Source organism: Malaclemys terrapin, chromosome 6 (assembly GCF_027887155.1).
Source record: "Malaclemys terrapin pileata isolate rMalTer1 chromosome 6, rMalTer1.hap1, whole genome shotgun sequence".
NCBI classification, from domain to species: domain Eukaryota; kingdom Metazoa; phylum Chordata; order Testudines; family Emydidae; genus Malaclemys; species Malaclemys terrapin.
This window is the reverse complement of record NC_071510.1, coordinates 41,436,146-41,557,986: the sequence shown is the minus strand read 5'-3', so window position 1 is coordinate 41,557,986 and position 121,841 is coordinate 41,436,146. Positions and strand designations below refer to the sequence as shown.

At 42.3% G+C, this 121,841-nt stretch overlaps 1 protein-coding gene and 1 long non-coding RNA gene across 4 annotated transcripts; one reads left to right on the top strand and one right to left on the bottom strand.

The window, feature by feature from the left end:
* Positions 1–17,669: 17,669 nt before the first annotated feature.
* Positions 17,670–41,219, bottom strand: VLDLR (very low density lipoprotein receptor). 3 transcript variants are annotated; one of them, XM_054031807.1, is made up of 19 exons: positions 40,989–41,219; positions 34,265–34,384; positions 31,962–32,084; positions 30,823–30,945; positions 29,285–29,656; positions 26,945–27,067; positions 26,719–26,841; positions 26,052–26,171; positions 25,851–25,976; positions 25,046–25,217; positions 24,335–24,559; positions 23,907–24,025; positions 23,105–23,244; positions 22,586–22,727; positions 22,059–22,205; positions 20,441–20,530; positions 19,908–19,985; positions 19,146–19,318; positions 17,670–18,291 (listed from the first exon to the last, which is right to left on the bottom strand). In XM_054031807.1, the coding sequence occupies exons 1-19, from the start codon at positions 41,065–41,067 to the stop codon at positions 18,256–18,258; spliced, it is 2,631 nt and encodes an 876-aa protein (XP_053887782.1). In that variant the 5' UTR covers positions 41,068–41,219; the 3' UTR covers positions 17,670–18,255. The 3 variants fall into 3 exon arrangements, with proteins under 3 accessions (XP_053887782.1, XP_053887783.1, XP_053887784.1); XM_054031808.1 differs by lacking the exon at positions 40,989–41,219 and adding an exon at positions 40,427–40,575; XM_054031809.1 differs by lacking the exon at positions 20,441–20,530.
* A 134-nt stretch (positions 41,220–41,353) lies between these two features.
* LOC128839112 (uncharacterized) lies at positions 41,354–74,471 on the top strand. The gene is made up of 4 exons (XR_008445373.1): positions 41,354–41,521; positions 44,730–45,366; positions 68,161–68,413; positions 69,647–74,471. It is a non-coding gene; the product is annotated as an uncharacterized LOC128839112 (long non-coding RNA).
* The last annotated feature ends 47,370 nt before the right edge of the window (positions 74,472–121,841 follow it).

The following is a 121,841-nucleotide window of genomic DNA, read 5'->3' as shown; positions in this document are numbered from 1 at the left end:
TAAAAGGCAGCAGGTTTAAAACAAACAAAAGGAAGTGCTTCTTCACAGATCTGTCAGTCAACCGGTGGACCTCATTGCCAAGGGATGTTGTGAAGGCCAAAACTACAATGGGGTTCAAAAAATAACGAGATAATTTCATGGAGAATAGATCCATCAATAGCTATTAGCCAAGATGATCAGGTATGTAATCCCATGCTGTAAGTGTACCTAGCTGCTGATTTCTAGAAACTGAGAGTGGACAAGAGGGGATGCCTGTTCTGTTCATTCCCTCTGACACCTGGCACTGGCCATTGTCAGAAGACAGAATTCTGGGCTAGATGGACCACTGGTCTGAACCAGTATGCCGTTCTTATGTTCATATGTCCTGATTTTTTGAGTGCCCAATCCTGCAGTTTTAGCATTGCATTAACATAGTTTTTTGCATTTAATTTTCTAGGCAAAAAGTGGAGGAAAATCAGAAAGGATACAATCATCATGAAAGTAGTTTTTGGACTTTCCTTTTTCTATTTGTCCTCCTTCAATGTTGAATAGCACTGTCTTCTTTTGGATGAAAGCCAAGGGTTGTTTTACTGTGTGTTATTTTGTTCCCCTCTAGTGGCTGAATACAAGGAACAGTATTTTCATCTCCAAAGTGTATGTGCGTCATCATTTCAAACTCTAGTGGCTGCAGCCTGCAGAAGATAAAAGCCTTAATACTACTTTGCAAGTGTGACAGCTTCTAGGTTACTGCTAGTAATTTGTTATTATTTTTCCCCACTAGTTGTTTATAATACCATTTAGGCAGATAAAAAATAAGGTGGGTTTTTTACCATTATGCTTTTTTATTTCACAAAGTGTGTGTGTGTGTGTGTGTGTATATATATATATATATATATTATTTTTTCTATGGAGCTGAAATGAAGATGGCAGGTTTGGTTTGTTTCCTATTTTTGCGAGCCAACATCCTCCAGGTCAGCTATGCCAGAAGGAGCATATGAACACAAAACATTTTTTTAGTGGGATCCGTTTATTTTTTAAAAAATGTGATAAAGGTGGATAATTTTAGTCAAAAACTTTAGTTTAAAAACTTGAAGATATACCCTGTCATACTAATAATTCAAAGTAAGGTTGAATTTTGCAATGGTACCATTTGATTGTTCTGAATCCTTTATAATAGGATTTTATTACCAGAAACTCAAGCATGGGATCCCCTATGCAGCAGAATGTCAGTGAAACACAGTATGCTAACAATAGATTGCTAAACCCATAAAACCAGACTGAACCTTTTTTTCTTAAAGGCAGATGGAAATTTCCCTCCTATCTGAGGCATATTCAATCTCACCAAGCATGACTTTAAAGCTTCAATAGTCTCCTATACTCATTCAATTGTTACAAAACCTATCAAATCAAGCAGATTAAATTGTTACACAGTAAGTACATGCTCCAGACCTTTACAGTATCATATAAAGTTCCCTGTTGTACAAAGTTGTATTATATCCCACACAGAACATTCAACCCAATACCTCATAATTAAACAAAATGGCAAACATTTTCTTGAGAATTTAACTGACACCTTTTAATAATTGTTTGGTGGTGTTGTAGTGGTGTTGGTCCCAAGATGTTTTAGAGAAAAGATGGGTGAGGTAATATCTTTTATTGGACCAACTTCTGTTGGTGCAAGAATCACGCTTTCAAGCTTATACAAAGATATTACCTCACCCACCTTGTCTCACATTTTTAATAATTCACTTAATTAGCAAGGGCACGACTGAGGCAATTGTGTGTGTCCTGGAGATTCAACATACCTAAAATGTGTCCCTTGCACTTAATTTATTATTATACAGTGATTGTTACTGTTGTTGTTAAGCACTTATATTGAGATAGCACCTAGAAGCTTCAACAAAGTTGTGTTCCCATTGTTTCAGGCACTATTCAAACATACAAGAAATGACAGTCCCTGCCTCAAAGAGATATATATGTTTGACTTAGTCTCATATATGTTGTAACAAACACATATGCCCCATTGTGATGGAATGCACCTCTGTATTTACAACCTACACATTATTGTAATAATCTTTCTACAAAATATGCCTTGTAAGGTATCATTTGAAAATTAATAACTCATAGGTCAATAGAATCATGGTGAATTGCATATAATAACATTGTGTGTAAAGTTATGAAATTCCCCCTGTATGATGTTAAAGGCACATGCTCAAACTCACGTAGACCCACTTAGGTAGAACTGGTCTTAAACAAGGGAAAGTGTGTTTACCTCATTGTGCCTATAAATTGTAAAAGAGTCTTCAGAAGTGAGAGGGAGTGAAGAAAGAAGATAATCTGCATTTCAGCAAACTCAGGTGAAAAGCAACAATCTTCTTCCTACCAGACTACATGTCTCCTTGCTCTCGGTTGGAAAGAACTTTATCTAGGGGTCACTCTCAGGAAAATGCATTTCAAAGGGTAACTGAACTATAAAAATGAGGGGCAGAAACACCCCAAGTTATCGCTCCCTGACCATCCCTTTTTTTTCCACCGAAGACAACAAAAGAAACAGCCTATGGACTTTGGGTGCAGATCCTGACCTGAAACTTTGTCAGCAATGATACTGGGAACCTGTGGTAAGAACTTCACTTTAAACTAAGTCTAGTTAGTTACGTTTAGTACTAGGAAGCATTTTACCTTAATTTTGCTTGTAACCATTTCTGATTTTAATACCTTAATACTTGTACTCGCTTAAAATCTCTCTCTTTGTAGTTAAATAAACTTTTGTTGTTCTTCAATCAAAATTAATCCAGTGTTGTGAACTGTGTGGGAACTACATTTAAGGTGGCAAGTTGTTGTAAATTGTTCCTTTACAAGGACCACGGACCTAAAAATATCTGACCTGTCCAGGAAAGGGCTGGACAGTAGAGGACACACATTTTGGTGGGGTGGGGGGTGGTTTCAGGACTGGGCGCGTGTTAGAGTCACCCTGAAAGTAATGATCAAGGCTGGTGGGTGCCAGAATGTAGCTGGTATTTGCTGATGGACTGTTGGCATCAGAGTTGCTGAACCAGAACTGTGGCCATACACAGATACTCAGGTGTGACCTGGATGTGGGAGCTACAACAGCAAAGCACTGTGAGGCATCCAAGGTTGCAAGGCAGGGGTGACACAGCCCCTAACTGGGGATTGCAACTTGGAATGTCATACCCATATGTACAATTTCTTACTATTTTTCTCTCATAATCAAGTCAAGTGTGTGACATTCTACCCACCTATTTGCGCAAGGCAAGTAATTTTTTGAGGATGAGTGAGGGCAGTAGTTTTTTTATTATCTTGGCCATATGTGGTGAATAGGTTTTGTCTCTGGGCTGAGACATTTTCCTAACAATTTTGCAAGGCTTTTGTCAAAATACATCTGTCTATCCATGAATTTTTAAGCTGATTTTTCTCTGCGGTGGTGGCAGGGCTGGAAATATGGATACTGATCTTTAAACATCACAATTAAGTACCTAGCTCAGTCATGAAGCCATGGAAAATGTGAATTTCCCTATATTCCATTACTTTAAAACATTATACCGTGTGGCTAGTTGTTTTGCTTTTTGTCTCTCTCCATTGACTCCAGTAAGGAGTGAGTTCAGGTTAGTTCACTTCTCAAAAGTGGGATGGGAGCTTGAAATGGGGACAGATTAGGTTGCTACTAGGTGTTGGGGGAGATAAGACATGAGACTCCTGCCTTTTTATCATGGCAAATTTGTGCATTTTAGGGTTTCGAATTGGGCCTTACCAAATTCACGGTCCATTTTGGCCAATTTCATGGTCATAGGATTTTAAAAACCATAATTTTCATTATTTCAGCTATTTAAATCTGAAATTTCAGTGTTGTAATTGAAGGGGGCCTGACCCAAAAAGGAGTTGTTGGGGCGGGGAAGGGGTGTCACAAGGTTATTGTAGGAGGGGATGCAGTACTGCTACCCTTACTTCTGTGCTGCTGCTGGCACTGCCTTCAGAGCTGGACAGCTGGAGAGCGGCGGCTGACCGGTAGCCCAGGTCTGAAGACAGAGCCGCCATCAGTAGCAGCGCAGAAGTAAGTATGTATGGTATGGTTTTGCCACCCTTACTTCTGCGCTACTGCTGGTGGGGCACTCCCTTCAAAGCTGGGCGTCCAGCCAACAGTTGCTGCTCTCCGTCTGCCCTGCTCTGATGGCAGAGCAGAAGTGAGGGTGACAGTACCACAACCCCCTAAAATAATCTTGTGACCCCCCCTTCAACTCCCTTTTGGGTCAGGACCCCCCAGTTGGAGAAACACTGGTTTCCCCTGTGAAATCTGTATAGTATAGAGTAAAAGCACACCCAAGACCAGATTTCATGGTCCGTGACACATTTTTCATGGCCGTGAATTTGGTAGTCCTACTTAGGCTACATCAAAATCAGAGCAAAACACACATACATGTGTAGTTTGGTATCTACATTTTAAAATGTGCCTTATAAGATGACTGAAAATTGAATATTTTGAAATTCTTAATTAAATGTTTTTCAGGCAGACCACGTGCTGTAATCTCCCTGCCCACTTTGAGATTTTTCCTAGGTAGGTCTGATAAAAGATGATCCATTGAAACTTTTTTCTACAAAAAAGTCCTTTTTTTAAATATGAAATTTTTCATAGAAAAATTTTGCTTACTTCAAAATTTTCCAGGTTTTCCAAGAAAAACCCCAACCTAACATTTTTCATTTAAAAAACCCTAAAATTTTTCAATGTTTCAAAAACCAAAAATATGTTTTCAGTAATTTTTTTGTTTTTTCAAAACAAAAACACAAAATTTTTACTAAAAACCAAAAAATATTTCAGTTTTTGAACAGCAACAAATATTCAGATTGTTCCTTTTTTAAAAATGAAAAATGCATGTTTTTTCATGAAAATGTGCAGGAAATTTTTGGGTGTTGCTTCTCCCTCCCCTCCCAAATATTCCTTTAAAATACCATTTTCTGACCTCCCCTACAGGAGGTGCTCCCTCACTCTGTTCTGTCTAGGCACAATTCTGCAAAGACTGTATACATGTGAGTAACTAGAAATGTGCCTCTCTTGATGATTGGAGGCTATGCTATGCAGTAATTTTCAATATTAGTTTTTCAAAAAATATTTCCCCTTCAAATAATTATTTACATACTAGAATGGAATATGGATGGCTTTGGAGCAATTGTGACATTGTGTATCAGGTGCACTCAGGCCCTTATACACCATGCTAGGATACACTGCCCCCTTTTTGGACCTGATTCCATCTTGCCCGGTGCACCTTCTATTGTCATTTACTCTTGTACAAAGCAAATGCGAAAGATGAATTCTGTTTGGTAGTGTTTTACCCGCATTTTCCTCTCTCTTTATGAAATGACTGCTCAAAATGCAAAACAGTGAAGAATCAGGCCCCCAAATCTGTATTTTGGCTGCATAAGTGAGTCTCCAAGTTTAAGAACAACCAAATAAAACCCACTGAGTTATCTGGATTTCTGGGGAACAGGAATGCGTAGCCCCAGTACAGAGAGAATGAACACAGTGGCTTTGATCCTTCAGTCTAGCCGCCTGAGCTTGGCATGTGACCCAAGTGTGGGGAAAGGGACAAAGCAAACATGACCTTTGTGCTCCCCTGATTCCTGGGGGCCAGTTAATCCTCCAGTATAAATCAGAGCAGCTCTATTTAAACTGGTGATGCCCCAAAGGGCCTTTATGTTGGCCAGGGATTGCCAAAGTGCAGACATGCTTTGGCCAAATGCTATCCCTAGCCACATAATCCTCTACACATGCCTCCAATTCTGTGGGACTTCTCAGCTGCCCTGTTAGAGCAGGTTTATATCTCTTTTGCACAACTGGAGCAGAGCAAAGGGGACAGATATAAGCCAGGACCTGGCTCATTGTCCGCAAGGGGACAGCTAATTGTAAACCTTTCATTTCCAGAATATGATATAACCAAAAATATTATCAAAACAACTAGAAAGTCCATAGTTGTTTACTAGTTTCAGCAATTTTTGACTATTTTAAGCAATGCATGCTTGGCCTAACCACTGATAGGAGGTTGCCTTCTGTTTCATAAAACATTAATTATCCCAGAATATTCACTCTTGTTAACGATCTAAGAGGACTGTTGAGAGGTGAAGTGGCACTCGGGAAATTAAATATGAAAGAGTCCTGAAGGCAATGCAAACACAAGAGCAAACAAATTTAAAAGGAAACCATTCCATTGTGCTTGTCTTAAAGATTAACAATTAGTGCCCAAATCCTGCTTGACCTTAGTGAGACTCTAATTTTCTGAGTAAGTTAATGCTGGATTTGGCCTGTGACCGGCAAAGTGAAAGTTACAGCCTTCTTGAATCAGGAAGCCAGGCATGTATTCAATAGTGCAGCATTAGCCAGGGTCTAGCAAATTGCTGCTGGTTTTTAAATACTGTACCATCAGACAGTTTTCTGACAGCAGATTTTACTCTACTTGCCACTTTTAATGTAGCAACAGATGGTCAGGTGGGTACAGTTCATCCAGCTTCAGTGCCTATGTCCTTTGTTAATAAGACAAAATGGTTCAGTAATGCAAACCATAATCATTGGATTTCACTAGCTGGTGAATGAGCTGATTAGCCCCTTACCCATTTCCTTTTTCCATCATTCCCTACACTTTTGCAAAGTTCCTTCTCTCTGTTGCCAGACTTGGCCTCTCCCTCTCTATTCCTTAAGGACAAGAGGTTTTTGCAATGTGATCAGAGTCATGACCCCAGGAATACTCTGTGCATCTTTATATTTTGGAAGGATTGTAAATGTTTTCCAAGGGCTGCCTTGCTTTGCTGTTTTAAATTTTCCTCTCTCAGGCCTTGGCTACACTTGGGGATTCACAGCGCTGTGAAGCACAAATGTAGTCATGCCGCCAGCGCTGCGAGAGCTCTCTTGCAGCGCTATATGTACTCCAGCTCTCCGAGGGGAATAGCTTGCAGCGCTGCAGGCGCTGATTATACTGGTGCTTTACAGCGCTGCACTCGCTGCGCTCGGGGGGGGGGGGTGGCGTTTTCACACCCCTGAGCGCAGCAAGTTGCTGCGCTGTACAGCGCCAATGTAGCCAAGGCCTCAGATAGCCCCATAGAATAGAACATGAATACCCAGAGATCAGCAGCTTTACTGTTTTATGCCATTCTTGGCTGGCTGCTTTGGGAACTGCTCTTAAGCTGTAAGAGGTCAATCTATAATAAATCAAGTGGGTATGTATGAGTGACTTTCAGACAACACAAGGAAAGTCTGTATTATTTTTGAGCTTCCTATTTATCCTGAACAAATTTAACAAGTCATTCCTTGGAACTATTGACAATGGCCCTGATTCGGCAAAGCACCCAAGTCAATGTGCTAAAGTAGTTTACTGAATAGCAATGGACTTAAGCACATACTTAAGAACTTTAGTCCTGAAGTTTTATTTACAAGGTTAGAAGCCTAAAGTCAGCAGCCAAAATCAAGAGACTTCCCCATTTTATTTAATGACTGGCCATTCTACACAGGTCCTACACTTTGAAAATGATGATTAAAAACTAATTTAAAAGCACAATCCTATGCTTTTTATGCCACTTTAAATATACAGAGAATACTAATATTCACTCATTGGGAAAAGATTTTCATTTGAGTTTAAAAGTAGAAGGCAGATGAAAAATTATATACTCAAAAATATTTCTTTCAGACCCACACCCAGTAACATATTCCATACAAGAAGATTTTGTTTTTCGGTAATCAAAAGCTTCTCTTAAAAGTAAGCTGCTATAGTAGGAGGTAATAAAGCAGTAGACTGTAGCTATTTGTAAGCTATAAAGTATTGAGGTAGAACCATGGAAGTATAATCATGTTTAAGGAAATATATGCAACTTTTTGTACAGATGTTTTTAGTTTACCAGAGAGCACTGTGCACCAGAAGTCCTCATTCACCAGAATTCTTGTAAATTTCAGTTTTCTCCAGTTTACCTCTTCGTTTGCATCTCAGAATGGTGAAATGCCAATTCTGAGGAGCCAAGAGGCAAAAAAAGTAATTCTAGGAGTTATAATGTAACTACAAAGTACAGAGTTTTGTTTTTTGCCATGCAGCTTTCCAGAAAGCACATACTTTAAACATGTATGATTAATAGAGAAGAAAACGTCCAGATGGTGCATATCAAATACACTACTGCTGGGGAGGAACAGAGCTAAATGCTAAAAGAACTCATTTAACCCTTTTCACTGAGACCATTCAATGGGAGCAACAAGATATTTGTTAATACTATATATATATATATATATATATATACACAGTATTGCACAGTGTGTACACAGGCACATGCATATGCACACACACTATACTATATTATACTGTACTATAGAAGGATAACATATCATGTATCCACTTATATCTATACAGTTATCTATATATCTAAGGATCTTTTTTCCACCTGAAGATCTCAAAGTGCTTTACAAACGCTAATGAATGCTCACAATGCTCAATTTTCTTCAATTTACAGATGTGGAAAATGAGGCACGGCAAAGTTTAGTGATTTGCCTAAGATTACATGGGAATTCTGTGGCAGAATCAGGAGTAGAACAAAAATCACAGGACTCACCCCCCTTGAACCATCAGAGCAATCTATTGCTCCTTCCCATTTTTGAGTCTAGAAACCCAAAATAATCTTAAATGACAGGCTTGAACTGAGAAAATCCAGATTGCCACTCCATCCTTAATATTTCTTTTCTCCAAAAGTATTGCAGCTAATAAAATAACACTCAATACTGAGAGGAATCTCTGTGTTACAATGCAAAAGCTTGGTGAGAGATGAGTTAACACTTCGGTGGCAGCCTCTCCTCAGATTTTAATAGATTTTATGGAAACCAGATTTATTCTGCACAGCCATATGCATTACAAGTTTCACTATTCATATTTTAAAGCTGTAAATTACGTACAGGACCTCCCCCTCCCGTATAGCTCCAGGTCCCCTTGTGTCAACTGAGATGGAAGGATGTGGAACTGCTGACATTGTACTGCACACTCATGAAGAGGGTGGGAGCCCAGGCCTTGTTCTCAAGGGCATGCTTCTCTGGAATTCTCTCTCCCTCAGTACACACCAAAGCACATCACTGGCAGGCAGCATGGAAATCTTCCAGAAGCTGATTTCCTTTTTTTAGTTATCATGTTGTTTGTTGCATAGTTTTGTGTGGCTACTTGGGCAGTTGAATGTCAGGGTTTTCCATGCCTTGCTTGTGCTCTAATTTATCCAGACAATGGCTTTGGGTCACTGCCGATGAAGGCTGAATTTGTATGTGAGATCTATGGTGGACATGAAAAGCATATCTATCTTACTTAAAAGTGTCACAAGTCTAAAGACCCCTGTGGTAGTGAGTCAATTGACTTGGGCTCACACTACAGGCATAAACATAGATAGCAGTGTAGTTGTTCCTGCTCAGGCTGGAGCCCACACTTTGAAACCCGACAAGCAGGGTGGTCCTCAAAGCCCAGGCTCCAACCTGAGCAGGAACGTCTATCCTGATATTTTTAGCCCCATAGCATGAGCCCCATGAGTCCAGGTCTGTGACATAGGCTCTGCGACTCACCACACATTATTTTTGCACTGTGGATGTACCCTCAGAATTCATGGAGGGAATTAGAGGTAAAAAGCAAGTCACTGGGAAGTCCTGGATACTGAGTCCCAGCACTGGGGTATAATAACCTGGCCCTTCTCAACTAGTGAATTTCTCTCCTCTTCCAAAAATAAATAAATAAATAAATAAAATGCATTCAACAGTCTCTATCTACTCCCCTCTTCTGAACCCACATCACCATCTCATCCCAGAAGCAGACAGAACTAGCCCTCTCAAAACTTTGAAACCTGCCTACAACCTGTCCTTTCTCCCCAAGAAGCAAACAGAACTGACCCCCAGCCACCATCTTCTGAATCTGCCAACAACAGAGACAGCCAGGTCCTTCTCTAAATCAAGCTTTGGAATGGCTAAAAAAATCAATGTAAGATCCAATAGCTGCAAAAATGGGAGGGAACGATGGTATCTATGTCTCCCAGAGACAACAACAGAGTAAATTTGTATCCTTATATGATTACCAATCTTTTAAACCATCCAGGTGCCACAAAATACTTTGGGCCTCATTCTCATTTTCATAAAGGCCAGTTTACACCACACTGGCAGTATAAAGGGCCTTACAATGCTGAAGTGGTGTAAAACAGCCTTAGTGTAAATAAGAATTAGGACATCTATTTTTGATTGAATATGACTGATTTGTAAAAAAAGATAAAAAGGAAGAGAAAAAAGATCTATTGCTTTAAGTCTAAGCTGATTTATACAAACTATGATGAATTCAACTCTTTATAGACCAGTTAATGTGATTATAAAATTCTCAATGACCTAGACTGTCTGCCTGACTTCCTTCCATTCTGGAATAATGATTTAAATGCACATTCCTTTTCTAAACTGTCCCTACTGTATTCGCATAATGAAAAATGCAGCATATTTTGCAATAGCAAACAGTAGAAACATTCTTGGTGGAAATCACAAAATGTTAAATGAAAAAAACTATATTAATATAACATCAGTGTTACACAATTGAAACAAAAAGAAAGACTAGATATGCCAGAGCTAAAGGGCTAGAGGCACAAAGAAAAGTAGACGTGGTGAGGCTGAGCATCATTTCACCTACCTTTTAGGTGCCTAGAAAATCATTAAAAAGCAACAGAGGGTCCTGTGGCACCTTTGAGACTAACAGAAGATCTGTTAGTCTCAAAGGTGCCACAGGACCCTCTGTTGCTTTTTACAGATTCAGACTAACACGGCTACCCCTCTGATACTAGAAAATCATTGGGATTCATAAAGCCTGAGTTAGGTGCCAAGGCTCCCTATGCAATGAATGGGGAGAGAGAGGAGCCTTAGAATGGGATTCACAAAAGCTAGTATCAGAGGAGGCGCCTCATCAATGCTGGCCGAGGGGAGGAGCCCAGGCAAGGGATGTGTGCTAAGTTCCGCCCCTCTCTGAGAGAGAAGGACCTAAGTCCGGGTTGCAGGGAGGTGCTTCGCTCCTTTTAGGTTTCTCAATGGCAAACCTTCTCATGGCATTTGGGCACCCACACCGGTTTTTTTTTTTTTTGGTGGAAAAAATCAGAGGATGGGGTACTCAGCTAGGATGTGGGAGACCCCCTGATTTGAGTCCCCCTATGCCAGAGGAGGAGAAGAGATTTGAACAGAGCTCTGCCACCTCTCAGGTGAGTGCCCTAATCACTGGGCTATAGGATAGTCTGATGTGGGGCTCCCTCTGTCTGGCCTGTTCAAGCTGATGCACTGTGGATATATAACCAAAAAATGCACTGGAACAGGGTTCTGGGTCTCCCACCTCCCAGGGGAGTGCTCCAACCATCAGGCTGTAGAGTCATTCTCATGCTTGCTTTCTCTCTCTCTGGCCCAGTGTTGAAGCTGTTCCACTGTGGATAAATAATGAAAGAATCATTGAGCCAGAAAGAGAGCATGATCATGAGAATGACTCTGTTGTCTGGCAGTTAGTGCACTCAGCTGAGGGGTGGCAAATGCCTATTCAAATCCCTTCTCCCCCTCACATAAAAGGGGGATTTGACAGGTGTCTCCCACATCCCAGCTGAGCACCGTAACCACTGGGCTAAAAGTTATGAAAGTCCTCATCCTACTTCTCCCCTCTGACACCCCCTTAGCCATTTTGTGTAAGCTCATTTATAGAGGCTTGATCCAGGAGGCGAGCTCTGAGCACTCTTATCAGATCAGGCCCTGCAGGTGAGCTAGATGGAGGAGTGCCTAACTTCCCCCAGTTTGTGCACTAAGGCATCCAGACACCTACTGTAGGGCTGCAGTGTGCATGCCTACAGGTAGAAACTTAGGAGCCTAAGGAACTTCTACTGCAAAAATGTAGGTGTCAAGTGAGATTAGGAGACAAGATTGAGCAACAGCTGAGTGGGAGCTTTGTGAATTCCACTGGGGCCTGATTTGGGGATTTATAGTGGCAGTGAGGCACCTAAGTCCTTTTGTGAATCTAGCCCAAAGTTGCCTTCGATTGATGTTGCATGTATGGAGTATTTTCCTCTTCTTGTTAAATTTGGAATTTAGTATGCTAATTTCTGGTTTAAAATCTTTACTACAAAGTGCCCAGGATAGGCCCGATATGACCAAGCTAATGATGAGGAGTTAGTAGCCTCAACTTTAAAATGTACTGATCAGTAAAATGAAAATAATTGTGTTATCTTAAAATTTTGTATTAAAGATTTTGCTGCTGCTGCCTGTCTGTAAACAATGTGTGTGGTTTTTTTTTTTTTTTTTTTGGCAAAGCTGTATTGCTTACATTTTGACACTGGAAAAAGATGGAAACTATCCAGTCCAACACCACAAAACAGAGCATTCCCTCAGCTTGGGGGAAACATTAGATTGAGGAGGCGGTGACATTGCACTGTGGCAATCCCTACCTGATGGAAAGACCCTTTGGGGACTACTGCAGCTGGTATAACTTAACTGTAGCCCTGAAACAGCTCCCACAAAGTATCAAGATCTGGGAGCTGGCAAAGTGGGTTTGAGACACCTTGTGTCCCAATCCACTGAGCATTTCCACTGACCCCAGTGTTTTTTTTACACAAAGGCTCAATGTCTGCATAACGTTGAACAGGACAGCAAAAATCACAATAGGACTCTAAAATCCTGGGTCTGCTGTTTCTTTTTCCGGTTGTGTGCAAACACGGTGGGTGGATAAACAAATCTGAGACTTGCAGTGTTTGTTAGGTTAGCTAACTGCAGCTGAAGAGTCAGACAACGAAGAGCAGAATAAATTAAACATTGTTTATGCTCATATTCTAACTACAGTAGCTCCCAGAAGCCCCTATCTGGACTAGGGTCTCTCAGTGCTGGGTGCTATATAAACATACTGGTATAGGTTCTTAAATAAAATAATTTTAAGATAAGCTCCATTTGTATCTAAAGTGCTTAACAATTTCCTTTTAAAGATTTTGGCAAGTCAACAAGAGGCCTCCATTTTGGTATCATACAACTGTACATGCCTATAGCTTGCAGATTAGCCAGTGATGGTCAAAACTGGTACATAAATGCTAGTCTTTGTCAGTAGAGGGGCTATTTTCACTTGGCACCTGAGGCAGTGAGAGCAGTGTATTTTTGGTACTGATCTTTCTCTTTGAAGTGAAAGCAGTATATCAAATATTTTAAAAAGTAGTTCTCATGACATCATTATGGGCTATATGTAAATAAACAACTAAAAAGCTGTTCCTTCTCCATGCTCATTTAACGTAAGTTACACCAGCGCTGGAGGCCGGTGAAAAGAAAAAGGGGTTAGCAATTGTTAACTATTCCCCTATGGTGGATTATTCCATAAATGTCAACTATGCACTTCCTTTGAAACATCCAGTACTAGCCACCATTATCCTATTGTCAGACAAGATATTAGCTATCTTATGTTCATGGTTTTGCCAGTGTCACATGATGACAGGACTGTTGCATTAAGAATGCACCACATCCTATGCCTTGGGGGTCAGTTTGTAAGAACATGTCTTCTTTACTCATTCTGTTCTTTAACATAAGAAGATTGTGGTTTCTTTGACACTTGTTTAATTAAGAATAAACAGACTCTTATGAGAACATTCTGGGAACACCAAGGCGACAAAGGTGCTCCAGTATCACAGTAAATCAGCATAATCTTAATGACTAGACAGAAAGATTAACCAGTCTCAAGTTTTGAGAAAGAGGCCTGGTGAATCTCCATCTCTTTGTTAAAGGAGAAAAGCCAGAAGCCTTTAAAAAAAACAAAAACAAAACAAAAAAACCTTTTCTAGGAATAGGAAGATTCCTAGAGAGAATGTCTGAATCTACAGAGGTCTGAGTTACAGTGAACCTTCTTTAGGTTACAAGCTTCAGTTTAACCTGGAGACAAGAATATACATCTAAAAAGGTTCTAACCCAACCATTTCATCTGAGCTAACAACCAGGAAAAAGATTTATCATCCACTTGACCCCCATATTCCTCTGCAGGGAGTGAGGTCTCCAGTGAATATACTCCTGTCGGTTGTGCATGTGCTGCAAAGGTTTGAACAAGTTACTACCTATGGTGCAACACCAGGCCATGTTATGGAACTGGGTTTATTTCCTTAAGGGCAGCTGACAGTGACTCTGCAAATCACACTGGTGAGCAATTCTCTGAAGTCAATGGGACTATTGTAATTGCTCACCAATGCCAGTAAGGAGGGCAACAGTGGAGATGACACCAGGAGGCAATATTGGAGACTTCTAAAGTGCTGTTGCAAACAGTGCACCTACAGCACCTTTCTAAACAAGGAGCTCTTTACCATCTATGCGATGTGCTTTCTGGATTAATGAAAGAGGCATAACAAACAGGAAAAACAGACTCCCATTGTAGACTAGCACTGCAAGAAATAAGCACAAACACTAATTGTCACTCAAGGGAATGCAAGGGAGGTGCCACAGGCTAAACTGAACCAGTGACCGCCATGAAAACAATTGAGAAGTGGAGAATTAAAGCTCCCAGGAGATTGGACAACATGGAAAGTATGCTTTGGACTTGGCTACCCCATTTGAGTATCAGAATGGGGGCTAAACCAGTCTTGCAAAGTTGCCATGAAAATTTGCCAGTCCAGTAACCAAGTCAGTTCATCCATTCTGATAAAGTAGTTGCTGCATTCAGTTAGAGCAGACTTGCAAAACTGGATCAAACCCTTATGGGCCCAATTTTGAAGCTCAGGTGACTGAATATGACAATCAAATCTCACCTTGAATGCTTAAATCAGTACTTTGGAACTTGTATGGGAAACTTAAGTTGCTAAAGTGCCAGTGGGCATAGATATGGGTCTTCTACTTAGGCTGAGGTTTTCAATCCTGCTGAAGGGATATGGATGAATGACTAATTTTTCAACCTAGTTATTTACTTCCCTGAGTACCTAATTTTCATAGTGACTTTTATCAGTTGTATAGAACTGAGATGTGTCTGTTTTGACTAAGTGGCATGGGATTGCAAGGGCTTTATATGAGCATGTTGTTTCTCATGATGGGCCCAGGCTTCCTGTGAGATTAGGTGAAGTAGGTTTTGGGTCTAAAAACCCCCACACAAAACCAAGTGGATGAGGACCCTTACTCAGTTACAAGTTTTAGGCTTCCTTTGTAACTTCCTCTTTGTGTAGCAGATGACTATTTGGTTGCTATCATCCAGCTAGGTATTCCTACTTTGAGTCTGTAAATGACAAGAGCTGCCTGGTCCCAGCTCTTTCCTGGGGAGGTCTGCATGCTTTAAGCATTTAAACTGAATTAGCAGATATAGTATTCTTATTTGGAATCAAGAGCTAGTGTTGAGTGTCTCAAGATGAAATAGTTGTCTGGAAAGGTTAGATAGGTGGAAAGTAGGCCTTTCACTCAGCATAGTGAGAGTTGAAGCAATGGATCAGTTAGTTGATTTGCAGTAAACTTAAGTGTTTGATAGTAGTGAATTATTTGTGACTAAGGTCAGCTCTACACTAAATAGTTAGGTATCCCTAACTCATGCAGGGGGTGAGGAAATCTACACCCAAGCAACACTCTAGCAACCTTAACTCCTAGACAGCACTAGGTCAGTGGGAGAGCTTCTTCCACTCATAGTTACCCTGAGAAGAGTCATTCACCTTTGTTAACCTAAAGGTAAGCCAGTTTCTGGCATTTCAAAGTGAAGAGAATGCTGTATGGGACTAGTGTTGAGGCGTAATGCTCCCTTTCAGAGCTAATTACAAGCCTTACTTTGAATTTTACTATGAGCATTAAGGGAAGCTAGAATGTTGTAGGCCAAGTAAAAGGTTTTTGCATAAAGACCCTCTGAACAAAGTTGTATGGTCTCATTGGATGGAGCCATTTTAGTTTAAGACTGCTACAGGAAGTCTTTCATTCAACTTGAATGATCTAACTCAGATGTGCAGTAAAACAAGATTTGCACCTTACTGCCATACCAGCTAGAGGCAGCCTCTCTCAGTAATGTGCTCTTCTAGAGATACTTTGCAGTATGGAGCTAGGGCTAGCAACTTTAGTTATACATGCATGCTGGTGCTAGATACCCCTTATGGCAAGGTTTCAAACTTAGCTGTTTAGTGAAGCTTGCATTTCAATGAAGTGGCCTTGCTGAGCTATCTCTGCATGGAAGCCAATTTTAAGGGATGCTATTTAGTGCCTTTTGGTGGTCAGGCTGCTTAGGCAGAATTTCAGGTTCAACAACTTCACATTAGGAATTTGCCTGTATTTCCAGCTGCTCTTATGAGATGATAGATGTGATCAATCTCCTCAGAAAAAAAAAAAAAAAAAAAAAAACTGCCACATATCACTTGAGACTAAACTTGTGCTGCAATTTCTTTTGCTACAGACAAAGTGAAGTTAAATACTGCCATAGGCTACATCATTTGAATGGCTTTGTCCTGAATCAGAAGTGGCAACAGCAAATTACACCAAGTTGATACTTTTTTGTGCACAAAAAAGTGTTCAGCAGTTTGAACTTTTGTATTTATATGTAATTAAGCCTCCATCTAGCCTTACCCAAGCCAAATGAGTTTCTGAAGCAAATGTGACTTGGCACAAGTCCCACAGGCCTTTCGAGTTGTAGAAAAATGATCTACTACAGAGTGCAATATAACCACACTAGCTCAGGGGTGGGCAAAATGTGACCTAACATTTATGTGTTGCCTGCCAGGCTCTTTGGCTGCCCCTTGCAATCCCCAGGATGCTAGAAGTCCTGGGGCACCATGGGGTGCTCAGCCAGGCTGCCTGCCATGGCTCTATGTTGCTCCTGGCATGTTTATGCCCCTTGGGGGAGGGGCAGCAGGTCTTCATGTGCTGCCCCCCAGCACCATCCCTCACAGCTCCCATTGGCTGGAAACTGGCCAATAGGAGCTATAGGGATAGTACTTGCAGACACTGGCAGTGCACAGAGACCTGCTTCCCCTCCCCCCCCCCCACCCAGGGTCATGCAGTGACATCCCAGCAGCTGGATGCTTCTGGGATTGGCATGGGACCATGGCAGGCAGCCTGAGCAGGCCACTGTGCTACTAGCCAGGAGCTGCCTGTGGTAAGCACCTCCTGCCCAGAGCTTATACCTCACACTCGCCCTGCACCAAGTCAGAATCCCCTTTTGAACCCAAACTCCCTCCCAGACCCCAATCCTCTGCCCCAGGCTGGAGCACCCTCCCAGAGGTGCCCCCCCCATTAATATAGTAGAAATGGACAGCCTGGGATGACAAGTTTGTTGATAGCTTATAGCAGCTAGTGGGGGTAGGCAGAGATTGCACCATACCTTATGCTATCAGCAATGAAAGCTGTCAATATGATTTAAGATAACTAGATTTGACTTTTCCAGAAATCTTTTCTACAATTAGCAGCTCCATCCTGAACTGTGCCCTTCTGATCTATTCCTTACCTTGCAGCATTAGTAGAATGCATAAATTGTAGAGATCTGGTAGGTGCCTTAGCTATTTGGGGTACTGCCAGAACAGATAAATTGGGAACGCTAGTCTAAAACTAATTTTCCAGTATGAGTTTTAGAGAAAGAACTAAAAATATTTCTTCTTGCTTTAGGCTCACATGAAAGGGGCCAAGATCTAAGTGACATATCTAGCTGGGACCCCAAAAAACTGCTCCAATTCCATTGTGTATAATAAGATTCACTGAACATGACTAGTCACTTTGACTGTTTTAATTTTAGCATTTAACTTTACAGTGGTTTTGATAGAGAGCATTCATCCTCTGTACACCCCTAAGGTGCCCCAGGCAGGAAAGATTCACAATTCATTCACATACAAAATTACTTGTGTTTACAAATTTTTGGCAATTTATCTGAATAACCCGTTTTCTCCTATTGCCATTGACCCAACCATTGAAAAAGAGTTTACAATAATTTACATTTGAAATATTTCAAAGTGCTTAATAGTGATCAGGAATATTTACAAGTGGCCTATACAAATATGTACAGGTGGTACACTATAGCACAAGTTGTTTCTGGAATATGGCTTTCTATGGAAAGTGCTTTAAATAGTTGGTCAGTGGTAGTACTGACAAATTCAAGGGTTACAGATAAACAGTAACCATCAAAAGCTGAATTGTGGACAGATATTTACAGAGTTCTGGTAACCTGTATAAGATTTACACAGGCTTGCTCCACACATACAGAAGGTTTCTTCATTCTTCCATCTTGGAAGAATCTTCAGCTACTTGCCTGTTACCATCCAAAAGACTGTAGAACACAAGTAGATTGCCAGCTCGAGTATTCAAGCTAGATCATCATCTGTGCTTACAACGGATATCTGTATGGAAGGAGCAAATGTGTATTAAAAGCAAGTCTTGGGTTGCAAGAAAAAAGTCACTGTGCAAGATATGTCTTGTCCAGAGACTTGTACAATTTGTATCTTTGCAAGGTTTTAGGTTTCTTTGGAAAAAGGCAAGCCAGAGCTAGGTTACATTAACATAAAACATTCCTTTTTAAAGTCTGACATCTAAAGCCTATTGCACTTCAGTGTTGTGTGTTTTTGGTAGCTGAAGTGATGAAACCAGGCTTGCTGCTTTGCATGTTACTAGAACCACTAGACATGCTAGAACCACCTGCCCTCCCATACCCCAAAAGTGAGGCCAGTGTCCTACCCATTTCACCTGCCAATTAATACTGATAAAAGGGACATTGTAGAGGGACCCCTGCTTAGAGTAACTAGCTTGTTGGCAAGTCATTCAAGTGTATGCAACAGGGACGTTTGCCAACTTTTGATTAAGGCTCATTTGATAGCAAGCCCAATGCCTTACAGCTCTATGTACTGGGTATCTGCCAGGAATTCTACATGCTGCCTGGCCATGGTGGCAAGCCTGTCTGATGCCTAAAAAGTGGCACATCATAACTGCTGTGGCATTAATTCTTGCCTCGTTCAGCCCAGTGCTTTGGCTATGGGTCTTCCTTTGGTCTCCTACTGAAGTATAGTAAGGAGATGGTCAGGTCTGAAGTGCAGATCATGCCTTCCAATTGTATTATAGGAAGGTTGGCCAAGTTTGTCAGGAGTAACTACTTTAGAAACCAAGACAATATTTGGCCATCTTGAGACTTCAACTACAAAGAGCATGGTCTTCAACTGCCATTTTGGCTCCCACCTAGAACCCAAGTATCTGTACTTACTGCAGGGTAAGTGTGTCCTACTGAACTGCTGTGTCTCCCAATGTCAATAGTGAGATCTTCTTCAGTGGTTTTCAAGTAGACAGGATTGTCAAAATTCATGCTTTTCATATTCTTGTGTTGCCAGTTACGCCACATGAAGTAGCCACCTGCTGCTGCTGCCAGTGCCAGTAATACTGCAATAAAGGAGACAAGTCATGACTTGCTTGACATTCAGCTAGAATGATTTCTAGGGCGGCTTAGCTCATAGTCCTGTGGTAGTCCAGTTTTAATTCTTCCTATGGGTGCAAGCCATTGATAGCCAGAAGCTTTGTTTTCCCTCAACTGAATTTTTAGGACAGGCTTGTGCTACTATATTTGTTCTAGTTGCATCCCCACCCTACAATAAGACAAGTTACCATGCAATGGACTGTTGGTTTTAGGGCTGGTGGAATATGATAGCAGATTAAGTAGGTAGAGAACAAGTGATGTAAAGATCTAGTCCTTCAAGTCTTGAGCACTAGATCTTTACAAGTGCATGGCTCCCTTTTGTATGGGATGTCAGGAACAGGGAGTAGTTTTAAATGGGCTTAGTTTCAACACTAGTTGATTTAGTGCCTCTGAAAACCGAGCGCCCCTAGCATTGACATCAGAAGGTTCTGCTTTTGGAACCATCTCTATTTTGAGAGACTTATTTTCAGACTTGTCAATCCCTTGGAATGATGTTGAGTTGTACCCAGCCACTCAAAGGTAGGGCCTCACTTATCTGCACCCAAGTACACTTACCCAGAGGAAGAATAGCCCAGGCAGCTGAAGTTCCTTTGGCAGAACTGACTTCTGACACAGCACTGCTGAAATTGTGTCCTAGAAGAGGAATAAATACAATCTCATGTATTCTTTACTGATAAGTTGGTAGAATTTAGTCCAAGGCTAGCAGCTTCCTCAGACTGTAGTGAAGAATCACCTTGTCTCTATGCATTAAGCTAGTGAGAAGTAAAGAATGCATTCTAGAGCATGTAGCCCACTAAGTACTCTTGCAAATTCATGCAACTGCAGAAAGTTGATTTCCTAGGAAGAGAGTCTCACTGGTAATTTTCATGGCCAACATGAGATGCTAGGCTATCACAGGAGGACACATGCTAGAACTAGTCTTAACACACCACACTACTCACTTGCCATTTGAGATATGTGAATGCTGAACATGTTCCCTGTTTGCATGCACAGGTTTAGCATGTTTGTGCTAGTTGTCTGAGGCCAGTTTGTATACCCTGATCAGTCATTGTAATGCATGATTGAAAGCGAGTTATTGGGACCAATACCTCCAGGAACTGGTCCAACAGTTGGTGGTTTTTCTGTTGTGCTGGTATCTTTTGTCTCAATGTAAGCCACAGTAGTTCCAGTACCTGAAACTGGTTATAAATCAAGAACCCAGTTAATCCTGAAGTTCTGAAATTGCTTGCTATTAAGCTGTGGTTGTGAGGGTTTAACAGATGGTAAATGGTCATGCAGCTTTTAGATTTTATTGGACCAAAGTTCTTGACTGAGGATGTGACAGGTTTACTCTGCTAGGAAGTTGCAATCTCAGCTGCTGGTTATTTTACCCCCCTCCTCCCCCGAAGTCTGATGCTTTGGGAAGTATGGTTGGACAGTTAAATATGCCTTTTACATAGAAGCCAATAGCTTGCACCACAAGTTGGATACTCCTAGATATTTTTAGAATCCATCAGTTTTCACTGAAAAGAAAGCTTGGATACAAGTGAACCAGATTTCTGGTGTTTCACTAAGTGATGCAACAAAGTTCAAGTTTTGCTGGGGCCTGCTAGTAGCTATCCAAAGCTGTAAGATGCAAGCTAGGTAGGCACTGTATTTGATAGGACATTTAGAGGTTTTGCTCACTCCACAGTAATGACTGTGGAAACAGTCATACAGGGATGAGTTTTTGGAGTGCTGATCATGAACTCCAGCAGAATGTAACATCAACTAGTTCAAGAGCACACTGTACAATGTGTGCATGGCTACTTAAAGTTCCTCTGGTTATTTAAGGAGCTCCTACAGGAATTTTGTTACTGTACAGAGCTTTGCCTGCCATGGAACTGCAGTCTAAGGACCACTCAATGAGTTAAACTAACTGGGCAAGAGATTGTTAACTCCCAACAGAGCACGAGCCTATTCAACTTTAGCACTTACGTGCTGTTCTCTGAAGCATAACTGAATCCTCCAGTTAAGAATGCTAGACCCCCACCCAAGTCTGTATCCATTAACATTTGATTAGTTAGAGAAGTTACAAGTTAGGCCAGTGGTTCTCAACCAGAACTACATGTACTCCCTGAAAGACCTTTGCATACCCCCAGAGTATATCAACTCATCTAGATAGTTGCTTAGTTTTGCAGGCTTCATAAAAGCACTAGCAAAGTCAATACAAACTAAAATTTTACAGACAAAAGTGAGAAAAGCAAGGTTTTAGTAATAGAGTGCAGTGACCCTTGTCTTTAGGTCTGATTTTGTAGGCAAGTAGTTTAAGTAAGGTGAAACATGCAGTATGCAAGGAGATGACTCTTGAAGGGGTATAGTAGACTGGAAAAGGCTGAGAACCACTGAGTTAGGCAAGCTGTGTGGATGGCTCTGAAAGTCCCAGCTATCTAGTAGCTCAGGTCACTGCCACACCCTCATTCTGATGGAATGCACAAGGTCTGATCACAGTATATGGTGATGAATATGCAGAAGCCAGGCACAGACTTGCAGGTAATGCAACAATCATCGCAAGAGTTTGTATTTCAGTTAGACCACCACAGTTTAAGTCCCAACATAAATGTGAATCATGTAGCAACAGTGGAGCCTTAAGTCTGTCAGATTAGAACATTACTGTAGAAGTCTTGATTGCACAAGAGTCCCTCATTAGGTCCCCTCTACAGTAACTTTTCAATTGTGTCACTGTACCTTTACATCTTAGGCCATCATCTTGTAGGTTGTATCCAGTAGGACATATGCAGGCATACTTTGGAGAGTGTTCATTTATCTGGGGAGCAGGCAGGCACAGATACTCACAGCCACCATTCTTCATGGTCTCATCACACCAGTTTGTGCCTGTTGGCACAAGTCAGTTTTAAAAATCAGACCAGTGCTTTAGTCTTGCAGACAATTGTTTAGCATTGGTACATGGCAGAGGATATACTGACTGTCCATACATGACTGGACAGTTTATAGGCCATGGAAATCAAGCCATGCAGCAGCACAGTATACAGCTTTACTCTTCAGGGGACCTCTGAACAGCCCCACTCTACCACCACCTCTACTGCAGTGATAGTTCTGCTTAGTGTGCTTTTTGGTCAGTCAGATTTGAGCTGTCTCCCACGTCACTCCCCTACAGAAGGATTTTCTAGGCTTCTTTAATACCTACTTGATTTAATAGTAACAAGGCAGACATTTACAATGAAAGTAACATTGCCACAGTTTACATCTGGTACCTGACGGTTGAACAAGCTCGTGATACACAATGATATCCTGAGCATCGTTGAGGTTGTTCACTAGTGTAGCCAATTCAGATCCTGTAAATTTATTGGCACCATAGACTGCTTCATTCTCTCCATCAATCCAGTAGACACGGTCCTAGAAGGCAAAGTTATTGCAGCCTATTATGGTTGGGACCAGTTTGGTTTGTCCATCACCAGGGATGGTTAAGTTGTCCCCTGTGCATGGTAAATCTGATTTAGTGATCACAAGGACTCTGAAGTATCAATGCAGTTCAACTAGATTAGGATCACTCACATTATGGTTGAGGCAATGTGAGGTGTTAAGTTTGCTAACTAGCCTTAGTGTGGAATATATTCACTTTTGTATTTGTTACTCTGCTTCTATATAGAGGCTACAGTAATCCCATTGCAGCAGCTTTTCTGCAGTCTTCCATTTATTTGTCTCTTGCTGTACACTGCCCCTCCAAAGGGAGCCTACAGTCACAATTCCCTACTGGATGCTTGGAGACTTACCTCAAATATTGTTAGAGCAAGAGGATGAGCAAGAAACTCATGCGATTTTAACACAATCCTACGATCCTGGCCATTCAGATCCACACTGGACAGCATATGTAGCTTTGAATCAAGCCAGTAGAGGCGGCTTTTTACAAGATCTAGGAAGAGAAGTTGCATTTTAGTACATTGAATCTGATCACAAGCACTTGTTTTACCTGGAAAACCTCACTATTCATATTGCCTTTGGGAGTACTTAACTTTGGGTTCGTTAGAGCTGACAAATGCCATCTACAGTGCATATGCATTTGACTTCCACTGGTAGGGAAGTGGAAGTTTTGACTTCCCCATGACGGGAAAAAATGCACTAATTCACATAGGGCAGTGGTATTACCACAGTAGGACCTGGATTGTGGTTCTGAGTGGAGATTGTAGCCCTATAATTAGGACAAAATGTTGGTCAGTGGTACCCTATGTTGGTGCTACCTCATGAATGAGGTGCCATTTTATCTGCCAGCATCTGCTATGGGTCACGCTACAAGCAAGCTGTCAATGGGGAGGACACTTCAAAAGACTGCCAATGCTTTGACCAAAGCTGCTAATTTTAGAATTGAAAGAAGCTTGACTGCATAGTGCCTAGAGGCCATGGCTGTCCCTAGTGTTCAATGCCTTCTCATGGTTACCATGCTATTGTAAACTTCTACAAGTTTTCCAGGGAATCTTGACTTGCAAACTGGGATTTCTTAAAGATCTAGTGATGTCAGTATTTCTGAAAGGCATTTTGGGCTCTCAGGGAAGTTAATTTTGCAAGAACATGAAATACCTAGTGCAATTCCATTAGGCCACTGGATGTCTGTTGTCACCAGTTGCTGTCTACCAAGTCCATTCATTCCTGCCTTTTCTATTTTGGCTGGTTCACCCCAGTCAGACCAGTACATAAAGCTGTAAAGAGTCAAGTCATTAGGCATCCTGCAGCTTAGCTATATTGTAGTTTAAATTATACTTTAACACACAAGCAGCAATATTAGCTTGTATGTGTTGTAGTTACAGGAAGGTCTAGAATTAATCTATACATTATGGCTGAGCCAAGCCTATTCTAGTGTGCTCAACTTGTCACCTTCAAATGGGTATGTTCTGCAAGCTTGTTGCTAACCAGGTTTCATCTTATTGCTTTGTAGTTTGCTTACCAATCTAGGTCAGTATAGTACCGAGATGACTTGGCATTAGTCTGTTGTACAGTGTAATGCTCACCCAGAGAGAGGATCCACAGCTATGGAGGCTGGCTCTCTTAGGCCTGTATTAAACAGGATCTTCCTTTTAGCACCATCAAGACTAGCCACTGAGATACTCTTCAAAGCTGAATCAGTCCAGTAGATGTTCTTGTAGACCCAGTCAACAGCAATTGCTGCAGGACTGTGTACATTGCTTATGATTTTTAAGTGTTTGCCCACCTTATCACGACTATCAAGTGAGGCACTGGAAGAGAAAAAAGGGTAAGATTTAATCACTGTACACTAGTGGAGATGCTCCAGTTGAGCTGGTAGCAGTCTGAGGCATATGTACAAATCTTGAACACAATAATTCTGAAGCAGCTAGCCTCAAAATTGAAAGATTTGTTTAATCTAGACTTAAGATGTTTGCTGCCCTTTGTTAACCTTTAGTTGAACTAAACTTTTAAAGTCAGAACAGTTGGCCTCAAGTTGTGCTCATACTTTGGCTGCAACTCCAATGTCCGTAGGGGTACATGCACAGCTTTGAGTAGGATACTCCTACTCAATAGGAGTCTTTGACTTCAAGGCTATGGTTACTGAAATTAGAAATTCTTAGATTCAAGCTGTACACAAGAGAATGCTTGTCTGACTTAAGTCAGAGTTTTTAGAAGTCTTTAGCCAGTCACTTTAAGAGCTACAACTTCATGAGAACAAACACACACTGAGGAAAGTTTGAAGCAGGCAGGTTTACCTGAAAATTGCTTTTTGGCTAAAGTCAGCCCAAAAGAGTTTATGCTCAGCAATGTCAGCATCTAGAGCTATGGTGTTTCTTAGCTGCTCTACGAGCTGGAGGTATTCTTTCCTTTCCAGACCAATCTTCCTGATGTCCCGACGATTAGTGAAAATCAGACATGGTTCTTTTCCTAAGGAGGATTTAGAAGTTACTTGCTGTTTTAGTTGACACAAGTCATTCTTACTACATTAGTGTCATCCCAGATGTTTACATGTTTTGAGTACAGTGCTGATAGAACAGGAGTCTAGCAGCCACCATGTGCAGAGAAAGCATCAGCCTCCTTTGGCTCCCCTATGCTTTCACACCATCAGCACTAAGTGCTTTGAGGGACAGGTCTCTCCTGCAGTTTATAGCTCAACCTGAAAGGCTGCCAATGGTGTTTTTCCTTCACCCCCAGACAGTGTCCTCAATATTTGAGCTTACTGAAGGATTAAAAGAGTAGAGTACTGTGCTTAATTAAATGCCTCTGGAGGATTTCCTGTACCATACAGAGAATGATGGTACAAGTGACTTGTTGCAGTGAGGTCTTCAGCCTCTGTGCTGTTGAGAGCAGAGGCTGATTTAGCAAATCTTTGAACCCAATTTGTTGGGCAGAGTTTAATCAGTCCTCTGGTGTATTTGCTATGGGGAGCTGTGTACTGTAGACCAGCCAGGTGCAGTAATTCTGGTGTACCTTTGTCATAGCCTCTGAAGAGGCTACCTTTGCTTATATTTCTAATGCCTTTGGGCTCCTGATAAAGTGAGTATTGCTAGTAGTGCTTACCTACTGCCTTGCACACTCCAGTAGCTAGATCCATTTGATAGCCATGGCTACATTCACATTTGTAGCCTCCTTTTAAGTTAATACAGATTTGACTGCAGATCCCAGGATTCCTGCATTCATCAATATCTAAGAAAGACTGTAAAGTTAGTATTGAAACAAGATTAACTCATTTAGGGGGTCAAGATGGTAGTAGATACTTGCCTCCACATGTCTTCCTGTTTATCAGTTCAAACCCAGCTGGACAGTCACATTCATACCCAATAACTAGGTCTCTGCAGATATGAGAGCATCCACCATTGTTCACCAGGCATTCATTCAAGTCTGGAGTAGAATTAGAAGAGACCCAAAAATAGTTGTGGCAACTTAACTGAAATCTCAGGCCATCCATGCCTGTCTAAACTAAAAAGGCTACTAGTTCTAGAATAGTAGAGAAATTAGAGTACTGGCCAAGATTCCCTTTGCAACAGACGCTTGTTAAGAGTCCTGTGGGACATGTTGGTGCTCATGTTATTGACATGTAGATAGTTCTGCAAGTACATCAAGTGAGCCAACTGCAGACTTCAGCTAAGAGAAGCTCAGTGCTATTTGGAGCTAGGGTTTCTGTACCAGGTTTTACAGTTATCTGCAGCCTGGTTCATGACTAAGCATAAAGCAGCACATTAGTCATTTCAGTTATGTGCAAGCTTACGTTAGAGGATGCAGGCAAGCCACTGTTCAGTTCTAACTAGAAGCAAGATCCTTTAGTCTTTAAAGAGAGTCTCCCAACCATAGAAAGTTAGACTACAGGCACCTGCACTGGTTCTTGCAGGCAAGAATCAGACTAATCTCAAGCCTATTGAGTGACATTCCAAGTAGGTGGCTCACTTACTGCATTCCTTGAGGGGTTCGTCACTCCAGTCCCGGCAGTCCTGCTGCTGATTACACACTTTGCTGATGTCTATGCATTCCCCACTTCTGCACTTGAATTTGCCAGATCCAGAGCACTGATTGACTGTTGAGGTAATGGGAGGGAAAGGGCCATTAGATTAGATTTTTTTTTTAATCTAGAAAGCCTGTTAAACAAGAAGAGTTTCACCACTTAGTATTGTTCTTACCATTTTTACAGTTGACTTCATCAGTTCCATCTAGACAGTCTCTTACACCATTACATTGCCTGCTACCATGGATACAATTCCCATCTTCACATTTGAACTGGTCTGGTCTACAAGTCCGGGAAGCTGGAGAGAGAAGTGCTGCAGAGTTAGAATCCTGAAGGTCTTGGTGACTCAGTTACAGAACTAATTGAAGCCTTAAGATGTTTTGGGAGAGCCAGTGATTGAACTAGGGAAGAGGTAATGAGTTGGAATTTCTCCTCTTTAATAGAAAGAAGTGGGACTGCTAAACATGGAGGATGGAGTGAAGGTTAAGGATAATCTAGGCATGGCCCAATATCTAAACAAATACTTTGCCTCAGTCTTTAACGAGGAGACTAGGGATAATGGTAGGATGACAAATGGGAATGAGGATATGGAGGTAGATATTACCACATCTGAGGTAGAAGCCAAACTTGAACAGCTTAATGGGACTAAATTGGGGGCCCAGATAATCATTCAAGAATATTAAAGGAACTGGCACATGAAATTGCAAGCCCATTAGCAAGAATTTAGTGAATCTGCAAATTCAGGGGTTGTACCATGTGACTGGAGAATTGCTAACAGTTCCTATTTTTAAGGAAGGAAAAAAGTTACCTGGGTAACTACAGGCCTGTTAGACATCTGTAGTATGCAAGGTCTTGGAAAAAAGTCTTGGAGAAAGTTAAGGACATTGATCTCAATGGTAATTGGGACAAAATACAACATGGTTTTACAAAAGGTAGATTGTGCCAAACCAACCTGATCCCCTTTGAGAAGGACAGTTTTTAGATACAGGAAATCCAGTGGATCTAATTTACTTGATTTCAGTAAGGCATTTGATATGGTTCCACATGGGGAATTAGCTAAATTGGAAAAGATGGGGATCAATATGAAAATTGAAAGGTGAATAAGGAACTGGTTAAAGAGGGGACTACAACAGGTTGTACTGAAAGGTGAAATGTCAGGCTGAGGGAGGTTACTAGTGGAGTTCCTCAGGGATTGGTTTGGGACCAGTCTTATTACTGACCTTGGCACAAAAAGTGGGAATGTGCTAATAAAGTTTATCTGCAAAGCTGGGAGGTATTGCCAATACAGAGAAGGACCAGGATATCATACGGGAAGATCTGGATGACCTTGTAAACTGGAGTAATAGGATGAAATTTAATAGTGAAAAGTGCAAGGTCATGTATTTAGGTAATAAACAAGAATGTGTTATAAGCAGGGGATGCATCAGTTGGAAGTAACAGAGGAGGAGGACCAGGACCTTCGAGTATTGGTTGATCACAGGAGGAGTATGAGCTGCCAATGTGATATGGCTGTGAAAAAAAGCTAATGTGGTCTTGGGATGCATCAGGTGAGGTATTTCCAGTAGAGATAAGGTGGTGTTGGTACCATTATACAAGGCACTGGTGAGACCTCATCTGGAATACTGTGCAGTTCTGGTCTTCATGTTTGAGGATGAATTGAAACCTGAACAGATAGAGAGGGGCTACTAGGATGATCTGAGGGATGGAAAACCTGTCTTCTGAAAGGAGACTCAGAGCTTGGCTTGTTTAGCCAAAGCTAAAGGCAACTGAGGGGAGATATGATTGCTCTATAAATAGATAGAAGGAATAATTCCTTTCCCTCCCTGGTATTTATTTAATCTCAGTACCAATGTGGACACAAGAACAGATGGATATAAACTGGCCATCAGTAAGTTTAGACTTGAAATTAGATGGTTTCTCTAACCAGAGGAGTGAAGTTCTGGAACAGCCTTCCAAAGGGAGCAGTGGGGGCAAAGAAAAAACCACACACCACATCTGGCTTCAAGACTAAGCTTGAAAAGTTTATGGAGGGGATGGTATGATGGGATAGCCTAATATTGGTAATTGATTGGTCTTTGACTATTAGCAGTAAATATGTCCAATGGCCTGTGATGGGATGTTAGATTAGAATTCTGTGTGGTAACACAGATCCCACCTTTTTTGGGTGTCTGGCTGGTGAGTCTTGCCCACATGCTCATGGTTTAGCGGATTGCCATATTTGGTGTCGGGAAGGACTTCCTCTAGGGTAGATTGACCAAGGCCCTGGGTTTCTCTCCCCCCCCCACCCCCCACCTTCCTCTGCAGCATGGGACACAGGTCACTTGCTGGAGGATTCTCTGCACCTTGAAGTCTTTAAACCATGATTTGAGGACTTCAATAGCTCAGACATAGGTTAGGGGTTGGATACAGGAGTGGGTGGGTGAGAGTGTGGCCTGTGTTGTGCAGGAGGTCAGACTAGATGACCATAATGGTCCCTTCTGACCTTAAAGTCTATAATTGTAGAACAGTTACTTACGGCAGTTTGTTTCATCACTTCCATCCTTGCAGTCTGAGTCTCCATCACACCGCCACTTCTTGTGAATACATTCCCCTGAGCCACATTGTACTTCACTAGGAGAACACTTCACAGGATGGGCAGGCTGGCGGCCACATTGCTCTAGAGATTCATCTGACTGGTCTGAACAGTCTGCGTCATCATCACATACCCAGCTAATAGGGATACAACTAGAACTTTTACATTGAAATTCATGTGCTCCACAAGTAGGTGGTGTGCAGTCCAGTTCATCACTACCATCACTGCAGTCATCCTGGCCATTACAGACAAAGTTTTTGGAGATGCACTGCCCACTGGAGCAAGTGAACTCTGCAGGGCTACAAGTTACATTGCCTGGTAATAGAGAGGGAATTCAATTAGTGTCAGGATTTTAGAACTATGACTGCACTATCTGGTTTTCTACAGCAGGTTCTTAACTTAATTGACCTAACTCAAAAAGTTAGTCTTCTACAAAGGGGTAGTGGTGAAGATCACTTATGCAAGTATTTCAGAAAATTCTAGTTAGTCACTGCAGTCATTAAAGCTATTGCCATTCTATTTGTTAGGTTCATGTCCCATATTTGGGAATTCTATTCCTCTATATCTATGCAAGCCTTTACTCTGAAGCTGGGTATAGTGTCTAAGTCTTAGAGACACTTTTACAGCATCAGCTCAGAGGACATTTGTTTTAGAATGTGAGCTTCTTGCACCTCCTCTGTGCATTTTGTTGGGATGGTTCTTGAACATCTGTGACTGGAGGGCAGTGGGGGAAGAGTAGGGAGGAAGCTCTGCTCTGCACTCTTTGAAAGTACAGGCTAGGGGAAGCTAGATATCATCTATGTTAAGAAAATAAACTGCTGTCTAAATCTAGAGCCCTTTTAGTGCATGTTTAGGAGGTGGGGAATTTGTTAGTGTAGCAGCTAATTCTGTCTGCCACGAGGCTTTATAGAACAGCAGCTTTATGAAATCCAAATGACAGGGGACTAGCCACATGAGTATTCTAGTACTAAGTGGATCACCACTAAGCAAATGACATTAGAGAGCAAAACTAATGAACTGTATAATAGTTAGGATGGTCCAACAAGTTAGTTTTGCTTTGAGTCTTGAAATGAAATAGCAATGATTCTTTTCATTGCTTGGAGTGAATCCATTTGGAGAGAGAATGGATTACTACTTAGCTACTGCTGAGAGCCTGGTAGTTGGTACTCAAACTATAATTCAGATTTCATGTTAGGAGGCAGTGTCCTTGCTTAGAGGCACTTATTTTAGCCTTTTAAATTTGTCTGATATTAGACCCATAGCAGCACTTACAAGTGTAGTCCTCACCATACAAATGAGCAAGTTTAACTGAATAGGACTAGAAAAGCAGCATTTGATTGTATGATGTGACTACTAACAGTCACTCTAGTTGAAATTATAGTTTTAAGAGCACCAGTTGGCTATTTCACATAGCTAGTTCATCTTCAGACCAAGTACATTTGAAAAAAGCTATACAGGCTACCATTTGTTTCTTCCCTTACCACAATTCTCTTCATCTTCACCACTGTCACAGTCGTTTTCACCATCACATTTCCAGGACAGAGGGATACACTGAGTTGATCGAGGACCACAGCTGATTTCATTTACCCGGCATGTTCTCATGTCTATTGAGAAATGAATTAGAGAGGGGGTCAGTTTCAAGAGCTACTTAGGAGGTCTAGAGTTTAAGTTTTAAAGATTCCACTGAAAGTGTTTAAACTCAGATATTGCTCTTTGTGAAAGTGTAAAGCTGAGTAAGTTTACCACTGTTTTCACTGTCCATCCCAAGTGAAATGTAGAGTCAATTCTAATACTTTGACCATTAGAAAGGGCCTCAGGTCATTCTAGGAGAGGAAGAACTGTTTTATCTGGGCTATGGAGGTTACCTTATGAATTATGCTGATGTCTATCTGTATGGCACATGTTATTTTAGAGTTACTGTTTCATTCTCAGAGAAGGAGGGATACAAGATAGGGTTAAGTTAATTAAGAAGGCAGTTAAGTCTGCCTGTGCAGTCCCATGCAAATGTTTGAAATTTAGTCTTTCCCTTCATTATACTGTAGCAGTGGATGCATGAACTGACTTTCAGGTGCAGCCAGGGCCATGAGGTACCCTTTAGGGTGCTGTAGTCACAATCAAGAGGACTAGAAACTGAGTCAAGGTCTTCTATTCTGGTTCTTGTAACTGAATTGGAGTCTACAGAATGCATCAAGGGCAGAAAGATAATTCCAGGACATGCTCAAAGATCTTCAGACATTCTATTAAGACATCCCTGTTATGTTTCCACATAAAAGGGAATCTTGAGCAGCCTTAATAGCCCACAGGTCTGGCTAAGATTACAAAGAGGTAATGGGGGCTTTATGCAGATAAAGAAATAGATTAATTTATCAGACACTGAAGTCTCTCCCTTGTTCCTGATGAGAATCTGTAACTCTGAAGACTGTTCTTTGAAGGGGCTTTCAAGTAGAGTGGACAATTACCCTAGTAGCCTGAAGAGCTCAAGTAGTGGGTATATGCAACTGATTTCTTATTATAAGAAGCTAGTTTTAAAACCTAGGAGTTATGACGACAGGCTACAAGATGGACAGTTTTTGGTTGAGAGATTTAATTTGCTTGTCAGCACAATGATTGGCTCACTTACGGCACAGTTCAGGGCTTTCATCAGATCCATCTTCACAGTCTGGGTCCCCATCACACTGCCACCTGTTAGGGACACACTGACCACTGTTGCACACAAAGTCAGATTCAGCGCAGGTCTTCTTCACTGCAAAGGAAGAGTTCCAGTATGTTTAAGTACAATTATATCTTAACAGCCAATCTCCTAGGATCAAGAACCTAGGATGCCACAAGCATTTTACTGCAAGCCTAATGGATGTTTAGGATATTCATCTCCTGTGTTATGGCATGAACTTCTAGAGAGTTGTACCAATTAATGTTGGCTATGAGCAATGAGATATTATGGTTTACAGTCTTTAAAGAATTGCCACTGAGCATTATCTTCACTTCCTCCCACCCAAAGCTGCTTTATAAAGCACTAATAGTTTGAGTGTATTGGATGCAAAGCAAGTGGTCTTTTCAAAGAATTAAGCTATTAAAAGATTGCAAGACTGACACCTGCTTGTATCCATTTGTAATGGAATGCACAGATACAGCAATCCTGCCAATATTTGTGGCCAACAAGTTGTGTTGCTCATGAGTTTTGAGTTGCTTGTCAGTGGACATCTTAGATCAAGTCAAATTTTAGAGTCTAGATTAGGTTGAGGTATTAACAGGCAAGAATTCTAAGTTGCACACAAGAGGGACTTCAATAAAGTCAGACTGAATTAGAGTGGTTTTCACATCTGCATTACAGTTTAAAACGTATATACAAGTACTTAGTAGCTTGGGTGGAAAGAAACAGCTTTTGATATTTCTTGCACTTCAACTTTTTGCTTTCAAGAGGCCAGCCTCAGCCCTGCAAGAGAAGTCTAGTTTGTTAGTGAAGATGTTACCTTTGAACATCAGTTCTCATTTCAAGTTAGGGGAAGGTGAAGGAAGTTGCAATCTGTCAATAATTTGTTTCATGTGAGAATATGGCATTGACAGTCAGAATAATCTGACCAAGATGTTTGCTGAAAAACAGTAGGTGTAGCAGAGCTGTACAGTCACTGGGAGCAATAGCTCAGTGATTTGAGCACTGGCCTGCTAAACCCAGGATTGTGAGTTCAATCACTGAGAGGGCCACTTAGGGATCTGGGGCAAAAAAATCAGTACTTGGTTCTGCTATGAAGGCAGGGGCTGGATGGGATGACCTTTCAGGGTCCCTTCCAGCTCTATGAGATAGGTATACATCACTGTAGGCTACATGTTTGCAGGTGGATGAAATTTTATCTTCAACTGTCAACTCTTGCTTTTGAAGAGCTCAGTCTGCAATAGATTAGTGTTCCTCTTTTGCACAGGAAATCCAATTCAGTCCTTTAACAAATGCAAGTATTGTATTTAATTAGTGATTAGCCAACATGATTAGACATGGTGGAAATTGGATACCAGGGGAATTTAATACTACCTGTTGTGCTAGGGGAAAGGAAATGGAGGCTGTAATCCATAATGATTATTTCACTAATATTAATCTACTATGATTTGTTATTTTAGAAGAGAACTCAAGAATTAGGTTTAACAGATTCTTGAAGGCAGAGTTGCATTGCAGTAGTAAACTGGTTTTAAGTAGAAATTTAGCTAGTTCAGAGGGACACTGCAGGAGAAAGCAAGAAACAGCATTCTAGCTAGTTTTTCCCTTTTCAGCTCCATGTGTGTCAAGGGATTGGTGACAAAATGGTCTAGGACTGCACAGGCATCTGTAAGGAGCTCAGGACAGAAGAAGCTGACTAGTTCTCAGTTTCCTTGTACAACCCTCTAAGACAGTGAGATTGTCCTGGGACAAAGCAAGAGAGCTATGGAACACCACTGCAGACACATTTGGAAAGAGGGGTACCCCTAAAGATAGCCTTATGGGGCAGCTAATGAAGTACTTTGCTTGTTGATGTATTTTAACCTGTCCAACCATCTAGGTAGGTGTTCCAGTCATATCAGAGACTGACAGCTTTCTGCTCAAGTTTGTCACTATCTTAAGTGATATCTTTATAGCCATGGGAGGGGTCAATTACCTTGACTAGACAGAACAGCTAGCTAAACCTCAAAGCAACAAGGGCACTATAGCTGCCTGGACTCAATCCTGCAGAAGCCTGAATGCAAGTTTTAAAGCTACACCTGTGTGAGAATACAATATTCTTGAGCAAGACGGCATTAGATTTGGATATCCTATAAAACCCTGGTTTATGAGCTTGACGACTGCCTGGCTCACTCACCACTAACCAGATATTAGCATTAGTGGAACTCTAAGCAACACTTTATGCCCCACCAATGGAGTTTACTCAAGGAACACACTGCAGTTGCATAAAGTCTTACCACAGGAGCTCTCATCACTGCCATCAGAACAGTCTTCATCTCCATCACACTTCCATAACAGAGTTATACAGCGTCCATTACTGCACTGGAATTGAGATTCTTCACATTTTGCTCTTGCACCTTGAATTAAGAAGGTCAGTCAGTCAAGCTACTATAGCTACATTTTACTGATATCAGTTTAGCATTGGAAGCTTTTGCTCAAGACAGTGTGACAAGAACTGAATCCCTTGTTTCACAAAGACTGCAGAGATCATTAAGAATGCTTATATGATGTTCATTAGCAACTAGATCAGTGGTTCTCAACCAAGGGTACAATACCCCCGGGGCACATCAACTCATCTAGATGTTTGCTTACTTTACAACAGGCTACATAAGAGCACTAGCAAAGTTAGTACAAACTAAGATTTCATACAGACAGACAATAACTTGTTTCTATTGCTCTAGGTGCTGTACACTGAAATGCAAGTACAGCATTTATATTCCAATTGATTTTATAATTAAATGGCAAAAAGCAATTGGTCAGTAATAGTGTGCTGTGACAGTTGTATTAGGTCTGATTTTGTAAGCAAGTAGTTTAAGGAAGGTAAACTTGGAAGTATGCAGGACAGATACCTGGAAGGGGTACAATAGACTGAAAAGGTTGCAAGCTACTGACTTTGATCACTAAGTGCATCATTCATGTCTGTTACTGTAGTCATATTTCAGGCCAGTGAAGTGTCATGAGACAAGGTTATTAACACCACATTTGAATCAGGAATTTAGTGGAGAAGTTCACTGAAGTTCAGCTGAGATGCCAAAAGGCCAGAGATTTAGAATGCTGTTGCTAAAGGACTACAGTCTTTGTCTTGAAGTTTGCAAGACAATACTTGTTTCAGGGATATTTTAGATTCAGGACATTTACATACACAGATGTAAGAAAGCCTCTTTTCATGGGCCTTTTTTACTTAGAAGCAAAAGTAGGTAGAGTGTGGGAAAGATTACCTGCTCTGACTTCAAATGTAAGAGTGTCTCACTCTGCATCTCTGAACTATACAAGAGTTATTTTCTGACAGTTTGGACAATATTTATTAAATAGACTGTTTGGCCAAGTGTGGTATGGTCAGGTTTACTGGGTTGAAATCCACGAAGCCTAGGAAGCTTCAAGGATGACTTGTCACATCCAGTTATGTTTTCCATGCCAGTATCTCATGTTACCTCACTCTATGGCAGAAATAGACACGGTTTCCAACACAACACATTTGCCCTTGCAAAAAGACTGACAGCTGTGGCAATTCATACACTTGTGTTCCTCAGTTAGGTGCTTTAGAAAGGAGCCCAGCCTATTTTAAATCTGTGACAGCATATGGAGGAAGGCTAGGTTTCAGCTCTATTGTGGAAGCTTTTAGAAGAGTTTCCTGCTATATGGAAATTGAAGAGTCTGGCAATAGTATGTAGGTTACATACTCTGCCAGTCAATAGAGCTTCAAATCCAGGGCAGCAGAACAAAGTCTTTAAAAAAAATCCACTAGGTCTCCCAACTATTGAGCCAAAGGCAACCCCCATGATGCTTTAGCAAAAGCCAGATATGGTGTTAACACCAGGTAAAAAGCTCACCTTTCTAACAGGTCCCTGTAAGTTACATGTTTACAGGGCTACCACATCCTTACTATGGGGACATCACCCCAGCATCAAAGACTATAGCTCTGAAACCAAGTTCAGTTTTAGCATGTGTTTATGGCTAAGGAATAGGTGAACATCCTTCTCCCCAAGAAGACTCATGCTTAGGGTGGGGAGGGGACATATGATCTTAGTATTAAGTTACAGCACTTAAGTTTTAATCACAACAAGTTCAAGGATAAGTGTTGTGCCTCATGCAGACCTGGTCTGTGCATGGGCAGCTCAGTTAGATTGCCTTTGTTTGGCGTTGGTTTTAGTTAGAAGTGTGTAATAGATTTGAAGACAGTCCTTCAAAAATCTGAAGCCATTAGTTTTATTTTCTGTACTAGAATTGTTTGCCAAGTGTTTGAGTTAGAGAAAGATGGGTACAAATGTTTACAGCTCTGTTGCACTATGGGTATCAGTTATGATTATGTATTCTGTTTGCAAGCTGGAATCACTACAGCTTTCTGTACATGTTTCATAAGTAGCTTTTCCCCAATACAACTTGTACAAGTGAAGCTGAATGACCCTATTCCTCATAGGAGAATCATATGCCACACAGACACTGTTTGATATCAAACCAGTATCAGCTTCAGTACAGCAGCAGTCTCTCTAGCAGTTGCACAAGCCTTGTCTTGTGTGCTTACATGCATTACATTTATGTTTTAAGGTCTAGAGGAGTGACTATAGCATGATGCAAGACTCTTGCTTCTCCCTCATTTGTTGCATCATTTGAGGAGTTATTTTCTTGGCATCAAGACTAGAAGGCATCTATTTTTAGCTTTTACAAAAAACCCACACCATTTGTTTGCAATCTATTCTAGCAAGAGTTAAATGCAAGCCAGTATACCAGCTCTCTTCAATTATACCACAAGAGCAGTCAACTTGCTGACTTAGTTTACAGTAAGTCCACTGCATAACATGGGGTGGCCATCAACTTGCCACCAGGTGGTCCCAAAAGTACTGGGGGAACAAATTGGGTGAGGGCAAGTGCAATCTCACCTGCAGAACATCTAATGTTGTCAATACATGCTGTGCTGCCAAATGTCAGCCTATATTAGGAAGCCAATGTATTTCAAGTTTTGTATGCAAGTTGTCTTTAACAGTTTAAATATCTTTCACTGCTACAATGTCTGACAAGCAGACAAAACAAGATCAATTTTTGATTAGATCTGTCAAGACATAATGTCTCATTTTATAGGATGTTACAGTAGTGAAATACCAGTTAAACTGAACTTATTTAATAGTCAGATCTTTTGCTATGATTATCCACTCCAGCCTTGCATGTCATGCAGAAGTTCAGCCAGTGAAGGGGCAGGTAGTCAGAAGCAAACATACTATTGTTTGGGGCAGATGAAGATAGTAACAGGTCCTAATCTAGCAGGAGATAGGTCTCTAGTGTTTTGGGACCCTTGATTCCCATTTTGACATGGGATCATTCAAGGAGAACACAAAAACAAAGTTTTAATACTACATTCAGAAAGCATGCCTAGTTGTAGATGCAACATCTACATAGATCACATTACTGCAACTCTAGTGACATCTGCATTATTCTACATAAGTCTGCATTTAAGCATTTAACTCCAAGGGAAATTTAATCACTTGATACTTCAGTTTAATCACTACTGCTGCAGTGATTAAGTTCAGGATTGCAAGTTCATTTGATTAATAGTACTAATCTGTAGGAACAAGTTAGAGTAGTTAAACTTTACTTTAAGGATGTTTTTTGTTCCAAAAGACTTCCAGTTTTAGGGCTCTGAACCAGCTACACTAAACAGCTGCTCTTCAAATAACTTGATTTATAGTTATTTTGGTACTAGAATAGGAATGGTCTACATCCCAAATTAAGCACCAGTCTGTATTTCTGTCTTTAGACTCAGAAGTACTTTTCCTTTGCCAAACACTGGGGCAGTGGCAGAGCTATCCTTTACCTTGGATTTCTTCCTCCCCTCCCTGATTTGTTACATAGAATATCAGGGTTGGAAGGGACCTCAGGAGGTCACTAGATACTGCTAGCTAATGCTTAGAGTTTGCATAGTACTTTGAGAATGGGTTCTGTGAAGTGCAACAAGTAGTTAGCAACAGTAACCTAGAAGCAGAAGTTACTGATTATATTGGGACACATAGGTATGAAAGGGCAAGATCACATCTTTAGTGTTTTGAGTTTAAATTCTTAGAGATTACAGATTACCATTTGACTCTGAACCTGGATGCATGAGCCCCTTTACCTTAAGGTTTGTTCATACAGTATGTCTAGATCAAACACATTCCCACAAGTCTACATCCCTGTAGCAGGAAGCTCAATGAGAAATATTACTGTTGATTTGCCTTTTCCTTAAACTAGGCAAAGGTGCAAGTAAGTCTCCATGTACATATTAGAAATCACTCAAGACTGTTGGCAATGTCTAGTCCTATACCTCCACTCAGAGAAGATGTGTTACTGGTTTCAAAAACAGTGAAGTAGTAGCATAAGCTCTTCTGGGCAAATCACTGCCTTGGTTCCTATTTAAGGGGCTGATTACTCGAGATCAAGTTGTCTGATTTTTCCAGATAGTTTGGAAAAGCAGAGCTAATTTCATCTGAGGCTGTGATATTGCTGTAGTGGTCAGCTTAGTTGGTTTTCCCTGAGGACTGTCAAGTATCAGTCTGGAAGAAGAGTCTGTTCTTGGAAGTGACAGTTATGAGGTCCAAATAACCTGATTACAGTAAGAACCAGAATTGGGGATCTGTCAAAGTAGGCTTTAAAAAAAGTAATGGACAATTCCCTTCAGGGTAGTTCTTACCCAATTGCTTTAGCTGGTTTCAGCCTAAGCCACTTCAGTTGTAGTTGTGCACAGCTATGCCCCTTCATTTTTGAAATTTACTAGTTTTCTGAAATTCAGATTTTTTTTAAAAAAGCTACTTTTAACACTTAACTGATTTTCACCCAGATTGTCTTTTCTAGGACCCAACCTTCCCATGGACTCCCCACAAGACTTCAGAATGTCTGTTTCTTCTGCACAGACAGCAGGGGAGTGAAATGGGCAAGGAGCTGGGTCCTGGCAAGTGAGACTGACTGCTGCAGCAACAAGCCTGCAGAGAGCCAAAGCCTGCACCCATTAAATACTGCTCCCCCACAACCAGACAGCAACCCCTTCTGACCCCAGACCTTCAGCACAGCCCCAGGTAGGGGAAGCTGGGAGGGCTGAGCTGAAGGGTCCCACCCAACCATCTGTTTCTTTTCTGACATTCGGCACATTCCCATCTGCTTCCTTTGCACGGTGGCCAAGTAAGATTGTTTCCAGAACCTGCTTCCCACCCAGGACCTGTTGCTGCAACATTTAGGAGGCCTACATGGAGCAGAAGTCTTCAATTACTATACTGAGTATCCCCTGTGATTGTCAGGCACTCCCATTTCTGTAGGTCAAACTGTGACCCTCCCAAGTCTCCCTCCCACACACACCCCAGTTGAGCCCTTCTGCTCACAGCAGGCTCCCAATACTTTTGTTAAGGTCATGCTTGGTCCATGATATCACTGTTACACCACTCAAGATTGGAAAGCAACAGATGTTCATTACTACTTTGTATATGGTGGAGGGAGTATTACATGCTCCTCCCTTTATCCCTGGGAGCAGTTCTAGCTACTTCATTTTTTCTCTTTGGCAAAGAGCTGGAGTGTCATCTCAAGTGCTGATACTGACTAAGGAGATCTGCTTGGAGGTGTTGACTCTGCCCCTTTCCTGAAGTAAGAAGTAGTTTACTGCCAGTGTCAGCAAGGCCTCAGAATGGCATTTTCTAGAGTGCATTCTTCCCCAACTAACCCACCATTTCCCGATCCTAAAAATCTCTCAAGTTAACTAGTACATTCTTACATTTGTTGCTGTCTGGCAACTGTAGTCATCATAACAGGTCTGGTGAACCCTAATTGATGGTTGGTCGCCAAGTAGACATCAAATCAAAATAGCTAAGGTGTCATTGCAAATGTTAACTTTTTGGTTAAACAGCTGTAGGCAGAACAATTTAAGACACCTACATATGGGCTTAAACACTCAGGATAATTAAACCTAAGTTGTTCTTTCAGGTTTGTGACTATAAAGTCAAAGTCCACCCCTCCCCCACAATGCCAACCAAAAGAGCATTTACACAAAAATAGAAACTACAGTTGGCCTGAGCTGGGGCCAGTGTCACTAGCTACTAGAGCAACACAGGAACCACCAGACAACTCCTAAAAGATACCCATTCAGTATTTGGCTATACAGTATTAGATAGCTCATAAGTACACACTACAGTCTTCTTCCCCCTCCCCTTATGCAAGCCAGCCTCTTTCCCCACACCCAAACATCATCCTACAGCTGGAATAAGGAGGCAGCCAAGTATAATTGGCCCCAATTATTGGGTGACAAGTACTATGAACCTTACCATGCTTCTTGCAAGGATTGGAAATAGAGTGAAATCCTGTAATGGGCTCTTACAAAACTCAAGTCATTTCCTCAATGTCTATTGTTTGGCAAGCTAATAAAGCCATAGGGATTGGGGCCCACCTACCACTGATCCACTGCAAGTGGGGAAGCATTCCCCTCCCACGTAGGGAGTGAGGGAGGGGTACTTCCCTCCAGAAGCTAGTCCTCTGCCGATGTCTTCAGGGCACAGGGCTCCGACTTTCCCATGCTCCTGCACGCTCAGCAGCGACAAGATCCGTGTGCTTGTTACTCAGCTGCTGAACTATGGAGGAGGAGCAGCAGTTCCTCCTCCACTCTTTCCCTGCGTGGCCCTCCCCACCTCCCAAACACGGCTAGTCACGAGCCTGCCTGAGAGCGCTCGCGCGCCCTGCTCTCCTCCGGTGGGACCCTCTGGATGCAGCAGCTCAGTAACCTACATGCAGTTTCATTGAAGGCGTGATTCCCCAGCACGCGCCGGGGGTGGGAAAGGAACTCAATCCCCATTGTCCCCGCAGAGGTGCCTCACGTGAAAACGGGCTCAGTGTCAATTCAACAGCACGCGCCCACCCCCTACCCGCCCCGGCTGCAGGGCCGAGACACACAGGGGAGGCGGGGAGGAAAAAGGGACACCAAATAAAAACGCCCTGAGCCCCACGATCGCTACTCACCGCGCACACAGCCGCGCTCGCCCAGCAGCCAGCAGAGCGCCGCCAGGAGCCAGAGCCCCCGGAGCGGGGACGTGCCCATCGTGTGCAGCAGCTGCTGCGCGCACAACAAGTTAGCAGTCTGGGCGGGGGGAGCTCCCCGGTTTTCGGCACCTTGCCCGGCCGCCTGCAGGGAAGGCAGCTCCGGCAGGAAGGAGGGGAGCGCGCGCACCGGCCCAGGCTAGTGGGGAGTAGCGAGCCGGAGACATGCACAAGGGGGAGGGTGTCCCCACGACGCTCTTATACGAACCGCCCAGCTCCTGTGTGCGGCGGCCGCCCGGTGACTCACGGGGGCCCCCGCCAGCCGCTGGTTGGCTCTCGAGCGCCTCCAATCCCTGCCGCCTGCCCTAATTTCCTGATCCACGCAACCTGCCGATGGCAGCTGTGCTCGCTCCTCCATCCCGCCGGGCGCTGCTGCTGGGCAAGGCAGGGGCACGGCCGCACAGGTGAAGCTGCTGCGAGCTGCAGGCATCACCTGTGCGCGAGCGGCTGCCGCAGTAAGTAGTGACTTCCCGCCAAGGGGCTTCCTGGGGGGCGGCCGGGGGAAAGCGTTGGGGGCACCTGTGCTTCTGCATATTAACATAGACTTGATGGGAGGATGGGCGGGGAATGTATGCCCCGGCCGGGATGATTTTTGGACGTGTCTGTGCCTTGCCCTCTGTGACAGGGACTGATCTAGAGTTATGATGGTTAATGACTGTTATGTTATTATTAACAATAAGCATCAGTAGAGATCGCTCATCCAGGTTTCTAGTTGGTATATTTAAAAGCTTGCATATAAACATGGACTCACTCTAGTGAAAACTGAGTATTTTCTGAAAATACAGTTCCCTTTGATTTTTTGTTGCATGCATGTAGTTTATCCTCTGCAACAGAAAGCCACCCAAAATAACATATTTCAGAGGAAATTTCCTTCTTCTGGGTTCTCTCAGCCATCATTCTAGTTTGCATATTAATAACAGAGTATATTGAAATTCACTTTGCACATTGATTTTTCTCCAAATAACTGTCTTTTAGACTTCTATTCATGCATGCATGTACGCATACATGTGGTTTTCCTTCTGTAATAGAATATGACTTAAAATAACACATCCCTACTACTGAGGAAGAAAATTGCTACTTCTGCATTCTCTCATCAAGGATTATAGTTAATTGCTAATTATACAAAATTATATGTTGAGGTCCTAGAATTAAAATCTTAACCTTTTATTTAAGGGGAAGAATGGGTAGTTTTATTCTTCTTTTGTAGACTTTCTAACATTCAATTATAAGTCTTTGTGAAAGAAAAGAGAGATCTGTATAAAACATATTTTTATGGTACTTTTAGAATTAAGTGTTAGTGCGCCTCTGTTTTCTCATCCACATATTTTAGTAGATCTGTTATTTTATGTTAATATTATATACCAGGCTATTAATACCTTGGTGAGGGCAGAAAGCGCCTCAAGCTGCTGAATCCTAAAGACAATGGAAAGAGGTGGTTGCTATTTCAGTCTTTTGACATTAAATGCCATGCTAAATCTTTCTCAGCCTACATTTAAAAAATACATGTTTTTAGAGCTGTGCCTATGAGTCCATTGATGAAACAATATCTCTTAGTTTCTAGACTTCTTTGATATTGTAACATTTCCCTGTATGCTGTTTTCAGAGTGATGTTCTTCTTGGATCTTATCAAGTTGTGCCATCTTACATGATCCCGTGAAAGACATATTGTACTACCACATTGGAATGGAATGTTCTTTCAATTGATGTAGTGAACATATCTCAAGGCCCCAAATGGGCAGTAGTCACTGGGCTTAGTGCTTGCTATAAGAAGCAATGTTTAATTTCATATATCTGGAATGAATCTAGGGATCACATCTCTAATACCAATGTATGTATGAGGAATGAGCGTATATTGTCCACTACTCAACACCTATGCTACTGTAATGCCAACAGACCCCAGTTGTCAGCAGGCAGGATTGAACCTTGGACCTCTGGAGCTTAGTGCATGAGCTTCTACCACATAAGCTAAAAGCCAACTACCTGTTTAAATAAATAAATTAAATTAATAGAGATATTCTATCTCCTAGAACTGGAAGGGACCTTCAAAGGTCATTGAGTTCAGCCCCCTGCCTTAACTAGGCAGGACCAAGTACTGATTTTGCTGCAGATCACTAAGTGGCCCCCTCAAGTATTGAACTCACAAGCCTGGATTTAGCAGGCCAATGCTCAAACCACTGAGCTATCCCTCCTGTTAACTAAAGCTGTAGAGCAGACTCATTTTTTCTCTCTCTCTCTCTCTCTTTGTGGTCCCAGTACCACTAGATGGGACAGAACACCACACCCAGGAGGTGTGTGGGTTACACTACCTCATGCCTTTTGGGGTTCTGTGCGCCCAACACGGCTCATATACTGCATCAACAGATGCTACAGAACAGTCTGATCTCTTGGATACATATACATTCTATTGGGGTTTTCATAAGATTGTATTGGCAAATTCACACCATTTCAAATAAGAAAAAAGGTATATGTGTGGGAAGCGGGGATTAGGGTTTTCAGAATGGCTGATTAGTCACTGACAGTTTAAGTGGCTATAGTAAAAACATTGCTGCTTCTTGTAGATTTTAAGTATGCAGTATTTCCTTGGGTTATATGCATGGTCTGCTTTATTAAAATTGAACAACCATGTAAATATTTTATTCTCTTTATAGGCACATGTTATATACTATACACTCAATGCAGTGACACAATGTTAGACACTGATCCTTCAAAGACTCAAGAATGTGCATAATTTTATTTATGTGAGTAGTCCCTTTGAAGCCAATGGGCCTGCTCACGTGTATGAATTTAAACAGCCTTAGAGTCCAAAATGTATCTTCAGTTTAAACACACAAACAAAACAACAGTAGTTCACCTAGACTAAACACAGAAAACAATTACAATAATATTAGTCTAGAATGATCATCCCCTTCTGTGCTGATACCCACAGGAAGAAGTCCTGGAGAGAGAAAATCTTCATGCGTATGTCCCAGACTCCTCCATCACCTGAACATTATCCTGTTGGGGTTTGCACTTTATGAAAAAGGTGGTGTGGCATGCCCCCAAAATTGGGTTTCTTGGAGGTCCATGGGAGTCCAGGGCCATCTGCATGGGATTCTTGTGCCTTTGCACCAGCTCTGGTCTCTGTTGACCTCATTTCATGTGGAAGTGGGGAGATCCACAAGCAAAGGGTTCCCTGTGCAAGCAGAACTAGGGGTTATGATCTGACCCATCTGTCTTCTGCATTAAAATATTAATATTATATGTAAACCATAAAATATACAGAATGTGTGGAGTGCTGAGCTGCTATTTCTTGTAGCATCTGGACATTAACCTTGCTTGGTTTCTGAGATCTCACAAGATTAGACACCTGGGGAAATGAATTCTAATCCTGGTTCTAACAAGGACGCATTCTGTTTTATTGGATAGGTCAGAACTTGCAGAGTAGTTACATGCATTTGACTCTCTGTGTTTTAGATTCCTTCTTTGTAAATTGGGTCTGAAGATACTTACCTTGCTCATATGGATGTTGTGATGATATAGTGTAAAATATAAAATAATAATTAGTACTATAATTATGTATTACTTATTTTTATTATTAGTGAACTCTCCAAGTGAAATCCTGTTTTACATATGTTTTCAGCCCTAAAACTGATGGATATTTGGATTTTTGTTTTGAATGTTTAGTGAAATTCTATTGGAGAACCTGGAAGAGATGGAAGTTCCAAGAAGCAAGTTGAATCTGTCATCCACAGTCCCTGTCTTGGAAAGTGACTCGGGGAAAAACAAATGGCATCACCAGGGACATAACCTCACCATTAACTTTGCCATCTGGATTTGTGGTGGACCCTGGGCTGAAGAGGCTTTCAGATCACCTCAGACCTGACAATGAGGTTTTTAACAATTTACCTGAACAAAAGTTTAAGACTGTTACTCTTAGAATGTCTGTTTTGGAGGATAAAGTCTCAGCATTAGAGGCTTGATTTAGTATTTACTGAAGTTACAAAAGAAAATAAAGAAGTAAAGAACAGGATGGACGTTTTGGAGTACAAGCAATGCACAAGAAAGCTTAGTAGAGTTGGTGTTCCTGAGTTCTTTTGTCTTGAAAGATTCTATAGCATCCTTTTCCAAAGGGGTGCCAGCAGTACTGGGATTGACTCACTCTGAGATCTTTCTTCTAGTATCAGTGAGATTTTTGCTTCTCTTGTACCACTGACAACCTGCTGTGAGGATAATTCTCATTACCCGTTCTGCGCTTAACACGAGAAGTAGGATTTTGAAGGCCTCCAGAATCTTGAGTGAAGTAAGGTGTCAAGGAAAGAAAGTAAGGTTATATCCATAGCATGCCACTAATCCAGTAAAGAAAACAAACGCCTTTGTGGCTGTGAAGAAAAAAACTGCATAGCATTTTGCCTTATTGTCACCTGCAAAACTGAGGGGTCCCCATGGTTGCAACAAATGTTTATTTGGACCTGTGGCTGATATTAATCATTTCATAGATCAGTGTATGGCTGAATTAACAGAGTACGTGAAAGAGGCAGATTCAGATGCTGTCCATTGAAGATTTAGGGCCTTATTGTACTCTGACTTAACCCAGTGAAATACCATTGACTTCAGTGGAGTTTCACAGCGCATGAGTCAGAACAGAATTTGTCCCTTTAGAATAATTACGTATGTGTGCAACAATTACTGAAGTCAGTGGAATGTATATGTGTATCTGAGGGATGAATTTGTCCCTTAGACCTTTTGCTCTGAAAAATACGTGACTTGCTTTAAAAACTTTCCCCTTCAGATTGTTTGGAAGTTTCTGTATTCGTTGAAGCATGCAGTATGATTTACACACTCATACTGCCCTAATTTGCTTTCTAGACATCTTTTAGTATACAAATAATTAATCATGCCCGGTACACATTCAGCACCTTTCATATAAGGTTCTCAAAATACTTTACAAACAGTTAATTAAGCCTCACAAAATCTCTGTGGGATACGTATTATCTTCATTTTACAGATGGAGAAGAGAGAATTGAAAAGGACATTTTTGCCCCACTGAATTCAATGGGAATTTTGTCATTGACTTCAGCGGGGCCAGGATTTCATCCTTTTGTGCATAGATCAGATTGTCGTGGTTTCTTCTGTCTAGTCAGTTACTTAATCAGTTTCCACTGTTTGGCTCTCTCTTGTCACTGCTTGAGAGAACAACACAAACATTTTTTTTTTTTTTTAAAGAAAAAACAGAAAAATGTGAAGAAACCACAATAATTGGAAGGGGGACTCTGGGGAAAGTGTATAACCTGAAAATATTTTTAATTCTTTTTTTTAGCTTAATTTCAAGTGGCTGCTGTGTGTGTCTGTCTGTCTCTCTCTCACACACACACACCGCCTCCCCACCACACACACACACACACATGCACACACACCTCTTGAACCAGTGGAAAAGAAGGGACTTTGTCTCAAATTTTCAAAAGTTCATGGCTGTCTGTGTGCAGTTTAGGTCTATGCAAAAGTGCATGGACACACTTTGGAAAATCTGAGACCATGTACCCAAAATTGTATGTATAATAATGTGTTTTATACCCCTGCAATAATGTAAGACTTGTTTTGTTGTTGAAAAATTATTAATTAAAAATGTTAAAAGGTCAAAGACTAGGCTAGTGTGATAGTAGAATACAGGGAGCATGTTGGAGAATAGAGAGAAATGTGGTGGAGAAATTAGGAAGCATCCATAAAGTTCTTTATAGATAGATCAGGAGAGAGATGTGATATTTCATGCTGAAATGGACAGAGAGCCACTGAAGATTTATGTGAAGAGAGTGGTATGTTCCAGTTAATATGAATGAGTGAGCAGAGAAGTTGTAACAATTACATTAGTCAAGATGCTGAAAATTCGGAATAGCCTGCTGCATCCATATAAGGCCACAAATGCAGTGGAAAATCATGTTTCTGCTGTGCAAGAGGGCTAACCAGCAGAGAACCAAAACAGGTGGACTGTACCCCTTTCTGTATGTTCTAGAGCACAGAGGTTTTCAGTGGGTCCATGCATGGTACCAGAGAGTGGTAGAATGTGGTCAAATGGGGTTGTGGCCAGTGGAATTGTGCACGGTCTAGATGTACTGGGCCAACCTGCCATATGAAGGAACAGTGGACTGTGCTTGCTGTCCCCCTCACTCCCTGCAGTAGTGACTGTGGCTTGGTCATGTCATTTACTGCATATTTGAGATAGGTATTCCAATCTCTGAGTCCCAGGACATTTCTGCCATGTTCATAAGCTCACATCCAGTTTACCTGGGCTGCACATTCTTTCCCAGTATATTGCTCAGTGAAAGTAAATGAAGGTCTACTCTAAAAGAATTTGGCAGAGGAATCATCAAGCTATTGTTTGATGCAGGTGACGTTTTGAAAGAAACAATAGGCAGATTTACATACCTGGGTAATGAAATTGAACAGCACTTCTTTTAACTTTTAAATTACATTAAAATTGATCAGTGCTGATGCTCTTTTTTATGGGTGTTATAACTGAAGTGCTGTTATGCTTTGCTTACAAAGGAATTCCTCTGGGTAGGATAAAATAACCTCATAAAATTCAATTCCTTTATCTGTTTTCATGTACATAATAAAAAAACCCAGCTATTTATTTAAACTAACCACACAGCTCCAACATTTCATTTTTCTGATGTATAAAATAAGCTTGTCTAAGGTTTGGGATGTTTTGAACTATACATATATGCTGTAGATATAAATAGAATTTTGTTCTTAGAATGCTGCAATATTTTTCTCTCTCTTAGTTTTCATGGAGAAGGGTATCTTGTTGTGGCACTTGTTAATATTACTTGTTTAACTGCTTATTCAGCACCTTGAGGCAAGTAGATCAATCTAATTTGTACATTATGAGTAATGCTTTAAGTTCTACAAATATACATGCAGTTACAATAAATTGTGTTCTAAACAGACAAGTAGTATGTCTTCATCTGAAAGGATGGGCTTGTAGTGGGGAAGGATGGTTTTACATTTACTATACTATACAAGGGTTCAGGAGATCTAGGTTCACTTCATGGCTCCCCCAAAGACTTTCAGTGCGTCTTGGGCAAGTCACTTAATTTTTCTATGCTTCAGTTCCCTGTCCAGTCAGGGTAATAATATTTCCCTACTTTATATTAACGAGTATTAAATGCTCAAATACTTCAGTGATTGGTGTTGTATAAGATATATAGGAAGTATTCACTGTCCCTTTTGCTTGGAGAATTTCTGTGTTGTGGGATTGGTCATATAAGGATACATCTACACAGCAACTAGATATCCGCAGCTGGCCTGTGCCAGCCGACCTCGGTTTGTAGGGCTCGGGCCATGGGACTGTTGCACTGTAGCATAGACTTCCGGGTACGGGCTGGAGCCTGAGCTCTGAGATCCTTCCACCTCGCAGGATCCTAGAGCCTGAGCTCCACTCCGATCCGAAAGTCTACACAGCAATGAAACAGCCCTGCAGCGTGAGCCCCGTGAGCCCGAGTTGGCTGGCACAGGCCAGCCATGGGTGTCTAGTTTCTGTGTAGACATACTGATTCACCTGCGCACAAATAGAGGTTTTGGAATAGTGCACTTTCAGTATGGGATGTTGGGCACATAATTGTTGATGCTAAAATTTTGTTAAACTTTTGGGATTGGCAAACATTTTTATGAATAAGCTAGCAGTCATTAATGAATACCATTACTCCACAGATCACAACAGAGCAAACTTAGCATGTTTATTCATGAAAATAGTTGCAAACCATTTTTTTGTATTATTCAGCCAGCTCTAACCATGTCATTCCTAATGTTTTCCTTTAAAAATATTCATATTAATTATGCATCTTCCAGGGAATAGGCAAATTACGGTATTTTGTTTATTACTCAACCACCTCCAGCCATGACATTCCTAATATTTTCATTTTAAAATTTATTTATTCAAGTTGAATTTACATCTTTCAGAGAAATATGCACCAGGGTATAAACTAACTATGCATGTGTATGGTGCAAAGCACATCTTTATAGGTGGAGCTGGTGATGCCTACAGTTAACGTTGCCTCACACTTTTCATTATAAAACCCTGTTTTCAGTTGCTTATAACTTTTCCAAACTTTAACCATTTGGGCATTCTATTTTTCTAAGTTTTCTATTCTGAGTGCCGGATTTTCCTTCCTTCTCTCTCTCCAAAGTTTCAGCTAAAACAAGGTTTAGGGAAACAAGGCTAGGGAAAAAATATATTGTTTTACCCATGTTAAAAATTTCTTAAACCTGTTGAAGTGCAAGTTTCTAGTGCCCCCACACTTTGGAACAGAGACTTGAAATCTGCCTGCGGATTGCTTTGGTGTTGGAATTTGCTTTTTACTGTTCCCATAAAAATCCACCTAAATTTGGCTAAGTTATAATCAGGGTGCATTGATGGATTTAAATAATTGGTTTTAATCATGATTTATATCAGCAAGCAGGAATGTTTTATTTAAATAATCAATTTTAATCTTGTTTTGAATTTGTACTTCTTAGCTATTTTCCTAAAGAAAGGTTGATTCTTATTGGTTGGTAACCATTAAAATAAGTTGATTTGCAACTAAATATAGGTTTTACACTAAATTTTGGTACTATATCGGTACACATTTCTTTAAGCTATTATGTGGCTTAACTTACATTTATTCAGATTCTTAATTTTTAGGGTTTTTTGTTATGATAGAAAATGGTAAATGATGCATTTGTGATCTACTAGATTAATTTTTTACTCATGATTTGTGTCAAGCTCTGTTTGGATGGAAATTGGAATTTAATTAAAAATGTAAAAAAAAAAGCATTTATATTTTTTCATTAAATAAAACTACCTTAAATGTTTATAAAAACATGTTTTGCATATAAAACTGATTACTAAAAAAAAAAGTATTATATACTGGCTATGAACCAAGCTCCTAGGTGCTACAATAATACAAATAATAATAATCTGTGGTTATAGAATTAACCTAATAGTCCGGTCACCATGTTATTCAAGCTTTAGAACTAGTAGATCTCCTCCTTTCTCATTTTGTTTTTATTCAGAGATTGGTAGAGGAAAACCAGCTTTTTTCTTCTAACTCCCAATCAGTTTCTTAACTTTGAGTTAACTAGTCATTGAACTGACCTAGTTGAATAAACTGGGTTTAGGAGCCTAGTTGAATAAACAAAGAAAATATTCTCTCTGTACCTTCTGAAAAAGCAACTGTAGTCAAAAGTTGGTTTAGCACTTCAACTGCTCTGGTTCCAGTTCAGTGGTTTGAATTTCGTTAAAACGTTGGCAGCAAACATGTATTGCTTAATGTTATTTTTAATTTAATTTAAAGTATTTCAATAGATTATAGTTAAGTGTAGGCCTTAAAATTTGTCCTATTTTTAAATAGGTTTATTTTTAAAAAGAAAAGTGTTTTTAAATAACAAAAATCCAATTTAAGAAACTCTGATTTTTTTTAAAAAACTAATTGATTTTTATTCACCTGGTTAATAATACAAAACCAGGGAGGTAGTAATTCTGTTTTGTGCCGCCCTGATGTAGTCACACATGGAATACTGGAGGCAGTTCTGGGTTTCACAATTTAGGGATAGGAAAAAGACTAGAGATGATACAAAACTGGTAACAGGTAATGAATGAAGATGAAGAGATATGGTATGAAGAGAAACAGAAGCAACAGTATTAAAGAGAAGACACAGTGGATTTATGATCACAGAGTATACATACTTTCAAGGGAATGGTATAAATGAAGGAAGGGAATTATTCACACTCTTGGAAGATGGAAGGACAAGGTGCAATGGCCTGAAGCTAAAGAAGGAAAATGTTAGTCGTTAGGAAAGAGTTCTTAACTATCAGAGCAATTGGGTAGTGAAATAGACTGTTGAGTAACCATCACTGCAGATATGATGTTAATGAGAATAATATAGTTGAGTATTCTTGCAAAGTGCAGTTGGTCTCAGGCTAGATGACCTATGTGGCCTTTTCCATCTGTCTATGATTTTATGAACTTACAAATGTCACTCCAGCCCAAGCTCAGTACATCATCCTCAGCACCTCTCATATGCTCCCTCAAATACCATTCATGTTTTTGTAACAGAAAAAATCTTGGAATCACTCCTGTTCTCAGGAGCAGAATTCCCAGTAACTTCAGTAGGAGGATCAAGCCCTTTGCATTTTCTATTTACGTACATTTTTCTTTGTTTTAGATAGATAATTTGCCCAGTAGTAATCAGAAATGACTTCATAATAACAGCTATTCTCTCCTCTGGATTTTCCAGTATGTCCTGTCTTCTCTCTCTCTCTGCCTTTTTGTAAGCTCTTTGGGGGCAGGGACCATCTTTATCCCTGTGTCTTGTACAGCACCAGGTGCATTGTTAGTGCTTATCTAATAACTCTAATAGAAGTTGGGGGTGAGGGTTGCCAAAGAATACTCAATATCCTTTCATTAGGAGATACATTAAAATTGTAACTTGTTACATTATTCCATTGATAGGTGTCTGACATGCTGCTTTATATAATAAAATAGATTATATATAGAGCAAGATATTAAAGATGTAGCAAATGAATATTTAATTTGGGTGCTGCATACAAAGACCACTTGTGGCATAATAATATCCCAAGGAAGAATATCAGCTATTTTGGAGAAAATAACAATATTTGTTGTCCCGAACTGCTATAAAGTATAGCATTTATGTAAGTTTCTCTACTTATTTTTTATTACAACAAGAAATGCAGCTGTAATTTGTGTTCTTACTTTTATTAATGACATTTTCGTTATATAGGCATTACTGTAATTTACTAATGGGAAATAGCCAGTAAAGGCTGCAAACAGAGAATGTATAGTACAATAAATAACATTTTATATTTCTGAAATGCCAGAATGTTTTACAAAATATTACCTGAACTACTGAGATTGCTCTTCTTTTAATTGCCAGACAGCCTCAGCAAACTGTCATTGTTAATTGAAGCTATTCTCTGAAATAAATCCTTACAGCTGAATTTTGATAGTCTGCAAGATTCATTGGAATTATGCTTACACAACTCTGGAATATTTCAAAAGTTTCAGTTTTTAGAGTGCTGTTTGCCTAATGTGCATAACTTATTACAAAAGCATTGATTTCCTATTTTTCATTAGGCCGAGTCCATTCTCACGGTCTGGTACACTGTGCTCTCCAAGCTGTCAATCCAGAGGGGCATTGCACATGCACACAACGGCCCCCATACTACCACTGGGCAGCGCAGGGAAAGTGTGATATTAGTTACCTTCATCTTGTTGTGGATGGTAGTGATTCTAGTGTGTGTGATTTACTGTAATTGAATAACAGGTCATGATGTTTTCATAATATTTTTCCTCATTTGACTTATTTGTTTTTTAATTTTAACGTGAATTGATTGATGGTAAAAGGTGGCAGATTGACAGCCCTGATGATGGAAGCTGTCTACTTAGCTACAGATTAGGTACATCACAGGTAGTGACACTGCATACTTCCGGCACACTGTACTACTGCATGATCTGTAAGGACCACATCCAGGGGTGAAGAGTAGTGCAATGCCACTCAGTCCTCGGGCTCCCTGCTGAGAAGGATGGCAGTTGGTGTCTGTTGGATGCTGCTTTGTTATTAATCTTATGTGGAGACATTTTGGTGGTGCTCATGACCATACTATACCTCACCAGTGTTAGTTAATTAAGCCTCACAAGCCTCCTGTGGACCAGAGTAGCATGTCTAGATAGGGAACCGAGGAGCAGACACGTTACTTAAGGGGTGTTGGTTCTAAAAAAACAGGATATTGGCGCTAGCCTGGGGTGAGGGGTGGCCACTTTCTGCTGCATCACTGCCTCTCAAACTGCCCAGCATTATCTTATGTGTTCCCTCCCCTCTCACATTCTGGAAACCTCTTTAGGGTGAAGTTGGGACAGCTGTTAGCAGGGACTCCTTAGGGAGCAGGCCTGGGAAGTAGAGTGAAGAAATGGGCCTTTTTACAAGTGCCCCAGGTCGCTATGGACACCCTGAAATTTGTGATTCTTCCCTGCCAATCTCAAGGTATCTATGGGTTTTGAGGGCCAAGCCTCATGCCTGCTTTGTGAGGGTGTGAGGTTGTAAACTCCACCCACTGATGGGACAATATGAAGGAAACTGTGAGAGTTAATCCCTTATGTAAATATTTCCTGGCCCTAGCTTATAACCTTGTTAAGAAACCATGCTATAGACAGTCAACAGCATGATTTTTGCTGCTGGCACGTTTGTTAACAACAAACATAAAAACAAAAAACACCCAAACCCCAAACTGGTCAAAATTTTCAAACCTAGATGCTTAAAGTTAAGCTTCGAACTTCATATTTTTAGAATTCTAAATAAAAGTGTCCTGTGGCTCACAATGAAGGCTAAATAGGTTTAGGAGCCTAATTCTGGTTTGACAAATGTGTCCATATTCCCTACCCACCATGACAGTAACTCAGCTAGCGACAACTCTGTTCAGATTTGATTGTCAAATACTATTTTTCCAGACTCGTGCTTGGCAACTGCATATAGCTTGCAAGCGTGGTTCTGCTTCCAGACTGGACAAGGTTGAAATGGCTAAAGGCTTTCTTCTCTGGGAAGCTTTAATTATTTGCCAAAGGCATTATGTTCAACTCCGAGTTAGTAACTGGGGAAATAATCAAGTTGTCATTTTGTTAGCCGATTACAATTTTACAATAAACTTAAAAGGGGGTTAGCAATGGCTTCAGACCATTATTTTAACAAAAAACTTGTAAGTATCAGTAAATTGACTCTTTGTGTAGGAGTAAAGGCAACAGTTGGTTGGTAAAATACTCTTCAAATGATATAATATCAACTGTGCTGTATTATCAGGAGATGAATCAGCTAGACTGACTCCTCCATTTTTAAAGGGAACACTGCTAGTTTATATCATTTTTTTCTTCATTGTTTGCAGTACTTCTTAGTGACTACATTCCCCATACTAATTTTGTTGTTTGCATTTGGAAAACATTATTTCTTGTGTTTTCTTTCAATGGACCTGAAAAATAAATAAGCAAATGAGTATATTATGTTATTTATTTGTATTTGCTTATTTATTTGTTTTCTCTGTAGTGGCAAAGTACAAAACATATTGGTTCAAAAGTGAAACTCAGGTCTCCGCACAAAAATTAACATTCTTATAAATAATGGAAATTTGCACACAAATTATCTATTTGCATCAGACATTTTTATGAAGGTATTTAAATACCCTTTTGTCACCTTCTCCTGGAATGGTCTTTTGAGGGGGTCTCTACTTCTCCTGACTGGTCCTCCTTAGCTTGCTCTCAGTCAGGGCAGTTCTTGGACACTCACCTTTAATTAAGTCTAGCCATCTGCTTCAGTCTCCTGGCTCTGATCCTGGAGGGAACCTGGTGCAAGGATGTCACCCCTTTGCTGTCCCAGACTTTTCTACCTCCCCTTCCGTCTCTACTCTCCCCTTTATAGCAGGGCTTGTTTCCTCTATTGGCTGCAGCAGTGGGTGCCTGCCTGCAGGGCTGGATTAACACAGGGGCTTTAGGGGCTGCCTGCATACCGTGGCTCCACACAGCTCCTGGAAGCAGTCGGCTGCTGGCACATCTCTGTGGCCCCGGCGGGAACCGGCCAATGGGAACTGCGGAGGTGGCGCTTGTGGGCATGGGCAGTGCATGGAGACACCCTATCCTCCTCCCCCCAGGGGCACATAGAGACATGTCAAAAGCCGGCCGCTTCTGGGAGAGGTGTGGGGCTATGCCTGAACCCTGCTGCGCCGCCGGCCAGGAGCCGCCTGTGGTAAGCGCCTCCAAGATGGAGCTTGTACCTCGCACTCCCCTCCTGCACCCCAACCCACTGCCACAGGTCAGAATCCCCTCCTGTACCCAAACTCCCTCCCCAACCCCACACCCTTCACCCTCTCCTGCACCCCAACACTCTGCCCCAGCCTGGAGCCCCCTCCTGCACCCAAACTCCCTCCGAGAAAGAAACTAATATAACAGCTATTCTAAGGTAAGAAGTAGGCTATTTTGAATTAACTTAACTATATTCTACATGTTTTAAGACTGAAATGTAACCACAGAACAGCTTTATGCTGATTAAAAGGCAAGTTTAGTATAGCATTAATAGCCTCGATGCCATAATTATGATCATTTTGTTTTAAATTAGGAAAAAGACTTTTATACAGGGGCCCCACAAAATCTAATAGCCCCGGGCCCAGAAGAGATAATCTGGCCCTGCCTACCTCCATGACTGGCAACTCCAGCAGTTGCATTGTGGTGTGATCGAGCTGCTTGCTTGTGAACAGGAGAGACTCTCCTTCCCACTCTATCTGTGCTCAGTATGGCGTTTGTAGACCCCCTTACACCTTTTACATGATTTTGTTACAAAGGCCCCAGTTCAGCAAGCTGCACATGCCTAACTTTAAAGATGTGAGTTGTTCTAGTGAAGTCAGTGTCACTACTCACACAATTAATAGGCATGCACTGAAGTGCCTTGCTGAAGTGGGACCTAAGAAAGGAAAACAAAAGTTTATAGGCCCTGTGGAAGATGTGTGTTTTAAGTAAGAGTTAAATGAGGAGATGAACCAGAGATTCATAGACCTTGAGGCCAGAGGGGACCGTCATGATCATCTAATCAGACCTCCTGCACATTGCAGGCCACCGAACCTCACCCACCACTCTTGTAGTAGGCCCATAACCTCTAGCTGAGTTACTGAAGTCCTCAAATCATGATTTAAAGACTTCAAATTACAGAGAATCCAGCATTTACTCTAGTTCAAACCAGCAAGTGACCGTGGCCCCACGTGGCAGGGGAAGGCGAAAACCCCCAAGGCTCTCTGCCAAATCTCACTTGGGGGAAAATTCCTTCCCAACCTCAAATATGGCGATCAGTTAGACACTGAACATGTGGGCAAGATGCACAAGCCAGACACCCGGGAAAGAATTCTCTGTAGTAATTCGGAGCCCTCCCCAGCTAGTGTTCCATAGCCGGCCATTAGAGACATTCGCTAATAGCAGTTGCAGACAACCCCATCATACCATCCCTTCCATAAACTTATCAACCTCAGTCTTGAAACAATTTACTTTCCTCTGCCCGCCCCCACTGCTCCCCTTGGAAAACTGTCCCAGAACTTCACTCCTCTGATGGTTAGAAACCTTCATCTCATTTCAAGCCTAAACTTGGTGATAGTCAGTTTATATCCATTTCTCTTTGTGCCAACATTGGCCCTTAACTTAAATAACTCCTCTCCCTCCCTGGATCCTTACACTCAATTCCTAGTTTAAACTCTTTTAATCAACTGAGCCAACCTCCATTCCAGAAGTCTATTCCCCACCCTAGTCAGGTGGAATCCATCTCATGAGAACAGTGACTATATCCTAGTGGTCAAACATCCCAAAGCCCTCCTTATCGCACCATTGCCCGAGCCATCTGTGGATCATCATAGTCTTGTCTTGCCTTTGCTCTCCTCCACTAGGGACAGGTAGAATCCCACTGAAAATTGCCTGAGCCTCCATTTTTCAAGCATCTTCCACAACCTGGTGTAGTCTTCCTTGATGCATCCCAGCAAGAATCTAGCACTATTATTTGTTCCCACATGAAGGACAATCAGTGGATTCTTTCCTGATCCTATTAAGATCCTCTGCAACCTCAGGTCTACATTCTGTATCTTAGCTCCTGGCAGACAACACACCTTTCTGTTCTCTGGATCAGCTTCTTCTTAGTAGGTAGTCCCCAGTCTTGTAGACGTGTCTCTTCCAGCTCTTTGTGCTATTCTCTGACCTTCCACCTTCTGTTCTTTCTGGCTGCAAATTTTCTTGTCTTCTGTTCTCACTTGCAAACTTCTGAGAGTCATCCTCTATCCTCCTGGGGCTCCGAACTCTGGCTATTTCCATTGTCTCTTGCCCTTCTTGTCTTCCTTGCTCTCCCATCTTTTGTTATTGCCTGCCTCTCCCCTTCGTTTTCCAACTCAGCGAACCTGTTCCTCAGCTGTGTTTCTTCTTCACAGGCCCATCTTTTCCTCCATTTTGTTCTCATAGTTACATGCTTCCATGACCACTTTCTTCATCCAGCAGTTTCTTGTCCAGCATAGATCTGCAAGTCTTGAGTTTTCCCTTCAATCTCTTCTCTCCTTCCCTCCATCATTCACTCAAATCCCCTTTGAAACTCAACCATAGTTTCTAGCTGCATCTCTGAACCCTGAATCTTCTCTTTCATCGGATCTGTCAGGCAGCACTTCGCATAAATGAAACCCCTTTCATGTACCCTCTCCAGAATAACGTACATCCCACACAGGGCCGGCTCCAGGTTTTGGCCGCCCCAAGCAGCCAAAACCAAAAAAAAAAAAAAAAGCCGCAATCACGATCTAAAAAAAGCCACGATCGCGATCTGCGGCGGCAATTCGGCGGGAGGTCCTTCACTCCCAGGCGGAGTGACGGACCCTCCGCCGAATTGCCGCCGAATACCTGGAACTGCCGCCCCTGTCCGGAACGGCCGCCCCAAGCACCTGCTTGAGAAGCTGGTGCCCGGAGCCGGCCCTGATCTCACAGCTTCCACCTCCAGTCATCTTCATTGTCTCTTCCATTCTTCAGGAATCTGTAGCTGTCATAGCCTTTCCTCCTAAACTCCTATCCAGAAGAAAACAAAAAACAAACAACCCCCCTCCACACACACACACACCACACACCCTGTCTCCTAAACTCCCACTCAAACTCCCCTTTTTCAGCTGTTTGATGGCTCATGCTCCTGTGCCACTGGCTGGACTGCTACTGTCTTTATCTGGGTGCTGCCTAGGGAAACCTCACTCCGTAATCAAGGTTCAACTGTGACCAAAGACTCTACTTCTCTTACAACATGCTGGCCCTACCAGACTTTGCAAATGAAAACAAACCAGCAAGCACACACACACACTCAAGAACTCACTCACTGTCTCTAAGGAACAGATTTGGTTAGGAGAGGGATCTTTGTGGAATGGAAGAGCACACAAAAAGGAGAATTGGAGAAGGAACTAAAAAGACTGGTTAGTCATGCAGCTTGGGCAGAGTGGAGAGAGCAAAAGGAAGGTGAAGTGATAGAGCAGATAGATAGGTATGCAGGAGCTAAAGTGGATGGCTTTGGCGTTAAGGATAAGGCACAGAAAACAAGGAAAGCCAGTGAAGGCACTAAAGAGGGATTGGACATTGACAGAGGAGGCGAGCAAGGTAGATTATTTTCACAGCAGCATTTTGACAGGGGTAAGGCAAAGGTGTGAGCAAGGTGAGAGGCAGTGAAGTCAGAGCTGAGGCGTTTGCAGTAGTCAAACCTCAAGATGATCAGGGCCTGAGCAAGGATTTTGGGGCAGACTTTGGAGATATTGGAGGGGAAAAATAGGTAGGATTTAGCAACAATATCACTGGAGATGGGCAAATATCTAAACTTCTTTAGTCATGAAAACAGACTGGAAATTTTGCAATTACAGATTTTCTCCTGAAAGTTTCTGAGTTTGAATGGTTCACAAGAATAGCTTGGTCCACAACAATAACTTTTCTCATTGTGATTCGGAATTTCTGCTTCCTTTTTATGCCTGAAATCAGGAAGCACGGAAACACATGAAATATTAAAAAAAAAAGCTATTGAAACTTTTTGACACCCCCCGGCCCCACCCAAAAGTTTATTTGGGGCATATTGTTACAAATTAGGGTGAAGATTCACATTTTAGTAGCACCAATTTGCCCCTTTTGTATGAATCATTCTCAAATGTAGATTATAGGACAGATTCTAAGGTCTTCACTCCATTTTTAGTCAACTCCCTTGGCAGTTTTACCAGAGTGAGAAATGAGTAGAAACTGATGTTGACTCCAGAACTTGTCCTTACATTTGGACTCTTGTCTCAGTGCAGCCTGAGTTGAGCTCTTTGGGACACAGACTCTATCCCCCCCATGTGTGAACACATTGTGGGCTCTGTTGAAATTAACAGTACACCTCTACCTCGATAGAATGCTGTTCTTGGGAGCCAAAAAATCTTACCATGTTATAGGTGAAACCGCATTCTATTGAACTTGCTTTGATCCACTGGAGTGCGTGGCCCCGGCTCCCTGGAGCACTGCTTTACCGCGTTATATCAGAATTCGTGTTATATCGGGTCGCGTTATATCGAGGTAGAGGTGTATATGATACAACAAAAATTGTATCTATTAGTTGTATAAGCACAAGATACAACCTTGACAGGATGCACTGGGTGTAGTTGACAAATTTAAATTGCAGTTCTATTCATGGCTAAACAAGCCTGCTGCTGCTTAAAGCTCTTATCTTTGTGTATGGAATATTTTCAAGGACACTTAACAGAGTTCAAATCTTCAGTCTCAGCTGTTGTGTGAGGCAGAAGAAATACAAGGATTATACACAGATTCCTCTTATGCATTAAAGTGCATTTCTTCTCTGAAAAGTGACTATGCAAAATGTGTCACATTTTAACGCAACAGATCTACTCCCTCCGGGTGAAATACACTGCATCATACCGGTAAAATTCACAGGGCGCAGATGGGTGTGAAATCTACCACCCACACCCAACCTGGGGCCAGGGTGCAGTGCTTCTGTGATCGCAGTCTGGCTTATAGGCTGGAATAGCAGCATCTGTCGGTCCATACTGTGTATGCCTGCATGGTATTAGTCCCCTCTCCAGACTTGCTCTACCTGCAGCTCCCAACACAGCTGGGGGAGAGTGAACTGAATTCTATTAATTGTTAACAGGTTTCAATTACAGGGCAAAATTCTCCATTCCATTACACCTGTGCAATTCTAGCAGCAGCGACAGTGAAGTCTTATAATAGTTGTTGTTGTAGGCAACTCATCAGCTGCTACATCACCATTTTGGGGGAGCTGGGTGGTACCTACATAGTCACAGATATACTACCCGCATCCTGTTTTACCACAAATCTCCTGCTGCACAGCACACCCCCAGGTGAGGTGCAGAACCTCTTCAGGACTTCCCCAAATCCTTCCCTCCACAATCAGTGGAACTGCCCCAGTTCCAAGTGGTTCAAGGTCCTTGTGGGGACAAGATTTTCTGTTAGAGTTCTTGAGCTTGCTCAAACTTGAGTATCCAAAACTGCATGTGCAACTACTTGGCTGCACAGTTTTAAAGGCTAGATATGGAGGTCACTAAAATGTAGTCCAATAAGTTCTCTCCCCCCGGCCCCCGAAGGAATACCGAGTCTTTACTTTGGATAGCTAGTTGTGGTAGGCGTGGTGAGTTAGGTCCTGGATGTACACATGCCTGCCTAAAATTTTGGTTACCAAATTCATCCTCAAGACAGTAGATTCCACCGTTACTGTTAATATTTTTATACTAAGAAGGAAATATTTCTGTCAGCACTTGACATTTTTAAAACGTGTGTTGTATTTACATTTCATTTATGAGATAATTGGATGTAACAGTATAGCATTCTCTTTCAACCTGAATTGCAGAGACTGTGTTGTTATCAGTAATAGAATTGCACTGGAATGTATGTGATATGAGAACAATAGCTCCATTATGACCTACTAACATGCTAATCTAGTTTGAGTTTAAAAAAAAAAAAACTTGTATAGTAAATGCAGCACAGTGAAATGGCTGAATTAGAGTTGAATTAATTTCTGTAATACCAGAAACTGTGATCTGTGACCTCTTTCTTTTAAAAAGTAATTGAATTCCAATAGTATTTATATTGCCATTTCTAATTAGCATAGAGTTTCAGTATCTTACTCAATTTTTTTTTTACTTGCATTGCTTAGCTTTTAAACTAGCCAGTTACAGAATATCCCCCCGACCCCTTTGAACATTGAGGATAAGTCTTATGACATATTAGTAACATCCTATTTATGTTAAGGAAATTTGGTGTGACTACAATGGTCAGTGCCCCTCCGCTCCATTACTGGGGCATCAGAGCACATCACAATCTTTAATGTATTTATCCTCTCCTCTGAAGTAGGGAAATGCTATTATTCACATATGGGGAACTAAAGCACCAAGAGGCTGACTTGGCCAAGGTCATACAGGAAGTCTGTGGCAGAGCAAGGCATCGAATCTGAGCCTCCTAAGTCCCAGGCTAGTGCCCTAACCGCTCGACTATCCTTCCTCTGTCAATGATGTAGGCAAAATGGCACCCAGCAGGGTTTACATCGATGCAGTTTATTCCGGTTTGTTACCAGATGAACTATACTTCCATAAATCCTGCTTCGTGCTAATGCAGTGCATTTACATTAGGGATTTTCACAGGTGTAACTATATTGATGTACTTGCACTGATGTGAATTTCCTTAACATAGACAAGGCCTAAGAGTGCCTCTTAGTAAAAAATGCAATGGTACTGTGTGAACCTTGCAAGCAATATAAAGGATATGATGTAACATACATACACACTCAGGACCTGATCTGGAGTCCATTGATTTCAGTGGGTCTTGGATTAGGTCCACACTGGCTTAAGGCTTGATCTTTCTCTCATTGCCCCTTTACAGCCAAATTTTCAAAGGTATTTAGGTGCCTAAAGATGCAGATAGATATGTAGTAGGATTTTCAAAAGTCTCTAGGCAGGTTAGCTTAGCTCCCGTTGAAATCAGTATAGGCTCGTAAGTCACTTAGGCACTTTAAAAAATGTACCCCTTGTCTGTTTTAGTGAAAACTTAATACCTTTTCTTGCTAATTTAATGTATCAACTGCTGCTAGCTCATATGTTAGTTCCACTGTCAGAGAGAAAAATATATTGATTGTTTCCTTTCCTCTACTGGATCCTGGATAACTGAGCTGTCTCCTTCACTGCAGGGAAACCACATTTACTCATTAATTTCACTGCTTAATTAAATCAGTTGAAGGTTTCCAATTTCATTGTGTCCATTCAAATGCTTAAATACATTTATTGTGCCAGTAGAATTGTTCCAGCTGTTTAAGGATACATTAGTACTGGCATCTCTTAAAATAAAGAGTTTTTGCTTAGTATATCTGGTTTATGAGTCACACTTTCTAACTCAATTTAAAATAATTGGCATCACATTAAAAAGTAAGCATCTCTTAATATTGTATAGATACTGTATAGTATATGTATAGCATAGTTCCATAAATCAAGTGGAAAAGTTGTTGAACTTCATGAGGGCATATTGGATATGTATCTGTTAAATATACTTTGCACTCAAAACCAAATATATCATACATGGGAGTTGCCAGATAGACACGAGTTAACAAGAACACCTATTTAGTTGTAAGATATTGTATTCTTAGACAGATGCTACATTGGTGAATCCATTTTCAGGTTTGTACCCAACCTATAAAAACAGTGGTCCTAGTCTGTCACTGCCTTGCATCTTCTGTAGTCATTTAACACCTGTGCACAGTATGTGTAAAATGTTTTGCACCCATGTTGCTCTCAGCTTGCACAAGTACAAATGACTACGCAGGCAGTGAAGAATAAGGCCTTATCAATAGTGCTGGGAGGTAGAGAGACAGGGAAGTTAAATTCCAATCATACATAAAGAAATATAAGTAATAAAAATACCATTAAAGTCTTGAAGTCCAAGAAACTCTATGTTGAGAATTAAGTTTTAAAAATATATACTAGAAACTATTGTAATACATGTTTAAGGTTCTTCTAATCTTCCAGGCACTCCATAAGGGAGTCACAGATTGTCAAGGATTCAAATAAATGGTGTCAAATAACTCCAGAATTACCCATCTCTACTTTCCCAAAATATGCTCAGAGGAGAATATAAGTTATCACTCAGAACATCTGAAAAAACTAAACTTGGAGTCGACCAATCCATTTTTGACATATGACATTCTTAAAAAAGGTTAGAAGCATTTCACATTCTCTACATTTCCTAACTCCCATGTCTCATGAATGCCTTTTCTGATAATCCTCAAACTCCCCTCCCACCCCAAATTCCTTTGGCAGAAGACCAAGTTTGAGAAATATCAGTCAGATGAATTTTGTTCTGAAGAAAAGGGAGTGTTTGTCAATATCAGTTACAGCTTTACCTGTGAGCTACTTCTGTGACATCAAAAATGCCTAGAGACTTCTGTTTAAGCTTGTTCCCTAGTTCATGGGTATACTAAATGATATGCAAATCAGGCACCATATACTGTTACAATTACTATTACAATTGACAGAATAGGATTTAGTTAAATAAAAATATCCCTTGAGAAGTAGGAGATGAAGCAAAACTAGAATTTTTGTAGTTTTTAGCTATAATTTATCTATAAATAAGCTACTGATTAAAATGGGGGGGAAAGCACCTATTAAAGCTGCTGTCGATGTCAGTGGGAACAGAAATGGATCATAGTTCTGTATAAACTCAAGAAGAATGAAAGTTGCAACACACAGTAGCCTCAGAGTAGTGTCCCACATTCCATATCAGCGTCAGTGCCCCAGATTCCACATCAGGTTCTTTTTCTAACTAGGTTTGAGTTTCTACTGTGATTCTCAGTCTAATGTCATGTATATTTATAGTACACGGAAGCAAAAAGGCATGATTAGTCATGTGTATATGGATATTGATTTGTCTCAAGTAGCGAATCGGACTGACTCTGACAACCCAGGACATGCCCTCATACATAAAAATACATGGGGCCTGATTTTCATTTACATAAGGGTAGGTCTGGAATGCAAAGAAAAAACCCATGGTACCATGTCTCAGAGCCTGGGTCAATTGACTTGGGCTCCTGTGGCTCAGGCTGAGGGGCTAAAAATAGCAATGTAGATGTTCCTGCTCAGGCTGGAGCGCAAGCTCTGGGACTCGGTGCTGTGGATTTTTCTTTGTGGTGTAGACATACCTTTAGGCCCCTTTACACCACTGTGACAGTGTAAAGTGTGTGTACATTACATTAAAAGTAAGGCTGTCAAGCGATTTAAAAAAATAATTGTGATTAATTGTGCTGTTAAACAATAATAGAATATCATTTATTTAAATATTTTGGATGTTTTCTACATTTTCAAATATATTGATTTCAATTAAAACACAGAATACAAAGTGTACAGTGCTCACTTTATATTTATTTTGGATTACAAATATTTGCACTGTAAAAAAAAAAAAGTATTTTTCAATTCACCTAATACAACTATTGTAGTGCAATCTCTTTATCATGAAGTTGAACTTACAAATGTAGTCTTATGCAAAAAACAAACAAACCCGCATTCAAAAATAAAACATCAAACTTTGGAGCCTACAAGTCTACTCAGTCCTACTTCTTGTTCAGCCAATCGCTCAGACAAACAAGGTTGGTAACAATTTTCAGGGGATAATGCTGACTGCTTCTTGTTTACAATGTCACCTGAAAATGAGAACAGACGTTCTTATGGGACTGTTGTAGCCAGCATCACAAGATATTTTTGTGCCAGATGTGCTAAAGATTCATATGTCCCTTCATGCTTCAACCACCATTCCAGAGAACATGTGTCCATGCTGATGACAGGTTCTGCTCGATAACAATCCAAAGCAGAGTGGACCAATGCATGTTCATTTTCATTATCTGCGTCAGATGCCTCCAGCAGAAGGTTAATTTTCTTTTTTGGTGGCTTGGGTTCTTTAGTTTCTGTATCTGAGTGTTGCTCTTTTAAGACTTCTGAAAGCATGCTCCACACCTCGTCCCGCTCAGTTTTTGGACGGAACTTCAGATTCTTAAACCTTGGGTCGACTGCTGAAGCTATTTTTAGAAATTTCACATTGGTACCTTCTTTGCCTTTTGTCAAATCTGCTGTGAAAGTGTTCTTAAAATGAACATGTGCTGAGTCATCATCCGAGACTGCTATAACATGAAAAACAGAGCAGGGGACATACAATTCTCCTCCCAGGAGTTCAGTCACAAATTTAATTAATGCATTATTTTTTTAATGAGTATCATCATCATGAAAGCATGTCCTCTGGAATGGTGGCCGAAGCATGAAGGGGCATATGAATGTTTAGCATATCTGGCATATACATACCTTGCAATGCCACAAAGGTGCCATGCGAATGCCTGTTCTCACTTTCAGGTGACATTGTAAACAATAAGCAGGCAGCATTATCTCCTGTAAATATAAACAAACTTATTTGTCTTAGCGATTGGCTGAACAAGAAGTAGGACTGAACGGACTTGTAAAACTTTAGAGCCTACATTGTTTTGTTTTTGAGTGCAGTTATGTAACAAAAAAAATTTACATTTGTAAGTTATGCTTTCACAATAAAGAGATTGCACTACAGTACTTGTATGAGGTGAATTGAAAAATACTATTTTTTAAATAGTTTTTACAGTGCAAATATTTGTAATAAAAACAATAATATAAAATGAGCACTGTACACTTTGTATTCTGTGTTGTAATAGAAATCAATATATTTGTAAATGTAAAAAAATTCCAGAAATATTTAATAAATTTCAATTGGTATTTTATTGTTTAACAGTGCGATTTATCATGATTAATTTTTTTATCGCGATTACTTTTTTGGAGTTAATCGCATGAGTTAACTGCGATTAATTGACAGCCCTCATTTAAAGTTAATTAAATTACATTTACACCCATTTTAAGGCACATTTATGTTGCCAGAGCAGTGTAAAGAGGTCTTGGTTTGAAGAAGAAGGAGGCTCACTGAGAAGAGATAAAATGCCCCAAAGGAAGGGGTGGAGAATGGGAGGGATATTAGCAATTGCCCACAGCAACTAAAACACTGAGTAATTTAGCAATTAGACATTTGGTCAACACTTGGAACATGGACTGCATTAAGTTGCATACTGACCAATAGTGAGCTCATATCAAATTGAACTAAACACAGTCTCACAAAGAGTAAACCTTAATTCTAGTATCAAACACTACTGAAAAATCAGAAGGGAGAATGTAGAAGATTTAAAAAAACAAACAAACAAACAAACAAACAAACCTAAAGGTCCGATTCTACAGTGTTAAGCTTTGTTATTAGTTTAAGTGCAATGTTCTTTTATTGTCACAACATTTTGTTCTAGTATGGATTAATCAGAAAATATTTTGTGCCTACCTAAAGTGCAGGCTATGCTTCTTACACAAGCAGTGTTGAAAATATGTCTAAGTCTACACATTTGATTAGAAAAATAATGATTAAAGGTCAAAATGCTGACACTCTCCACTGGCTGAACATACACAATTTCTATTAAGATTAATGGGAGTTACGAAAGACCATTATGAATGATGATGAGGAACTAGACCCTATAAAATGATTTTGTAAATATATATATAACTCCGGAGATCACATTCTGATGTGATGACTGCTAGGCAGGAAAAGGCATTGGTGACTAAACTCAGAGAATACACAACAAAAATTTTAGATTACTAAAAGCTTTGAAAAATAACTATTTAGAATAAGCACACGAGATATCATCTTACTAGCATATATGTAGGCATGTCATTCATAGTGTGGTCTTCAAAATCTAATGTAATGTTTGAAATATAAGAACAGATGGTTTGATGTTCCACATTAGAATATTGGTTCAAATCTAGTGTCCAGCATTCAGCAATACTCAATGTCTGATGCTTTTGAGAAAGGTAACCACACTGGCCTACAAAAATGCATAGTTAATTGTGCAATATGTGTAGATAGGAGGAAAAATTCCTTCCTGAGCCACATGATCAATTTATTCCGTGAAGCAAATTTTTTTATCACACTTATCATTTTAGCTTGCATGAACAATTTAGAGATTGCAATTTGGTGTTATCTCCCTGGAAGGAGAAGAGTAAGCTAAATAAAACCTATAATTAGCTTTATTACTATTCTTTAGTATCTGTATAGAAATAGAAAAAAAACAAACACTAAATAAGGGGCCTAATTCAAGTTGAGTTAAAGTTAATGGGAGTCTTTCCATTGAAACACCATATTAAATGTTCCACCAGGAGGCATTAAATGTTCCACCATCTCTGGAACAGACAATTAGATTGAGCTGGATAACTAAAATAATTAATAATATTTTAATAGACAAATGTAAAATACATACTTTTTGTACTTAAGAACTCCACATGGTCTCCTCCTACCACCACCTTCCCTACCACTCTCAAACAGGAAAAATACAGAGAATTTTCTCCTGTCTGTTGTTTTTAATTCATGATCCCCTTTTCCTCCTTTGTTACAAGCTGATTCTATATTATTTTCAGGGGACGTGATTCTTCCACGAAACCCCTGGGGCACAGAATGGTTATGCAGGCTGAACCACTGTCATGTAGAATGATTATTAAAACTAGGAAACAAAGGAGTGAAAACAAATGCTGGTTTCCTTACTTTGGCTTTGAACTTGCACTGTGGTGACTATCTTGCTAGAGGGAGCCCACAGTTAATTGGGTGGTTGGCTTAGTGGCCTAAGCATCAAGTATGAAATACTTGCATTTAAAGAAACCCTAGATTTGAATGTTCCATAATCTTTCATTCTCCCAAGGTGATAAATTGATATCACAAAGTTTACTTAGTTGAGTCTTTTGGACAAGACTTTATGAAATGGGGTTTTGCCTGCTGTCTTTGGACATTAAAGACTCTGAGGTATTTTAGTAAAAGCAGTAGCTTATCCTGATGTCCTTACTCAAGAATTTCCCTTTCAACTTATTGTCTGTTCATCTTGGTGGGCACTGGGTGTCCATCCATCCATCTGCCTTTCTCAATCCCAAAGGTGGCTTCATTTTAGTAATGCAGTGTTTTCTCCATGTATACAAAGGACCAAATTCTGGCAGGATGACTGCCTGAAAATCCACATACTTTGGAGAAAGATTAGGGTAAAGGTTTCCATCCCATTTATGACTCCCATCAAAAACCTACAGTGAGGCTGCTCTAAATGTCGTCTAACACAGGAACTAAGGAAGGGCATATCTGGCACGGTTCTAAGATTTAGAGTGTGTTGTCCACATGTTGGTGTATGTACTTCCCCTGGCCTGGCAATAGAACCGATGCATACTGCCACGCAAGCGGGATGATTCCGTCTCAGGGCAGGTCCTCAGAGTATTCCTATCTGCCCAGAATACATTCACACCTTATGGCTACTTTTGCAGTATATGGTGGCATTGATGCATTAGGCTGAAACTTGGTTCATGGTTTGTAAAATGCTTGTTATTTTTAGGGGAAAGGATACTATGTACATTTAAGATACTATCAGTACTGTTTATTATCTGTAACTTGAAGTCTCTGAATTTTTTCTTACACAGATCCTGTCTTCACCGTGTCTCAAAGATCCAGAAGCTGTTAAAGCAGTTGACACTAAAAAAGGCTTGCAAACTTTTACTTATTTGCCACAGTCATGGTGTGGTTCCATCAGTATGAGGGGGGGCTACTAATGGACTCGGCCTCAGAATCTATCCCCTGCATCTGCCTAGTAGTAGGGCGTTGTGAAAGCCCCTGAAGAGAAGGGAGAGGGAGAGCGTAACCATCCAGGAGAGAAATTGAGAGCTCTCATTGCAAGTGAGTAGTAATAGTTTCTGTCACAAGCTACATTGAACACAGTGCATGACAAAGCAAGATAAAATATCGGTGCATGTAATGAATGCATGTGACTCTAGTCAACCCTTTCCTGAAGGATACCATCCCTGGTTCATTCAATGATGGAAAATTATAATTACTCATGTCCCAGGCTCACTGAATAGGCAGTGTATATACCATCCACCTAGCAGACTTTGGTGCCATTATGACCTATGAAGTGAAAGCTGGTAACAAAATCAAAGTTTTTACAGCATGGCTAAAATCTTGGCACTAAATCCAGCCCAGGCCTATGCAAGTTGAAAGCAAATGTATATTACTTAAATGTAATTCTCCGATAGCAGTGTACATGGTGTTTGGGTGAATATAGGTTTGTTTACTCTGCAGAAACATTTATGCATGGGCTTAAAGACATAAGGTGAAATCCTGGCCCCCATGGAAGTCAATGGGAGCTTTGCCATCAACTTCAATAGGGCCAGGATTTCACATTTGGTCACATGGGAAAGGGAAAAAATTACCCTAAAAATGACCAGCAGCCACACCAACCACATGCAAACTGCCATGAGAGAAGCTGCAGGAACTTGCATCGTGCTGAGTGATGTGATGACTCTGAGCCAGCCCAACTCATGTGATCTTGGCCTATGACAACAGGATTTCTATTGCACTGGATACAAAAGCAAAGTACATGTTGCTGCCTGCACCAAACAGGCTTTGTGGGATATTGCCAGGATTTGGTGAGTAGCTGAGACAGTTGCATATTCAGTAAGTGACTTCATATTTAGAGGGGTACTTGGTGCTCACATCTCCCTCATTTAGGCCCAATTCAGCAAAGCGCTTAAACACAGACTTAACTTTTACCTTTGTTGAATAGGGATGAGATTACTCAAATGCTTGAAGTCATGCATATGTCTTAATTTACTTAGATTATAAGGTCTTTGGGGCCATGGCTGCATTTTTGTTCTGTGTTTGTACAGCACCTAGCACAATAGGGCCACGCTCCATGACTAGGGCTCCTAGACACTAGGGTAATAAAAATAATAAATAGTATTAAAAATAATAATTAATAGGTGCTCTAGCTGAAGCATTCCACAGGGATAGAATCCCCCAGGCAACAGGCCCCCACAACAAGGGACAGGAGAGTCATCAGGATTGCCATAATTGAAATTAACTGTGTGTTGTTTCAATTAATTGTTCCAATTAGTCTCTGTTTCTTTTCAGTTATGCCTTCCTACAACAATGTCACCTGGGATGCTGCTGGAAATTGAAAATGCTCTAACGGCCAGGCGCCCTTCAATTAAAACTGTTACTATTTCTAATTAGCTCCCTGCCATGTTTTCATTGTAACTCTGAGAAGTTTTATAGGTGGAATAGATGGGGAGTTGTCATCATTACAAGAATGGCATTGCATTTAGAAATTCCATTATTACAGTGGCAAAAATGAAAAATTAATAGAAAAAAAGAACGAAACTGGTGTGTTTTTAGCTGGTGAAACTTTCTGGTTCTCTTATATTACCTCAGCACAATGGTATGATATTTGGGTTGCAAATGATGCAGGAGAACTTTAAACCCTTGGTCCCTCCACCCCGGCAAACAGCCAGCCAAACCAAACAAGTCCAAAAACTCTTTTCAGTAGTCCAGATCCTGAGGTCCCATCTCAGTTTTTTACTCAAATAGACTGAGTAAGGGAACACAGGGTTTTCGCCCAGTTAAAACATTTCAGTGTTTACTAGATACTTATTTTTGTTTGTTTATGTACAAAATCTAAATTAGAGGACTAATTTCAAAGTTAACTTTTTTTCCCTGCAACTCAAAGCAAATTTACACAGGAAATGGATGCATTACTGAAATAGTTTTTAATAAAGAGTCCCCCAGAGTTGATGCTGAAAATGGGAAAGAACAGAAAAACTTTGCCTGATGCTGTGGAAGCATGTGGTTGAAACTGGATGTTTTGAGCCAAAACTTAAAGGTATTCATAAATCCAGGAATTCATACCACAATGTCATTTACATTGCAAGGCCAAGAAGCCCAACATTTCAAGAGAATCTGACTTGTTGCTATGTCTCATCTTCAAGTTCAGCAGACACCTCAGAACTAAGTTTAGTTCATGAAAGAATGTGTCTGCCTGAATGACAAGAGGTTACTTTCAGCTGCTAGCATTGCATAAGAAGCAGACATTTTTCTTCATCCTCTCCGCTAGGAACCCAGACCCACATTCTCAAAGATAGTCAGGCACTTATCTCCCATTGAAATCAAGAGGTGTTAGTTGTCTAAATACCTTTGAGGATCTGGGCCCTGTACTTTGGTCTTCTGTCCCTGCACCTTGATCTGAAATAGCCCATATCCATTGACCTTTAATCCATGGACATTATAAAGGCCACATCTATTTCTATGCTTTTGGGCAGTTTAGGATGCATAGAGGCTGGGATTGGTGGTTTGGATGTCTTTTTTCCCCCATCCTGGTATTGGGAAGGCTGCTGCATTTGTTATATGTTTGAGTATGATTGTATTTTTTAATATCTGGCAAAGGCATGGAGGTGTTTAACATTTTATATAAATTCAAATGAATAATAGTATTACAACATGTGCATCCTGGGGATGAATGTATGGTTGTGTAGACCATGTCGACAGGTGAGCTTCCTCAACCATGGGATGCTGTTCTGGGAAGGAGGACAGCTTAAAAGAGATGGTGTCCACCTCACCACAAAAGAGAAGAGCATCTTCACGTACCAACTCACCAACCTAGTGAGGAGTCTTTTAAACCAGGATCAAAGGGGCAGGTGACAAAAGTCCATAGGTAAGCATAAAAAAAAAGATGACCTTAACAGAGTGCTAAATATTGGGGAGGACACGGAAAATTACAGCAGGGTCGTAGGAGCAACAAGAGAGAAATCAGTGGAGGAATCGCCTCAACGTTTTAGATGTCTATGTATCTTTGGAGGACAGTTTGCATATACTTTGGAGGACAACATGAGAATTCAAAATGACCATGACAAATTAGATAATTGGTCTGAAATCAATATGATGAAATTAAGTAAAGAAAAATCAAATGCCCAGCTACCACATAGAGAATAACTGGCTAGGTGTTAGTATTGCTGAAAAGGATCTGGGGGTTATAGTGGATCACAAATTAAATATGAACCAACAATGAGATGCAGTTCTCTAATAGGCTAATATCATTCTGTGGTGTATTAACAGGAGTGTCATATGTAAGACCTGGGAGGTAATTGTCCTGCACTGCTTGGCACTGGTGAGGCCTCAGCTGGAGTACTGGCCCCGATTCTGGGTGCCATACTTCAGGAAAGATGTGGATACTGGAGAGAGTCCAGAGGAGAGGAACAAAAATGATAAAAGTTTAGAAAACCTGATCTATGAGCAAAGGTTAAATAAACTGGCATGTTTAGTCTTGAGAAAAGAAGACGGAGGGGAAATGAAAATAATTGTCAAATATGTTAAAGGCTGTTATATAGAGGACTGTGATCAATGGTTCTCCATGTCCACTGTATGTAAGACAAGAAATGATGGACTTCATCTGCGCCAAGGGAGATTTAGGTTAGATATTAGGAAAAACTTTCTAATGATAAGGGTATTAAACTCTGAAATAAGCTTACAAGGGAGTTGTGAAATCCCCATAATTGAAGGTTTATAAGAACAAGTTGAATAAACATCTCTTAGGGATGGTCTAAGTTTACTTGGTCCTGCCTCAGCACAGTGGTTGGACTAGATGATCTCTTGAGGTCCCTCCCAGCCCTACATTTGTATGGTGTCCCTAGCCTCTGTTTGCTAGAAGCTGGGATTGGGTGACAGGGCATGGATCACTTGGTGAGAAACTGTCTGTTCAGTCCCTTTGGGGCCACTGTCAGAGGACAGGATACGGGGCTTGATGGACCTTTTGTCTGACCCAGTATGGCTGTTCTTATGTTATTATTATCCTTTTATGAATTAAACTAAAATGGGTACTGACACTATTCATTCACCACATGAGCTGTTAAAAATGTATACACATGCATGAGAGTTAGGGGATGGTCCTGAGAGGGACTGAACATCTGCAGCTTTCCCTGACTTCTAAGAGAGTCACATGGCTTTGAATTCAGGGCATGATCATGTGAATTACACACCCTTATAGGGAAGTGTACAACTCCAGGCAGCAGAATTCTGTAGGGCCAGCCAGCTAAGTTCTTTTTGAGCAAGGATAGAGCATCACCTCCATTTAGCTCAAGGCCAGAGGGTTGCCTGCAAGTTGTGGAGAGGTGTAGGGCTTGTGATCTCATGCCACTCAGTAGCTGCTTATATAACTCACTGCAGGGCAGGATGCTCAATAATGCTATCATGCAGATCTTCAGGAATGATAGGAGAGGCAGCCTTTGTTACCCCTTCTTCTCATTCTCTGTCTGGTTATTGATGGCAACAGTAGCCACAACATATTGAAGCCCTAACCGAAGAACAACATTGGCTAAATATCCATATTATTTAATTAAAATAGAGAAAGTTTCCCTCACAGCCATTGTTTATGCTGTTGTATCACAGCAACACTGTTTATGGCATTTATATAAACCCCAGTTAATCAACCTTCAGTTAGCCAAAATTCCTGGTGAACTAAGGATCAGTCATGCTTCTCTATCCTAAACCTTTTTTTTCCTAAAGGTTTCTCATGCCTCTGAAACCCTTAGGAAAAACAGGGCTATACTGTGCTTGAAATAAACAGTTTTTGCAGTTCATCAAACATTTGATCTTTGCTTCAATGTTTAATGAGCCTCAAGCACTATTTATTGCTCTGTTTCAGTGCTGTTAATGTGATCCATGGAATAGCGTCAATCACTGATGAAACAGCAGCATCAAAATGACCTTCATGTGTTATCACAGTAAATAAGACTTTTTTTGATCTTATTCATATTTCCAACACACTGCCAAAATATTTTGTTTTTTTCATCCATGAGGTGAAGAGAGCCTGTAGGAGAAAGTGCTCCAAAGGTTGAACGCTATAATGGGAATTTCCTGAGAGGAGGAGCTGTCCTATTGGTGAAGATATTTTTCAAGGGGATACCTTGCTGCCTGTGAGATATGTAGAAGACAACTCTACCACCCACTGGTCCAACATATACACACATCACTTAGTAATTTTCTTGTCTTTGGGGAAAAGCCTGCTTCAGGAAAAGGCAGTATTTGACAAATAATACACACTACCTGCACACAAAAACATTGTCAACACCCCCTCTATTTGCCTACAATCTACTCCTAGAAATACAGTACAGTGGTCCCATCAATAATTAGTGATAAGGATAACAAAATGAAAACCCTACCAGTAGAGAGAGCCAAATCTTCACTCAACTACCGTATTTGCAACGCCTCCCATTCTCCAGCCCTGTTGGCGAGTAGACGTTACAGAAAAAAAAAGCTGGACATGAGGTGTCTTATGTCACCAGATCCCGCTGTTCCCTTCCCGTTTCTTTTCCTCCCCTCACAATTTCTCAATGGAGCCCATTGCCAGTGCTACTCCCACTCTGTGCAGAAGTTCCTCAACTGATCCTGCTCTCTGTTTCCTCTGTAACATTCTATCCATATCGTAAAACTCTGATGGCTTCCATTACTCCAAGCTTTCATTGTTTTGTTCCTTCCTTGCCCTGAAATTCCTTCAGTTCCCATTCCATCTGCAGCTTCCATCCCTAACTGAACCTATTGCCCATTATTAGGGATGGAGAAAAGGTGGGGTAAAACTTTTACAAGTCAGCATTCTATGGGAAATACGTTCACGGGGTGGATGGGAAACAAAGGCTTCATGTAATATAGAACTTCAAAACCTTAGATCTCTGCAAGTATTACAGATCAATGGCCAAAGTGCACACTGGTACAAGAGAGAAAGGGCAGAGATAACATCCTTTACCATAACAGTGTCTAGGTACTTTGGTATATTTATTTACCATTGAGGTCTCCTTTAAACCTCACATGCATGCCTCATTTAGAGATTGCGCTGTTTTGTACATGAGCTAGAGACCTTACAATGTGTACATTTTGATAAATCATTAAATAAATACCATTTCAAAAAGAAGTACTCATTACTTGCAGAATGTTTAGTATTGTGTGTCCTGATCCAAAACACTATAGACTAAAGCCCAGAGCCTCAAAGGTATTTAGATACCTAACTCTCATGTAAATCACTGGGAGTTAGGGGCCTAAATACCTTTCATAATCTGGGCCTAAAATGTCAAAAGACTCTCCTAAACTCCACCTGCAATAACCATACCCATAGAACAGTTCACTGCATGCATAATACTTGTTTGTATGCACCAAGCTGATCTTTTGTACATGCAGATGTAATACCATATGTTCCTTTCTCACAGCTCTTTGTCTCAGGCTGCTGGTGAGCTTGTTGTGCTGGAACACACTCATTTTTAAAATTCAAGGTTATATGGTGTCCCTCGGAGGCTCAGCATTGAGTAAAATCTTTCAGGGGACGTGATTCTTCCATGAAACCCCTGGGGCACAGAATGATTGTGCAGGCTGAACCACTTTCACGTTGAATGGGGCCATGGTTCTGCCTCCTAAACCTCGTTGGGATGATTTAGGGCACAGGTAGGGAACTGTCCCTGTGCTCCCTGGGTCAGACACTGCAATTGTGACTAGCCTGGGTGCAGAATATACAAAAATGGGAGGTTCCAAGCACCCTCCTATACACATGACACATGCTACCCTCCCAGCAGACATGAGCTGGAAAATAATAAGAATCTAAGATATTTTTAAAATTAAACTGAACTAAATTGGTAATAAATTAGCAACATACACTAATAATTGCATTCAATAAGGGTTAAAAAATAAGTTGACTCTTACAGTCATTCCATGTGCTGTGAAAGGGCCAGAGCTAGGTGCCACCCAAAAGCTTTTGCTGAGCACATGGTGAAAACTGGCTTCCTATTCCAAAGCACGTGGGGCCAAATTCTGCTCTCAGTTACACTGGTATCATTGAGATCAGTTTGGCTTACAGAAAAGCCACTCTGCACACGTTCTAATTCTAGATTCTTGGTTCTAATTCTAAATTCTAATTAAATGTTAATACTTGGTCCTGCCACGAGAGCAGGGGACTGGACTAGAAGAGCTATTATTAATTATTATTATTATTATTAGCTCTCAAGGTCCCTTCCAGTCCTACAATTCTATGATTCTTGGGGGCATTGGGTGAGGTTCTTAAGGGAATGTCTTTGGACTAAGCACCCGTCTCTGAGAATGCATCCAGGCATAGATTATTCCTGTGTGTTGGTGTGAAAAGGATGGGCTATGTGTGGAGCTGCTGTTGGCTAGGATACGGGACACATACTAATGCTGTTTTCACTATATACTGTTTGTGTGCCCGTTTTGAGCACCTTTTCATGTAGTTCCAGAAACTGCCCCTTGATATGAAATATAAAAGATGGCAAGTGATTATAATGTACTCTAATGGCTTTGAATATTTCCTTGGGAAGCAGTGGCCAAATTGTTTTAAATTATTTTACCAGTAATCTCGAGAACAGTACATCATTACAGTGAGTGCCTGATAATGCCTGTGTCAGTTAATCCAGGTGTTTCATTACAGCCTTCTCTTTTCACATCATAACTTTTTGAAAAACTCTCCTTCCTGGCTGGAAGTTTGCATGCTTGCTGTCAAACCAAAGGAGAACTCTTTCTTTTCATTTTTTTAATTTGTAGTAAATAAACTTTAATATGTGAAGTTGATACTTTTGGAATAAGGTTCTTAAGGCTTTCAACTTAGTCAGAAGACTTGGTATGGAGGCACACACTGGTATTCATTGCACATGCTAGACTTCAGCTAGCTCAAAGTTAAAAATTCAACAATTCTTTGTTCAAGAAGAAGTGCAAATAGTGAGGCAGAAAGCAAAGATTCTAATTAAATTTTACAGAAGAGGTACTTAAAGAACTGGTATTGTGGCCACAACATGGCTGAGAAGGGTTATGGTATACCTACCTCAAACCAGAGCAAAGGAACCTGCACCAATGCCATTTTACCCTGCATTTCAAACTATAAACATAGGCTGCCTGCATATTCAGTTTGGTCATATTGGCTACAGACTAAATGTTTCTTCCGAACTTGTTGTTGTTTTTAGGAGTGCTGTAAAACTGCATTATTGCTCCTCAGCCCAAGACTGTGAAATCACCCCCGCTTTTAAAACTGGATCATCCATGCACATCTCTCACTAAGGAGAAAGGGATGTCACAACTGCAGAAGCTAGTTGGTTGTATTAGCAGTTGCAGAACAGCTCTGCTGAACCGAGCCCCAACCTCCTTGATCAAAACTTGCCCATCTTCCGCTGTTTGAAATGCACATAGTGCATTTGTTCAGCTTGTGTGCAAAGACTAGGATTTGGCCCTGACTGAAGACTCAGGCTCTTTCTAAAATGAGAGAAGGCAGAAGAGGTTGGACCTTTGTAGAGGTTGTGGTGAAGCCAGAGTTGGTTGGAGAATGTATTGTGGCGGGTGATCCTAGAGGCGGGGTAGGACTGCTCTAAAGTCATTGAACATGCTGGGTTATCTCAGCCATTGATTTTTCTGTTTTAATATTGGTTACAACTGTAGCAGGTTGCTGAGAGCAAACTGGCCATTTTTTTTCAAACTATTAACTGAAGAAGAGAATGCACCCCTCCTAATCTGTTGGCTTAAATATTCTTATCTCCATCAGACAACCCTCTGCAAGAGTTCAGCACTAAGCATGTTAAAAACCTGGAAGAGAGCCATCTAAAACGGTTGGTCAAGAGTGAAAATATACACAGCACTCACCTAGGCCATTAGCTAGAGATCATTCTTTCTTTGCAGATTCACATTGTTAATGTGCCTGCTGTATATCGGAACATTTTGGGCCAGTTCCTCACCCCAGCTCCATACCCTTTGTACTGCTCCTATGATGCAAGAGTTATAGAGAGATGACCAGATAGAAGTAGGGACTCTTCTTGCATGGGAGAATATCTGGATGGGGTATGGCTGATGTACCGTACTCTACACGCCACACTTTTAGCCTCCCTGGACTATAGGGTGTTCTTGGTTTGCCACAGGTAGGAGGGGGCATGGCCAGAACATGCTGCACTCTAGGTATCCTGGGCCAGCAGAAGATCACAAATTAGGGAAGCCTTCAGGGTGCTTTAATTTGCATTGGGGTGGAGGTAAAAAGTGGGCCCCCGCTGCCCTCAGGATAGGGAGCTGGAGGAGAGTTGGGGAAAAACCAGCTATACTCTCTCCTTAGGTGCTCCCAGTGGAGCACGGGTGCATCTGAGGATCTGGTCCATAGGGCCTGATTCTCCTGCATCTACTGGGCTAAATCCAGAGTTAAGTTCATGTATATCAGGGATCGGCAACGTTCGGCACGCGGCTCGCCAGGGTAAGCACCCTGGCAGGCCGGGCCAGTTTTATTTACCTGCTGACATGGCAGGTTCGGCCGATCGCGGCCCCCACTGGCCGCGGTTTGCCGTCGCGGGCCAATGGGGGCGGCGAGAAGCAGCGCGGGCGAGCGATGTGCTGGCCGCGGCTTCTCACTACCCCCATTGGCCCGCGACAGCGAACCGCAGCCAGTGGGGGCTGCGATCGGCCGAATCCTGCTGCGTCAGCAGGTAAATAAAACTGGCCCGGCCCGCCAGGGTGCTTACCCTGGCGAGCCGCGTGCCGAACGTTGCCGACCCCTGATGTTTATCAACTGAGTTGGAGTGGCATGAAATTACTTTGTCTGAAAGGAGAATCAGGCCTAGACTCTTCACACTGTATTAAATATATTACTCTGCATGTTTGTGAATATATAATAGTGGTGCTATTGCAGCCATCCATTATAAACTGCTTTCAGGGGGTTATATACCAGACAAGACAATATATAGATACCAAGGTATATATTTCAGCTTGGAAGTTATTGGTCCTGCAAGTTTTAGCTCCAGAATTTTGATTTTAATTTTCTTTAAGTCAGTTTGGTATGGTGGTTTTTGTTTTATTTTGCTTTTAGTTAGAAGTAATCTTTAAAATTAAAATATTAAAAGTATTTAAAAGAACTTTGCTAGCAAGCTGTGAAAATTAGAGCCTGCAGGCACTGTGACTTTTTCATGACATTATTTATTCTATGTGTATTAACATCTTGCTGGCTGTGCAATGTGCTATGCATTGATGTAATACACTGTATGGGCTACAGCACTTGTTAGAATAGGAGATGGGCAGGATGGGAGAGTTTATAAAACACAATAATGGAAGCCTAAAGGCTTAAGACAAGGAAAAAGACAGCACAAAGTCAAAATATAAGGAAACCTTTAAAAAAATTTGTGCTGAAGGCAGGGCAACTTGAAAGAATTGAAACGAAGAAAAAATAAATTGGAAATAGAAGAGAGGGGAGATTGGAAGGACTAGATATAGGCCAAGCACCAAGGAATGCGGACACACAAAAAGGGAGGTAAAAAGGCAAAAGGAAATAGTGCTAACTGAGGAGTGAAAGACAGAAAGAAAAGTAAAACATGCAGCTCCTGAGCACTCTGCTTCTAGATGTGCCGTCGTTCACATGAGACGTAAAACCAAGGTCCTGACAACTCATGGCCATCAAAGATGCTACAGTTTGTAAGAACAGAAGTCTGAAGCAATATGAAATGCTTTTGTGAGTTTTTTCTTTTTAATTATATCTAGATTGAGAAATTAAATTTTACATCTAATTTGGTTTCTGATCTCAGACAAAGAGATGAAAGGCTGGGCATAGGCTTTGGCAGGGGAGGTTTGGCTCCACTGTTGGGAAGGGGTTTCAGGTACCACCTCCACAGACATCTGACCAAGAAGATAGTGCTCTCAAGAAGTCTGACATTATCTCAGCCTCTAACTGTTGTGTAGCACTGCGTTTGTAACCTGCAGACAGAAGGGCAAGAACTCCCTTAATGACAAGTCCCTGTCTGGGGCTTGAGATGAAAATTCTTTGTAGAGTTCTTGGATGGAAGGAGGAGACTGGCTTATGATGTAACTTTCCTGAAGCCCATGGAAAAGGTATCTACAGACTCCCTCATAAAGCTGTAAATGCCAGCTGAGGAATGTAAAGTCTGCTAGGACAGGCAGTCAGGGGTTTGGACAATCTTATCCTCGAGAGAGCATAGCGAATAGCTTTGTAGAGTTAGGAATGTGAGTGGGACAGGCCACCATCCTTGAGCATACCCCTTCGTGGCCCTGCAGATTCACAGTCCTGAGCTCCCACTGGATGCTTACAGTCGTTTACTCAGACCCACATACTGAGAGCAAGATACTCTTGGTGGGGTCCCATTTATTAACTCTTTATATGGAGTACAAAAAATGCTCCTCATTAGGCTGACAACTATCCTCTCCCAAGTTCAGCAGTCCCCAGCCTCCCGCCACCACTATAATACAAACAATCTCATTCTCCTTAGATCAGGAGTGCAGAAGCTTCCTCCTGGAGCTGTGTTATAGTTCAAAAGACTCAATTCCTGACATCTGGAGCCTACACTCTGGAGCTGGGCTATAATTCAGGCCAGCTGTACCCCAGCTTGCCCCTTTTAACTCAGTCCTTTCACCTACCAGTTTAGCCAGACCCCGACTTCCTCCTGTTGCTGGTGTGTCTCTTTTATAAGGGAGGAGGCAGCATATATGCTGTCTTCCACTTCAGGATTTGTCCCAGCTGTCTGGGAGAGAGAGGAGTACTGCACCCACTCGGTACTAAAAAGATCCTGGTTCTAGACCCTTAAACAGACAGTATCATGGGTTTTCCCCCCCAAGCACTAATTATTCCCCTGGGACCACTTCCTCTCTCCCAGTATCTGCCTCTGCCCCTTCCTACAATTCATGTATATCCAAACCCTCGAAACCTTAAAGGGCCATGCCATGGAACAGGGGTTGGCTGACCCTTAGTCCACACTGCCCTTAAAGGGGATGGACCACCCCTGTCACAGTGAGATAAAAGGGTCAGAGTCAGTCACTGTGAGTTACTCACACAGACTTCTGCATGTCTGCAAACTCCTCAGGCTAGGATCTCTAAGAATCCCAATTCTTTTTTGTGAAGAATAGCCCGTGTGTTGCAAATGCACCCATTGGAAGGGTGTATCCACTCAGAGCATCTCCTAGCCCTAGAGGCACATTAGCCAAGAAACAACCTGTATTTTCTGGTTCATCCCCAGCTGTGCAGATAGTAACATAGTTGAGTCATAGATCCTGGCACATAGCTAAACCTTTGGTCTCAAGAAACTGTAGCACGGGGTGCTGTTGTGGGTGTCTCAAAGTTTTAGTCTGCATCATAAGGCTGATCCTGCATGATACTGAGTGCCTTCAAGGCATAATATCTCATAATATCTCAGAGCAGAGAGCCCATATATTGGCTAGCCCTGGATGTTCATACCACTGAGTTATCGGGGCAAGGAGACTGTAACAATGCCCTGGATGTATCCCAATGTAGATAATTATATTCTACTCACCTATATTTGTTCAGCCCTTCTAAAATTGTCCATGAAGTTTCAACTAGTCAGGTTTCCTTCCTGAAAAAACCTTGTAGTATTACTAGTACAAAATAGCTGCCACTTTCCATTTCAGAGGTGACGGTATTTTGGGATGTAAAGGGCTTTGGGATGTTTTTGAATGAAAGATGCTATATAAATATATTAGGCCTGATTCTCATTTACACTAAGTGCATTTTATACCACTTAGGAGTGAAGGTTTTGCAGTTTTGCCTAAAAGCAGTCAGTCTCTGGATTCACCTACCTTCTTCTGGCAATTTATTCCATAGCCAGATCTCCTCCGCTGAGAATGCTTTCCCCCCAGCTCTCACACACTTTGTCCTGGCCTTAGTGATCTGCATTGTCCTAGAGAAATGCGGCTGTCTCAGAAGTTCATTCTCTTGTTTGGGGAGTGAGGTCAAGAGATGATGTCACTCCCCACCTTATATAGTGTTTTCATACGGTGGTCACCCTTTGTTCCAAGCTAAATTCCCAGACCAGTTAATGGGAAAATGCAGGTACCAAAATGGAGTTCAGGGTCATGTGGTCTGGTCACATGCCCTTTCCTGCCTTGCTGAGTCATAGCAGCCATTATCTATAGGCTGTCTGCAGGACCGGCTCCAGCATTTCTGCTGCCCCAAGCAAAAAAAAAAAAAAAAAAAAAAGCCGCGATTGCGATCGGCGGCAGCAATTGGGGAAAAAAAAAAAAAAAGCCGCGATCGGCAGTTCAGCGGCAGATCCTTCGCTCCTAGAGGGAGTGAGGGACCTGCTACCCCCAAATTGCCGCAGGTGCTGCCCCTCTCCCTTGGCCACCCCAAGCACCTGCTTGTTAAGCTGGTGCCTGGAGCCGGCCCTGGCTGTCTGGAGCATTCTCTGGAAGGCTTACCAGGTGGGGGAAGCTTCTCCTAAGGCCTTTTGTTTCCTTAATGGCCCATTGCCTTGAATAGACCCTTCACAACCAGCTGTCTAGATTGGAAGCATCTTGCCTAGTGGGTGTCACCCAGGTGTAACCACATTTGCAATACAGATACATAGTAGGCTGACTAGATCACTGATGGGAAATATCAGGATGCGCGGGGGGGGGCGGAGCAAAGTAAAATTAAAAAAAAAAAAGCTGCTTTTGCAGGTGCCGGCCGCGCCGTGGCTGCTGCCCCTTCCCCTCCTCCCCCCAGGGCACATGCAGCACGTCCCGCCACCCCATGGGGAAGGAACCGCTGGAGCGAGAGGTGCAGGGCTCCGGACCCCGGCAGCAGAGAGCGGCTCAGGGCCGCGCGAGTGGGCACATAAAGTTTATCGGCTGGGGGGGACCCCGGCTGGCTCCTCGCCCTGCCCTGTAGGGGGGTAGTATCCCCACCCCGCGCCAGCATGTCCCACCGGCCGCCGCAGGCCAGGTAAGGAACCGAGTCCCCCCGGCTCCTCAGCTGAGCAGCATTCCTCCTCCCTCCCAGGCTTGCTGCTGGAATGCCGGCGCAAGCCTGGAGGGAGGGGGTGGTGGCCGGCTTCCAGTTCCTGCGGCTTGTGAGTACAGGCACTGGGCGGGCAAGGGGGGCTGGCAAGGGGGCTGCTCCCCCAGGAGGGTGATGGGGGGGCTCAGCTGAGGAGCCAGGACGAGGGGGGAGAGGGCAACTCGGCTCCTTACCTGGCCTGTGGCGGCCGGCGCGACATGCTGGCGTGGGGCGGGGAGCCGGCCAGGGTCCCGTCCAAGCTGATAAACTTTACATGGCCACTCGTGCGGCCCCGAGCCACTCTCCCCCGCTGCTGCTGGGGTCCGGAGCCCATCCTCTACCTCCTGGGGGAGGAGCCCCCTGGCCAGCCCTCCTTGCCCGCCCAGTGCCCCTACTCACCAGCTCCAGGAACTGGAAGCCGGCCACCACCCTCTCCCTCCAGGCTTTCCCTGCCATTACAGCAGCAAGCCTGGAAGGGAGGAGGAGTGCCACATGCATGGGGAAGAGGCGGGGCCAGGGTGGTGATTTGGGGAGGGAGCCAATGGGGGAGGGAGGGGGCGGAGTCGGGGGGAGGGCAAAATTTCTTGTTTGTCCAGTGTCCCGACCGCACATTGGTCGGGACGCGGGACAAACATGCAAATATCGGAACAGTCCCGATAAAATTGGGACGTCTGGTCACCCTAGATACATAGTCAACATGATAACCAGATACAAAAATGATACATGCACAGAAATAGGATAAGCATATTCAGCAAATCATAACTTTTTCATAGACACCTCACGTGACACATTTTGCACAAGATGCATCATAATTCATTATATTATAATGATACCACTATGATGAATATGGGGTGCAGTGTCACACACCTGCTTTGCTCCTGCTTGGGATACCCCGATCTTAGGCACACAGGGGGAAGCAGATACTGGATGATAGCGACTCCCCACAAAGCCCTGGCTCTGGCTCCTCCCAAACTGCTGGCCACCAGAGCAGATCAAGTGCAGATAGGGTAATAATTTGCTGGTGATCAGGACCAGCAGCAAAATACTATCCCCTGGAGCAAATAGGGGGAGCCTTGCTGAGACATGATTCTTTCCCTGTGGTGCTCCTAGGGCAGAGTAGCTCCATGGTGGTGCCCCTTATGTTGGCCGAGTGGCAAAGCCACCATCTAGCACATTGACATTATTGTTTATATAAATATTTTTTAAAACAAATCATACTACACCATCACATTCTCTTTCCCATCTCTTACGCATTATCTATAGTCTGACAGACCCAGATCAGGGGGTACAGGAGTCTGGTATAGGTCAAATATACTGGTCACTGGATGAGTAGTTTTCTGTTCCCTGAGTGACCAGAGAAGGGGCTGTACTAGAGTAATCAGGAACCTGCTAGAACCTGTTAAGGCAGGCAGGCTAATTAGGACACCTGGAGCCAATTAAGAAGAAGCTGCTAGAATCAATTAAGGCAGGCTAATCAAGGCACCTGGGTTTTAAAAGGAGCTCACTTCAGTTTGTAGTGTGAATGTGAGGAGTTGGGAGTAAGAGGTGCAAAGAGCTGAGATGGTGTGCTGCTGGAAGACTGAGGAGCACAAGTGTTATCAGACACCAGGAGGCAGGTCCTGTGGTGAGACTAAAGAAGGTGTTTGGAGAGGGCCATGGGGAAGTAGCCCAGGGAGTTGTAGCTGTTATGCAACTGTTACAGGAGGCCCTATAGACAGATACAGTCCACAGGGCCCTGGGCTAGAACCTGGATTAGAGGGTGGGCCTAGGTTTCCCCCCAAACTTCCCAATTGACTTGGACTGTGGCTTCTTCCAGAGGGGAAGGTCTCTGGGCTGTTCCCCAACCCATATGGTGAATCTCTGTGGCAAGAAAATCTGCCAATAAGTGCAGGACCCACCAAGATAGAGGAGGAACTTTGTCACAATAGGTTTATCTCACACATACAGCTGTAAATATGAAAGGGGGTCAATTTATCAATTTGCTATAGTGTCAGTTTGTTAGATTTCAGCTTTAAAAACTAACTAGGTTGGCCAATACATAAGAGAATCCAATAGGATAACCCCTTTTTATTGTGTGTATGGAGCATTTGCTTACTAGTCTTAATACTAGATTCTCCTCAGGGCATCTTTTAACTTGAACAGTATTTCTCAAATCAGAACATTTGCTTGTTCTTAACCACCTAACAATTTATTAATTCACTCAGAACCACATTAATATATAAACACCAGTTCATCACTCAAATGTAGACACTCACAATGGGTCTACAGTGTGACACTGTCAATGTCTGTCTGTCTCTCACACACACACACACACACACACACACACCAGTCTTATCACAGATTAGAGTTGAGACTCGGCCGTTATATCAAGGTACAATGCAAATTACCAGGACTTGTTACGTTTACTTATGATCATCACTTCTCCATTCTTTAATACCTATCATATTGATCATACTTCCAAGGATGTACTTGTCTTCCAGGCACTTTGAAGAGCGTGGTTAGTACAGTTTGAATGGATTGATCCAAAAGGGACAAATTTAGAATATTAAAAGCAATTGGTTAAAACAATTCTTTTCAATCTCTTAGACCAATTTTATTGGCGTTAAAAAGGTGCTAAAATCTAAAATGTGTAACTTGAGGTCTCCCTAAAGAGCATAGGCTCAGCAAGATAGCCTATTGTTATTTATATTAAAGACTAGAAGGGGAAATACAAGCTTTGAAATTAAATCTCACCACTTTTTCTTCTTATCTTAACCCTTGGATGAGGGAAAGTCCTTTCCACATAGCTGGTCCAGGCATCAGTTGCACTTAGGATTCTTCAGCTTCTTGTTGGGTTCAGTCAATCAACTCTATTGCACACATGGTGACTTCAGTGTATATACCCTAGTTTCAGGGCTTGTAGGAGGGGGCCGTGCTATTATTTCCATTGGACACGTGCCAAGTGAGTGCTTAGGTTTTAGCTCTTTCAGTTTCACTGCTGCTTCCACTGGTATCCAATAAATGATATGGTGTATAACAAATTTCTTCAATTCTTTTATTATCAGAGGCTTTTTAAGCTTGATTTGTTTCAAAAGACTGTATTTCATTATTTGCCCCTACTATCAAGTGTGATTCCCCCATTTTAAACCATTTCTCTTGATATCCCAAAGTTATACTCTGGTTTATATCTTTTAACATTTCTTCTTCCTTGTGTCAGATAATTCCTGTTACTTCTAGAGTGCAACAGTTATTTACAATGAAAACCAACAAACTCCTTAGAATCTTCTAAATGTGGAGGACATATTCTTTGTGTACATAAGCATTTCACCTTATTTAGGACTTACAATAGAACGAGAGTTTTTTTTCACATATAGAAGTATGTAGATCTTACTGCCAAGGCCAACAAATGTGTAGATTCTAAGTTAGGGTGAAAGATTATTCAGTGTATGTTTGATTTACAGGAACATAATATACAGTTTATACTTTGAGGGTGAAAACACTTTGCATAAGAAAGCAGTCTGTGACCCTTGCTTGGGAACTTGGGGTTCTTTTTTAGCGAGGTTGGGAGGGAGAAAGAGGTTTAATCCATATGCAAATTATGAGAGATTCTTGCCTAGGTGATTAACAGTACACTCATTTAAATAAATAAATAGAGATATCCTATCTCCTAGAACTGGAAGGGACCTTGAAAGGTCATTGAGTCCAGCCCCCTGCCTTCACTAGCAGGACCAAGTACTGATTTTGCCCCAGATCCCTAAGTGGCCACCTCAAGGATTGAACTCACAATTCTGGGTTTAGCAGGCCAATGCTCAAAGCACTGAGCTATACCCCCTCCCCCCACCCCCCAAATTAGCCATTTTAGTTTCCATAGTTTCTATTCTTGGGGAGAGGAACTCCCAACCTTGGGAGATCTGTAGTTCCTAAAAGTGTCTCATGTGAACCATTTTCTTATTGTCTTTACTTCTTAGGTGGCTCCTATTTCGGGATAAACAGAGGTGAATAGCTTTTTTTAAATTTTACCTGGGTCAGTAGTAATCAGTAGCTATTAATCATTCAAGGCATATGTTTCATATAACCCTTACACAGTGGTGTAATAAGCATTTCAATATTCACTACCCCATATACATACAGTTACCAGGGGTGCCATTCTGTACTTAGGAAAGGTGCTAGTGCAGGACAGTGATTATTGCAAATCTTGTGTTTTGAAGAGAGTCCACTGTACAGTTCAGATCACTGGCATTCTGCAGTTGTTGCAGCATATGTTGCACCTTCTGCTGCTGGCTTGTATTGCAATACATTGTCTTTCAGCATATTTTTAGTAGTGATCTTCAGAACACTGTTTTCTATTTTGGAGGTGGAGAGCTAAAACTGAAAATACTGGATTTGCCCAAAGAAAGTGGCAGATTTCCTCATTTCCAGGTAATATCATTTTTATTGTCATAGGACCTGCATGGCTGCTGGACAAAGAGAACTGATTTTAGCATGCAGAAAACAAAGGATATGAATGAAATATTAGATGGGTGAATGAAAAAATTATTCACCTAATAAAATCTGATGGTTAAAAAAGGTCTTCATTAAATCCTGTCTTAAAGTTCATTTAAAAAATATATTTTGTAGCAAGTGGATGCCCTTTAATTAAACACACACTTCTTTCTGAAGCATTTAACAACCGCTAAACATACAATCAATGTGTCTTAGAGAAACACTGTCTTTCTTTTTTACCGAGAAGGTGGCATTTACCCATGTCTTTCAACTGTAACCAGAGAATCAAATACATGAAACAAATTTGCTGGCTTCAGCAAAATGTATTGATTCCTGCAGGTTCTTGGAAAAAGTGCATTGTTTTATTTTCCATAGAGATGCTTCTTACTGCATATTACTGTAAGTCAGCCTGAGCGTCCTATGTATATGGTATGACTGCACTGCAGAAAATGTCTCGGGATTTAAAAAGGAGGAGAGGATTTTTGTTTTTCCCAAATATGAAAAAAAACCTAGGTCTCAAAATGTTCACATTACACAACAAATGGAATCAAAAAGGAAATTGAACAAAAATATCTTTTCTATTTTGTAAAAGAATTATTACAATAAGATGCCATATAAGTAATAATACTCTGTATGTTATATCTGTCTCTCTAGCAATGTCACATATAAAACATACAATCTATGATCCCCCACTTTTATATAACATCGCATGTTTGGTAAGAATTGGACCTCATACAAAGGAGTCCAAAGATAATGAAAAATAACACAACAATGAAAGGGTAGATACATTTCTAAAATACTTCAATCCTGGACTTTCTCCCTTCAGTTATCGTGGCTTATTTCATGGAGGAGACGGAGAGTGTTCATTACTGCTCCACAAGTATTATCAATGCATTCCCCGTCTACCCAATGGGAGGGAATCACCACACGGGAATCCTCACAGAGATTTCCTCACAGAAAGTCCCTCTTGCAGCTTTTAACACAGGAGGAGACTACATAGCCTGTTAAAAAATTGTCCTCCTGTTATGTTTTTTCAACTGAAACTCCTAATTAAGAGGAAAAATAGGTCTCAGGGGAGTTGAATTTTGGTAATTCTTTATACAGCAGAGGCTACATGCTGGATTATAATAAAGCTCAACCAAATATGTAAGAAGATATTAATATTAACACAATTACACCAACATTTATTGGAGGCCAAATCATATATATTCTCAATGGAGTCAAAATGATAGGTTCTGACCTCCTCTGTTCCTGGGGGGTACTTGACTCCGCTCTGCCCCAGGCCCTACCCCTACCCCGCCTCTTCCCACCCACATTCTATCCCCTCTCCCTACCTGCACTCCTCTTCCTCCTCCCCAAACTGCTGATCATGGTGGGTGGGAGGTGCTGGGAGGGAGGAGGCGGCACAAATCCGCAGGGTTGCTGGAGGTTGCTGAGCACCCACTATTTTTCCCCCCCATGGGTACTCCAGCCCTGGAGCACCCATGGAGTTGGTGCCTGAGTCAAATGCATAGATACTATAAATGTATAGTAGCTTTCTTGGATTCAAGAAGAAATTGCTTTTCTCCATACAACTCTCCATTGTATATTTATGAATGGGGTTTCTAATTATGTATCCCAGATATTAATATTTTTCTCTTTGTAGATTAGAAAACCTATAGTGGATATGATAATAGCATATTGTATCTTTGGGAAATTATTTTCTGCTAACTGGATTGAGGATCAACAGAGTTTCAAAATCAAAGAGACTTCTCCTATCTTGAGAACAAATTTTAGGGTAATCTGATTATGCTGAAAGATTTTGGCCTAACTTTTGCAAGTGATTGTGAGTACCCAATTTGGGACACCTTAAATTGGGATTTTCAGATGGCAGGTACTTATCATTTTCTGAAAACCAGGCCTCCTGAAGTTGTCTCAGGTTGGGCACTAAAAATCACTCATCACTGTTGCTGAACATTTATTTAGGTCTTTAAATCCAGAGAGGGAAATGTAATTTTAATAATTTTCTGAGGTGCAGAAAATCATGAATTTCCTATAAAAGTTTCCATTGATTTAGTCCTACCCTTTCCCAGTGTTTTTACTTTAATAGTCAATTCCTTGACTAAAACAGGAAGCAAGGGAGAGGTGTAGCCTGGCTCCATCCCATAATACTCTTGGTAACCTAGTTAACCCTATTATGACCACTTTACTACAAGGAATGTATTCTGAAAACTTAGGCCTAGTCTAGCACACTTTTTGTACCAGTATAACTATCTAAGTCAGCAGTGTGATTTTTTTTTTTTTAAATCAAAATAGTTATACCATACAATCTGTAGTGCGGCTGCAGTTATATTGGTATAAAGGTGCCTTATAACAGTATATTTTATCCCCATTCCCATACAGGAATAGCTATACTGATACAAAGCTTCTTTATACCAATATAACTGCATCCACACTAGGTGGGTTGTCCCATATTAACTAATCTGGTATAATTAAAGCAGTGCACCTTTTGTGTGGTGACAAGCCCTTACTTAATTTGATGAATGTGAGAGAAAAAGGAAATGTAGTGATGAGTCCTTTGGTTGATAAGCCCTATTTATCCCACTGAAAGCCTGACTCCGATCAATGATTGTGTATATGATGAAGAGACTTATGGCTTTTTAGGAGCCCAAATCAAAGAATTTGAAAAAACATCTCCTAAGGCATTATGTTCCATCTAAACCCAGGGAATGTGGGAGTTTCACCTCCTGCCACAGAAAATCTTGTAGGACTGGGTCCTGGGGGAAGGAAACTCTGAAATTTCTATTTGGTGGATGGGTTTGTTGTGTAAAAGTGCCTATTACATGTGTATATGTGCACTGGGATGCAGGGACATAGTTTGCCATGTCTGGTTTGCTCCTCCGGCTTAGCCAGCCCATTTGTCTCTGATTTCTTTATTACATACATGAGCCAGGCTGTTCTCTATGGACCCCACTTCTGAAGCAGAATGAACTTACGAAATAAAATAAGAACTGGCTTGAACTTTTGCCTGAAATTGACCTGAGCCTCAATTGTTTGAGCATTGAAAAACTGAGTGTAGCTTTTAATTCCTTCCGTTTGCATGGGTTGACAATACATTGCACTTAATCAAAGTCTCAAAGTAAGGTGGGTTTTGCAGCTGCTGTTTAAAATCATTCTTGTAAGAAAATGAAGATAGGGTAGTTAATTAGCCACATTATGTAGCTTGACATTTCAAGAGAATTGTCCTTCATACCTACCAGGGAGGGTGATTGAGAAACCCGAGGAAAAAACAGACAAACAAAAAAACTTGGATTCATTAAAGGGTGAATAGGTCAGGTGGTGATTATGTAAATATTACTCACTGAAGTTAAACATATTTAAGACAGTATATAAGCATGAAATTGTGTATTGAAGGGAGTGGAGATGGCGGTGGGGAATGTCAGGTCTGTAAAATAAATGATTAATTATGCATCCTCTTGCAGCCTAGTGATATGACCCAGGATATGAACCAAATGATTAAATCAAGTTACTTCTCACTAGATGGGAAATTGAAAATAAAACATATTGGCTCAGATCAATCGCTCATATGGAAAGTAATGCAGAAGGGAAACCACCACAATCATCCCATTCCCAGAGTTCCTCACATAGCTTCCTGTCAGAGGCCTGCAGTGCTGTCCTCTCAAAGAATTGGCCTCAGTGCCCATTCACTAAACTGGCAGTCTCCCTGAGATCTGTGGAATCCCAGGGAGCCATCCATATGGAGGCTCTGTGACTCTGTGGCAGCTCTGCCATCCAATAGGCCTCCAATCCTAGGCACAACTGCTCCTGTGGCTACCTTTTGGACACCCGGGGGCTCTTCAGAGAATATAGCAAAGGCTGTAGAGCTGGGAGTGGCTACCCCAGCTGTCACCTGACCGCTTTTTGGCTGGGCCAAACGTGAGCTGTGCTGTGACTCCTTGTGCCAGGGGGGACATGACAGGGCTCAGGACAGAGGGAGCCTGCTGGCAGCAGCTGCTGTCTCAACTTGTTGATCTACTTAAAAAGGCAATATACTTAGAATGGGGTCAGAGTACTTAAAAGGACAATGCTCGTCACACTCTCTCTCTCACACACTCACACGGTGTGTCTCTCTGTTTCTCTCTGCCATGCTGTCTCCCCTCCCTCCATTCATGCTGCCTTGTAGAGTGTGAGGCTACATTAACAACATGTTAACCCTTGAGCATTCAGCTGAGTGCTAGTTCATCATTTAGCAGTAAGGAATTCCCTGGGAAATCTTCCACCCTCTGACTTCACCACCTCAACCAAACTTCACAATCGTCATTGCTGTGTACAGTATTAAATTATTTGTTTAAAACTTATACTGTGTATATGTATTATAGATATATAGAGAATATAGTCTTTTGTGTGGCAAAAAAAGTTTCCCTGGAACCTAACCCCCCCCCCCCCCATTTACATTGATTCTTAGGGGGAAATTGGATTTGCTTAACATTATTTTGCTTAAAGTAGTATTTTTCAGGAACATAACTAAACATTAAGTGAGGAGTTCCTGTATAAGGGTATAAAGGTACCTTATTCTGCTATAGATTATTCCCTTTCCCATTTGGGAATAGCTATACTAGTGTAAAGCACTTTTATACAGTATAGGGATAACATGGGGGAGCATTGTGTCACTTTAATTATACTAATATAGTTAAAGTGGTACAACTTTTGGGTGAAGACAGGCCTGTCAACAGCAATTCCAGGCCCCAGGGCAGAACAGTCAATGGGCCCCCTACCACAAGCAGGGACGCGGTCCGCCTGACATTTGGGCAGTGCTGCGCCTGCACTGGTTGGTGCCCAGCAAGCTGCTGCTGGCCCCAGCACCCCTAGTTCCAGCACACCCGAGTCAGGGCCCAGGATCTGTGGTATCAAAAAGATGACCCCATGTACTTGAACCATGAGGCAGGTTCTGGAGTCATGAAGATGGTCTGATCTATCAGCCACCTACTACTTTGAAGGCAAACACTAAAATTTGGAACTGTTATGATTCTCAAATAAGGATTCATCCTGTATCATTGACTTCAATGATAATTTTACCAGGTAATTTGATGGAAGCAGTAACACACCACCAAAAAAGCACTCTTCTGCTGCTCACCTTTAGTGATCATACATTACAGTGAACCCAGAACAATCAGGGAACTCATATTTTGAAGATGACATACTGGGTTCTATCTTTGTCAACAGGTCTGGCTCTACTGATGTGAAAAGCATACTGCCAAACAATTTAAGTATGCTGCAGAAAAAAACACATTGGATATCACTTCTTTACTGCTGACTATTTAAGAGTCATAGAATGGGGTCCTGGCCCATACCTAGGGCTCCTAGACATGACAGTAACACCAATAAACTAATAGCTACCTCTTCACACTCTAACCTTTAGTATTACCCTTGCACCTAAACATTCTGCCGCAACTGTAAAACTCATTCTGTGTTTCAAAACAATTTTATCTGAGCTGCATAATCACAGCAAAGGGAGTCAACTCCCCCGCAACACACACGCAAACCCTGCTCTTGTTACATCAACACCAAGTATGAACTTGCTTCTTGGAACCAGAGTGTCTCTTGATTTCAAAATTGTGCAATTAGCTTTTCTAAAAGGCCTGTTTCTCCCTTTCAAAGATGGTTTTATTGTCCAGAGTCATGAAATTCAAACTCACTTGTGCTCAGCTCTTCTAACAGACTTTCTAAAACTATCAGGTCTTTTCTCAAGCAATTTAAAAAAAAAAATCTGCATTGTGTTGTAGTTGGAGGATTTGCAAGATAAAGAGGATTTTGCCTGGAACTGAAGTTAGCTGCCTGCTCTTGAAATGTACAAAAGAAAAAAAGTTAACCAGCCAGAAGCTGTTTTTCTCCCAACATTGGAACTGGTTCCTTAATGTATTAAAACCTTGCAACAAACTAGTCTGCACACTTCTCAATGTGCCTAGGTCAGTACAGGGGGATAGGAAGAGAAACAGCAAGCACAGCTGACAGTAAGAGACATGCAGTTCTTTCATAAAGCTTGCCAATTTGTTTAGACTGGGCACCACACATATAAGTGCCTCCTGTTTTTAAGAAGAGTTGGGGGAATGGACACACAGTGAGCTTTTTCCTTGGTGTATTTCCACCAAACAGATAAACAGTGCTCAGGAAATGATCAGGAGCAGGTAAGAATGACAGTGAAGAGACCAACATCACTGCAGTTGTTACAAAACTTAGGCTTGCATGGAACATGAGTTATTTGGCTCAGGCATGCATGTGAATCATTCGTGGTTGCCCCCCACCTTCCCTGGGTCCGTGCCCCGCGGCTCTGCTGACCACACTGAGCGGCTGCCGGGGCTAAGGGGTATGGGCACTATGCTGCTCCCTGGTGGCTGGCAGCAGCTTCCACCCCACATGCATGGCGGAGAAAGTGCCTGGGGTCTGTCTGGGGCTGGAAGCCGGCAGGCTGTGCGTGCCTAGGAGCCCTGCAGCCTGCCTAGGTGATTTAAAAGCACAAGCATGAAGGGACAAAATCAGAAAGGCTAAAGAGTCAACTAAGGGGAGATATGATCAGGGCCAGCTCCAGGGTTTTGGCCGCCTCAAGCAGCCAACCAAAAAAAAGCCGCGATCGCGATCTGCGGCGGCAATTCGGCAGGAGGCCCTTCACTCCGAGCAGGAGTGAGGGACCGTCCGCCGAATTGCCGCCGAACAGCTGGACCTGCCACCTGCTTGGTAAGCTGGTGCCTGGAGCCAGCCGTGGATATTATAGAGCTCTATAAAATCATGAATGGTATGGGAAAAGTGAAGTGTTATTTACCTCTTCATATAGCACAAAAACTAGGGGTCACCCAGTTAAATGAATAGGCAACAGGGTGAAAACTCAAACAAAAGGAAGTACTTCTTCGCACAACACACAGTCAGCCTGTGGAAACAGGTGCCATGAGATGTTGTAAAGGCCAAAAGTATAACTGGGTTCAAAAAGCATGAGAGAAGTCCACAGTGGACAGGTCCATCAATTAGCCAAGAAGGTTAGGAAAGCAACCCCATGGGCCAGGTGTCCCTAAGCCTCAAACTACCAGAAGCCATGATTGGATGACAGGGGATGGATCACTTGAAATTGCTCTATTCTGTTCATTTCCTCTGAAGTATCTGGCACTGGCTAGTATCAGAAGACTGAATACTGGGCTAGATGGATCATTGGTCTGACAAAGTATGGCTTTTCTTATGTTCTTACAAATGTCTTACAACTAGGAAGGGACATAAAGGGCAATAAGATGATGTTCTTTAAATATAGTAGGAGCAGGGCTGTCCTTACCCATATGCAAAGTACACAGCTGCGTAGGGCACCAAATTTCCTGGTGCCCTACGAAGCTGCATGCTGCTTCAGCCCCTGTTCCGCCTCTTCCCCATGGCCCCTGCCCCTACTCCACCTCTTTCTACCCCTGCTGTGCCCCAGCCCCGCCTCCACTCCACTCCTTCCCCAAAGCCCCCGCTCTGCCCCGCCCCGCTTCTTCCCACCCCTGCTCTGCCCCACCCCCACCCCCACTCCCACTCCACCTCTTCCCCTGAGGACTGCAGCAGGAGTTGGGCGCCCTGCACTCACTGGGTGGCAGTAAGTGGAGTGACCCGGCCCTAGCCCGCTCTGCACCTCCAGCTCCCAGCTGCGCTGCCGGTGAGTGCTGGGGAGCAGTTCCCCCCTCTCTCCCAAGCCCCAAGGATGGGAGCCAGGGGAGCAGAGTGGAGCAGGCTGGGGCCGGGTCACTCCATTTCCCGCCACCCCATGAATGTGGGGTCGAGCCCGCCCTGCACTCACCAGGCGGCAGGAAGTGGAGCAACCCGGCCACAACCAGCTCCACTCCACTCCGCTCCACTGGTGAGTACTGGGGGGGGGGTTCCCCCCTCCCCCAAGCCTGCTCCTCTCACCCCGCCCCCACGGAGGCCTGTTTTCTAGGGTTACCATACGTCCAGTTTTTCCCGGACATGTCCGGCTTTTCGGCAATCAAACCCCCGTCCGGGGGGAATTGCCAAAAAGCCAAACATGTCCGGGAAAATGCCGGCCGGGCACTTCCCCTCCCGCGGCGGCTCTGCTCCTCCCCTGACTCTTCGGCTCTGTTTAAGAGCCGAGCGCTACGGGCTTCGGGCAGCCCCCATGCCTCCGGACCCTGCGCCGCCGGAGCCCTGGAGGGGAAGTGCCCGGCCGGGGGCGCAGGGTCCGGAGGCAAGGGGGCTGCCCGAAGCCCGAGCGCTACCAGCTTCACGGTTTGCCGGGCAGCCTCCAGACCCTGTGCCCCCGGCTGGGCGCTTTCCCTCCCGGGCTCCAGCTGCGCTGGGGAAGCGCCGGCCGGGGGCGCAGGGTCTGGGGGCTGTCCGGCAAACCGTGAAGCCGGTAGCGCTCTGGCAGCCCTTTTCGCGTGGCTGGGAGTGGGAGGGAGGAGGGGGCGGAGTTAGGGCGGGGTTGGGGCTGGGAAGGGGCGGGGTTGGGGTGGGGCTGGGGTTGGGAAATGGGCAGGGCCAGGGCCCCGTGGAGGGTCCTCTTTTTTTTATTTGTTAAATATGGTAACCCTACTGTTGTCACACACACCCCTCCCTGCAGGGGGGCTACATAGGGCACCAAAATGGCTAGGGAGAGCCCTGAGTAGGTGCAAGAGAAAGACAAAGGAAAGTCCACTAACTAGTGGGGAAGGATATCTAATACCAGACAACACCAAGAAGGCCGATGTGTTTAATGCCTATTTTTCTTCAGTCTTCGCTATTAAAATTAATTGTGACTGAATGCTTAACAGCAAGAGGAAAGGAACACAAGTAGAATAAGGAAAGAACTGGTTAAATAATATGTAGAGTATCTGTGTCAATCCCAGGATATTAGAGAGACAAGGTGGGTGAGGTAATATCTTTTATCTTTAATCAATAAAAGATATAACCTCACCCACCTTATCTCTCAGGATAAATAACATGTAGATAAGTTAGATGAATTCTAGTTGGCAGGGCCTGATGAAATTCAGCCTAGGATACTTGAAGAACAAGCTGAAGTAATCTCGAAACCATTAGCAATTATCTCTGAGAACTCATGGAAGATGGGTGAGGTCCCAGAGGACTGGAGAAGGGTAAATATTGTATCATTTAAAGGCAGCCTATCTTTTAAAAGGCAGACAAAGAGGGCCTGGGGAATTATAGACCAATCAGCCTAACTTTGCTTCCTGGAAAGATACTGGAATAAATTATAAAACTATCAATTTGTAAGCACATAGAAGATAGCAGGGTGATAAGTAGGGTTGCAGATTTATCACAGCATTTTTAAATAAAACATCATGGAACAGTTGCAGTAAATTTAATGAAAGTCACAGGTTTCATGGTTTTTGATAAAAATGCTATGACAAATGAAATTCAACTATACCTCATTAAAATCATAGGCCAGTATCATCATCATCCTCTGCTGCTGACTTGTCCTTGCCCTGCCAAGGAGGCATGGACCACGGGGCCTGGCACCCAACCCTAATTCCAGCCTGATGACAAGGAGAGGCCATGGGTGTGGGGTGCAAGCCCACTCCACACTCACATCATAGCAGAAGCTCCTGTGTCCCCAGGGATTGCCCCAGCTCTCCCACTCCAGGCATTACAACTTGGCACACCAAGTTGCGGTGCTGCTCAGGACGGCTGGGCCAAAAATGAGTGAATGTTACTGTGACCCCATGCGCAGGCTTGAAATTAGATAAAGAGTTCCTCTGATGGTTAGAAATAAGTTCTGGAACAGTCGTCCAAGGAGAGTAGTGGGGGCAAAAAATCTAACTTGTTTTAAGACTGAGCTTGATATGTTTATGGAGGGGATATTATGATGAGGTTGCCTACAATGGCATATGGCCCATCTGCGACTGCTATTAGCAAATATCTTCAGTGACTAAAGATGGGACACTAGATGGGGAGGGCTCTGAGTTACTACGGAGAAGTATTTCCCAGGTGTCTGGCTGCTGGGTCTTGACCGCATGTTCAAGGTCTAACTGATCACCATATTTGGGTTGGGAAGGAATTTTCCCTCAGGTCAGATTGGCAGAGACCCTGAGAGTTTTTTTGCCTTCTTCTGCAGTATGTGGTGCAGGTCACTTGCTGGTTTGAACTAGAGTAAATGAATCTATGTAACTTGAAGTCTTTAAATCAAGATCATTGCCTGTTAGGTTCACTTCCTCTGGGGCACCTGGCATTGGCCACTGTCGGTAGACAGGATACTGGGCTAGATGGACCTTTGGTCTGACCCGGTACGGCCGTTCTTATGTTCTTATGTTCAGAGGTTATGGGCCTATTGCAGGAGTGGGTGGATGAAGTTCTGTGGCCTGTGATGTGCAGGAGGTCAGACTAGATGATGGTCCCTTCTGGCCTTAAAGTCTGAGAGTCTATGCAGGGCCGGCTCTGGCTTTTTTGCCGCCCCGGCAAAAAAGCTGCCGGCCGCCCCTCTCCCCCCTCCCCCCCCCCGCGTGCCTCCAGGTGCCGCCCCAAGCACAAGCTTGGTGGGCTGGTGCCTGGAGCCGGCCCTGAGTCTATGTGATTAATCATGATTTTAGTAAAGCTTTTGTTACTGTCCCAAACTAGGGAAATGTGGTTAAGATGGAATTATTATGAGGTAGGTACTCAACTGGTTAAAAAAACCATACCCAAAGAGTAATTATCAATGGTTCACTGTCAGACTGGAAGGACATATCTAGAGGAATTGCAGTGGGATCCATTACTATTCAAGATTTTCATTTATTTCATGAGTATGCTTATAAAATTTGCTTATGACACTAAACTGGGAGGGGTTAGAGAATTGCTTTGAACTTTGTGACAGGTTGCCCCCTCTTAAGATGCTATCTGATGTGCTGAGATACCACTGAGCGTGCCTGTTCTGCCAGCTTGGGCCCCCTTTAAACTGTCTTGCTGAGCCAGGATCTTAAACCTCCGCTAGCACACACACAGGCAGTGCCACATCCCACTGCAGAAAGACACAGACACTGAGATCAGCTCTGAGAAGACTCAGTTTAATTATTACATAGTCCATATTCCTAACTTTCGATACAGAAATGATACATGCATACAAATTGGATAATCACATTAAGTAAATCATAACCTTTCCAATGATATCTTACATGAGCCATCTTGCATAAAGTATATCTCAGTTATGTCATATCCAAATCATAAGGATACTTTCATAAAGAATCTGGAGTGTAACATCATAAACTCAACAAGCTGAAATTCAATAAAGAAAAGTGAAAAGTACTTCACTTAGGATGGAAAAATCAAATGCACAGCTACAAAATGGGGAATAACTGGCTAGGTGATAGTATTGCAGAAAAGCATCTAGAGATTATAATGGATCACAGATTGTATATGAGCCAACAGTGTTAATCAGTTGCAAAAAAGGATATTATCCTTCGGTGGCGTATTAACAGAAGTGTCATATATAAGGCCATATCTACACTATCATTTATGTCGGCAAAGCTTATGTCACTCAGGGGTGTGAAAAAACCACACCCTTGAGCAACATAAATTTTGTTGGTATAAGTGGTAGTGTGCACAGTGCTATGTCGTCAGGAGAGCTTCTCCTGACGACATAGCTACCACCACTCATTGGGGATGGCTTAATTGTGTCGATGGAAGAGCTCTCTCCCATCAGCATTGAGTGGCTACATGAGCAATGTTATGGCAGTAAGCTCACTAGTGTAGACATGGCCTAAGACATGGGAGGTGATTGTCCCGCTCTAGTTGGCACTGGTGAGGCCTCAACTGGACTATTGTGTCCATTTTTGGGCACCACACTTTCAGAAAGATATGGACAAATTGGAGAAAGTCCAGAGAAGAGCAATAACAATGATAAAGGGTTTACAAAACCTGACCTATGATAAAGGTTAAAAAACTGGATATGTTTTGTTGTATAATCCCTGTTGTTGGAAGTTTTTAAGGACAGGTTAGACGAACACCTGCCAGGGATAGTTTTGGTATACTTTGTCATGCCACAGTGCAGAGAAATGGACTAGATGATCTATTGAGGACCTCTCCAGTCCTACATTTCTATTATTCTGTGATTCCACCAAATACACCAGCACTACTTTACAGATCAAAATGAAGATGCAATCACTGAAGGATAAGTGGTGAAAGATACTCGTATATTGTGAAGGTAAGTGGAGGACCCAGATCCCAAGGCATATCCTAATTTAGAGCCCTGCGTGGATACAAAATTAGTATCTGATCTGCGATCTGCAAAAATGGTTCATGGATATCCGCATTTGAGAATACAGATATCCACAGATATAAAGTGGATACCCACAGAATTGCAGGGCTCTAGATATAAAATTTTCATCCACATCCATCCGCAACCTGCAAAAATCGTCTGTGGATATAAAGCAGATATCCACAGATTTGCAGGACTTTATCCATATGGTGTAAAGCTTCCACATCCAGCTATATTCAGAGGGGAGCCCAATGCAAAAAAGTAAACAAACCACTAAAGGAATTGGAAAAATTTTCTGAGGTGAGTAAGGGGAGACCAGCCAGAGAGAGTCCTGAGAAATGGAAACAAGGGGCTGGAGGAGCTAGTCAAACTACTTGTAAATCAAAGACCATGGGGTGGTATGAAAACATGAGCCCAATAGGCTGCAAAAGGAAGAAAGGTGCATTAAAATCATATTTGACTTGAATATGCATCCATGTCCTAATTGCTAAAAAGGGTCTTGTGATTTAATGTACTGTGGGGTAATTTCATGAAGGAGTTTCTTTCGTCGTCTTCTTTTTTTTTTTTTAATCTGGGGGGGGGGGGAAATTATATAATTTATATAATTATGCAGGGACAACTAGAAGGAGAAAATCTTAAAAAGGGACAAGTTGAAAAATCAAATATTTAAAAACAAATTCCAGACGGTATAACTAAAAAGAACATAGATTATTACAATGGAAAGCTTTTTATTTTTAAACTAATTTACTTTTCATGATTAATGTAGTTTGATTACTTTTTACCCTTCACTCAGCTCAAAAATGGATTAATCATTTTCACTTTTATAGGCAACAGTTTTCAGCATCACTTTCCAATTCTAATGCATTAGTACAGTCCTGCCACATTTGGATTGTAAGCTTTTGCTTGCACTGTAAACTCCCCGGGGTATGGACCGTCTTTTTATTGGGACTGTATAGGATCTAGTACAACGGGGCCACCAATTCCTTATTGGGGCCTCTAAGCACTATGGTAATACAAATAATGATTACCGGTAATAATACAACAGGGAATGTTCCAGTCCAAAACACAGTGTTTTTATTTATATTTTACTTAAATGTCAGGAAAATATTGTTTTAAAATTAGGATTTGGACTCCCCCAATGTTGAATATTTGGGGCAACACTACCTCACGTTCTTCCTTTAACAGTCTTTACAATTACCTTTGTACATGTAAAACCCAAATGTGTTTAAGCTAAATGAGCAGCTAGATTTGCACTGACGAGCTTTGCAGTCACAGAAAAGAGACAAGCTGAAAACTGATCCCCAGAGTTGTAGGTATTGTGTTTGTATGCTTCAGGAAGGTAAAATCAGTAATTACTTGCCTGAGTGCCCAGTTGTATATATAAATCCCAGATTTGCATAATTTAGGCATCTGCTTTGGAGAATTACGTGTACCCCAAATATCTAAAAATCTAAGTGGGTGGGTATCAATTTGGGGGTTTGACATGGTACAGACTGGAGGATGGCACAAGGAGCCTCCATGCTCCGTGCACCCTATGCAAGGGCAGCATAACTGGGGGAGTGCAGAGATGGCTCCTTTCATTCACTCCTAAATGTATACATCAGCCCATTGGGAGCAGGGTGGACATGAGGACCCATTCCTCCTCTCTCTGTTTTGGGTACACTAAGCGTGGAGATGGGGAGGAATAGGTTGCATCATAAAGGTTGTACTTCTCCAAACTCCTTATGGCACAAGCTGGCCCAATGTGAACAGCAGTTGGGGTTGGCTTCTGGGACTCTTTCTATGAGACTCAGACATATGGAAGGGGTATCTCCACACAAAAAGGGGCACTCAATGCTTGAAAGCTTTTTGGATACTTCTTATCACTCAATCCTGCCATTGTTGTGTGTGCAGAACAGGGACCAAATCCTGCAGAGTGCTGAACCCTAAGTTCCCATTGCTTTTAATGGGAGTTGCAGTTGGTGTGCAGTATTTTACAGGATTATGTCCCTAATGCGTTCAGTAGGGATTGTGGCTGAGGATTGATGGTAGAATCAGGATCAAATATATGTGCAATAGGAAACCACCAAGGATTTCCCTCTTGCATCAGATTCAGCACTGGTGCCAGCAGCTCTGATTCTAATCATTAAACCCAAAGGCAGAGTGATCTCGTCCTCCAGCTCCTCCTTCGATTGATAAGAGGTTTGTTTACTCAGTTTAATATCTTTAATTAGACTCCATTGTTACAGAACTGTTGCCGTGGATTGCATTACAAATTCTCCAAGATTGGTAAGTGAATACATTTTCTTCAAGTGCTTACTGCTCTCTGTGCTTTGTATTATATTCACATCTCCTGGGGCTCTGCACAAAAATAACTGTCACAAATGAAGCTGAAGAATATTGGCTTTTAATTGGGCTCGGCACTTTGTTTCCATGACCAGTTTTGACCAGCTGCCTTCTCCCCCCGCCCCCCCGTCTGCACCATCACAGTTCATTTATAGCTCACAGAAACAACTGCTTCCAGTAGTTTTGTATTAATAATAAATTGAAAGGTACATCCACATCTGATATGCCCTTCTATTCTTAAGGAATAGGATTATTATAAACTTTGAGCATCCCTTTGATTCCACCAGTTTTTGAGCATGGGCCCTTGAGATATACAACCAAGACTTATAGGAATGTAGTAGCATTTTTCTGAGACAAGTAGGAGTGCTTCTAGTTCTTCGATGAGCCCCAAAGGAGTCTAGAAAATATTTCTACTGTCTACCAAGCAAGCTCTACTTAAAAATAAAGTTTCCAGAATAACATTCTAGTCAGTGTATTAAAGAGGGAAATGTCTTTTTAGGTCAAGTAATAGACCAATGCAGTATTGTTACCAGCAATATATTTTTCAGCTTTTTTTCCCTAGTCCAAGTTCAGGGGATGAAGCTTCTACATTTCTTTTGGGAAACTATTCCACAGTCTGTCAACCCCTATAGACAGACTCCTAACTATTTTTGTTGTTCTTTGAATTCCATCCCAGCTAGTGAACATCTTTCTGGCAGTGGGCTGCCCAGAACTAAACACAGTACTCTAGATTTGTGCTTCCTATAGCTGTATACAAAGAGGGACACTGGTGTGTTTGGGAAGATTCTTGGCTTATGCATTCCCAAATCGCACAGGCTTTTGCTGTTGTTGTTGTCATATCCCATTGCAAACTTGCACCTAATTCACTGTAGCCACCCTTAGATCTCTTTCAGCATTACTGCTTTCCAGCTGCTTCCCATTAAACACAGTATCTGTAGTCCAGATTATTTTTATCCTGATGAGTATTATTAGCTTTCATATTTCCAAACTGGATCTCATTTTACTTCCTGCCTGTATTTCTAATCTCTCTTGGTCCTTTGCATTATTTTCTCTATTCTCACTGATGCTCACAACATCTGCCAATTTAGCGTCAGCTGTGAACTCCCCTCCCTTTTGCAGTCCATTAATGCGAATGTTAAATGAGGTCTCCTGTTATCCTTGTTACATTTGACTGTATACCTCACCACAAGATGATACACTGACATTGATCATTATCCTGAGTTTACAGTCCTTCAGCCCATTTGCAATCCATTTGGCAGCACTCATTTCCAAGCCAATTTGAATTAATTAATGTGTGTCTGTGTGGAGATGCTTCATAATACTTAACACAAAATTATCAAAATCACAACAAGAGCTCCTAGGGTTGTTGAAAGTTCATTTTACGTGGGGAAAAAAGCAGGATGGGGTAGTTAATTATTTATAATAGCTCTTGAGATCTCAAGAGACTAACCCTTCACACCTGGTGAGGGAGGCTGAAATGAGAAGCTGGGGAACCTGGTAAACAATTTAGGTCCACATCAAAGGAGTGAATAGCATTTCACATTTGCGGGAAATATCAGTCTGATGTCTGCACTCTGAAAGGTTTGAGGTTGCATTCTGAGAAAGTATCTGCCTGTAAACTCCACTACATGCTGAAGATACAATTGTAATCAAAGAGGTCAGGAATCTCTTCTGAAGTTCAAAGAGATTTAACATACAATACAATAGTCATGCAATTATGTGCAATGTGTTTGATTAGAGCAGGAGTTCTCAACCTTTTACTTTCTGAGGTCCCCACCTCTTCCCCTGCCAACATGCTATAAAAACTCCACAGCCCACTTGTGCCACAACAACTGTTTTTCTGCATATAAAAGCCAGGGCCGGCATTACGGGGGTAGCAAGCAGGACAATTGCCACAGGAGGGCCCACAAAGCTAAGTTGCTTAGGCTTTGACTTCAGCCCTGGATGGTGGGGTTCACAGCCCCATGTGGTGGGGCTTTGGCTTTCTGCCCTGGACCCCAGCAAATCTAATGCTGGCCCTGCTTGGCGGACCCTCTGTAACCTGCTCGTGGTTTCCCAGGGTTCCCCAGACCCCAGCTGAGAACCACTGGACTTGGGAAAATGGTCTGATGTGTTACATGTTGGCAACTTAAGTAATGAACTATTATGGAAATTTAAGAACAATGGGTGGAATCTACAAAAGGACTTAGGTGTTGCAATGCTAAATGTCATAAGGATCTAGAAAATCACAGGAGCAACACTATGATCCACAAAGCTGGGTTAGGCAGGAGGAATGAAGGAGGGGGCAAACAGATTAGGGGAAGCAGAGAGTAGGAACAGTATAGAGGAGCTAGTGGGACAAGGGATGGAGGCAGCATGGCTGTAGCAGAAACTTAAGGGAGATGATGGAGGGGGAGAGAGTGTAGTGTGAAGGGATTTGGGGAGGGAGAGTTGACAGAGTCAGAAGGTTTTGTGGGAGGTAGAAAAGAGTGAGAGGAAAGAGGGGTTGGGATAGGGAAAAGAGATTAAGGGTGGTTATCAGGGAGAGGTAGGAGATTCTGGGCTACTGGTGGGCAGCGAGGAGAGTGAGGTAGTTTGGGGAGGGAAAAGATGCTGTGGGAGTTGGTGCAGGAAGAAGAGAGTGATGGGATTTGGAGGACACATGGGAAGGAAGGCAGTGAAAGGAGGACAGTGCGAGGGAAATTTAATGCATGTATTTATAATGACTGAGAAGAGAAGTTCTTGGAGACTACAAGCACCAGACAAATTCTGCCACTGGGGAAGTGCCTAGGGGAAACACAGAAGGGAATCTGTCCAGAGATGCCTGGGGAGCCTGAAGGGGGTCAAAGCCAAAGTAAGTCCCACCTACTCCTAAATTCAGATCAAAATGACTCCCCGCCTTGGTCTCCCCAAAAATGTCTTGGTGACTGTGCCAATGGAGCTTTTCTCCTACCATGGTTGGCAGAAAGATACTGACTATCAAACCATCAGACTTGGGGTCATAAGTCAAATCAAAAACCTTACTTCAATGCTAGGAAAAATTACATTTCAAATGACATACCAGGGCTTTGAACTTGCTCTAGTCTTGGAAGAGTTCAAGTCTGACTATTCACACATTCAGAGCCCCCGTCAATACTGTAAATACTCTGAATAATCTGACAATTTTTGGATTTCTATTATTAGGATTGTTTAAAGTCTGTTAGTATATTACATTCCATTGATATGATAATGAAACTTGATTTCTACAAACAATTGTTTACCTGTAGATGCTGCCTGCTGTGAAAATGCAATTGTTAATGGTGTCAAAATGGGGGGGGGGAGGAATAGGGGCTAAAGGAAAATACAATAGGTTTCCCTAAGAAAAACAACATAAGAAATTGTTCTGAAAGGAACTTTACTTCAGTTTGCCACAATCAAAGCTCTTCATCTGGAGTGAAACTCACCCTCTTGCAGAGAACCAGCATAAACCAACATACCACTTAAATTACACTTATGCCCTACTTTGAAGATTTAAATTGTGCTATACCTCTGCACAGAACTTTACTCTAAGGGCTTAACTGCACTTGAGTGATGTATAGGAATTGAAGCTGGTCTTCTGCACAGGGGTGAATTTCACCTACTGCTTTCTACGGATCACAGAAAGGAGTTTCCAAGAGCCTGGAGATTCCAATGCTAACCTTGTGTAAAGATCACCCATTTGGCTACACCTCTGCATTGCTGATGGGATTATTTCTGCAACAGGGTAAATAGAGGTTTTAACTCTTGCACATTTTGATTTTGTTTTAATTTCTAGGGACTTGGGTACCAAGACAACAAATGTCATTTCTAAACCTTGAAATAAAGAGAAAGTGTACACTTATCAGACTGCCTTTGGGAAGGCAAAAATGGATAACTGGGAGATTTAGCTTCTTTTGACACTTGCTCTCTAATAGCTGTAAAGTAGATTATACAAATTGGTGCCAAAATCTTTAGATAATAAGAAGGTATTAGTTTTCTGTCTGGTGCCTTTTGCTGACTCTGTTCTGTGTGACTCTGTGTGGCATTCCAGAGAGATTTCCCAGCCTCTCTTGACATGAAAAACTGGATCTGAGAAGATTAATGTAGACTGACTACAAAAACTATCATGACTTAACCCTCCCGAGACTTCAAATCCTTTTTAATAACAAATTATTGTTAATTTGGTTTAAAAAGGCCATCCAGCATTAATAGTTAATAATAGGGGAGCAAGAAATTAGGGCACTGATTCTGCAATTTGTTGCATGTGGATGGACTGTTGCATTTGTGCAGAGCCCTGTTGCTTTTGGTGGGGCTTAGTGGGGTGCAAGCAGTCTGTAAGCATGCAAAAAACTGCAGGATTGAGGCCTAGGTTTGGTTCATGGAGACTGAATTAATTGCTTTGGGCTGAGAAATGTAGGAAGTTCCTTTTGCTGTGGTGGTAGTGTTTTTTGTAAATATGAACTAAAAAGACTTAATGAAGAACCTGACTTTCAACCCAGGAGAGCAGACTGGCAGAGAGGCATTGTCTCACATCTTTCCTTCTATTTTCAGTGTTCTGATCTCATCAATGGTATTTTAAGAGACAGATGCAGTCCTTAAATTGTTTGGAAGGTTACACTGTTGTCATAACTATAAAGGGAAGGGTAACAGCTGTCCTGTGTACAGTACTATAAAATCCCTCCTGGCCAGTGACTCCAAAATCCTTTTCCCCGTACAGGGTTAAGAAGCTCAGGTAACCTGGCTGGCATCTGACCCAAAGGACCAATAAGGGGACAAGATACTTTCAAATCTTGGGGGGGGGAGGGAAAGGTTTTTGTTTGTGCTCTTTGTTTGGGAGTTCGTTCGCTCTTGGGACTGAGAGGGACCAGACATCAATCCAGGTTCTCCACATCTTTCTAAACAACTCTCTCCTATTTCAAACTTGTAAGTAAATAGCCAGGCAAGGCATGTTAGTTTTCCTTTGTTTTCTCAACTTGTAAATGTACCTTTTACTAGAGTGTTTATCTTTGTTTGCTATACTTTGAACCTGAGGCTAGAGGGAGGTCCTCTGAGCTCTTTAAGTTTGATTACCCTGTAAAGTTATTTTCCATACTGATTTTACAGAGATGATTTTTTACCTGTTTCTTTAATTAAAAACCTTCTTTTTAAGAACCTGATTGATTTTTCCTTGTTTTAGATCCAAGGGGGTTGAATCTGTATTCACCAGGAGTTGGTGGGAGAAAGAAGGGGAGATGGTTAATTTCTCCTTGTTTTAAGATCCCAGGGGGGTTGGAACTGTATTCACCAGGAGTTGGTGGGAGGAAGGAGGGGAATGGTTAATTTCTCCTTGTTTTAAGATCCAAGGGGTTTGGATCTGTATTCACCAGGGAATTGGTGAAAGGTTTCTCAAGGCTTCCCAGGGAAGGGAATCCATTTGGGAATGGTGGCAGCGGACCAGATCTAAGCTGGTAGTTAAGCTTAGAAGTCTACCCTAAAGTTCAAAGTGGGGAAGCAGCCTTGACAACTGTAGTTATCAAAACCCACCCTGTATCACATGCATGAGCGTCTGTGTAAAGACTTATTATCGCCAATATTCCACTGACTTATTTCAAAAGACAAGGAGAAAAATGGTTAATGTTACTTCATCAAAATGAACAAGTATTGAAAAATACAGCACAGGGAACTCCCACTGAGCATGTAGCATGTCAGAAGCTGTAGATGATTGCTACAAAATAAAATGAAGCTAGTTCCCCATGGTTACAGGTGTCCTAAAATATTGGCAGAGAGATGTCAATGACAGCAGATCTCTTTCAAAACCAACTTACCCTTTTCCTTTCCTCTCCATCTGCTCATTAATCTGCAGCAAACCCAGGGAAGAGCTCAGTGAGATTCAGCAGCCACTGCTGTGGTATTTCAGCAAAGAAATACAGGCCAAAATATATTCAGTGCAAAAATCTATGTTAATGTAGGGTTAGCATATTTCCACAATCAAAAAAGAGGACACGGGGGGGGGGGGGGGGGGGAGCACCGTCCTAGCCCCGCCCCTGCCTTGCCCCATCCACTCCCTTCCACTTCCCACCCCCTGACTGCCCCCCTCAGAACCCCAACCCCCCCTGCTTCTTGTCCCCTGACTGCCCCGACCCTTATCCACTCGCATGGGTGGCAGGGTTGTAGAAATTTTGGTGGTGCCCAGAACCGCCCCCCACCTGCCTAAGGCTGTGGGAGGGGGGTTGGGTGTGGGGAGGAGGTCTGGGGTGCAGGTCCTGGGCTGGGGATTAGGGTGCAGGAGGGGTGCAGGCTGTGGGATAGTTTGGGTGCTGGGTGCAGGCTCCGGGCTGGGGCAGGGGGTGGGTGTGCAGGAGGGGGTTAGGGGTGCAGGCTCTGGGATGGAGTTTGGGGGTGGGGGGCGGTGCAAAGGGAGGGGTGCAGGCTTTGGGAGGGAGTTTGAGGATAGGAGGGGATGCAGGGGTGAGGGCTGTGGTCTGAGGCTGAGGGGTTCATGATGCAGGAGGCGGCTCAGGGCTGGGGCAGAGGATTAGGGTGTGGGGGGATGAGGGCTGGGGCTGAGGGGTTTGGGGCATTGGAGAGGCTCAGGGCTAGGGTGGAAGGGCAGAGTAAGGACAGCCTGTCTTCCCATTAGTGGATGGGAGACGCTAGGACCCGGGGGCAGCAGACAGCAGCTAGCAGCTGCTGCTGGCTCTGGCAGTACAAGCAGGCAAGGGAGAGGCAGGCAGGGAGAGGGGGTCCCACGAGGGGGACGACGTGTGGAGAGGGGGTGGCAGGTGGAGGCCGGGGACCGATCCAACACTCCCCCACTCCCTGACTGCCCCCCCGGACTCCCCTTACCATTCTGGCTCCATGTTTAGGCAAAACACGCTGCCTGGTGGGTCGGTTTGTGTGTTACACAGGGCTGCAGACAGAGGGAGGGAGGAGCAGGGGGGGCTCTGGCTGCTGGAGGCCAATGGGAGCAGCTCAATTGGCCCAGCTGCCCAATCAGCAGCTGCACTCTGCATGGAAGGGAGGGAGGGAGGCGAGGGAGAAAAAAACCCCGGACATTTTAACCTTGTTACCAATTCCTCCCCGACGGCTATTTAGAGACACAAAAGCCGGACATGTCTGGGGAAATACGGATGGATGGTAACCCTAATTAATGCAATGCTATGATTGAGTACTGAAGCACACAAGGACCTGATTTTCACTTACCCCAGTGTCCCTTTACACTAACCAGAGTGATACAAAAGAACCTTAGTGTAAATGAGAATCAGATCCACAAAAGTCAGGGAACTGAAAGTTATGATTCCCATTGCAATTCTACCATGTTGTGTTTATAAGAAACTAAGAACGGCCATACTGGATCAGACCAATGGTTCATCTGGCCCAGTATCCTGTCTTCTGACAGTGGCCAGTGCCAGATGCTTCAGAGGGAATGATCAGAACAGTGCAATTATCAAGTGATTCATCCCCTGTCATCCAATCCCAGCTTTTGGCAGTCAGACTTAGGGACACCCAGAGCATAGGTTTATGTCCCTGACCATCTTGGGTAATAGCCATTGATGGACCTGTCCTCCATGAACTTTTATCATTCTTTTTTGAACCCAGTTATACTTTTGGCCTTCACAACATCCTCTGGTAAGGAGTTCCACAGGTTGACTGTGTGTTGTATGAAGAAATACTTCTTGTGTTTTGTTTTAAACTTGCAGTCTATTAATTTTATTGGGTGCCCCCTGGTTCTTGTGTTATGTGAAGGGGTAAATAACACTTCTTTATTCACTCTCTCTACACCATTCATGATTTTATAGATCTCTACCATATCTTACCTCAGTTGTCTCTTTTCTAAGCTGAGCAGCACCAAGTCTTTTTAAATATCGCCTCATATGGAAGTGATTCCATGCCCCTAATCATTTTTGTTGCCCTTCTCTGTATCTTTTCCAATTCTAATAATTTTTTTTGAGATAGGGTTACCAGAACTGCATGCAGTATTCAATATGTTGGCATACCAGGGATTTATATAGTGGCCTTATGATATTTTCTGTCTTATTATCTATCCTTTTCCTAATAGTTCCTAACTTGTTAGCTTTTTTGACTGCCACTGCACATTGAGCAGATGTTTCATAAAACTCTCCACAATGACTCCAAATTCACTTTCTTGAGTGGCAACAGCTAATTTAGACCCCATCATTTTGTATGTATAGTTGAGATTAAGTTGTCCAATGTGCATTACTTTACATTTATCAACCCTGAATTTCATCTGCCATTATTTTGACGAGACACCAGTTTTGTGAGATCTCTTTGTAAATCTTCTCAGTCAGCTTTCAACTTAACTATCTTGAAAATTGAGTGTTGTCCACAAACTTTGCCACCTCACTGTTTACCCCTTTTTCCAGATCATTTATGAATATGTTGAACAGCACTGGTCCCAATACAGATCCTTGGGGAACCCCTCTATTTACCTGTTTCCATTGTGAAAACTGACCATTTATTCCTACCCTTTGTTTCCTATCTTTTAACCAGTTACTGAGCCATGAGAGGATCTTTTCTCTTATCCCATGACAGCTTATTTTGTTTAAGAGCCTGTGGTGCGGAACCTTGTCAAAGGCTTTCTGAAAGTCCAAGTACTCTATATCCACTATATCACCCTTGTCCACATGCTTGTTGACAACCTCAATGAATTCCAATAGATTGGTGAGGCATGATTTCTCTTTACAAAAGCTGTGTTGACCCTTCCCCAACATATTATGTTCATCTACGGATCTGATAATTCTTTCTTCACTATATCAGGGGGTAGCCAGGTTAGTCTGTATCCACAAAAACAACGAGGAGTCCGGTGGCACTTTAAAGACTAACAGATTTATTTTGGCATAAGCTTTTGTGGGTAAAAAACATGAGTTGAGCCCAAAGCTTATGCCCAAATAAATCTGTTAGTCTTTAAGGTGCCACCAGACTCCTTGTTATTCTTCACTATAGTTTGTCTGGTGCTGTAGTTAGATTTACCAACCTGTAGTTGCAAGGATCACCTCTGACTCTTTTTAAAAAATTGGCTACCCTCCAGACATCTGATACTGAGGCTGTTTTAAGCAACAGGTTAGGAGTTCTGCAATTTCATATTTGAGTTCCCTCAGAACTCTTGGTTCCTGGTGGCTTATTACTGTTTAATTTACCAATTTGTTCCAAAACCTCCTCTACTGACACTCAATCTGGGACAGTTCCTCAGATCTGTCACCTAAAAAGAATGTCTCAGGTGTGGGAATCTCCCTTACATCCTCCGCAGTAAAGACTGAGGCAAAGAATTCATTTAAGCTTCTCCACAACCGCCTTATCTTCCTTGAGTGCTCCTTTAGCACCTTGATTGTCCAGTGGCCCCACTGATTAATTGTTTGGCAGGCTTCCTGCTTCTGACGTATTTAAAACATTTTTTTGCTGTTAGTTTTTGTGTCTTTTGCTAGCTGCTCTTCAAATTATTTTTTGGCCTGCCTAATTATATCTTTACTCTTGACTTGCCAAAGTTTGTGGTCCTTTTTATTTTCCTCAGTAGCATTGACTAATATATGCTGGCTTATATATCTATCTATCTATCTAAATGTGTATTATCCTCACCATATAATTAATATGCATTAAGCACCAATAGCAGTAAGCACAAGTTCTGTAACAGTGATATAGCCTAAAATAGCATAAGTGAACAGGATTATGGTATAAGCTAAGTACCCCATGACACCTTGCATTTGCTGAAGTAAACATTTGGCATAAGCAGATAGGGAACTTGTCAAAATCAAGATATATTCATTCTATATCTTAGAACAAGCTATGGAACTACCTTCACAGACCAGTACCTGAAATGCTAGTAACCAAAACAAAGATAAAAGGAGGAACAGAACCAACAAGTTAGGGAACTGGGACAAACTGGTTGAATATCAGTGACATGTAAGGAGATGTGTAACTTGTAAAATCATCATATAAAAATACCAGCTGAAATGTGTAACTTTGGGAGCACACCTACTGCATAAGGTGAATGTGACATTGCTGCCTGAGATGGCTTCCCAGATCATATGGAACTTTTTCCCTGTCCCCTATTATTATTGGCTCACTGCAATAAACCTGACTGAGATTAGTTATTTGGCCTCTTGAATATATTTCATAATAAATCTAAAGTGTCGCCAAGCAATTGACTATACAATTTATCAACAGTAGGATTTGACTTCCAATTTTTAAAGGATGTCTTTTTGCCTCTAACCGCCTCTTTTACTCTGCTGGTTAGCCATGATGGGATTTTTTTGGTCCTCTTGCAATTTTTTAAAATTTATTTGTAGTATACACCTCAGGAATGGAGTTTGTCTGTGACTATGAAATGGTCCATAACTCCGAACAAGATGTTACGGACTTCAGCCATGGGGGGAGTTCAGGCTGCAGCCATGGGGGGGGGGGGGGTCAGGGCAAGTTGGGGCTTCTGACCCTAGAGACCATCACAACTCCCAGCAGGAGGTTCAGGGCTTCTGCCCCCTGGGAGCACCAGGGGGCTCAGGGCTTTAGACCTCGGGGGAGCGCTGGGGCTTCAGCCTTGTGTCTCCACTCCTGGTTTTAGCCTCGCGGAGGGTGCCAGGGCTTAGGGCTTAAGCCCCATGGCTCCACTCCCAGTTTCAGTCGGGGCAGGGGGTGGGGGGTACTGAGACTGAAACCGGCACTCCCCTCGTAGCTAAAGCCCCGAAGTCCAGCACCTTCCATGGGGCTGAATCTGCCAACAGAGCTGCGGGGCTGAAGTCCTGGCACCTTCCGTGTGGCTGAAGTCGGGAATGCCAAGCCCCAGTGCTCCCCCCAGTCTAAAGCCCTGAGCGCCAGTGCTCCCTAGGGTCAGAAGCTCTGAGCCCCCACTCTGCCTGGAGCCCTGACCCCCGCCCCCTGTGGCTGCAGCCTCAACCCCCCAGCGACTGAAACCTTGAGCCTCAGGCTAAAGCCCCAAGGCAGTACAATATTTGCTTTTTTTTTTTTTGTCTGTGCTGCTGCCTGATTGAGGACATCCAGTTTCACAGAGTGGTGTCCAGTTGTCTGGTAAGTCCGTAACTCTGGTGTTTGTATATTTGAGGTTCTACTGTACATTTAGTTTGAGCCCTTGTTATGGTGTTTTTAAATAGCTTCCGTGCAACTTGCAGGCATTTCACTCTTGTGACTGTGCCTTTTAATTTCTCTTTAACTAGCTTCCTCATGTTAAATGCTACTGTGGTGGGTTTCTTTGGTATTTTCTTCCCTACAAGGAAGTTTAAATTTAATTACATTATGGTCACTATTACCAAGCAGTTTAGCTATATTCACTTCTTGGACCAGATCCTGTGCTCTACTTAGGACTAAATCAAGAATTACCTCTCCCTTTGTGGGTTCCAGGACTAGCTGCTCCAAGAAGCAGTCATAACGGTGTCTAGAAATTTTATCTCTGCATCCCATCCTGAGATGACATGTACCCAATCAATAAGGGGGATAGTTGAAATGCCCCATTGTTATTGGGTTTTCTGTTTTTGTAGCCTCCATAATGTCCCTGAGCATTTCACAATCACCATATCATCCTGGTTAGGAGGTCGGTAGTATATTCCTATTACTATACTCTTATTATTCAAGCATGGGATTTCTATCCATAGAGTTTTAATGGTACATTTTGATTTATTTAAGATTTTTACTATATTTGACTCTATGCTTTCTTTCACATGTAGTTCCACTCCCCCACCAGCATGACCTACTCTGTCATTCCTATATATTTTGCACCCTGGTATTACTGTGTTCCATTGATTATCATCATTCCACCAAGTTTCTGTGATACCTATTATATCAACATCCTCATTTAATATCAGGCACTCAAGTTCTTACTATTTAGACTTCTAGCACTTTCATACAAGCACAAAATTTGTCAATATTTAGTTGTCTGCCTTCAAGTGATGTAATTGTGTGGGGGACTCTTTCATTTTACTGTTTCTCTGCAGTTTCTAACTATGCTTTATCAACTTCCACCCTCTCCTATTTACTAAGATATCCCCATTAATCGATACTCCCCTAAGGAATGTCTTTGTCCAATCTATGTGCTCCTCTGTATCTGTTGGCTTTCCCCCAAACCCTTGGTATAAAAACTTCTCTATAAGCTTTTAATTTTTACATGCCAGGAATCTGGTTCTGTTTTGGTTTAGGTGGAGTTGGCCCGGGATGGCAAACCGCGGCCAGTGGGGGCGTGATTGGCCGAACCTGCTGCGTCAGCAGGTAAATAAACTGGCCTGGCTTGCCAGAGTGCTTACCCTGGCGAGCTGCATGCCAAACGTTGCCGACCCCTGCTGTAAGCCCATGTGGCCACTGATGACATGCTCAGTAAAGGCTTTCTTGCAGCCACTGCTTTATTCCTTGCATTGCAATAGTAGACCCTAAGCATATCAACATTCATCCTCCTAATGAGAAATTAAATTGAAGTCATTTCTGAAAGCTAAAGAGTCAATGACGCATTCTGTAGAGAAAAGGGGGGTCTTTAACTTCCACCTGGGAAACTACAGACTGACATTATGAAGAAACAAAAAACAGCACTAGAATACTTAGCATTCAAAGAAATCTTTTTTCCCTATGTAAATTACTGATACAGGAAGGCTCTGAATTTTTTCCTGCCTTGACTGTATCTTGGTTTAACCCCCATTCAAATACCTTGGCACCCCTATAGTTATTGTTGTTTATTGCTTATTTCTCTTTGTGCCCAATTATGCTACTGGGAGCTGCTTTCAATCAGAGAAGGGGGCACTGTCCTTACACGATCAAACTCTGATTCTAAAGGTTTGTACTGTATGGCTCAGTCAGCACTGAGTAGAACACCAAGGTTTGGAAGAGGCTCTGACCCCTCACAGAATTTCCTGGCCCACAGGTGATAATGCTACCAAATAAATAATAATACTTAAAAAAAGTGAACCTTTTTCTGTGCTCCCCCACTCCTAGCTGGAGACAGACAGGCATGTCAGTCCAAGATTGCATATAGAAACCTACTATTTCCCAGTACTTCTTTCAAGCTGAGCGCCGCTCCTTTATCTCTCTCTTTAACTGACTTTTTCTGAGCCTGACCAAGAGCAGATTGGAATGCTTAATGATGATGAACCCAGAAGTCTTCCCCCTCTGCCCCCACCACACACAAGAGGGGAGTAATCAAAAGAACTCTAGCAAGTCAAAAGTCTCATTTACTGGCTGAAGTTGTCAATGGCTTTTATTTAAGGGGACTGGAAGACTGCAGGAATTAAAGTTGGCATACAGACCCTTTGACCTCCAGTGATTAAACTCCAGCCTCTATCAATAGTTGTTGTCAGATGGCTGTTCAGTGGCTTGTGTGAAAAATGTGGTCGTTTTAGTCCAGTTCCTAGTGGACAAGGGTCTACATTACAAAAGCTGCCATCACTATTAGCATCTGTGTTAAGAGGCCAAGGAGTGAATGGGAATGGAAAGTGAACTACCCTGTCACTCTAGAGGTGATTCATTCAGGTCAGGATTGACATTTATTGGCAGAACAATGTAGGGAATCTTGTACTGCTTGTGTTTTACTTCATCCATGGCTGAATAAAGGAATTTAAGTTCCAAGTCTGTAAATCGAGCACTCTTCAGACACACCAAATTCATCTAAAACAATAATAAAATCTCTCATTTCCAACCCATGTCTTAGCTTACATGTAATTCATAGAACCCAGGCAGGATCACGTGTATGGGAAAGCACAACATCAGAAAACAGACAGCAGCCTGAGCTGCTAATTGCTGTTTCTGTACAACTAAAAATAGACAAGGATGGCAGTGAGCAACATTTGCACAAAATGACAGCCATGGTGCAACAATAATCACACAATAAGAAACACTTAAAAGACAAACTGAGTTCTTACTTGAAGTAGGACTTTCTGGTTTGCCCTATACCCCTGGTGATATCCTCACCTACTCCCAAGTTTTAGTACAATTTTTTTTTTATCGTATTTCAGTAGTGCCGGGCAAGATCAATGCCCGGTTTCGCTAGGCGCTCTATGTACACAAAGTAAGATTGTAAACTCTTTGGGACAGGGACTATTTAAATAGACAAGATAGAGAAAGGTTGTGAGAAAAGTATTATCCCCATTTTACAGATGGGGAATTGAGGCAGAGAGCGACAAAGGCCAAGATTTTTAAAAAATTGGTGCTTCAAGTTTGGCTATAAATCCTTTTTTAGATACTAAATAAATAGCCTAATTTTCAAAAGTGCTTAGCTCCCAAATGCTCCCATTAAAGTCAATAGTGCTTTTGAAAAGCTGGCCCTTTATTTAGATGCCTCAATTAAGAATTAACTTAGTAGCCTGATTTTAGATACTCAGTTTTGAATATCAAAGCCCAAACTGACACAGAAAATCCATGCCGGAACTAAGAATTGAGCTAAGACCTCTTGTGCTGCAGACCAGCACCTTAATCAGAGGACCATCCTGTCATCTATTTGAGCTATATAGCCTTGATTGTGAACAATATGATGTTTGCAAGAGTGATACACTCAAATTGTCAATCATAAATCCTGAGGAAGCACTGTTGGGAATGAATTCAGAGATAACCCTGGTGTCTACAGGTATCAGGCTGGGTAATCCCCAAACAAATTGCATTTAAAAACCTGGAGTTTAAATAATAATAAAATTTCTCCATCCCTCACCAAAAAGAAGTCGCTGTTCTTGAATCTGGCGGGAAAGCTGCACAGAAGACAGAACTTGTGTGCATCAGCAGAAGATCTGACAGTAAAACATTATGCTTTTTTATTTTTTATTGCCTGCTCTCACGATGGTTGCAGTCAAGATGGTTTATTTTCACTCTAGTATGAGTGAATTTTATGTTCTGGGACTCAGGCAATGCCCCCAAATAAGGATGGGGGGGGCTTCCAGGAAATGGAAGTGAAAGTGGTTTTCTCCTCTACCCTGTTGAAAATGTAATCATTTCATTTTTTGCAGCAGCAAGACAAGAATCTTTTCTTCCTGCTGTTAGGCTGGCAGCAGTATGAGCTGTAATAAGCTTTGCCAAGGTAATAATAATATATAGGCTGTTATGTCCATAGACATCACTCAGAGGGGTTCTTGGGAATCTATTCCGCAGCTAAACTGGGGGTGGGTGGGAAATCAATCTATCCATTACATAAACTTACATCTCATCTCTAAACTACACAGATAGTGGCTACTAGTTCCTCCTTTTTTACACACAATTGTATGTTATTTCAGCACTGGCAATTTAGAGAGATAAATGCCAGCCAGGAGCAGGTCATTGGGGATGGAAGTAGGTGTGTGCATGTGCAGAGCTGACTGGTAGGTACTATGAATCCTATGGCCATGGGCCTCCCCTGATATGGGGGACTAAAATGTTAGGGCTAAATTTAGCTTTCATCAGATGAAGAATCAGTTTGTAGTTTCCCTCACCCTTGATGAGACAATCTTGTACATGTAAACCTGATTTCTAGGGCTGAAAGTTAATCCTGCATTGAAATTTGCCGATTGAGTTTCTCATCTTCCCCTCCCCCTACACAGCTCTTGGGGACCCACCTAAACCTGTCAATTGATTTTGAGAGGCCCCCAGATCGATTTGCACCTATGGGGGGAATGCAGCTGGACCAGTAGACTAGACATGGGATTGAGAACAATGGACTCCCATTCTTATTCTGACCCTGACACTCCTTCTTTGACCTTGGTCAAGGCACTTAAACATACATAGCAGTACAGTTACCACTGAAATCAGTACTGACTGTGCCTCAGAAATTAACTCTGGTGTGCTCTGTGGTTCATAGGGCACTGTGGAGATAAGGCTACACCATGAAGTTCTAAATATAATCTCTGTAATTTAGCCTAACTAGTACAATTGCCAATATTCTGATTTGTATGTGTATTTCTTTTTTGGCATCTTGCTAAACCACTTTTGCACAATAAAATCTTGCAGAAGTGAGTTCCACAAGTTATTTATACAGGCATTAGAAAAGTATTTAATTTTAAAGTACTTGCCTTTTAATATAATCCAGTGCACATAAGAGCTGCCATGCTGGGTCAGATAATGGTCCACCTTGCCCAGTATTCAGTGTCTGACAGAGGCCTATATTAGAGCTTCAGTGGGAGTGTACACAACAGGGCAATTATGGAGAAATCCACCCCTATCTTCCACTCCCAGCTTCTGGTAGCCAGAGTTAGGATCGCAACCCTGACCATTGTGGCTAATAGCCATTGATGCACCCTACTTCTTGAATCATGGAATGCTATTCTTCATTGCCAAGCTGACACCCTCAGCATCACCATTATCACTGCACTCCTGGAATATTTTCATTTGAAGATATCCTGAAGTAATACGGTACTGAACCCCATCATAATAATTCAGCCACCAGAGAAGAAATCCTTTTCCAAGGATACTGAGGAGGAACAGGAAAATGTCCTTTAGAGGTGGCTATAGCAGGGCCAGATCCCTGGCTGGCTCTACTGAAGTCAATAGATTTAAGCTGACTACATCAAATGAGGATGTGGCCTGAGAAATGTGTCTACTTTTTACTACCAAAGAACCACCAACATGTATAAGATTAATGCCTGTGAATATGAACTTTGTGTTTGATTTTTGTATGCTGCACTGGGCTATAGGTCACAAGAAATGTTCAACAGCTTTATTTGCATAGGCTGCTTAATCTTTTATAGAGCCTGCAAGAACCCATGTCTTCTCCCAATGAAATGAAGTGTTCTGACTCAGGTTCCAGCTGGTAAGCGTGAATGAAACTCCTCACTAGAATTAGAAGAATTATTCATGGCATTTATCTTCACAAGCAATAAGCAAGTGGTCCTGTAACATACACAAAGCAATTACAGTACCTCTCTCTTCTGGGACAGGGGCTGAAAATAAACCATGACACTTGTAATGCACTTGGAATTTTCTCTAATGGTTTTGGGGGAAATGCTTATTAAAACCAAAGTTTCAATATTAGAGGCCGCATACAGATAATTGCCTGTTTAAGAGTCAGGCATCTCCTCCTAGAGGGCTAAGACAAGTCAGTACAATGTGGCTTTCAATCTAGGTTGCATTCAGATGACCTAACTTCCACTCTTGGCTGATCTCGATCATAGAAATCTTCTTCTTTAACCATCAGGTTTTGTCCCCAACTAATCGTAGTGTAATTCCACCACCAGTAATTACAAATATGTTAAAAGCAAATCTAGGCAACCCGCTCCAGATTAGTGAAAACCTTGATTAAAAGATCATGAAACCTTCCTGATTTTGAATGGTGCTCTTCTATTTTTTATCAGCTCTGATTTATGATTAAACTGCATTGTTTTGGTGTTAAATCTCTCAACACTTACATCTCAGATGTTTGCTCTGTAGAGGATTATATCAGCAGCCCTATGCCTTGGATAGGTTTCACTTTTAGGTGACATGCTTAGCAATCTAGCACTTATCTTAGGTTCATCACTTCAGATCCAGGTCAAAAAAGCATTCAGGCATGTGGTTCCATTGCCAGAGAGTTTTGCCATTGACTTCAATAGGACCAGGACTGGGCCTTAAGTAGGGTTACCATACGTCCGGATTTTCCCGGACATGTCCGGCTTTTGGGGGCTCAAATCCCCGTCCGGGGGGAAATCCCCAAAAGCCGGGCATGTCCGGAAAAATCGGGAGGGCTGGGTGGTGCTCGGCCGGGGCCGGCGGTGCGGGGCCGGGGGCATGGTGCCGGGCCGGGAACTAGGGGCGCAGTGCCGGGCGCGGGGCCGGACGGGGAGCCGGGGGCGCGGGGCTGGGCCGGGGTCCGGGCTGGGAGCCGGTCAGCCGGGCCGGCGGGGAGCCGGTCAGCCGGGCCCGCGGGGAGCCGGGCCGGCGGGGAGCCGGTCAGCCGGGCCCGCGGGGAGCCGGGCCGGCGGGGAGCCGGTCAGCCGGGCCCGCGGGGAGCCGGGCCGGCGGGGAGCCGGTCAGCCGGGCCCGCGGGGAGCCGGGCCGGCGGGGAGCCGGTCAGCTGGGCCCGCGGGGAGCCGGGCCGGCGGGGAGCCGGTCAGCCGGTCAGCCGGGCCGGCGGGGAGCCGGGCCGGCGGGGAGCCGGTCAGCCGGGCCGGCGGGCCCGCGGGGAGCCCGGGGGTGCGCCGGGCCGCCGGGGGCCGGCAGTGCTGGGCGGGCCGGGGGTGGTCGGCCGGGGCCGCGCCTCCTCCCCCCCACATCCCCCTTACCTGCTTCAGGCTTCCCGCGAATCAAATGTTCGCGGGAAGCAGGGGAGGGGGCGGAGACTTTGGGGAGGGGGCGGGGTTGGGGCGGGGGTATGGGCGGGGCTGGGGGCGGGGCCGGGGGCCGTGGAGTGTCCTCCATTTGGAGGCAGAGAATATGGTAACCCTACCTTAAGCATTCACTCCTGCAAACACTATGCACGTGAGTACAGTTACTCACATAAGCTGTTGAATAGGACAGTTCATGTGAATAAGGTTACGAGCATAAAAGTTTCACAGTGTCAGGGCTTCATATACCTTTACTCTGCTCTCTACATCACAGAGGCCCTGGCCCTCTTCCATTCAATTGCCAGCCTGAATAGCAGCAATCTCTATAAAAGCTTGTTTTTGAACTAACAAATTCAGGATGTGTCAAGACTCAGGCTTTTGCTGAATGACCAGTTCTTATAAATGCCATTCTAACTTCTTTGACCTCTCACTGAGACATAGGCCAGGTTAGTTCCAGAGTACTCAGTGGTGCTACATTACCAATCAGTACCACTGTAAGGACAGGAAGAGGGTGTTCCCTTTTATCACCTCACCTTGTTCCCCAAATGATAACTGGGTTCTTAAATTGATTAATTTACTTCTCTAGATCTGCAAATATCCTTCCATATATGTATATGCTATAGAAGAGGTTGAGCAAACTCTCAGTCCAACTAGATTTCCAATATAGTATTTGATTAATTACACTCTATGAACTACAGAAAGGCCTCCCCAGCAGGAGTTCCTGGATACTATCCCTCAGCCAAGTTCATTGCCATCAGTATATAATATTTGGATGGGGTGAATCAGGGCCGGCTCCAGGGTTTTTGCTGCCCCAAGCGGCGGAAAAAAAAAAAAAAAAGCCACTATCACAATCAGCGGCAGCTCCACCATGCCGCTTTCTTCTTTGGTGGCAATTCGGCAGCAGGTCCTTCCCTCTGAGAGGGACAGGGACCCTCTGCCGAATTGCCGCCAAAGAGCCCGAAGTGCCGTCCCTTCTCCTTGGCCGCCCCAAGCACCTGCTTGCTCAATTGGTGCCTGGAGCCGGCCCTGGGGTAAATGTGACAAAGAGACTAATAAAGCATTAAAATGAAAGTAATGAACAAAATGGGAAATCCAAACTGAGAAGCAAATATGCTTGCTTGTAGTCTCTTAGGCCACGTCTACCCGTAGCTATGCCTCTGTAACCCTGTAACATAGGCACAGACTACAGCGACAGAAGAGGTTTTTCCATTGCTATAGGAACTCCACTTCCCTAAATGATTGTAGCTAGGTTGACGGAAGCATTCTTCCAGCAGCCTACCCGTGTCTACACCAGAGGTTAGGTCAGCATAGCTAAAGCATTCTGGGGTGTGGAATTCTCACATCCTTGAGCACCGTAACTATGTTGACGTAAGTTTCAAGTGCAGACCAGGCCTTATACCTTATATTTAATTACACTCCACCTTGCTCTAATGAGCCATACAATAATGCTCTACAAACACATACACTCATCCAAACAATGTGTTTACATCTTTCTAATCTTTGGGTTGGAGGAAGAAGGATGTTCTTGTGGCTAAGGCACTGGGCTCGGGCGATTTAGCTTCAGTTCCAGACTCTGTTAGGCTTAGGGTGACCAGATGTCCCATTTTATAGGGACAGTCCCGATTTTTGGGTCTTTTTCTTATATAGGCTCCTATTTTTCACATTTGCTGTCTGGTCACTCTAGTTAGACTTCTTGTGAGAGCTTGGGTAAATCTCTTAATCAGTCTGTGCCCAGTTTCCTACCTGTAAAATGGGGATAAGACTTTCACTCTCCCATCACTTTAAAGGTGTCTCTTTTAAAGGATATTCCTCTAATACATTAGGATTTTAATGGCAGGAGAGATGAGGGGGATTTTTCTGCCTCCAATGGATTGTAGTTTGCTCTCTGGATACTACCAAAGCATCCCTGCCAGAACTTACTCTTACCCCTGGCTCACAAAGATCCTGACCTTCTAAAGAGCAACTTTTTTGTACTTAAAGTTCACAGATGGCTTATTTAAAAAACACAATTTGCCCAAACATTTCCAGTGGGAGCCTTTTTTCCTGAGTAATGACTACAAAACGTGTAAAGGAGATTAGGATCCTTCAAGGGGGTAGGCATTAAAAATTCTGCATTTACCAACAGCAAGACAAATGCCAAGACATTTTTCATAAATATTCAGTCAAAACTAGAACTGCACTCCCTGAATGCTCCCTTTCAGGAGCAACGCCAGGGGTTTTGGTGCCCTAGGTGGGGGTCCTTCCGCACTCCCGGTCATCATCGGGAATTCTGTGGAGGGGTGGGGTCCTTCGGCGGCGGGTCCTGGAGTGAGTGAAGGATCCGCCGCAGAATTGCCGCCAAAGACCAGGAGCGCGGAAGGACCCCCCGCTGCTGAATTGCCACCCCCCCAAATCCTGGTGCCCTAGGCGACCGCCTAGGTT

Bases quoted from the DNA above. Each gene is read 5' to 3' on its own strand.
- VLDLR (XM_054031807.1), bottom strand. From the start codon at position 41,067: ATGGGCACGTCCCCGCTCCGGGGGCTCTGGCTCCTGGCGGCGCTCTGC. The intron at 25,977-26,051 runs GCAAGTATCTAC...AGTCTTTCTTAG, and splicing joins AAACAGGAAGACATGTGGAG to ATATTGATGAATGCAGGAAT. The intron at 23,245-23,906 runs GTATTTCATGTT...TTCTCTTCCTAG, and splicing joins GCCTAATGGAATTGCACTAG to ATCTTGTAAAAAGCCGCCTC.